The sequence below is a fragment of the Cinclus cinclus genome, chromosome 2, assembly GCF_963662255.1.
Source record: "Cinclus cinclus chromosome 2, bCinCin1.1, whole genome shotgun sequence".
Classification (NCBI taxonomy): Eukaryota; Metazoa; Chordata; class Aves; order Passeriformes; family Cinclidae; genus Cinclus; species Cinclus cinclus.
This window is the reverse complement of record NC_085047.1, coordinates 94775968-94920146: the sequence shown is the minus strand read 5'-3', so window position 1 is coordinate 94920146 and position 144179 is coordinate 94775968. Positions and strand designations below refer to the sequence as shown.

At 36.4% G+C, this 144179-nt stretch overlaps 1 protein-coding gene across 2 annotated transcripts; it reads left to right on the top strand.

The window, feature by feature from the left end:
* The first annotated feature begins 44324 nt into the window (after positions 1-44324).
* On the top strand, positions 44325-99662 carry PRKX (protein kinase cAMP-dependent X-linked catalytic subunit). Of its 2 annotated transcripts, XM_062488003.1 has the most exons (9): positions 44325-44593; positions 69571-69739; positions 73908-74171; positions 80915-81034; positions 86847-86942; positions 90507-90564; positions 92654-92731; positions 95551-95699; positions 96143-99662. In XM_062488003.1, exons 1-8 carry the CDS (start codon positions 44410-44412, stop codon positions 95674-95676), a joined length of 1095 nt encoding a protein of 364 aa, XP_062343987.1. In that variant the 5' UTR covers positions 44325-44409; the 3' UTR covers positions 95677-95699; positions 96143-99662. The 2 variants fall into 2 exon arrangements, with proteins under 2 accessions (XP_062343987.1, XP_062343988.1); XM_062488004.1 differs by lacking the exon at positions 86847-86942.
* Positions 99663-144179: the final 44517 nt, after the last annotated feature.

The window sequence follows — 144179 nt, the reverse complement described above, 5'->3', positions numbered from 1 at the left end:
TGTGTTAGTTCTTGTGCTCTTGCTCCTTCCTCTCCTTTACCTTTCAAGCAAATTATCCAGGATGCACTTAACCTGCTAAAATCAAGTACAGCCAACATGTGATATCTGATGCCACTGCTGGTCTGTTCTCTTTTCAGATGTTGTTTGTTTGTCATTGTCCAAAATGTGTCCCACACCCTCTATAATGCACATGACTCAAGGTTTTCTCTAGATACAAAATTATTCTTTTCCTCCTGGGCTTTCCTGTAACCTGCTGTAGTCACCAAGTGATGCACAAACACCAATTAAGTTATTTTCACAACATACCAGTGAGAGAGCATGCTATTATTATAGTTAATTTACATGTGGAGGACTGAGGTATGAGGAACTGTGGTTCCACGTGTAAGCTATGAGCATCTTTAACTACACAAGCTGGGACCATTGTTGGAGCAGAGATGACCTATTAACTAAATGAGGTAGGGTTACTCTTGAAAAATAGCATGTGATCGTGTAATTAAAAAGTAAGTCATACCACAAGTGCCTGATACAGTTAAAAGAACCTTACTCAAGCAGAGGAAATTCTGATATTTCCTAATCTTTCAAGCTAAATTTATGATCCCTAATTATGCATTTTTATCCAGCTAATATTTAAAAATTGTAGAATTGATACTCCACAAAATAGGGGAAAAAAAGGAAGTTTCATTAGATCTCATTATCCTGACTTTCATGTGAGTCATCAGAAGGGTGTGAGTGCTTTGACCTCGCAGCAGAGTCCTACAATACCTGGCTGCCCCAGGCTGTGCTCCTACAGAGGTTTAGACCCATCTGCTGCTAGCTAAAAAGCAATTGGGGGGAAAACAACTGCAGTTTCTTTTCTGGATCAATGAGCACTCATAGCAGATAGGTAATATGAAACCACAACCTGAAGCAATAGCATTATCTGGGGGGACAGGGTGGGTGTTTTGGTTATTTTGGGGGAGGGGGTTTGAGGTTTTTGGTGAGTGAGTTTCTAGAGACACTGCTTCATCAGCAAGTTTCATGGGGGTTTTATAGCATTAGAGGCTCAGATAAGTGCAGTTTGAAAAGAAAGGCATTGATTTACTCAGTCTCCCAAATATGACCCTCGATGTTGAACTTTCACCTCTGCTGATCAGACACATTTTGATTTGCTTCCAACATTTATCCTATGAATTTGCTTATGTTTATAGTAAAGATTCATGAAAACAGTTCTACTAATCCCTCTAGGGAAAAAAAATCCTTAACTTTGCACTCAGTAGTATACTCCAGAATCTGGCCTAAAATTGCAAGATCCTGCTATCTTATATGCTAATTTGTTCCTCAAGGAAGGCATTTTTCTCCTTGTCACTTCCCTTGTTATCTTTAACAACTTCCATAATTTAATTGTGGGTTTGGTTTATCATTCGTACACATGGCTTGAGTACAGTATTCCCGTAAGAAAGAATTCTTTTTTTTTTTTGTCAAGAGACAATAAAAGCAATGAGTTCCATCTAAATTAGAAGCTTCATTTTATCCTTTAGTTTGAAACCTACAATCTACTAGTATCTCTTGATAGTCAGGCACAAAGATCAGGAAAGTCTAAAGACATCTAGATAAATCATACATGTCCATAATGTGACTCAGTGTATCCACCTAGCCTGTGATTTGTGCCATGCTAGTAATGTATCCTGTATCTATTTGTTACACAATGCAAGGCTGGCCTTGAAAAGGGGATTGGAAGGTCTCTAAACATGTGGGATTAGGAAAAATTATGAATATTCATTACTATTATTTATGTACTATTTTTTTCTGTGTGGAAAAAGATTATTTTCTTTTACCTCTTATAGCTGAGAAAAACCAGGAAAATCTGCCAGCAGCTGGAGCTGTAGGTTTATTCAGTAGCTCACACATTAAAAGCCCTGAAAAGACCTGTGTATTTTACTATAAAATAACTTTCTCAGAACAACTGCCTTACTGTTCAAAAAAATAAATTGAGTAATACAGAAATAACACTAAATCTTAAAAGTATTACTTTAAAAAGGTTAGCTCAGGGGGGTTTTCTCCTTGAATTTGCTTTGTTTGCAGTCAGTGACTGCACTCCTCCATAGCAATATTTGTCCTCTGAGCACAGAACCCTCGAGGGTTTATGGAGACTGCTCTCCCTCTAGTGCCGATGCTAACATATTCACACTCAGGAGATACAAGGGAAACACATCTGATGGCACACTCATTGTGTCAAGCTCCTTTTCCCAAAGAATAATGACTTCTTTCCAATTCTTTGGAACCACATCTTGCACAAGTACTACATGTGTTGATAGCTTTAATACACTCAGTGCCCTCCAGCCCTACTGATCAGTGGGAGTGAAGTGCACTTTGCTTTTAAGAGTGATCAAAGTCTGGTCCAAGGGATGCCTATCCTGTCGGTCAGAGTCATTACTAACACTGAGACAGGAGTAATCTCTATAAAATGTGGAGGTGCAGACAAAGCACACTTTCAGACAGAATAGAAGCACTTTCCTTCACCTACAATCTGCCAGTTCTCAGCTCCCCAAGGCTGTTCTCAGTCTGCAGCTCAGCAAAACACTTGAGACAAGTACCTAAAGTTAGGTGTCAGAGAATTCATACTCAAATCACACTGAAATGGGCACTATTGCTGCATTATTAAGATTTATTCTCTCCTTTATCCTTTCACAGCTAGATTATCCTCCACTTGCTTGTGACCCACAGAATAAGCTTAGAAATCCCTTGGGAGTTTTCCCAGGCTGAAAATTCTCAGGAATATTCATCTGCATTTCTAAACTTATTTGTCTTGTTAACATTTTTACAAGTAAAGTGTTCACTTTATTCTCAAAGGGGGTCAGTAAAACAGGAAGATAAGGTTTTCCCCTTTTTTCTTTAGGTTTTTCTTATTTTTAAAATCAATTAATTTTCTAAAACTGCTGTATTCTATTTTTCTCAGAATATCCTACTGATTTTTTTATATAAACTTAATTTCAGTTACAGGCTTCTCAATGTCATTAGCTTGTTTAATACTATTTTGATTTTAATGTGTCAGTGTAAATCAATAGCAAACTGGATATTTGAGCCATCATGGCATCATCGTTAGCCTAAGCAACTATTTACCATATTCTCAGATTTATTTATTTTTTAAAGCAAATATTTTTGCTTTGTCTCTAGGATGTTCCTGCAGCTTGTTGATTAAACTACAAATTACAAAGTTTGACTCCAAGCCCTTGGGGTGCCCTGATCCCACACTGAGCAGATCAGAGCTTTCCAAAATAAGCTTGCTAACGTCAGAACCTCTTGTTGCTAAGAGAAGAAGCAAGTGTAGCCTGGTAAAAGCACGTTGTTTCAACAAATCCATTTGAACTGGCAGCCAACCTATCCAAAGACAATGGAAGTAGCTTTAAGCAGTACATACCAAATTCTTACATCAACCTGTTTTACTGGAGCAAGAAAATATTGGAAGGCTATTGAGGAAAATAGCAGGGGGGAAAAAAAAAACATATTCTCTACTTACAGAGATTGGAGAATGTGTATGTGTTCTGTCAGTCAGAAAATTAATGGAAGTGAGAATGACCTACCCCAGGCTAATAATGTACAGTACATGCAAGTTCTCAACAGAATTTCCAATTAAGCTTCTTTTTATTGCCACACTAACCAAATGCTCCACTACCACATGGTACATTACTTTTGAGAATTAAATATTAATTTCGATCAGAGGTATGTATTCCCATTCCAGCTATGAGGAATGCTGTACAATACTGACACTCCTCTAGGAGCAGCATATTAATTCATCCATACTTTACAATATATACAATTTACATTAACCTGGATGAATCTCTGCACTGTGGTCCTTTATTTCTCTCCAACTGCAAATCTATTAAAATTAAAATGTAACACCCTACAGTCTTGCATTCTGACCTTCTTAAAGACACATGAAAACACACATACATGCCTGAGAAAACAAAACTAGAGTAAAATGCAGAGAATCTTTACAGTCACTGATGACAAAATGACATGTTATACTGGCTATGTGGATTGGAATTAAGAAATTGTGAGTTTTTTGAAGGTTCACAAACTTTACAGATAAATGGTAGGTTAATATATGCTTAACTAATGACAGTGGAATACAACTTATTGATCCTTACTGTGTCGTCAGACAAAGCAGAACTGAGGCTCTGCAGAGTGAAAATATCCAGTGAGTTTCAGCATGAGAAATTTACCTTAGCAGGAAAGCCACATTTGTATGTTTGATTCATTTATCATGTATTTTATAGAAATAACTTACATGTCAGTGGGGCAGGCATGATGTTTCTGTGCAAAATTATTGTATCTTGAAAATACTGAAATTTCAAAAGCACAAGAATAGCAGTTCTGATGGTTTGTGTGTCCTACCTCCTTTTTTTCCCTTGGCATTTTAATTCCCTTTAAATCACTGCAGGATGAAATGTCATCTTTTAATGACCAATTTGCATAGCCTTTGTGGATACACATGCATTTGTACATTTATACCTAAATCATTCTGTTTAAGATTCCTAAATTAAGCAGAAAATATCAGAATTCAAAAGAGATAAAGAATATTCCAGTTTTAGAAAATAAGTTTTGATTCAAAATCTCATATTTTAGTGCTCTTTTTATTGGCTTAGGAAAGTTGTGAATCATCCCTTTTGGAACATATACAACTGAGACTGACTTCAGGAATGTTGTCTCAGTTCAGAGCAGCTCTGCCTTGCTTGTATATGTGATCATGCTAATTGTTATGAGGAAGAATAACATCCCCAAAGGGGAAGAAACACCCCCAAACAGACCAATTTCTTATCATTCAGCCAACACTGGAAGGCAAAATCAGTTTTTCATCACCCCAAACTAATTTCCCTGGGACTTCATAAAAATACTTGGAATTTCTCAGTGTTCTTTCCATTAGATGCAATAAGTGTTCAAGTAAAGTTTCCTGCTCTCTGGGCCTCATTCGTGTTCCCCCTTACTACGTGGTTCTCCTGAGCACCAGACTCTGCCTTGATTTTCTCAGATTTATTAAACTAACTAATTGGCATTAAATCTGAAAGGTCCTGTAATGGAAAACTCTATGTTGGCATAGTGTACTGTTATCTAGTACAATGGATTGCAAAATAATTGTTCCTTTAATGCGAGTTTAACTCAACCACAGTCTTTTGAGATCACTAGCAACATATATCTGAACAAGACTCTAACTATAGATAGATTTAATAGAAAAAAATTCTGCAGGGTTTCATTTCAAGTTTTTATGTGCAAGACCTTGAAGGTGAAATGCACAGTTATGCAATCACAAGGCAAACATTTAATGTCCCTCTAATTAGGAACACGACCAGTTCTGTTGATTTACCTGAAGGAGGAAAGGCTGTTCAATGGAGTGAGCATTAACCTGAGCCTTGGGAGACTGCAGCTCAGCTCTCTGCTTTTCCAGGTATCTCCTCTGTGACTATGTATGAATCATATATACCCAGATTCTGACGGATATTTCATTGTCTGCCATTAAAATCGTGGTTAATCTCAGTCAGTTACCTAAATCAAAGAACTAAAAATAACCCTATAAAAATAACCAAGGGTGTTTGATATCTCAGAATATTCCCTATCCCACTTAAAAAGACCATCTGTATCTCTAGCATTGCTTACAAATATGGCCTTGGTATCACCACCTGCTTGATCTGCTTTAATACAAAGATTGTTTCTTTCAAAACTTTATTCTACTACTTACTTATTCTTGAATCCTCATTTCTGTATACCGGAACTAAAATCGTCCATGCTGTATTTATTCACTTAGAAAATGGGATGACTTTAACTGAATTGTTGCAGGAATAAAAGTACTTCCATCTGAGAAATTTATATTAATCAAGTTTAGGTGCTAAAATCAATGTACTTAACATTTGAAGAGCTTATGTGAATAACTAATCAAAACTAAGCACTAAAATTCAGAGAATTCACAAACAGTCCAAACAAAGTAACTATATGAAACATTCAAACCAAACCAGGTAGTAGACGGTTTTGAATAAATCAAATTCTTTTGATGGCAACAAATACAATTTTTTCAAAATAAAATAGAATATGTTACACCATAGAATTATGAGGGGTGGAAAAAGGATTAAATATTTTATTTAATTTGGCTTTGACTGTCTTCACAGAATCCTGTTACAGAGTGTGTTTCCTGAATGTGAAAATACTATATGTAAAGTACACACCCCAAAACAAATATACTCTGTCTACTCATCAATGCATAGCAAGAACATTCTTTTCAAAACTAGTCTCTGGAAAAAGTGTTACAGTTGCTGAAAAACTTGAAGTTTAAAAGAGTATGTATCCTCATGTTTCCACATTTTTTGAACCTTAAAATTCACAGTTCATAACTTGAGTAAAAACTTACTTTTTCTGATTCAGAATATGATTTTTAAATTTCAATTTTATTTTTATGAAAAAAATGTAAATACCTAGCAAAATTTGAATTCAGGACTTTGAAACAATCAAAATGAAGAATTGTATTGGTCAATTACAATTTTCTATTTGTTTACTCAATCGTGCAAATGCTTGGAAATTTGACTTGCTATCTTGGTGGAAATATTTATTTTAGGCTTGAAGTATGGGAGAGATTTTCTTCCTACTTTGCCCTCCTATTAACAGTTAAAATTGATGTTTTGGGGTTCTTTTCACCAGGAAATACCAGGTTGATTTATTTGACATCTGTCATTCAAATGGAAGTTTAAATTCAGCAGCCTATTGCACAAATTTTGGAAAAGCATGTCTACCTTTGTCAATGCTCTCTTTCCCACAAGGGGTTTTAAAATTTAATATGTGTGTGTTAACAAGACTTTCTCTGTTTCTTGTCAGCATTTTGTAACAGAGTAGAATTGTTGCTTCTAAGATATATAATTGAACATTTATTCTGGGCTAAATTTGTATAGCTGTGACTACATCAGGCAAAACAGAAGAACCAGGACCCTTTTATCATTGTGCATTACACGACATGAAGTTTGCACTGTAACTTCAGTCCCCAGCACCTCTATAAATACCAACTCTTTCCTTACTTGTGTTCACCTGCTATTTAATTAGCACCTTGCAAAGCTGCACACCTGCAGCAGCTCTGTTCTCACCTCACTGCACATTGCCCATTATGTTTCCACAGCACACCCTACGCAGAAATAATTTTGTCACTACATCATTACACCTCCTTCCCTTGCAGGGAATCCAGGCAAAAGTCACCTGTTTAAAATGATGTTTTTCTTGGGGAACAAGAACTATTAATTTTCATTTTTAAAACATTGAACCTTGTCACATAAAATCCTTACATATCCAATATCAGTTTTGCAACTGTTAAGATCAATGTAGGGGGTTGAAAAAAAAAAACAAAAAAAAAAACAAAGCAAAACAAACACAGAGGTTTTTTTCTCTTTGGATCTCATTGACAAGTATGCCAAACCACAGCCAAAGGTTTTGAAATGTTCCCACTGTTGAAACATATAATTTTGCATTAGGTGTATTTCTTGTAAAGTCACACCAACCCTGTTCAATTGGGCAGGCTGCTACTGATGAGGGGTTCTTTCACTTTTCTGTGTTGCATCATATTTTGTTTGAATCACATGCACATACAAACACATGTCACACTCATCTATGAGCCTAGCTGGTCATGAAAAACTTAACTGAGAAGTAATTCAGGAAACCCCCAAAACCTTGTGAACTTCGGGGAGTCTGATGTTTGGTCACATTTTGAACTGTATTAAGGAGCACTGTTTTCTTATGCATTTCCATAAAGTGGAAGATCTGAGTTCCTCTGAGTCTCTGCCATATGATAAATATGCTGTCATAGTGTGTGTTTTCCTCAGATTCCCAGATAAGTGTGCACATGCACATTTGTGAGTGTATGTCTGCAGGAAATGCATGGAGTGATAATCTGCCCTAATACTATTTAAATCACTAATTGTGAGTATAAATTATAAATTACATGCAAAACTGAGCTTTTAAAAATGTCACAGTGGCTTTATTTTTCCTCTCCACATATTTGGTATCTCTTATTTAAGTAAAAACACTGAATATTCTGTGATTTTCTTAATCCCCTAGGGTCTGTAATTCTGTTTGTATGTGATTGCTTATGTCTCTTTGAGGCAAGTAGGATAGGATGCTAAATGCTTCCCAAGCAAAACTATCATGAATCACTATCATTTTGTGGTCAGGGTGCAGAGCTGTAAATAATTTCACCAAAGCTAGCAAGGCCTTCCCAGATAGTCATATACTCTTAAAATCGGAGTATTGCAGTCTTCACAGAACATAAAATTGCAAAACACAATAATGGAAAATTATGGTGGGGGAGAAATTGTGATCAAAATTACTGAAATGAATGTACCTACAAAAAAACAAGGTGCAAGGTTTATGTAGAATTAAATTTTTACCTGAGCCATATCCTCTGCTTAGCAGGGTGTGTTTGTGCCTTCAGTGTTACATCACTGGTATACCAGTTAAATTCTGTGCTGTATACTGAAAATTTTAAGAAAGGATTGTGCAACTGATCCTTGATGATTATAACAGTCATAGTTCATTTACTTTAATGTCAAAACAGAGTTAGGACTAAGAAAATATACAAGAATTTAAGAGCAAAGACATGTCAAGGAAATTGCAGAGTATTGGAGATCAGAGCTTTCAGCACTGAAAAATCCTTAAAAAAATTAAAAAGCTTGTTGAGGGGTGTAAATATGCAATAACAGTTAACTGCCATATATTTATATGCAAAATCCACGGACATTTTAAAGTGGAGATGATGTTGCATGTTTGCAACTAAACAAATAATCAAATATTAGTTTCACAGCGTGCTTCTCCTAACATTCCTGTGGATTAGCGTTAAAGGATTTCTGTCAATGAAGTACAGTTAGCTAAAGCTCAAGCTGGTCATACAACATAAATATGTCTAATGATTCCATTTAAAATATTTGTTTTAATGTTAAATGAAAATAAATGTAAAGTGGAAAATTTCATTAATTTGGAATTTACCGGTTGAAAACAATACCTTTAGAATGGGAAAACTCCATTCTATTTCCTGTCCTAATTCTTGTTACAACTTGCAAAGAATATTTAGTTCCAATGATTGCACTACTTAGCAGATACATTCCTGCCCAAGAAACCCAGCCAAGTGTTGAGATTAAATCTTTATTTAAATTATAAGATAAAAATAGTGCCATGTGCATATTTCTTCTCTGTGCCCAATGGTATTAAGGCCTAGATATCAATCTCTGTAACAATGAATCAGTGAAAGAAGTGATAACTCTAAAATCCTGTTGAGAAAACACACATCATGAAGTCACAGTGTCATTGAATGCCTGAGTTTGAAAGGGACATCTGATGTAATCCCCCGGTCCATGCAGGGCCACCTAGAGTTGGACTATATCCAGGACCATGTCCAAACAAATTTTAAATATCCAGAAGAATGGAGACTCCACAGGCAGTCAGTCTGTGCCAGTATTCAGTCACCATCACAGTGAAAAGCATTTCCTGATATTCAGAGGGAACCTCCTGTGTTTCATGTTGTGTCCATTGTCTCTTTCTGTCACTGGGCACCTCGGAAAAACAGCCCATTTCTGTTTTCTTTACAGCCTCCCTTCAGATATTGCTACATATGAACAAGAGCCCCCAAAGTGCCAATTCAGCTCAAACCTTTTTCATCACTCAATTGATGTTTAAAGGCTGGAGCAGGCTGCAGACAACTATTGCAATACCTAAACCGTGGACATCTGTCCTTAGGAAGGTGAGTCCTGACGCTGTTAAACAGGTGGGACTTTTTGAATTTGTTTTTTAACGTTGCAAATCATCCTGGCAGCCCCTCTACTTGGTTAGTCAGTAGAAAAGCTCAATACCAGTTTAAACGTGGGCCTCTCCCCATGTGTGTCCATACACCAAAGAGAAGGAACAAAGTAGTTTAGTCTGTACTCACCCATATTGTCAAGACTTCAAACACAGTTAGGACACAATACATACAAAAGTTTGAATGTCTCTGATGAGGCACTTCAGCAGTTAAGCACACTAACAAGGAAACTGCCTGAATCTACCTGGTGGGAAATGTCAAGCCTATCCCATCTGGGGAATCCAAACCAGAGTCACCTCTTGGTCTTCACCCCAAAACTAGCATGGAGTCATGCTTTGTAAAAATCAGGAGGATGTAATTTTGGCATACATGTGACCATTCAGTTTTCTATACCCTAATGGTTAGAATATTCAGATGAGACACTTGTGTTTTATCAGTGATGTCTTCCTCTAGGGAAGTGTCCAGTAACTCAAACATAGAATTTACCAATAGAGAACACACTTTGTCTCTGTCTTATAGGTGAACAACTGTATAGCCAAGAGATAAGAGTAGTCATTTTTCTTCAAAAAGATTTATTTTAAATCATTCTATTATTGTTCATAACAAAAAACATTGTTTTAATTATATGATTATGTGATTAGTAATCACATATAATTAAATAATTCTACTTGCAAATCTACCTCTACTCTCTGTTCTTTCTTCAACAAATGCATTCAGAAATGTCTCTATGCAGTCTGGGAAAAATTGCTTCTCATATGTCAAATAAAGTAATCCTATAGAAGACATAGATTATGATAAGTATCACACACATAAAAACTGAAATGAATATGCTTATTTTGCAGTGCCAATGCAAGTAAGTTCTGTCATTTTTGCATACAGCCTTGGGAATGACAGCATCAGTTATCATCAATCAGAGGAAAGAATACAATAAATACCAATCTGTATAAAGAAAAGTAATTTGTACTTTTCTGGCCATTACCAAAATAAAAGACAATAGGAACATAAGTAATTTATATTTATAAGACTTTTAGGCTTAGATACACAGAGAATTTAGCATTTCAACTGAACTTGATCAATTAAAAATAATGTCCCAGTAATTAGTCAAGACCTGTACTCCGAAAATTCACACATGGTATCTGTATAAAATATATTAGTAACACAACTGGGAGACTAGATCTTAATAAACTATTTCTTGAAAGAGCTATGCTGCTAATGAAATACATGCCACATTCTCAAAATATATTTTTTTTCTAAAATGCTTCATTACCCTCTATCACCTCAGATAGGGGGAGGCAAGGGTGTGGGTTAGATCTTGCTGACTCTTAGAGCTGACAATGAAAACTTCTGAAGAATAATTCAGTGTTCAATCTGTTACGTCTTTTGGTCAAACAATCTGGTTTCTGCAATGTGAATGGAAGGATTCATAGTCACTGATTGAGTTCTTACACCTTCAGGCATAAAAAAAAAAAGATGCCTTGATCAGCAGTGCAAATAATTTCACAATTTATGGCAACCACAATTGACTACACTCATGCACACAAAGATTAGAAGTTCTCTGTCAAAAATACAGCAAACCGTTCTCCAGTACAGTAACACTTGCATCTATTGAATTAACTCATCATTTCAAAATGTCATTCAAGTTTCTCTGGTATCTCTGAAAAACTTGTGGAAGAAAATATGCCTAGCACCCATGGGTTCTTTGATATAACAGACTATGTTCTACAGAAGCAATGAATTACAAAATTTTTATAGGCACTTTTCCTTGTTCCTTCAGTCTCCATATGGTTTCATTTGGTCTGAAAATGTACTGGTACATCCAGACTCACCTCAAAAATAAATGCAGTTTGGGCTATTCTAGTTTTTAGGCTGGTGTTTTATAGCTTCCCTGTGTTTTGTAGATGTGCTTCATATTTTAGCTCTGCAGAGTAATAAATACAGAAGGGAAAACAATAATGTAAAAATCTATGGATTATAGACATATTCCTACAAACTTTCTGCTGGTCAGTAGCAGAGCTGACTGCTGTGACTAGCAAAATATGGGTATGGTTCTCCCAGGCTTCAGCCATACAAAATGGTGTACTTGTGTGCTCTCTGTATGAAAGTGGTTTTAAACCAGTTACCTTGGCCAAATGAAAAAGAAATTTTATTTTTGTGAACATAGAGTCACACAATGAAAAAAAGTAAATATCCATATAAGTCTATATGTATCATTCCAAATGTGTAAAAAGCTCATCTTTTAATCTCCTCAAAGACTGCTGATGGGCAAATATGTAATTAAAATATACGAGTTTCTGCTATTTTACTGTTTGGGAGGACCATTATTTTCTTTCATTATTTTCTTACGTTCTTACAGTGGCAAATTATTTGGATAAGAAGAAAGGGTCAAACAAAACAAAACAAAACAAAAATTTATCTTAGAGTATCTCCTCATCTGTGAAACTGTTGTAACTAGTTGCTTACTCAGGCAGAACATATTTTACCTCTCCCTGTTTAAATTAGTGGTATTAATAGTTATTTGGCCAGCTAAATATATAATTGCACAGTGTACAGATCTACCCAAAATGAACTATACCTTCACTACTTCTGTAACACTGTAGACTCATGCTCCCTACACACCAGTGTGTTGGGGAGGTGTAAGATGGATTGTGTCTCCAGAAGAGCAAAGTGTTTCCATATTGCAGATCTGTGAAGCTTCATGGATGAGCAAACAAAAATAATCAGTACTGCACACATTTGTGTCAGACAGCACTATGGATATGTATTTCAGCTGCTGAAATCTTTGTTTTTTTAATGTGCCAGATTATTAGATCACGCACAAGGCAAAGTACTTGAATTACTCTCTAGTAAGCCAAAATAATTGTGATCATTGCTCCCTCTTAGAGGTCTGTTTGTGGGATTTTATTGTTCCTGAAATATGGTTCCAGTCAGAAAAGGCCATATCAATCATTTCAAAGTATCTCCTAAGAAAATGAATTTACATATTACCATAAGAACAGCTGAACAGATTTAGAAAGGGTAGTTTTTGGGAGTAGATTAGTTGAAAAGGATTTTGAAATGTGAAGGCCACCATTTTGTTTCTATGAAAAACAAAGAAACACAGAGGGTTCTACTGGAGCAGCACAGAGGCTGAAATGAGCTTTTTGACTACAAAGCAAACAAATAAACAAACAGAAAATGCAAACAGTCATTTGCATGCCCCTGTTCAGAAATGCCTCCCAGCTGCGTATATTCCTATGGGATCTTCACAGAATATGTGGAATGGAAGAATTAATCAGTGCTTTGTTTAGGTGCTTGCTTTGGACTTTATTGTTTATAAATAAACCAATCTATTTGTTTATTTATTCCTTAGTGTACTGTGCCTTAGAGCAAAACCTGATAAAAATGTTTAAGAAATTAAGTGTATGTGTTTCTATTAATGCTAAACATATTTTATAGCCATTATTAAATCAATTAAGATTTAGTAGATAACTGTTTCAGACAGAAAATTTGTGGGATGGCTTAATAATCCTATGCTAAATGATGCAATTCCATTAAATTATATGAAAAATGAACACAAGGAAGAAGTCAGCAGAGCTGAATTTAGAATTTTTCATACATTAAAATTCAAGTGTAGAATTTTTTGGTGTTTAAAAGAAACAATAGGATTACTATGCAGAGGTCATTTTTCATTAAAATGCTACACACGTTTATACCTACTGCACACGGATTAGAGGTGTTCTGTTGTGTAAAGAAGATAAAAACCCTACTGACTGAAGGTTTTTAAAAAAACATCTGTCACGCATATAAGGCACAGACTAGAATGTCCATAATAATATGCATTTCCATCAAAATGCTGTAACAGCTGTGAGGACTTGTGCTACCAGTTTGCCAAATGAAAAACAAAACCTATTTCAAAGCACAGAAGACTGGAAAATAGAGCAGGTTCTGGCATGCACTATGCATCACATTTTATACTTGGATTGGTCAAATGGATACTTGCTCTTAATTCATAAAAATGTCACTGAATTAAGATTTCTGAAGTAGTGAAATAAAGGAATAGTAGTTAAGTGCATGTCGACTCACAAATAAGAATATTCAATATTCATTTCCTACAAAATTACTGAAATGTGCATATGCCCATTCACAGCAGCAGGAAAGGTGTTGAATTTTCATTATGCCTTTTCCTCTGAAAAATTTCTTTGGCCATAGATGGAAATTTATAATTCTGCTTTGCTTCTGTAAATGCCATTTAATATGCCAATCACAGATGATTGCCTCTTTTTTTTTCTGGTATTGTTTTTACTATTAGAGGTCAGAATATCACAATTCAGTCAGAACTGTTGTAGAAAATTGTCTGGTATCAAATTTTGCTGTATTTCAAAATAAAGAGTAACAGTATGAAATACTTAAATATTTTCAGAGAAAGATAAAGCAAGAATGTAGGAAATCCAAATAAATGCACCAAATAAAGAATACAAGACTATTACTGTGACTGAAATATCCCATTGGGATGTAATTGTCCTCTAATAACTGCAACAGTGTGCATAATTTTAGCTTAAATTTCAAGTAAGATGGACATTCATCCCTAAATATTAGATTGAGGCTTTTTTTTTTTTTTGGCAATGTCCAAAATAACACAATGTCACTTATGTAAGTTCAGTCAATACCTATCCATGTAGGTTCAACTGCTGATAAGTCATAGCAAGTCCAACAGCTGCTTTTTCTCACCTGTCAGGTAGAATCCACTGTCCCAGTCTTACATTTCATCTTTTACTTTTATTAAAGAAGTTGGCTTTTAAGCTATGGTACTGTTTTTTAATTTCTTCAATATAAAAATTTAAGCGGAGCTTTTATTCAATAGATAAGAATTTCAAGATATATTTTTTCTCACATGTTTTGTTCATATCAGGGTCACTACAAATGGTAACTTGTGGAGACGTAACACTTCTCTAGCAGTATTTATTTAAGAGAGCAAGGGGAAGAATGGAAAAAGGAGTGAGGGGGAAGACTTCTGCATTAAACTTTGCAATAAAACAGAATTGGGATTTGCATCATTTAGAAATACTGCTCTGTGCTAGTTTAATTAGAGACAGTATTATATTGCAGAAGCAGGTAGGAAATTGAAGTTACAGCAGCTTACCTTCATTGCTGCCTTTTCTACTTTATTTTCACTTCTTATTCTGTGACAATGAATTTTTATTCCTTTTTTTAATTTTTTTTTTTTTTTTTGCACCAACATAGACTGTTGCATCCAGTTTATGCTGTGATGAAAGCAATTTGGAGAAGCAATATAAATGAAATGTCAGCTTGTAAGAGGTGACATAATAATGAAGCATTCCTCTTCTACCCAAGGTCTTCTTGCCACACATGGCCAAACTTGGCACTCCTTGCCAAATATAATTTCTTTCCTTTAAATATCTCTTTCTGTAATTGCCAAATTAGCAGGCTAAAATCTTATAATCCAAAAAGACAGTTTTCTTTATACTATAAATCAGTCACCTTTCACCAAAACAGAATTAGAACAAAGAGAGAAATTATCAGCTTGGCAAAAGGACATGTAGAAAAACTATAAAAAGCTTGGGATGACTCCTGTTACATAGACAGGTTTTAAGAACAGTCTTATGGCACCCTTGTTACAGAGCTCAGGAATGATAGTATAGTATTGTCAAATTACTAAATTTTGTAAGACGAACTCCTGTGCTACACAGTTTAGACCCCAGGTGCAACTTCTTTGAAATAGTCTTTTGAACTACATGGCCAAAGTGTCCCTGACTGTGGTCTTGCATAATATAGAGAGCACCATTCTTAAAGCTGTAGAAATAGTTGGAAAAAATGATCTGCAAAAGTAGGAGAAGACTATTTGTTAAAAGACTAGAGTGCTAGCTGGATAGCAATGATGAGTAAATACAGAAGTAGCCAAAAAACCAAAAAAAAACCAACAAACAAAAAACACCCACTGCCCTCCCTCCAAAAAACCCCCAAAACTGTAAACTAAACAAAAACAAAATAATCCCCCTCCCCCCCACACACAGAAAACCCTCTGTATTAAGCCTGTATTTAAATTGAACCTGTATTAAAGATATATACATGGTTGAAGATGTGGAAATATGAAAAGTCTGACCATTATTTCGTCAAGATGAACTGTTAAGAAATACACACACACATACACAGACACACATACATATATATATATATATACATATATATATACACACATATAAATGAAAGCATGAATGTATGTAAAATGGAAAGGAACTCTGGAGGTCCCAAATCTGAAATTCTGAAGTTGGCGTGGTTGCTCTGGCTTCATCCAGCTCAAATTAGAACAGCTTCTTGGGTGGAGGGTTCTGAATCTCTCTAGGCAGCAGGTCTGGCCTTATGCTCTTAACCACTCTGAATCTACAGACGTGTTAATTATCCATCTGTTATTGAAGTATAACACCCTTATGGCAAAGAAAAATCATCACTGTTGTCATGGGTATTTGCTTTATAATGTATTGGTTATTTATATAGAGAGTATTTAAGTCCCTTTGATACAAACTGAAGAAACTAATAGACACTGTATAGGGAAATCTTTCTTTCTGTAGTTAAGAGTGGAAGGATTTGACCACAGGAGATTGCACTGATATTTTCCCAGGTACTGACAGGAATGGAAACTTTGTAATCATCTCTTTTTATCTAGCACTGTAGGATATCACACTCATTGCAAAACTGGTCTCCAGTGTCACAAGGGCACCTTGAAATCCATTGAACTCAAGACCCTGCATTATACTAGCTGCAATCTGAAGCAATATTCCAAATATACACAGACCAAAAAAAGTCTGAGACAGTCTAACCTAGATTCACATTCATCACTTAAAATGGAGGCTATTTTTGCTCAAATTGACCATCAGTATATTTGTGTGCACAATAAAAGAAAACAGAAATAAAGGAAAATAATTAAAACCAAACTCAGAACAGTTATACAAAATACAGTTTGGGGGATTAAATATGGTCTTGATCCAGAAAACCTGGGGTCTCTTTGAAGGGGCAGAGTGGAAACTTATCTACAAATTATCATTGTGTAGGTGTCTGAAGACCATGATGAAAGAGAATTTATTTTTAAAAGAACATGCTGTCAAAACTGGCATATGGAATTTGATCAGCGACTATTTAATCTCAAAGCCTTATGGCATACACTAATACAAAAATATCCATTAGAGTGATATTATCCCCTTCTTAATTCATCAGGATGGCAACAGTTTTTTTGCCTAAAGCTTTCTGAATAGCTTCCACTACAAAGTTAATCATGTTTGTAATCTATTTCAGAATTAGCTGGATTTGTATTATATTGTAACACAAATGTTTTCAAAATATTTTGGAAAGCATTTCAAAAGGCAAACTTATTCCAGTTCTGTCTGCCAGAGCATCTACATGCTGAACCTTGAAAAACCACATTACTGCACGAGTCAAATTTCTCTCATCCTTTCACCTAATTTTGTTCTCTGATTTTTATGCCAGTTATAACCGTAGAAATATTTATAGTCGGTGCAATGTTTAATGGAAAATCAGTTTATTTATTCTAGTAGATTCAGAGATTTAAGTATTTTCTTCTACACACAAAAAAAAAGTAAAGCAAACTCTTCACATAAACACACTTTAGTTTTGATGTTAGTGCAAGATATAGTAAAAGACTTGAATGGATTAAACATGCTCTGAGTACCCTATCACTGATTTTTTCTTCTTCTTCTTCTTGTGACTAGAAAAGAGCATTTAGAAGTGTCAAGACCAAACGGTTCTTTTTGCTTTTTCTCTCAGGCAGCTGCAGAATTACATGAGAAGAAAAAAAATTGAGAGTGTTATATTGAGAAATGGGCATGTTCATGCATGAAGTTCAAACAAAATATGCTGGCAACACAGAACAAAGTTCACTGGCTAATTCCAAATACATTCTTTGGGTAATTTTTCAGAGGGCAGTGATCACAGAGTTAGCATAATAAAGGCTCTTTCAATAAGTAAACTTCTAAAGGAACTAAAAATTCCCCTCTTCTCTTGAATCACACATGCAATGCCAAGCCCTTGCCAGCACACTGCCTTTCTGTGTGTATGTTATGTTCTGTATGCCTGCTACTCTGATCCATAAGTTCTCCTGACCTGTTTTTTTTTTCCTGTTTGTTTGGGCCTCCTTCGCAATTTCTTTCCTCTCCATGCTATGCCTTGGAGAAGAGAGGGTCATCTACTCTCTCAGGCTGTGTCCTGATTCCTGTGAGAGTTCCTTTGAATAACAAGGATTCTCCTCATACCCCATTTCTGAAGGGCAAGTCATATGCAGATAATTTTGAGCTGTGGAGTGCTCTCATTGTATTTCCAGGTCTATAGGTGTGGTCTGGGAAGTGAATGTATCTGGGACTGCCAGGATCAAGATACGCAGTTTAGGTTAACCCCCTTGAAGACCGCAGAAAAAAACTACACTAATGCAGAACCCCAAAAGGAGAAGGAAGCTTGGAAATGTCCTCAAGTGGTAAACCACCAAGATAAAAATTAGAGAATATGACTGATGCCATCAGAATTCAGTCCCACTGGAAATGCTGATATTACAAAGAAAAGTTAGAGTTAGGCAGAGAGAGGTGTATCAGAATATGCAAATTTATGCTAAAAGATTTTATTCTGGTACTAAACTGGAAGGAATAATGCATGGGAATATGTATGTACTGAAGTCACCCTCATATTTCAATAGGATGACCATGAACTGATCTATCTTGTACTTTTGATGTGGTCTACATGCCTATAGCATGCAGCTATTTTCTAGATGACAATCTACACATCATCATCATCATCAATTCAAACTTTCCTCTATTTTTGAGTACATTTTAATCTATTTTTGAGTATATTTAACATATTTTTATATATTCTAAATATACATTTTCTTAGGCCTTCCTGCTTTAACCCATGCAATAATAGACCTAAAAAAGAGTATCTAGCTGTATAGATCCACTGTACTACACAGAAAACTTTAAGCTGAAACACATACACAAGAGATGGAGAACAGCTCTATATAATGTTTTTCAGGAATTGTCCACAGAATAGCCATAAAAAGCATTAAGTGTAGAGATGGGCAAGCACAGCTGTGTATTCTTCTATGATCCTGTATCAAGGGCTGTTCTGTGGATAATCCTTTTAGAAATGCTCTTTGGCCTGAGCTAGCATGTGCCAAGTTTCTGCATCAACCATGACATTCTGCCTTCCCAAATAGAAGCCAGTCAACAGCTAATGTGATTACATGGCCAGGATAGTTTTTAACAGGAAAATGGTTTAGAAACATGCAATTGGATTTGAACTGATAATTCCTTGATTGAAAGGTAGCTTTTCATGTACCGATGCTGAATGACAATTTCTAGCAATGAAAACAGGGGACAAAAGTAAAAAAAAAAATGTTTGGTTTGTATTTTTTTTTCCCTTTAGGCTACAGTTTGTGAAAGTATTTGCCACTTGGTTTAGAAGTCATTTAGTAGTCAAACATTTCTCTGAATACAAAGAAAGATCCATTTGGATGCAGTGGACATATGCTGATTATCAAGATATTTATTGTAAATGGGCTGTGAGCTCTGAAATCCACATTGTAGCTCTATTAGAACTTAGTCAAAGATGTCCATGAAAATGCAATTACAGTGTAGTGAAGATTGTCCTATTTGCAGCAGAAAATTGCTTATTAACTACATGTGAAAAGTTAAAATATTATATCTTAGTAGTTTTATTTCATTTTATCAGAATTAATTTTATCTCAATAGCCAAAATTCATTATTTTAGACTACAGGCTAAATGCAAATCACACCAATTGGCTAATTGTTCCATTTCATTCAAATGAATATCAACTTATGAAACATCAACTTGTTGACTGATTTCCCAGTCACCTGTTATTTTCCATCATTTTTTCTGAGTTTACTAAAGAAAGACAGGGAGTAGATCATGAAAACTGAAAGTTTAACCTTTTGAACACAAGGACCTACCCCAACATGGAAAATCTTGGAACTTTTTCTGAGTCATTTTACTACAATTTTTCAGTTAGCAAGTACTTGACAATTACAGTTAATCAAGATTTAATTATTTTTAGTCTCTCTGGAATTGTAAGCACTTGCATTTTACCCCCATTTCTAGCCATGAGAACCTCTTAGGGAGCTAGCTGGCTGCCTGTAGTCTGAGGAGCTTTAGTGAATGCAGGAGTCCTTACACGCACTTAGGCTGATGCTTGCTTGACTCTCAGTAAATCTAGGCTGTGGTAGAACATTGTGGCTTCTCTGCAACATGATACATAGGGAAAACCCCTCATACCAGGCTCCATTCCTGTCTAAGGGTGCATCTGTCTGTTGGTCCTTCATCACTGGAGAAAACTAGATGTGTTTTTCTATGGTGGCTTTCTATCCATTGGACATCCTGGCATTCCTTGCTCTGCTACTTATATTAATACTTCTTTCTTCAATGAGCTTGGGACAAGTATCTTTTCTCCTACATTTTTATGCAGGCTTTTTAATACTACTTACTGGGTCATCCTTTTTTTAACTATTGCAATTGAGTTTATTTTTGGCAAAGAGGCTGGATTTTTTGTGTTAAAAACTGATATAATCCTTTTATTTTAATAATTTATTAAGACAAACTCCAAGAGTACCTTAAAAAAAACCCGAAACCATACCTCTTATGAACATACCACACCTACATCCACAAATGCTGATCACTCTCCTTACAACCTCATTAGCGTATCTGAGCCATCTGCAGTGCCAAAATAATGTATGACCAAAGATTCAGCCAAACACATGTCAGCTCTAAGTGTTTTTGTTGATTTGCATCAGACCTCAGACTATGTTCAAACACGATTGATAAAAACAGGTTACCTCTTCATAAGGAGGGGAAGGTAGCGGCAATGTGCAAGACATCGCAGGATGTTGCCTCAAGTTATAATGGGAGAAATGTGGGCTCAAACTGAACAGGGTGGGTGCGTAGTGCTTAAGGGTGGGATTGAGATTTAAACCCCATCAAAAGTTTCAAAGGGCTGGTTCACATCCAAGAACTCTCAGTTTTGAACTGTGCCAAAACAAAACAGGGATCTAAAAATAAGACTCTGCATTGTGTCTACCGTCATCTCCCTTGTTCTATTTTTTCCCAAATAAAATTGTTATGATACAATCCATCAGGAAACAAGGAAAATGAAGGAGTGTTTTAGACCCTTTCCCAATGAACAAAGAGGTGATTCAAATGAGAAAGGGTAAGCAGACAACTGATTTACAGTCCATATAAGCCAAAGGAAGAAAGAAAATAAGACAAGTCCATCTATCCTCCTGGCTTTTATAATTTGTTAATTAAAAAAACAGAGAAACAAGCAAACAAAAAAACCTCCTTTAACCAAATTAGGTTGGTTACTGAGGATGCCTGTTTCCTAGCTCATCTTAATAATTTTTATTTTCTTAATTAATTTTGAGAATATTAACATTAGCTTTAATGTTGAGGTTTCTACTTCTTTGTAATCAGATTAAGTGATTCCAATGTCTTTCATGTGTTTTCTAGTTCTCATTTCAACTGCTTTCATAACTGCTTGCTTCTATTTATATTTCTCCTACCACAAAGCCAATGTCACTAAGATACTTGTGTTCTTGCTCATAATAAATATTAAATCTGCTATTTTTGGGAAGAGGCTCAGCACCATTTGTGCTGACTAATTGCTTTCATTTCTTTCATCTTTTCTTCCAATTTCCATCTCTTCTATTTTCCATTAACCCTTTACATTCTCTGGACAGACATCTACTGGAGCCAGGCTATCACAATGCTGAGAGCTCCTTAACAATAGCCAGAGATGCTGGAGTATTTCTGTGTCACAGGCTGCAGAAAACACCCCCACTTTCTTGATATGGCTACATTTTCAGATAAGCAGTGATGAGTCCCACACTTTTCTTTCACACTACTTGTTCCAGCCTAATTGAGCAATGGCAGCAGTAAGACATTTTTCTCTTAGCACTCATCAAGATGTAATAACAGGGTTCCTATTGTTAGGCAGGCAAGCCTTGCTTTTGTTGGCACCGAAAAGAGTTTTAATGTAAACATTGGCCTCAAAAGACAATATACTCATAGTTAACAGAATGCAAAAATATCTAATAATAACAAATCTTAATTTTGAATTCACACGGAGTCTCACATGACTCTGAGATTGCCAGTATTTTAAGTCATAAACTTAACATAATAAGTTAGAGAAATCCTATAAGAGACACGGACATCAGAATACAAAGTGGTTTTCCCACTCATGAATTTTGTTTAAAGTTAATAGTGAAAACAGACAGTGGCTTGCCACAAAGAAACAAATGTAAAAATAAAGGTCAGGAACCTGGCTCTCTCCGCCTCTGCCTTGGCCAGAAGAACCAGTCCAGCAGACATGGAAGCAGCTCACTTTTTGCTCCTTCAAAAAACAAAGGGACAGGACAGAAAGGGTGACATTGACATGTCACATGTAACAAAATACAGCTCCTCCTGTTCTTTGGTATTAGCTGTCAGACTTAATTTTATTTTATTTCAGGCCTGCAGGTGTACGAAACACCCCAGGAGCTCCTAGTCCAAAATTACTTTCAGCATGCTATATACTGTCTCTACTCGTAAACAACAGATCTCAATAAAAGATTTATAATAATTTATATATAATTATTATTTGTTTAATAGTGTAAGTCTACCTATTATATCTTTCTACAGGACAAATAATTTCAGGGGTAGTCGGAGGTGACAATAAGCTTTCGTATACTGGCCTCTCTCCTGATTGCAGAAAATTAATGTAATGAAAATGTCACTTGATATTTGGTCACTAGTAATGTTTTGATCCACCTGATCAAAATTATACCACAGTGAAATGCAAAGCCCGAAATAAATTTAAAAAGCAATTCTAAAATGTCAAACTTGCATGCCTAACACCAGTTAATGAGACCCATGCTCAGACATAACAAACATGATCACCAGTTACTGAGGTCACAAGACCTCCACTGAGCCAAGCATCAGATTTTGCAGATTTCGGTTCTGGTTTCTAGAGCTCTGTCCAAATGTAAAGAGGTTTTTCAAAACATTACTTAGTTTATTAAGAAAGTCATCAGTGGCCTGACAATAATTAGCCACAAGATCCACAATACTACTAGTACCAGAGAGACTGGTCATAATGATATTCATTTTTCAATTGTTCACATAAAGCCAAGGGTGATGACTGCCAGATATAGCCCATCTACTTTGCCTAAGTCTTAGTGCCAGGGAAAGTTCATAATACAATTACAGACCTGAGCACATTGGTGCATTATGTCAGATGCCTTTTTTTTTTTTTTTAATGCTATCTTCCAGATTCATTATTTATATTTTTAATACCTCTAGTCCCAGTGTTGTAAAACATAAAATGACTGTGGAATCAATGAAGCAATATCTCTCTGAGTTTACTGTCTGGAACAATGGCTTGAAATAGCATAAATTGCCTTGCATTTCCTGTCAGGATGTAATTGCTGAAGTCTGGTGACAATTCTCCTAATATCAATTATTCTCCCTCTGATTCTACCATGTCGCTACTAGATAATGACCTACACTGGATGTACCTACAGCTTTTGGCAAATGTTTGCTATGTGAGTTTAAAGACATTCACTGCATTTCATGGTGCCTACCACACAATTTGAATGCAATTTGTGTGAGAGGGACCAGTATACCTGTTGTATTTAAATTGTCAGTTATATCCATGTTTTTATACTGCACCAGAAGAGGTTACTGCTGGGTCCAGAGTGACACCACGTAAACCTTTCTCACTTTCCAGCTTTCTAATATATACTGCAGCATAAAGACAATGTGCCACAGTCAACTTTCTGTTTTCTCACAAATTTATGACCATGCAGTCCTCAAGAAAAGTTGAACAGGTTACTCTGTGTTAGTGGGAGAAAAAAAAAACAAACAGAAATAATATTGTTTTCTAAAAAAAAGATGCTGCCACCTTCTTGAAAATAATTTCGTTTCCATTGTTTAGCATATGGAAGAAAGGGGGGAAAGGAGGGAGCAAACAACATACAATAAATTGGACCCTGCCCTCTGAAAGTAGCATTTGGCACACAGACATCTCACTAACCATTTCTTAGTGATAATTAGCAAGTCAGCTTCTGTCTGGTTATTAGCTTTCCTGTTCAGTTGTTTTTGCCATCATGATACTTTAAATCACTTTCTTTCTTCCCACACAGTAAATTTACCAGTAGATCAATTATTCTGTAACTATTTAGCATTTTTTTTCACTGTCCACAGGGTTTTGTTGTAGCTGTTTTTATAACATGAGTGAAATTGCATTATACAGAATATTTTTGATCATTTGTGGTGTCATATCCTTTGCCACCCTAATACTTGTGTTTGGTACATTGAACAAAATAGTTTACAAGCTATATATAGTCACCAAATACGAAGTACTGGCTCATGATGGGAGCAGACTTCTGGGATTACAGCTACAGTCCCATGGTAGCAGCATTCCCAGAGGGCAGAGAGATGTTCAGATGAAAGATGCAGGCAATAAGCCTTGGAGAAGATGGCTTTGTACAGCTTCCAGAGAACAGGTTTGTTTTTTTTTCTGCTAGGCTGTGTTTCTGATTTACCTGTATTGTCACAACAGCTCCAAGGACATGTCATGACAGATTTTCCCCCAGCTGTGCACACAAGAAATGTTCAGGAAAAAGTAATGTTGCATTCTGCAAATGCTGAGGCCTCCAGACATCAGACAAGCTCTTCTATTCCTCCTCTTCATGAGACATCATCTTTTCATTAGGTTTCTTTCATTTTATTTTCCTCATCTGCACTCTTACTTTCTACTTGTTCTTACATTTTAAAGGAATTTTCATTAATTTCTGCTACCTCTTCCTTCAATCAATTATACTTTTTTTCCCACTTTTTTTTCTTTCCTTTTTTACTGAGTGGGTATTATGAGGGATTTTTCCCCTAAAGGTACAGATAGATTTCTTCTCTCTTCAATAGTGCTAGGAGGGCAGATCAAGGAAAAATAAAGAATAAAGAATGCAATTGAACCAAAATGATCTGTTTTGCATTCATGAAGTCCTTATAAGAATAAAATCCTTCTACTGATTGTCTAGTTACCATCAAGATGCACATCTCAAGTGGAGCTAGTAAAAACTCTGTGGCTACAGCAATAAGGCTGCAAGAACAATACAAATCAGATAGTAAGGCAAAATTACTCTGCCAAACAGAGTGCTCTGGTGAAACTTGAATGAGAAAGCAGCTTTTAAAAACAAAGTTTCCTCTTCAGCATTAAAAAAAATCCAACAGTTGGATTGCAGAGAGATATTTACCAATGATAATTCATACTTTTCACAGGCAATTTTAGACTGCTGAATCTAAGGTCAAGGCAAAGAATAGCCCAGACTAGAAGAACTCAATGGAAAAAATCAACTTGTCAGAAAAGACCAAGCAATTAAATCAAGGCCACCTCTGCCATCTTAATTCAGTTTCCCACCATATCATCTGCAATAGCATGGATGTTGCTACATGTTCATTATCCTTTGGTACATACAATGAATAATTGCAGTACATAGTATAGATGGTGTTTATTTGATAGAGAGAAAGGCAGTAATTTTTCAAAGCCCCCAGCTGCAGTTAAAATGAAACTTAAGGCACTGTGATGACAATGACCTCCATTACAAGAGCAGACCCACAGGACCAGGTCCTGGATTATGGACATAAAGGTAATACTATAACATAAGACACAAGCCTCTGCTTGGTATCTCTTAATTTTGAGTACTTGGAAACCGAGTATTTCCTTAATGTGTCATTTTTTCTGTGTATTTTCTAAATTGTAAACTGAAGCAACACAAAATAAAACACAAACTGTTGCTTCATGGTGATGGTTTGTATAGGTCATCAGTTGAAGGTTGATGACATTTAATGTGTGTCTACTTCAATCGTGATTTCTGAAGAGGAGCACGCGACTGTGATCCCATTTAACCTCTTGTGTTGCAAATTCAGTCAATGTTGTCCTTGTCCTATGGTGAACATGGAAGATAGATGAAAACCAGAATGCAACAACCTGTATATACTGATGGATTTATCCTTTAACAGCCTTGTTTTCCTAAATTAATTCAGTGTCTTCAAATTGTTCTTTGAGATCATACTGTCTAATTCTTTTGGCATGTCTAGCTCTACTCTGAATTTACTCTAACTGGCCTACATCATTCACAGAGAATAAAAGTAGACATATTATTTTAGCCAAGGCCTCAGCAGATCTGGAAGAAGCAGAAAAACTGCTGTCTGTATTACGTATAACACAGCTGCCAATACCACCTAGAATGAAATTTGTTTATTCTTTAACCACATCAAACTATTGATTTACATTTATTATGCTGCATATGCAATGTCTTCAAAATGCTTCTCTGCACTTCTGCCTGAAGAGAGATTCCCCATTTTGTCTTTGTTGGGGTTTTTTTTGTTTGTTTGGGGTTTTTTGTTTTGTTGTTTTGTTGTGGGGTATTTTTTGTGGGTTTTTTTTTGTTTGTTTGTTTTTGGGTTTTTTTGTTTTTTTGTTTTTTTGGGTTTTTTTTTGGTTTGGTTTGGGGGTTTTTTTTGGTTTTGTTTTGGGCTGTTTTTCTTTTGATCCTCTAGTGCCTTGCTATGCATTTTTCCTTACTGGATTTCATCTAGCTGACTACAGATAATTTCTCTAATTTATCATATTCATTAACTACTACTCACTTTTTTTTTTTTTAGTTGAGATATTTGACTGTAGCAAAATTTAATGAATTCCTTACTTAAAAGTTATGGCTTTCTACCTTGATAGTTATCCTTCTTTCATTCTATCTTCCCATGAGACCCTACCTAACAACACTTTGAATTTGCTGTCTCTTTTGCTGAAGTATACTTCTGTCTTTATCCTCCTCTTCCATATATGCAGCCTCTTCCTAGAATCAAAAATACATCATAATCATTTACATCAGCATGTCTCCTGTCTTTGGATTTTCAAGTGGTATTGTCTGGCTAGTTTGAATCACACCTAAAACTGCTAGTACCAATTATTCATTTATTCAAATAAAAATATTGTGTCCATCTGACTAGTTATTATTCCCTGTGAAAAGCAAAATTACTCTTTCAAAGATATAAGCTTAATTAAAACCATCTCCCACAACCCTGCTATTTTGATGCATTACATAGCTACACAAAAATAGCCTCGTCCACACCTACTCCTTCTGTTTGTCAGTTTATAGTATATCCTTACCATTAAATTAACCTTATTTTCTCCCCTTTCATCTTCACCCAAGTATCCAACCACACTGCCTCCTCCTGAACTTCAGAGCAGGTATGTGTACATTCTTGCTCCACAGAGCAACAGTTCCCTGTGTTGCTCCTTCAGCACAGGCACAGTTTCACCCTATATTTAAAGTAGACAAGAGCATTGTAACTATTTCACATAAACTTGCCTGGGTGCTTTTCAGGGAAAACAAAGAATGACCTGTTGTAGTGACCTGCCTGTGTACCAGCCCTAGAACAATGCAGGCTAGAAGTGCATGCAAGGAGAAGCTGGCTGAGCACGGATAAAAATGGATGAACATAAAAAAGGCAGTATTTTATTAACACAACAAAAGGCCACACAGCACAGCCAAGCAAGTAAACAAGAAAAATTGTAACACCCTATAATTATCATGTAAATTGAAATTAATAATAGAAGAAATACTCATCTCATGCTCTTCTAATCAACAAATAGTAGATTACAGGGTAATTAGTAGGGAATTTATATATGATTATTAGGCTCCAGATTACATAGTGACTAATTATAGTAGCAATGTGGAGGCCTTCCATGCCAAGGACCATGGAATCTTCTGGCAAAAGTACATAAATTAAAGGTGGAGCATGTCCTAGAATTATATACATGATCAGACATGGGTATTAAAGTTAAAAAAAAAAATTATCCTTTTCTCTAAAATAATGAAAAATAAGGCATGTAAACAATTAAAATTAAATATTATCTTTTTAAAAAACACACAGTAACTTTTCAACAAAAGTTTTAGTATAAAATGTTAGTCATGCTTTATTGAATGACTTTGGTGTTAAAAATTTCTGCTTTATTTTTGTTAATTTGAAAAAAAGGACAATTCAGTGAAAATTTTAAAACCTAAGCAGTTTGATGAGCATGGTATTTTTATGACTGCCACTCCCACTTAATTCCAATGACCACTGCATAAGACAATCTCTGTCCATTCGAATTATGTCACATCCTTAAAAATTTAAGCCCAGTATGAATTCTTCCTGAAAATTAATTTATTTTTCTTCCTGAAAAAATAGAACGTATGAGATTTTCTAACTCAATCAAATCTAAAACCAGTTTCCTATGCCCACATAGGAACAACAATAATATGATTTTCTGGTATTGTATGGTGTGCAGCAACTGTCTTGGGTGAAACTGACAGACACTGAACATTAATGAAACTCAGACCTTAATTTAGGAGCCCAAAGTGAACTTTCAGTGTTAAATACAGCAGCCTTAAAATAAATCCTCATAAGAAATTACCTTAAAGCACTATTTTAGTACAATTATGGTAAAACAAGGATAACTTATTTTCTGGAAAACCAGAAGAGTAGATAACTTCTAGGCACTAGAGGAAAACATTTGTCCAGACACTGTCATAGCCACTCTATTTATCAATGTCTGCTTTCTGCTGCAATCCAAAGCAGTAACAATGATCTTAAAAATCATTCAAGACTCTGTAACAAATGTGGAAAGAGAACAAAAGAGTAAATGGAACACCGCATTCATATAGCATAATGTAATCAGAAGAATATAAAAGTTAAATGCTAGTAAAAAAGTCAAGTCTGGGGGAAAGAACACCTAATTAGAAATAATATGAAAAGAGTGTAGAAAACACTAAACCAGCTTCACTTTTAAGTTCTAGTTTTAAATGCTAAACAAGATGAAAAAGACTTGTTCTCAAGTAAACAATTTGACATAGCCTTCATTCTTGTACTAATAAGGACCTGGAAATCTGCTAGACAACCTTAAACTGTCCAGTGCTGCTAAGCCCTATGGAAGATGTGTAAGAAATTGTGCCTGAATTGTGCCTGAATTGTGCTTTTCAGTTAGCAGTTCTCACAAGCTGTGAAGATCACTTATAGAATCCAGAAAAATATAATTTGATCTGTGAATCTTCCATTACTCCGTGTAAGAATTATTTCTGAAACTCTACATCTTCCTGATTTCTTTTGAGAGTTAACCTGGGAGGAGACCTGGCATGTTCATTTCTTCTCCTGTGCAGTGCACAAGACTGGCTTTGTTGGCCCTCTGACATCATCTAACCTCCTTAATTTGGTACAAAAATGTCATAGTCAGAGGAATCCCACAGAAAAGAAGAAATAATTATTGAGTAGTCCGTTTTCTAGCAGTAGTGATGCAGGGATCAAAAACCAGGGCTGTTCTCAACATGAAAAGAAGATTAGGAAGCCTGAAGCTCTTTCTCTTAATTTTTCACACCTTCTCTGCAGGGCTTTTCTCCAGGGTCTTTAGCCAGACAAAGCTTAGTAGTGAGGTGACTCCAGTCTTGTGAAGAACACAGTGAGGCCAGAGGGGGAAACAGATACCTTGGGCTGCAAGATGCACTTAAAGCAGCTGACTTTATAAAAACTTACATAGTTTATAGCATACTCTGTCAGCATATTCCTACTCTTCAGCTGAATTTTTAATTAATATAATTTAATTAACTAATTATTAAATTCTCCTGGTAAAACACAGAAGCAGCATTGCTGCACTATCCATCACTGCACCAGTTAAAAAGGACCTGTCAGTTGGGTACTTGCATGTCTTCATTGCATCCAAAATCTTGATTAAGGATAAGTATGGATTCTCTAACATACTTCACAGTGAAAAAATATGCAAAGTTTTTCTGTATTTTCTATACTTTGTAGGAAGACCCAGCTGTACTGTATGCTCCTTTATCATCAATCATAGCAATAATTAATCAACTCATTAATCACGCAAAGATAAATTTGTCAAACACAGTTTGAAAAAAAATAAGGTTTCAGTTGATAATACACATACATGTCAAAAGAATGAGGACAGAAAAGGACCAGGGCATAAAAATTCTGTTAAAAATTTTTATTTTTTCAAAGTAACTAAAATATTGAATCGTCGTGATACCAGTACTTTTTAAATACACATACACATTATAGAAACCAATACAATGCTACTACAGAAGGTGAAATAAATCTAAATCAACAGAAGGCAAAACAGTTGTGAGTGGGAATAAATGAAATATGCTGGAAATTGTTAGGGTTTACAGAAATGAAAAATAAACGGAATGCAGGATAAGTTTGTAGGCTACTAAAAAACAAATAGTGACAGGTCTGAAACAAAATTTTTATATCCCAGAATAATAAAAAAGATGAAAGACAAGGAGAAATATGGAGAAATAGAAATGCTAAATATGTCATGAGGAAGAACAAAACCTAACACAGTTAAGTTCAGATGGTACCACAGGGTTTAGTTTTCAAACCAACAGCCATGATAGATTTCATACATTATATTATGTTATATTATGTTATGTTATGTTATGTTATGTTATGTTATGTTATGTTATGTTATGTTATATTAGTATAAATAGTGATTTGCAATTGCAGAAGAAAAGAGGTTGTTAAATATAAAAAAAAACCAGAGATGTGAAATAATGGAAGAAGGTTGAAAAATGTCAAAAAACCCAGAGAAAGTATAATTGCACCTTGATAATGACTGTTAAGAAATACATATGGGCATCTGTCCAACATTTGTGACAATGTGTTTCAAAGGAAGTCATTAAAAACTATTTATAAGAAAAAGAAGTCAAGATTAGCAAGATCTTGAGTTAAATTTGGCTCTATTGTGATACTGTTGTAATGGGACTAAACCAAAATAAATAGAATGTAAAAATATCAGTTTTCTTTTTCAAAGACATGAAGACAGGATCTTTCAAAATACTTTCAACAATAATGCTAAAATAAAAAGAAAAAAAAAACAAACCATGTCTATGTTATGAAAGGTGGATAATGTACCACAAAAAATGCAAAATAAATACAAATACAAAATAAATCACTTGGAATTATTTCATTTTGTCAAGGACTACAGTTTATAATTAAACTGTGAATGCAGTCCTAAGAATGCTGGACTAAAAGCAGTTTTCACTACCTCTGTGTCTTTAGTGGCTATTCTTATTAATTTAGATGAACCAGATTATTTCCTAGGTACAACAATCAATTTCATAGCCACTGTAGATAAGCAAACATAAGGTTTTTGATTTTAAGAACACTGGCTCTTAAAAACACCTTTAGTTTACGTCTAGATTTAGAGTACAAGTGTTCTGACTCTACTCGCTATATCCTGTAGCGAGCCAACAGCAAGATGTATTTTGACAAATGTGGTCTGTTAGGTCATTATCTTACGTGGGTTCCTTCAGCTGCAGCACCAACTCATGTGGCTCACTTACCTCCTCTTTTCCTGATCACCTCTTCCATCTTTCTGGGAGATCTATCATTGTAAAAGTGTGGTGTCCCAAACCAAGGAATTGGTGAGGCTGGAAAAAGCTTTCCCTTTCTATGGCCTTTTCAATCTGATGACTTTGCCAGGACTGTTCACTGGGCAGCTGCACAACTGAGGGGACAAGTGGAAGAGGCTGAGGGAGAAAGAAACAATTAGCTGATGACTGCTTAATTTGGCCTGAATCTCATTTTACCCCAATGGCTGAGATGACAAGGCACATGTATTTCCTCTTGACTTTATATACTAATAATTTGCCTATCAAATGTAAATTTTTAGCCTTGTCCACAGCACCCCTTGCCTTTGCCTTCTCTGACCTCCACTCACTCATGGACGACTACTAGCTCCTTGCTTAGCATGCTGGGGTCTGCAAATCTGGTTTCAGTATTATGTTGGTGTAGTTAGCAGTGCTAACTCTTTCTACCTTTTATGCCACAGGAATAATGATGTTCTTCAGGGAGAAAAAGAGAAATTTACAGAGGGAAAATAGAAAACTGGTAATTCACTTGCAACTGGTAATTCACTCACAAAGTAGGGGTTTTTTTCAGAAAAATGTTTTCTATATGAAATAAATATGCCTGTTTTCAAAACCCAGTGAAAAAAATTCAATTTTCTATGAGATTTATAAAAGATAAACAAAGATACATCATGACATTTTAAGTCATAATGATATACTTTTTGAAAGTGGAAAGCATAACTCAAAGAGACAATCAAGGAATTATTATGTCTTCAAAAGGAAAATATTAGACCCTTAATAAATGTTTGGTTTAAATTTGAAACATTTTTTTTTCAAACTGCAGCATGGCAACATAAGTTTTCCAATCTAGTTTTAAAGTTGCCAGGGTTGGGTAAATGAACTACTTGGAAAATATCTCACTTTCACTAGTACACACCTAGATAAACACAGGAATTCTGAATTAGAATTAAATAATTGGTATAGCATTTTATGTTCATGTTTACATTTTACAGAAGCAAAAATCTAAGAATAAAATCATGAGTTAATAATTTGAGTTGTTTTTTGGAGGCACATATAAGATTCTCATAAAAGCTATTTATGAGCTTTTTCTGTTCTTTACTGCAATGATATAAAACTTTGCTAAATAAAGACAAACAGAAATTAGCAGAAATATTTCTGTGGTATATAGGAAGATGTCTTGAAGGGCTCCAGAGGTCAGTTCTCCCCATCTTAAAATAACTCCCTACTTAGGATTTATGAGACTTCATCACAGAGTAGGTATTCTCATGGCCTTGATGGATTGTCACAGCTTCAGCAGAAACACTTCTCAGAATTGAGGCAGACCTTCATCTCATGCAAAGAATTTTTTCAAGATATTTTTATCACTGCTGTTTTATTTTGAGATACCTGATGCATAATCACTTCTAGACACAAATTACATTATATCTGTAATAAGAGGGAATCTAGTTCTTTTAGGTTATATTAACATGTGTGAACTAATAGAAAATATTTTAATTATTTGGGAGGCCTTAGCACAGAGATATACATAACCCAGTGATCTGTCAGTCTTTTATTTTTGCATTGCACTGTAAGGTTCATTTGGCAAGAAATTAATTTCTATTTTCAGCAAATCTACAAACCACAAAAATTTGAAGTTTGAATATCATATTTGCTTTGCATCATAGTTTGACTTTTGACAATTTTACTGCTTTTCAAAATCAAAATTTAGTACTCCTTTGGAAAATAATAAATTGGAGTGGTGCAAAGGGAATTTTTTAGTTTGCAGCAATCCTGTGTCATGAGGCCTTTTCCCTCTCCTTAATCATTACTTACTGTCAAAAACATCAGTGTGGCACTTTATTTCCATGAGATAGTCCTTGCTCAGTGCTTATTTCATGCTTTTTGGATTAGCAAAAAGCAATTTCACACTCAGTGAAATTAGCGTTACACGTAATAACAATCTGCAGTTTGAAGCTTCATTCTGCTGAATTGGCCTGATTTGGTACAATAGGTTCCTAGAGAGCCATACCTCTTTCTTAAATGCTTCAGTGAAATCGAAGGTAATTTTTTTTTTCTTCTTTCACTCTACTCTCATCATAACTGGAGAAAACACTAGAAGAGTTTCAGTTTAGTAAAGCACTTACTGTATGTGCTTAACATTTTGTTAGTCAACAAAGCACTTTAATGTTTCTTTTGTTCCTACGGACTCCAAATCATACACGAACTTAAATGGAAAATGCATATAATTAATTTCATAAAACATGACCAGACTGAGAAATATATTTTAAATGGAATTATCCAAGAAAAGCTGTGATCTGGTTCCATTACAATGCATTAAAGATTTTTCCTTCTCAAAGTCCCTGGGTATGGCTGGGGAGATTAAATTGTCAAGCTTTGAAACTTATTTGAAAGTTAAAACCTCTCTCTCAAAAAACTTTGAACAAGTATCAAAGTTTTCATGTTATGTTCAGCAAATAACTACTGATTTTAAGAAATAAAAATAATCTGCAATGTAATGAGATTAAGATACACGCTATTTGTAATATTGCCAAATAAACTCTATCAGTGCTTTTCAAATCATCTAGTGAAAACCACTTCTCACTGAACCTCAGAAATAATATCACCAAGTATTTTCTCATTTCTTCTTAAATGTGCAAGTCATCTTTGGGCTTTTTTTTTATCTTCAATACTAAAACTGAAACAGTTTTACTAGAACAGCCCACTACACTAGTAAAGATATTGAATATTTATAATGAATGAAAAAGGTACCAGTAGTACTGTAACTTTTACTCCATCCCAAATAATAGAGCAGAAGAGTACTGAGTAAAACTGCAGAAACATTTGATGTCTCTATCATTCCAGTTAACCTCATTATCCCACTATCTCTAACACTGTCACAATATGATTTTCACATTTTCAGCTTTTAAATTCCTAACTTCTGAAAACCTCATGCACACCTCCTTCATTAAATTCCTCATTTTTCCTATATAACAATCCCTGGGGGCACAGGGTGGGGCAGTCAAATATTACTAGTGATAGAAAAATGAGGTTATAAACTGTCCAGACTAAAGAGCATGTGCTCATTCAGAAACAACTCATCAGTGTTACAGTCACATGTACCCTAAAACTTGTACCTTGGTATTTTTAGGGAAGCACTTTTACCTCTTCACTACTTTTTTGTGAAACCCCTATATTGCCTTACCCACATTTATTTCTGAATTGCAGTAATTTTCTTCCTTTCAATATTCCCCAAGTTCCAGCTGTTCAAATGTAGATGGGGAAAACAACTGATGAACGTAGCTAAATCATTGCTAAAGAACTTCACATTTCCCCCCTTAGATTTAGAAACAGACTATATATAATTATATTAATATATATTAATATAATACATTATATGTAGTAATTCACTACCATAAGTGCATTTATCACCCATTTCTCCTAAAGGATTGTAAAAGGACAGAGCTGTCCAGGAAAGTCATGGCATGAGCCATGGTATGATCAAATCCAATTTCTGTCTTCAGCAGTTTCTATAGACTTTCAGTCCCCAGTGAAACAAAAGGCTGCTGTTCCCCCCACTAGAAGTTCAGAAGGAAGCTGAAAAAGGAAACTATGAACATTCATGCTCCTTCAAAAGGCTTTCCCTATGACTCATAAACCCTCAGCAGACTTACTCCTTAGCCATGACACCTGGAAGGGCTGCTCTTGACTCCCACTACCCTGCCCACCCAGCATGCACTCACTTTTCCAACAGAAATCATTCTTTCTCCTTGGCCTACATGTCTGCTATTACTTATAATTTATATTTTTCGTTTTTCACATATTTTATTTTCTTATAATGAATTTGGGTATAATTTTTAATGGGGAATATGAGAAAGGTGAAGACAACTGTGGAAGAGTTTTCTATTATTTTTGGGTAGTAATCTTTGCAACTGTACAGGTATCATTGGGAGATATGAAACTTGTTGAAAGCAATGAGACTGCTTGGCTGCCTGATGAAAAAGTTTCTAAAAACAGAAACAGACAATAATAAGAAACCCACAATACAAAAACATGATTCTTATTGATTCTTATACTCATGAAAGCAGCACCACTGATAAAATGTTTAATGGGGTCAAGTATCTGAAAAACAACATTCACATAAAAGAAGTAACAAAATAAAGATCAAAACCCTATCGCCCTGTTACATGACCCCTCAAGTAGTTAAATGTGGCCCAAGTTAAAAACAGAGTTATTTTTCTTTTCAATAAAAATATAAAGTCAGAGTTATTTTAGTAAAATAAATTGTACATATCTGACTCTCATACACAGGGAAAGAAAAAGAAGGAAACTAGAACTGGAGGGAAATATCGAAAATGATCCTTTTCCTCTAATCTGAGACTTCCCAAAATTATATATTCCTTTACAAAATTAATACATATTTTTTGATATATCATCCACTAATCTCTGACATCAGTAACTGCAAGACTCCTGTTAATTTCTGCTAGGTAAGAATCAGTATCTAAGCAACCATTTTCCCAATACTTCAAGTATGTCACTATTAACTAATGACAGCAAACAAACAAACAAACCAATCCCAAGTGTATGCAGATTATACCTGATGCAAAGCCTCTGTCATCACAGAAACATTCCTGTGACTATGAGAAGTAGATGAATGAATGATGAAAATTAATCATTGCAAAAATAGATAAACACATTGAGAAATTTTGCAAAACACTGGTTATAAACTTCAATAAATTGAATTTATTAATGATGAGACATGATTTCTAGATATACTAAAATCAGAGCTGGAAAAGAATGTTTGTAAATTTTTTACATTACTTAAAGCAACTTTTCTTCCTAAATGAATATTCCCTCTGATTCAAGACACTGTCTTCCTCATTCCCCTCAGACTTGCAGGGAACTGCACTGACATTGCATCAATTGATGAAGGAACCTGTCCCCTGAAATGCTATTAACTTGAATTTGAACTGTTGTATTTTACATTTAATTAAATAATCCTAATTACATCTGTATAAAACTTGCAAAATTTCTTAAGTCTGAAACCTGAATAGAAGAATGACTGTGTGCCAAATCACAAGTTTTCATCCTTAATAAAACTATGAATGAGTGATCTATTCCAGCTAAATAAAGAAGTGATCCATTTCCTTCCAACACACACAAAGCTGACTCAAAGGCCAGAGATCAGCTGCTAAGTATAGTAAAATAGTTATGTAATTAGTTGTTTTGCAAGATCAATGAACAATTGGGCTGCTCATATGCCACTGAACTCAGCTACATATATATTCTGTATTGCCCAACATTTACAACATTTAATATTTATCTTGATTACTTCTCAAATTTTATGCTACATCAAAGTAATACACAATGGAAAAGAATAAAATGCACCATAAAGTAGCAAAAAATGTGAAAGCATTAAATGTGTTCACATATAAATTGATGATAAATTGTCCTTCTTCTTCAGGAGTTATTGTGACCAGCTATGTGGTATATATGCCTGGGCATAACCTAGAGTTTGCACAGATCTATAATGATCCTATATTAAATTGACTCTTCCTAAATGCCACAGTACCTTTTTTTTTTTGGCTGAAGTTCATAGTTAAGTGAGCACAATGCCTAAGAATTTTCATTTTATTCTATTTTCATTTTATATTTGAAATATGATTCCTTCTCAGTTTCATTGCTTGAGCAGTTTCATGCTTTTGGTTTATGCTCCCATTCATAAAGCACATAAGTATATGCATGACTTCAACCATGCACGCAAACTCAACCATAGTTATTGAATCACTGCACCTTATGACTAATTCCATTGGCTTTACCAGAATTTAGGTACTTGCTTAAAACTAACAGAAATTAAGTAGATTCTTAAATACTTTGCTTAATGAGTCTCCAGTGACTCTCATGCACTGAACAGTTTGTGAACTGAACTGTAAACAGATGAATGAATCACAGCCAATATCACCTTGCAATTGTTCAGTAAAACATATTTGTTCAGCAGAAAAAGAGTTTGAATGTCATGCATAAATTTTATTTCATATGTAAGAGTACAGAAATGAATTCTAAGAATTTTATAATCTATTTCTTCATGTTTGGTAGTAATCAGACCAGTAGAAATATTTTGGAGACCTTTCAATCTGCTTTAGCCCATGTTCCTGCGAGGGTATTGATTGACGATAAAAGATAAAAGTATCAATTAGGACAGCTTGAAGTGTTAAAGTGTTAAAGTGGCAAGCATACTTACAGAATGAATTTAGTCTTTATAGTATTTTAATTACATTAAGAGCAGAATGAGAATATATTACTTCACAGCAGAAGATACCAGTTGCAAACAATAAACACATAATTCATGTTCTTGTATTCAACAGATAATGTTCTTCCTTTTTGCAATTCAATTCCAGTTCTAAAGATGGAGCTATCATGCATTCAAGCATTTTGCCTTCAATGGAAAAGAAAACAAAAACAAGAATTGCTTACATTTAGCCATGAAAAGAAATATTTATAGAACATCATTGTATACTATTTGTAAAAGTCTGGGGGCTCTGATTTCATCTTTGTTTTAGACATAAACTGCAAAGATTTGAGAAGATTTGTCTCAGCTGGAAGTAAATAAGGGAATAAGTAAATAAATAAGTAAATAATATAAAAATAAATATAAGTAAATAATATAAATAATAAGTAAATAATTTTGCTTAGCTAATTTTAAGTGCTACAGAGTTAAGAGAGAATGGCAGTCTCATCTGAACCAATGCGAGTTAAATCTCACTGCTTATTTCCTGACAGAGCTAGTCAAAGAAAGGAATCCAGAATACCATCTACTATCTGACAATCTAAATGAGGTGCCCATATTTTTTCTCTGATTTTATAGCCAGGTTCAACACCATTGTGAGTGATTGAGTCATGCAGAGCATAGAATAATTTAGGGTGGAAAAGATTTATGGACAAAGGTACCTTTAAAAACTATTAATGTGAACCTCAGATGCAGCCATGTATAAGAAGTATTCAAAGTGCTGATTTTTTTTCAAGTGTCAGTGTGTGAAACAGCAAAGGCATAAGCAAAATAAAGTGTTGGATAAAACTGAACCAGCTTAATAGAAATGAAGTCTGGCTCAGAATTCCCCGCAGCTGTAAGATTAGGGTACTAAATGCCCTAAAACCTTGTGCATGGCAAGGGTTTGGGGAAGTGATTTGGCTAGATCTAATATAATTTTATTTAATAAATGAATAATTAATAACTTTATTTAATAAATGAATCTCGGAACTAATTCCTGAACTGGCTCACCAGGAAGCTATCGGAGTGTCAAAAGCAAAAGCAAGGGCGTGGGTGCTGATGCTGGAGAGGGAGGAGAACAGAGTTGTGGCAGCCTGGATTTGGAACAGGTTAAAATGAACCACACCTGAAGCCCACATAAATTGTGACATGGGGAAAATTTGATGCTAAATCAGTGCAGATACAATGGACTCTGAGGCCTGGCAACGTCCTCACTTTGATGCCTGTGACTAGAGGAAGATTTTAGCTGTTTCTTTTTTCTCATCAAGTCCTTAGTCTTGGACATGAAGATACCAATATGAAACCAAATAAAATTTTCAAAACAGTTGAACTAAAAGATTTATTCTGTTCATGCATTAGATGTGCATGTCTTTAAAAAGACACAGGCAATTTCACTTTAAAAGGCTTTTAACTATTCTAAATATAGGGGGAAAATGTTTTGTTGCAGAAATTTTACATTTATCTAAATAAGAACTCCTCATTGAGATAGCTTAATTCCCTGAAGCTGGTAGAAACAGATAGAGTTTATTATTCTGTCTGACTACCCTGAATGCTATAAAGTCCATATTATACATATTGCTACCAAAAAAATAATAAAAATAAAGCTCAAACCTATTTACTTGTTTGTGGAATTTATTATTTTACACTAATATTTGCATAAATGTAGGAAAAATTGTAAAAATACACTATAGCTACATACAATAAATTGTATATATAAATGTGAAATGAATAATATTTAATTCATATATCTTTTGCAGAATTCCACAGAGCAATGTAGCAAACACATCCTTTCATTGGCAGAGTAAATATGGAGTGTTTGTGAAGTAGGAATGCACAGTGTGGGAGAATAGGTCCTACAACTGCATCCAGTAGCTTAAAGAAGGGAGGCTAGAATGAGAGCTCTTCTTGTACAATTAAGATCAAAAATTCTGGATACCCCATTTGCTGGGTGACTGCTGTAACCATCCTGAGTAATCAAATGAGGTATGCCAGTGTAAATAGACATAACTAGCTGTTTGGGGAAAAGAATAATCAAAAAGATGTTCTAGTGCATCGCTACTTTATTGTATCTCTGAACTGAAGCAAATATCACCACCTGACCTCAAAGAGCTTGTCCAGCATGTTGGTGCTTCAGGATCTTCTATCAGCTAACACAGTGCTCCTATAAGAAATTTTTTTTTTTTTTTGCAAAATATTGGCCACAACTTACTTTTGTGAGGGTAGCAGTTTTGCATGTATGTGAGATATACCTTCAGAATGCTTACCAGAACAAGTTCTTCAGCAAACGTAGGCAAAGCAACATCTTGTTTCCAGATCTCAATCTAGTTTTGGCAGAAGCTAGACACAAATTTGCTCAGACTGGGCAGAAAGTCTAGACACCCCAGTAACAGCATTTCCATGTTTGAACTGGCTACACCAATGCATTTCTGAAGCAAGGAATCAACTCAGCAAGACTCATCAGAAACAGGGTTTTGGATGTAGGCAACGATGTTATATTCTTTGTGTTTTAATTCTAATTTGGATACAGCCACTATACTCATCATAATTTAAATGCTTTTAAAAAAACGTTAAACATAATTATATTCAAATAGAAGTGTGATAGTTGCTTTATGAATGTGCAGATACATTCACATGGTGTGTGATTGCTCATTATACAGATGGGCTTATTTCCATACTATGAAGGAACTGCTTCAGATGGGTGGAATAATTTGCCCCTTCCTTTGTCACAGGCCAGGATTTTTTGCACGAAAGGGCGCTGGTTTACATCATAGGACTTGTCTGATCATGAACTTCTTTAGCAAAACAAAACAAATGAAAAACACATACCAGTACTAATTATCTTTACTAGTTATTCTTCCTCCTCAGAGCAGTCCCATGTTTTTAGGCATTGTATGTAATGTGACTAAAGGAGATTATATGGAGCTATTTATTAGTAATAACCACCACTGAAGAACTTCTCCATTTCCTCCCTACAGGTTTGAACAGGTTCTCCAGCAAACTTGTTGTGGTAGTTTTACTGTGATGGTGATGGTAAAGATATGCTTTAACAAGATTTGTAAGGAAAATTATATATTTGCAGGGAAGAAAGAAGCAGGCTTTCAGGTAGACAAAAGCAAACCTGCTCAGACCACAGGAAAGACTCTTTTGTCTCCAGTCATGGAGACATTTAAATTACTGATTCTTTTCCCAGAGAGTTAGGTGCTTAAATCATATTCAATTTGCATGGAATGTGCACCACAATGTCCCTCAAAAATGACAGAAAAATTATCTATGATATCAACTCATTGATAGGTAGAACGTTTGTTATCCTTTCCATTAGGTTAATATTGTTTGTTAGAGGTTTTCTGAGGGAAAATAAAAAAAAAAAAGACTACAAACAAAAAAGAAGAAAAGTTAGTAATTTAGGACCCAAAGAAACATTTAACTACCAGTGTTGTTGTATGTGTCAAAGTTTAGCAAATGTGCATACATAAAAGGCTGCAGAGAATAACCAAACTGACACCTGGAATCCTTCTGGTCCCTGAAAATTCTGAGCTTATGAAGGAATATATGTATACTGAACATTTTGTTACAACTGAAATGCAAGAATAAGCCCTCACTAAAATAATGAATCAAGAAAGCCATTAAACTACTGTTCTCTGGTTGTTTTTTTGTCATTGTTTTGTTTTGGTTTTTTTGGGTTTTTTTTTTTGGTTGGTTGTTTGTTTTCTAAATAAAATCTCTTTTAAAAAGATCTTCACTGTCTTTGGAAAGAATAATTTTTAACATCTGGTACTTTTAAGGGAAAATGAAATCAGAACTAACTCTTGGTGTTAGCACTTGTAAGGTAAAGGACTGAAAACATAAAGAGAGTAAATTGTTTAAAGATTAAGGAACCTGGCTGTAGGCACCTAACACATGTGTGGGGAAAGTGAAAAAGCTGAAAACTATGAATTATCAAGAGCAAGGGAAAGGCCAAAATTATTCAAAAAGTACCTGTGACCAAAAGGTCACATTTTAAGTTAGAATAAGGCAAAGAGAGAAGAGAAGAGAAGAGAAGAGAAGAGAAGAGAAGAGAAGAGAAGAGAAGAGAAGAGAAGAGAAGAGAAGAGAAGAGAAGAGAAGAGAAGAGAAGAGAAGAGAAGAGAAGAGAAGAGAAGAGAAGAGAAGAGAAAAGTACAGTACAGAGCTGCAGGCTTGCCTATGAATTGTGTCCAAATTGGGCAAGAAACTATGTTTCATATCCATTAGTGTAATCTAGTGGCCAGATCTACTTCCACTTGCAATTTATGAAGTTAGGAGTTTTGATTCTTAACCTCATTGTATGCAGAAAGAATTACATTTTCTTTCCCTGAAGAATAGTGGATAATAGTCAGTGTCTGCAAGATAAATTCTGAGAGGGTTATACAGAGGTGGCGAAGCACACTAATAATATGTTGACATTCTAAATATAAACATCGCAATTATGTTGCTACAACTACAACTAGCAAATGCCTTGGACGCAAAGGAAGAAAGCAAATTTTAACCTTAAGAACAGACCCTGCATAGAATGGAACTAAACCTGTGCTTAGGAGCCTAGCTGAATTACAGCTCTTTTGAATGGGTGCTCATGCAGGTCACCAACTGTTGAAGCATGGCAGTAGGAAGCTCTCTTTTAAAGGAAGTTTTATGGTCCTGAATGCAAGTAATTTAAACATTAGGCAAATTTTTATAGCATAAATGGAAACAACAGCTGATGATATACCTTTAGTAAATGCCCTTTTAAACATCTGAGCAGTGAATGATTTAATTTTTACTGAAAAGGAAAAGTTTCAGGAAGATCAAAGATCCATTTTCTTGGCTAGACTGAAGTTAAGGTACTCTGTCTTGAAAATAATTATCACACTCAGCTTATACCTTTTTTCTCAAATTGCAATTATTTGGCTAAAAATACAAAGTTAGATTTTTAGACACACTGAGATTTCTTCAATGTTTTAATGTTTATTTTTCAAATTTCTACCTTAAACAAATTTTTTAGTTATTGTTAAAAGAGCTTTGTTGGCTTGCTTACCTTTTGACCAGACAGGAATTAAATTTACAGCTTGCCAGAACATTTACAATTTGCAGTTTAAGGATTCTTTAAAAAGTATCATCCAAGGCCTAAATCTCGGTAAATCTGGTATACGTTGTACCAAACATAGTCACAGAATGGGTAAGGTGACCGCAGTGGGTCACCTGGTTCAACCTCCCTGCTCAAGCAGGGTCATCCCAGAGCACATTGCACAGCATTGCATCCAGATGGTCTCTGAATAACTCCAGTTAGGGAGATTCCACAGTCTCTCTGGGCAACCTGTTCTAGTGCTCAGTCAACCTCCCAGTAAAGAGGCACAAAAGGAAGTAAAGCAGTAAAGTATTAAAGCAAAACAGAAGTGTGAAACTTGTATTCCAAAGAGTTCACAGATGAAGTCTGAAATTTTGGAGCAAAAGTGATGTCATCCTCCTTGACTGGTGACTTTTCAAAGGCTGACAGGAAGCAGAGATGACCTAATGATTTTTCCGAATTAGTCATTAACCTTCATGTCAACAAGCTAAAAGATAAAAATGCATTTTATATCCCCTGCTATTATGACTACCAATAGGATTCTAAGGATACCTTAAAATTCGGGATAAATATACAGAAATTTGTAATGCTTATAAATAACTTATATATTTGTACTCATTTTTTGCAGACACAATTATTTCTCATTGCTATTGAACCTACTCCACAGAGGAACTGATAGGCCTGAAATTCTCATTATGTCACTTTTAATAAAAAGGAGATGCCAAATGCCACCCATGTGACTAGACTTACACACCAGCTTTGCAGATATCCTGCTCACAGGAGCATAGGGTAGTAGCTGTGAATAGGGTAAAACTGAGCCAGACCAAGGCATGGAAAAGAACTAGGATTTCCTTCCCAATTTTGATTTGTACATTTTACAGTGGCTTGTTTCACACACTGATTTGCCTTGTCTTCCAGCATAATCGTCAAGAGCTCCTTGGCTGCTCTGGAAGGAGCTATATTCGGAGCTGTATACTCTGCAGCTGCTGCATGAGGAAGGTGTCTCCTCGCCTCGGCCGAGCGCAGCCCGCGCTACCCCAGTCATCCCAGCCACACCAACACTCTGGAGCTGGGGACGCCGACGGGCTGTGACCGGTGCGGAATCCACACCTGCTTGGAAACGGGGAGTAAAATAAGGCGTGACAAACCCTTCGGGACGTGCGGGGGGAGCTACTCGCACACGCGTTCCCACGCGTGGGGAAAGACCAGCTCCTTCCCAAGGCCGCTACTGTGCAGCCGATGGGGCCCCACCGCTCACTTTTAACTTTCTGCGGGGAGCGGACGGCGCCGTCCCAGGCGTCCCTGCAGCACTGAGGGAGCGCGGGGCAGGCGCGGCAGCCGCCGGCACTTCCCTCCACCCCGTTCCCCGCCGCGCTGCCCCTCGGGCGGGACGCGGTACGCGGAAGGACGAGCAAAGAGCACCGGGGTCGTCACCCGGTCCGGGCCGTGCCGCGGAGAGGGGCGAGGGGCACGCACCCGCTGAGCGGCGGGGCCGCGCTTCCCCCGGCCCCTCCCCGCCCCGCCAGCCCTCAGCGGGACGGTGCCGCAGCGGCAGCGGCAAACCCCGCCCTCCGCCCCGCGTGTGGCGCGGCTGGGCGCACCCTCGCCATTGTCTGCGCGGCGGTCCTTGCCTGCTGCGGGCACCGGCGGGCGGCGTGGCGGTTGCGGCCGCGATGCTGAAGGGCTGCGCGCCCCCTCAAACGCGGCAGCAGTCTCCAGCCCTGGGGAGCAGCTACCCCGCCTGCTGAAGACTGAAACTTTGCGTCCCCGCCGCTCTCTCTCCTCCCTCTTCCTCTCGCCCTTCTCCATGCGCTGAGCGGCCGCGGGGCGCCCGCTCGGCCCCATGGACGCCTTCAGCGCTGCCAAGGCCAAGATGGGGGCGAAGAGCGGCGGCGAGGCGGCGGCGGCGGGAGTGGCCGCGCCTCAGCCTGCCGTGCAGTCCCCCAGCCCCGCCGGTCCCGGCTCGCCCGCCGCGCTCGAGCCCGCTGCCTACAAGCTGGAGGACCTGGAGACACTGGCCACCGTGGGTGAGTGCGGGAAGGAGGGGAACAAAGGAGCTGCCGAGGTGCCTGTCTGCGACCGTGCCCGGCGGGCGGAGGTGCCCGAACAACTGGCTGCCCTCTTCCCCTGCGCCCTCTTTGTGTTTTGCTTTGGTGTTTGTTTTTTTTTTTTTTTATTTCCTTCGTCTCCCCCTCCTCTCTCGTCTCTCTTTTCTCCTGTCGTGCCGCCGCTGGCCGGTGCGAGGGCAGCTGGGGCTGCCTGCGGTGGCTGTAGATGGCTGTGGGCGGCTGCCGAGGACGGGCTGCGGGGCTGCGGGGGGCTGTGGGCATTGTACGGCCCCGGTGCTGCCGTGTCAGCGGCTCCGGCTGCGGGATCTGCTGCGGAGCGAGCCCGCGCCCGGACCCGGGTTTGGCTTGTCTGTGAGATGGGTGCCACTTACTTACTGCCACTGCTGAAGCTGAAAAACCTTTTGCTATAAAACCTGGTTTATCTGGTTTAACTTCATTTACCTGCATCATGATAAAAAATTCATCATTTAAATTAGTTGTCGGGCCAGGAAGGAGATCAAACAGGTTAGCCGAATGCAGCTGAGAGTATGTCAAATCCCCGACATGCTGTTGCCCTGAATATTGATGCAGAGATGCTTTGCGTGTGTAGAATTTTGGTAGAAGGTAAGGTCTCATCTCACAAGTACCACACTTAAAAATACTGCCTGTAATCAGTGGCATTGCAGAGTAAATGCACGTGCCTAATAAATAGGCATTTCAGCCATCGGTCGTGTTCGTGTGTGCTGTATGTGTGCATTGTGTTTGAACATACATACTGACAGTTGCATGTTTTTGCACCTGGTTTGAAAGCTTGTATGTTCAGCTACATGGAAGTTTTATTCTCTTTTTCATTATAAGACTGTGAAATTATTTTGGACAGATTTATTCCAGTAAATAATGTGATGTAAATATTAATTTCCCCTAAGCGCTCTTCATCCAAACCAAGTGCAGTATAAACCCCTTCTTAGTGAAGTTGATGGCTTTAAACATGGAATTGGAAAGGCCCAAGAGTGTTGTTGTCAGTGAAGAACACATCTTCTCTTGAAGTGTGTTGTGTTTTTAGATAATATTCCAATTTGAAATGTGGGCAGACATTTTACTGATAAATTATTTGAGATTATTCAGAGACTTCCTGAAATGTTTGTGATGGTTTTTTTCCCCTCCAGAAGTGGTTGCTTTTCTTCATTACATCATGACCTTGTGGATGCAATAGTCATCCGTGAGGACTAAGACTTTGGGGGAAACACAATTTGCAGAAAAATAGTAATTTTTATGGAAGACAGAGTAGTCACAGAAATATTTGTGTGGCCAATGAAGAAATGTGAAAATAATCCTGATGTCAACTTTAAACAGTATGCCTTTATTAGAGTGTTCTTTAAGATTGTCTTTAGAGGCCAAGTGAAGGGAAAATTGTGATTCCACAGGATTTAAAGAGAGACTTTAAAAAGTGAGACACTGCCTGTTATGAAGATACAGAGAAAGAAAAAAAAAAAGCTAAAAGGAGATGATAGCTGCCTGTCAAGGCATGGGCAGAATTCAGAGTCTCCCTTTATTCTCAGTCTTCCCCAGCTTGAATTATTTTTTTATTTTTTCCTCAAATAGCCCTATCTGAAAAGGTTACCATTCTTTGCATCTCTTTTGAACTGTGTCTTTGGTAATTTTACAGGGAAAATAAAGATTAAAAAAAACCTGGAAAGATATAAAACTGTGCACAGATAAATACATAAGGCCTTACCTTGTCAAAGAAACTGAGCTGGCTTATTTTATGTTGGTTGAAAAATGAGTTTATGAGATGGCTGTGTGCTTCAGTAGAAGTCTGTGAGAGGGACAGGGTCTTGCTCCTGACCAGGAAGCAATATTGCAGCTTCCCAGTGTACTGAAACTGAACACGTGAATACCTGCTCTGGGTGGCCAAGTTTGTAAAAGATGCAGTGCCCCACTAATGCTTCTGTAGTGCATCGAGGATCTGAGTCAGTAAGTCTGCATGAGGTTGGACTGCTCTGTGTGCACCTGCTAACATGAAGCATTGGAGACCTGATTTAAATGGGCTGTACGTTAAATCAGTACAAAATACTGCAGAGTACTAGAGTAGATGTGTGGTTTAGCTTCAGAAACTTTTTTGCTTGGCTTAAACCTCTTTTAATTCAGTTGGTTAAGTATACTGTGGGTTTATATCGCATGTACTGAAAAAGTATATCTGCAGTTCTTTTTAGCAGTGGCTTAAGTCAGTATTACCTTATCCTCCATTTTGATCTCCCTGCACAAATAGATGGGATAAATGTCATCAGTTTCACTACAGAAATTTAGAGTTGTCTGCAGTTTGACTGCTCTGATAAGGATAACCATTTTCTTTCTGCTTATTTTCTTGAAAGCTGTGAAAACTCTTGAAAACTCTTGTGTGCGCTGAATTAGTTGGAGATATTTGGGGATGGGAGGAGAAATACCCAAAAATTACTTAGCAGGAAGTTCTGGTATCTCCTTGACTAGAATCATTGCTTGTAGATATACCCAGGCTTAGAAATAGTTATGGCCTTGGAAACCATCAACTTCAGAAAGCTGCAAGTCAAAACAGAGAGGTCCATGCTCTTGCAGCTGTTTATGATGAATATTTAAGGTGACAGAATTTTGTTGGTGTCTGTGAGGTTGTAGTCATCCATGACTTTATGCATCTTCTCTCTGAGGATGGAATAAAATCCATGTCAGATACCAAAAAAGTTGAACACAGTACCTGCTTTGAGTATAGCAACTATTGCTATAAGTATCTTTCGTAGTCTCTGAGGATTAAAATCTCTCTGTTAACCTGGCCACGATAATGCAGGCTGAATTGCATGTGTTTTCTGTGATTTCTGTTGTGATGCTGTGCCTGTTTTAGCAGAGAACTTAGTGTAAAGGCAGGAAGAGCAAAAGGGAAGTACAGTTTAGCATAATGATTCAGAGGACATTTATCTCCCCCAAACATCCCAGGGCTCAACCTTTGTTTGGGTGTTTGTGGGGCCCTTTGTTAAAGGGAGCAGAGTCTGGAGTAGTTTTGCTTTGGAGGGAAATGCCTTAATATTTAGTTGATAAGTGAAGTTACGGTTTTCGGGAGGGCACAGGACTGGGGCACATACTGGTTTCTGGCACCAAGAGAAGTGAAACAGGAAAAATATTTCTTTAAAGGTGCTTTCTGAGAGGTTGAAGATGTGGCTTTGAATCTTTGAAGTGTATGGGTTTTTAACGAGTCTTCTTGTATGAAAGTTGAACACTTGCTTTGGAACCATTTGAAGGTGCCTGGTTGTCCTCATCTTCTTTTGAATTAATTTTCCTTTCAAAGGAGGTAGAAATACAAATGTTTGCTCAGCACACTCAGAAACTGCTATTCAGGCCAGGCTGAAATACTCTGTGAATCTCAGTGAATTTACATACTCAACTGTGCCAAGATTGAGTTAGTTCTATGCAGTACAGAAGCAAAAAATTTTATGCTGTGACCACCATGTTCATTGAAAGTTGGTGGCCTGTGTAAGTCTGAACTTACTTCTGACTTCTTGTAGATCTGGTCAGTGAAGGAGGGAAACCGTGAACAGTAATGGCATAGTTTCTGAATCATGCTTTATTGTGATGAGCATTTAATATGGGCAAACTTCCTGTTCTAGAAGCCAGAATGCCTGCAGTTGGACACCTGACACGTATCCTGAAGTAGAGATGCTAAATTTTTAATGATGCCATAATAAAAGAGTAATTCAGGTAAACTAGAATAAATAATACAGGAAAAGCAGAAGGTACTTCTTCACTTTTGGGTAGGTGAAGGTGTGAAAAGTGTTACATTCCCAGCTGAAATGCACGGTAATAGGAAAAGGGAGAAGGAAGAGAACGCCAGGAGGAGAAAGATGACAAATTTCTTCTTGCCCTCTCTCCTTTGAGATCTGTTTCTTGTCCATTTTAAAAAATGCAGTGAATTCCATAGCATGCTATGTAAATGTAAGTTTGGAGTTGTGAATCTGTTTAATTGATTGAAATATTTTAATTAGAGTATTTTTATTCAAAAAAAGTCTTTTAAACTACTGTTCACATTAGGTGCTTTTCACCAAACAAATGCGGAATAAAAAATTGGGCATACCAGTATTTTCATTTTTATGCACATGGGAAAATTTTAAAAAGTTCACAGGAAAAATGAGGTGCTGCGTATTTTCAAATGTTTGATTTCTCTTTGTTCACACACAAAATAAGCTAGCCAAATGTATTTCAGGTGGCATTGTATCAGCATGACAGTAGGTACACAGCTGTAGTCTAACGTCAGAGAATTGTCTAAGTAAGAAATTGTGCCCCAGAGTAGCTGAGTTCTTCATGTAAAAAGAATGCTCATGGCTTTTTTGCCTTTTCTTGGAGGCCTAAATTAGTTCAGTTTCTTACCAAGTGTTATTTTTGGTTTCACTACCAAGGTTGTCACCTATTTTAAATTTTCTAAAGGATGTATGAGCATTTCTTTCCCTGTTTTGTCACATTTTCTTGATACTGAGATGATAAATAATAATCCGTGATTTTTACTTGGCAATGCTTTTAAATACCACAAGTTTTGAAAGAAAACATGGTCTGAATGTTGTGACTGTAATGGTGACCTGAATTCACCATTACGTTTGTACATCTTTGAGGCTTTAGTCATAAAGCTAAATTACTTGGATTTTGTTTTCACTCTCTGTATTTCTTACTTCATTTTTCCCTCCCACAAAATGACACTTGTCCCAAAATAAATCATTATTATTATAGCTGCTGTTGTAGAGAGAAGTGACTCAACTTTTTTCCCTTGCTTTTCCTGTTATCCACTGCTGAGGTGAATTTCAATACCATAGTGTTTATTATAGATTAGGCACCAACAGGTTCTTTCCTAAAAGTTTCTTGTTCTCTTCAGGATGGAAAAAAATGGATTGAAACAAGTATTCTCTTTTATCTTTCAAAAAGGTCAGAAAAGTGAAAGTGTATGGAAGAAGTCTGAACACGTGAAAATTCAAAGTTCACATTTCTGCTTTTCTATCTTTTTCTGTCTTCAGTGCTTAAAATAAGTCTTGAGGTAAATTGTTAGTGTTTGCCTGTCACCTGTTTCTTTTGTCTGATTCTAGTTTAGGTATTTAATTAATGGCAAAAAGAAATTCACTATTCTTTTTCTGACATTGTGTATTTGACAGTGTGTTACAGAATAGGTTTCAAAACTCAGAAAAGCTTCTTGAAGATAAGTAATTTGTTAAGTCCTATAAATAGCCTAGAGATCCCCAGAAGCACTTTTTGCAATGCAAATAATCTGGAAGCCAACTAGTACTAATATTTCAGAAATAAGTATCATGCAAAATCAAAAGCTCCTAACACCATACCTTTCCCCGGCCAAGCTTACGCTTAAGAAAACCTAATGTACCAGGTGAAAGTACTTTGGGAAAATTCTTCTGTTAGCATTGTGTCTCAGCCCAAACTGAAGAAGATAAGAGGCCTGCAGAGAAATAAAGATTTTAACTGTTCTTTTCCTTTTTCCTTCTCCAGTGGGAAGAAACAAGAACTTTAAAATACTAGGGATTGAAAGCATGTAGGTTCTTAGGGATTGACTCAGTTTTTTCTGTTTAGCTTCCTGAGTATGCGTGTGTGGACTGTTTGTAGTATGCAGGGAGACCAGCCTTTTAGAGATGACTGCCTTGATATTTTGGCTTTCATATAATGAAAACTTAGCAAAATAATTCCTTTCCTAAAATGTGTTTAATCCTGGTTTGGTCTACTTTTAAGGATGATAGGCAGTGTAACTAGAAGACAAGTGTGGTGAAATTTGTATACTGTGTTGTTTGTTATGAGAGACAGGACTGTCTACAGCAATGATGTGTGAATTTTTGTAAAGCAAAAGATAGGAACCTGTGTTTACCTTCCAAGGTCTTGTCTGGGCATAAGCTGTTCTTAACCAAATTGTTTAGCTCAGTGTAATTCCCTTACTGTTGATACTTACCAATGTAAAAAGCATTTTCAGTACTGGCTTGTACTACCCAGGAGTTTTTTAACTTGTTATCTTTACTTGGGAAAGCATCCTTTCATCTCTGCAGTGTTTTAGTGAGTTTTTTAGCAGCTTCAGATTGGTGAGTAAATTTTTGCATGTTACTGTGCACATGGGATATTTAGGGTAGAACAGTTCTTTAAATTAGACTATTTCTGCTTTCCCATAGGAAGACTGTCTTTCAAATGACTGAACAAGTGTTGATTTCTTTTTTTTTAAATAAAGATGGGAGAGATACGTGATAGAACATTCTTTGCTAAGATGTTCAGTTTGTTATTTGCTCTCTTTGCACTTCACATTAGAGCACTGGTTCGGTTTTTTGTGTAAAAACTGGATTTTTTAATCCTTATTTTTAATGCTAGAGTGGATCAAAGATGGCCATTTGTAGAATTTGTTCTGGAAAACTTTCCACTTGGCTGCCCTTTTTCTTCTGGCCAGTTTCTTCACTCGCATCCCAACTTGGAGCAGTTGCTAGCTGGTCTGTTAATGGATCAACAGTAACTTCTGTGGAAATGTGTTGTCATTTTTCTTCAGGCAATCAATTGGCATGCTCTGATGCATTCCAAATCAGACAAATCGTGTGTGTGTGTGTGTTACTTATTTACTGATAACTGAGCCACGTTAAATTTAAGTGACAGAAGCATCCTTTTCAAGTCACTGGAGTGTATGGTATAACCTATTTCTGTATGCTACTGATGGTGGTGGAATGTGAGACTTGTCTGCTGGGTTGATCTGGTCAGTGGAACCATTCCCAAAGTATTGGATTTTCTAGTCTTGTGATTATTTGATAGGAAGAGTATTTCATAGCCCTTATGCCAACAAGCTCTCTTGTCTGTATATCAAGAGACTAATTTTGATGTCAAATCTTTGCTCTTGTTTCTTTGCTGAATATTTGGTTTGAGCATCACTTGCAACTTTCTCTGTTGGATCATACCTTATATATTTTTATATATCTAAGTTTATACAAACTCATAATTTTTAATTTTTACTGTTCTGCAGCTTGATAGAGGAAGAGTGAGAATATATAATTCTTCTGCTCATTTTCTGTCAACATATTTGGACTTCTTAATGACTATCACACTTACCGGATCTTTGTTTCTACAAACTTTTTATAGACTACCTACAGCAGGCAGGAGTGGGTTTTTAATTTAATTTGTAAGCTAGGATATTTTTTACTTCTTTAAAGGATTGGTTCTGAGCTAATTTTTAATGACAGGTCATGTACTTGTTTGTTAATTTGATTCTAATATTCAATTTGTATATTCAGGTGTAATTATTTATATTTTGTATTTATTGGAGTACTGGAGAAAGGGAACTCAAAGCAGAAGAGCCCTATATTATAAACAATTATCAGCAGTTGTAACCTGTGACTTAGATGTGTTGCTTTTTGTGGGTGGTCTTGATATTATCTAAGGCATATTTTTTGAAAGCACTGAAGCTAACAATGCAGTAAATTATTGTGCCTGAAAAATGTGATTATGGAACCTCTGACATTGTCTAATACAAGAGGAAATCAGGTGAAGATGCCAAGGTGTGGGATTTTAATTTTTTTTTGTTCTGTTTTTTGTTTAGTTGGTTTTCTTGTTTATTTGTTTCTTCTTTACATGATTCTTACCAAGGAGGTATGGGCTGATTACCTATAAATCATATAAAGTGACAGTTTAAGTTGTCCATTATGTTGTGTTTTTTATGAGTTTTGGTTCTTTGCTAAAATATAGCATCTTACCGAGGGTTTGTTGTATTTGTTAATATGTTGTTATGTTTCTGTTGGGGAATATGGTGACTCAGAGCAATTTGAAATATTAACAGTAATGACTCTGCCATTGCTGTTGAAGGTGCAGGGTGCTCTCTGGATGGAAACAAAATGTCTAGTTAGTACTGCTTTTTGTGCCTCTCAGGTATTGCTTCAGTCAGTAAATTAAATGGTCTGTAATGATTTAGGTAGATGTTAAGGGAACTATCCCTCTACAGACTCTTCCAAAAACAGGCTAAACTGGGTATAATATTTTTATTTGCTGGTCTGCTAATGAGGATGCACTGTAATAGCTATATGGATGGCAGATATAAACATGAAAGGGCTGGTGGCAGACTTTGTTCATGTTGAACTTCTGGGTGCTATAATAGCAGACTCCTCATGCCACCTGCCCCAAAGCTGATGACAGACTTCTAGCCTCAGACCTCTTCCATCGTAGCTTGGAGTGGCTTCTGACAGCTCTTGGGTGCAGGAGATGATAGCCTGTACAGTTTTAATTTGCCTGGCCTGCCAAAAATAACTTCAGAGTATGCATTGTAAAATCTTTGCTTGTTTTCAGGAAGATTAGTGGGTAACTAGTCTGTCCCTGGAGAGCAATGAGCACAATGCTGGTCAGTTTCTAAACTAGATTTCGTGTCCCCTCTTCTATGAAAATTTTTAAGGTTGCATGTCAGTATGTTGAGTTCGTGTTCTGAGGCCATTAAGGCTTATAAAAACTTTGGTAGTATGTCTTTGTTTAAGCCACCCACTTGTCACACTCAGAAGTAGTGAATTTAGAATTTATGGTGAAGCAGCAGCATTTTTCTTCCTTCTTTTTTAGTAACTGACACAGTTCAATTCACATATTTGTAGACATTGTTCATTCTTTTATACATTTGGAAAAAATTAAATTGGGTTATCATAAATTTTAAAAAAATACTAACATTTTCCCAGTATTGCACCTTAATTAAAAATATTTTGTTTGAAAGCTTTATTACTTCTAGTGTTTTTACAGTGAGTAGCTGTTGTTCCTTGGATCTGTTTATGGAAAATCTTTCTTGATTAAAGTTGGGTTTGTTTTGTTTTGTTTGTTTCTGCTACAAATTCCAGCTGGGAAGAAGTGTGAGAAAGAGTGTGTCCTACAAGACAGAGCCATTAGAAGGAAAAACAAAAGTAACTGAGAAGAGACTCGGAAACAATCTGAAAAAAATAAACCTAGAACTTAATGCAAAATATTCTCAAAATCATGAAGATATATTTCTTCTGAGGGGGGGAAGTTTTTAATTTATTTTTTTTTTTCCCATTTCAGTTTTACACATTCAGTCAGTTTTATATATTCATCAGTTGAAAAGTAAATACCAGTTGGGTCATATCCAATCCTGGTGCTGTAGAGCTTAGGACATCTATCCATTTAAAGTATTTTAATAAAATAAATTATATTCTTTGTTCTAATAAGTGAAGAGTTTCTATGTTTATCTTAACTATTTATCTGAAACACTTGACTTACTGTAAGGTAAAAGATTTATTTTGGTGGCAGTGGTGATAATTTTTTGCTGTCTTGGCTCTTAGGCAGATCTAAATTTTTCAGTGCTCCTAGACTGCTGTTGGTTGTGGATTTGACAGAGTACAGCCTGGTTTGTTTGATTTGGCATAATTCTGTGAAAACAACTTTTTAGAAAATACTTTTGAACATGAAATACTTAACGATTTGTGCTGTCTGCAAGTGATGTTTCTTATCTGTGAATTCTTGATGTGTCAAGAAGACCTTGCAATACACCCTAATTGTAAGTTAGAGAGGCAATATTGTGAAATGATAAATGAGGAAGACAACTGGTTTTGTGACTAATTATTCAGTGTCTCAGCAAGGACTGTTTTTTTGGTTTTGTTTTTTTGTTTGTTTTCTTTTTTTTTCTCCTGACAGCTTTGCAGCTAACTTAAAGCTAGCACAGGGGTTGGTTTCATAGTTATTGATTTCATAGCTTACTGTCTGCCTGTTTCCTGTGAGTGTACCTGGGTGATAAAAGCCTGCAGTGTAGATAATTTTGTGTTTGAACTGCAACTGAAGTGCTTTGGCATAGTGTTTGGAGACAAGGGTTTATACTTCTGTGTTTAATATTCTTTTAGAATTTTACTGATTTTGTGTGGTTGCTCTTTGCATTTTAAAAAAGAGGGCTCTTGGTGAAATGGGGTCTTACCAAAATAGATGAATAATAAGAGAAGGCTGGCAGGCAGTGGAGATGAATACATATATGAGGCTATACTTTTGGTACAGAATGTTGGAGTTCCTACTAAAAGTAGTGTTGTAAAAAGAAAGGATAAGGGGGCTTGATGCTGTTTTGAGACACTTCCATTTTGTTTGAGTGGGTTTGTATTACCTGGATAATTGCTTCTTTTCAGAGCAAAACCGACAGAACTGACTGAAAGTGTAACTAGAAGCACAGCTGGGTATTCTTGTGTGATTGTAAGTGAAGAAACTGTCACTAGTTCTTGATTTGATAAGTGTATCTGAATTTGTAGTTTTTGCTGGATAGTACTGGGTGTGCAATCTCATCTATTCATGTGAAAGTAAGTCAGCTATGGCACTTTTTTAATGGATTCTCTGATAATGCTCAAGTCAGGCTCTCCTGTATTAAATATGGCTGTCTTGTGTCCTGAAATAAAATATATAGATAAGCCTCACTCTAATCTTTGTATGTTTTGGCATTTAAAATATTTGTACAAGGGGGAAGAAATCTCCTGTTGGCACTTGGGTGTAATACCTATGGAGAGATTCAGAACTCCACGTCCTCTCATGATAGTTGAGATTTCTAGTCCCATTGCCTTTAATTTTTGATAGAAATGTCAAGAGCTGCTTTGTTTGAGAACAAACACAACTTTGTTGCTTGGCCTTCTTTGCTCCTCTGAAATATGAATCTTGATACAGAATTAAACAATCATTGTCATAATAGGACAGAAATAAAAGAGCCACCTAGAAATGCAAGGCCACTTGAAGGAAGGGGAAGCAAAGAGAAGGAAGAACTACAGCATAGTTTTATAAGCAGACAATTTTTTTTTTCTTCTGGGAGGGTAGAGGGTGGAAACTATTGAATAATTTGCCTTAAAGTACAGTCATCTCTAAAAGTCATTTTAAAGACTGAAAGTAAACTTGACTGAAATGGGTACTGTAGTGAAAACAGGTGCTTAGGGACTTTTTAAACATTGATTATACTTAGCTTGTGTACAGGCATGTCCTACAAAGGATAACATTTAGTTTTTATGTCAAGAAGTATGAAATTTTATTAGTCATTTGCAGAGCTTTCTCCTGGTACCTTGTGAGAAGGTGTGTTTTATATGGTGCAGTGCTCGTTTCTTCTTCTGTTAGTGATGTGTGAGGACCTCATATATATGACAACAATTCCATCAGTCCCTGTTCCGTCTTCTGAGGCTGTTACTTGTTCCTAGGAAATCTGCAAGCATCTGAAACAAACTTCAATAACAGTATCTAATATGCCTGATAATTTTTCTTGTTTGGCTATTTCATGTGCCTTCAGGGAAGACTGCCTTTTGGCTTTGCTACTGAAAACTTAACAGGCTTCACCTTTTGTAAAAAGTGTTAATGAATGATAATAATACAATAGCCATCAGATTACCAGTAGTTTTCAGTTACAACTGATTTAAATATGAGCTAATGAAAGGCCCATATAGATTGGTTTTGTGTTTATTTCTGATCTCAGATCTGTCCATGCCTTCTAATTTTAGCAGCTTTGAGCTTGTATGTTATTTCCTTAAATGTAAATTCTGAATTATTAATGGTATTGAACTGTTTGTTCTTTAAATCAAAAACAAATTAAAATACATTTCTGTTGTGCTGTGTGCTATGTCAGCTGCAATAAGGAATGATCCTCAGCAGTGATGTTCCAATTTTGGAGAAATAGAGTCTACAAAGGGCACATCAAGTACTCGTGGCATGTGAACTGTAGCTCATGAGTTCAATTAGTTGTAATTTAATCTGTCCTATCAAAGTGGTGTTGGATTTGCTATTCGTTACTTCCTTTACTGCAGACTTGTTTTTAAATATATCAGACTAGGTTCAGGTAATTCTGGGGTGAGAGAATTTTAGAGAGTAGAAGTAAGAAGCAACTATGGCAGTAAACAACAGAATAAATTAACCTGAGTTGGAGTAAATAGGTGCATGTGTATACCTGTGTTACTTACATAAGAAATTCAATGTACGATGAAGACATACAAGGATAGCAGAGTGAAACAACAGAAAATCTGAAAGAAAATATTGATTCTTACTAAAAAAGTGAACTTGGTTTTATTTTCAAGATTTGAATAGTCATAAAATCAGAGAATGCTTTGAAATGGTTGAAAGGGACCTTAAAGACATTTGGCACCTTCCACTAGGTTGCCGAAAGCCCCATCCAAGTTGGCCTCAAACACTTCCAGGGATGAGGTGTCCAGAACTTCTCTGGGCAGCCTGAGTAATCTAACCTAACATCTGGCCTAAAGCTACCCTCTTCAGTTTGAAGCCAGTTCCCCTAGTCCTGTCACTACCTGCCCATGTAAAAAGTAGCAGTTTTGTTTGGGTTTTTTAAAGCCCTCTTTACTGCTGGAAATCCTCAGTAAGGTCTCCTGGGCAACCCAGCTCTCTCAGCCTGTCTTCACAGGAGAGGTGCTTCAGCTCACTAATGACCTCTGTGTCCCTCCTTTGGACCTGTTCTAACAGATCTGTGTTTTTCTTGTGCTGAGAACCCCAGACCTGGGTAACCTACTCAAGTGGGTTCTCACCAGAGCAGAATAGAAGGGCAGAATCCCCTCCCTTGACCTGCTCACCCACACTGCTTGTGATGCAGGCCAGGACGTGGTTGACTTTCTGGGCTGTAAGCATGCATTTCTTGTTAATAATTTCAAATCTGATAAATTTTTTTATTGTACACATATATTTAGTCTTTAAATGTATTTGTTCAGGGCAGCAAGTCATTGCAAAATGAGATTTAGTCTTTTATGTCAGTGTTCCTTTGCATGGGAAAAATGTATTGTATAGGGAGTACACTTCTGTCCTTGTCTGTTGGGGTCATATTGCATCTTTCCACCTGTCTCTTCAGATGTACGAAATTTGCAAACTCTGTTTAATACAATTTTTTTAAAACTAAATATTGGACCTTGGATGATGTTTTACCTAAAGAAAAACAAAATGAAAGATTGTACAGAAATAATGTCCAGCACAGAAATGCCATCAGGTTATCAGCCAAAAAAGCTATCCTTACTGTTGCAAAATTTCTGATATTGCTACAATATATTCTGTAACCTCTGAAAGTTAGTCAGGTATTGACTTGATTTCTTTTTTCTTGTAGAGTTAGTTTCTTAACTCTGATGTTTCCAAACAACTCTTGTTTCATAAAAGGAATTCTCTTGTAGGTTGTTTCAGTGTACTTTTTCATAAATTCTCAGATGTTCTCATCCTGGTCCATTTGAATAATGTCAATTATTATACAGTGTTATATTTAAAGTCTTATTTGTTGATTTGGATGGGTTCCTTGGGCATGGTATTAGGAAGTATAATAATGGAGAGAGATTAGTGGAGAGGTTTGATACAGAAAGGAAAGTGCATAAAACTCGGGGGAAGGTGAAACTGTGGGAAGATTGGTAGAGTGGCTTTTCTTTCCTATTAAGAAACTGCATAGTAAAAGTAGAAAAAACTACTATATCCATTCTGTGTTTCAGTCACACAGTTGGCTGATATGAAGTTAGAACAGAATTCAAATTTAGCCTTATTTTTCTGCATTGTAGAGAAAAGCAATGACTGGTCCATACAACCCTGAATAGCATGAAAAATTCAGACTGTGGTCCTCTCTGGTAGAGTATTTAAATGTTAGTATTGTCATGTCTTCAGTAACATTAGGTGTTACTACAAGTGATATTTTCAGTCTTTAATTCCATTAGTAATGTAATTCTTGGGCACTATCAAGATTTTTTTCCAAAATGTTTAATTGGTATTTGAGAATGGAATTTTGAAACTTAATATTTGTGTTAGGGCTTTTGTTCCAGTTCCATATCAAATACAGCTTTATTTGGATATTCTAGACTTACTTCCTCTTTCTTGGATAATAGCTCTTTATGTGGAGTATATAGTGATACTCATTCTAGTGCCAAACAAGGGTGATTTCATCACCTTATCTTGTACAGAGTTACACTGATTTTTGTAAGGTATACTATGTGAGAATTTGGAAAGGTAATGGAACACATGAAGTAAATTCTAGATACCTAAGGAATTGTTATTCTGTAGTCTCTTAGGAATATCAGTTGATACTGCCTTCTGAACATAAACAAAGCCTTCCCTTTGAGGAATATTTTGTTCATGAATTCTCAGTGTATTAACCTTTAACCAAATATAGATGTATTTGCAGTGCTTGTTCCAGACTGAGATAGTGTTTTAGGAGAGAGTTGTTGTGGCTTGTAGTTTGATTTTGTTCTGTAAAATTTCATTTATAGAAGATAGAATGCAGGGTTGTAGTGGCACAGCAGCTGCTTGTAACTTGTAGATGCAAAGGAATTACTTGAGTCTTAAGGAAAGGCATTGCTTTTGCTATGGTTACAAAGCTGAGTCATTTGTGCATATTATAATAAAATCTCTTGTACTCACTACAATTCATTCAAAAGATCAAGTTAAACAGAATTTTTAGAAAAGGTCATAGTTAAATCAGAAATATTTTTCTCTGTCAGAATAATAGCTCAAGTGGTGAGAGTAATGTTTTAAATACCTCCTAAGACTGTTCTGCTCTATTAACTTGAATAGCATATGTAAAATTACAGACTATAGAGATAAATTCAAGCTTACAAATTGGATGTGGTTTGAAGTGATTATTTGTACACACAGTATCCTTTCTTGTGTGCAATGTTAAAGTATATCAATATTTTGCAAAAAATGCTAGATGAATGGACTGCCATTGTTAATACCACATTTGTGACTCTGGGTCAGTAGGTTAGATGCTGAAGATTATAAAGCAGTATAGGTATCATTTGGCATAGGTTTTGTGACATGAAGCATGAAGAATTTAGTGAGTTGCCAACTATTCTTTTTCAAACCTTGCAAATTTATATACTTCCTTTCACAGATTAGCATATTCTCTTTCCATAGTTTCTATATCATGAAAAGTGTCATGAACTTACCAGGCCATATAACTTTGAGGTTGGCCTCTTGTGTCTGAATGTAGGCACTGTATGCACTGTAAACAGTTATCATACCTACATGTGTACAGTCAAGAGAGGGAAATAGGTACTTCTGTGTTTGCAAATTGGATGTGTAAAACCACTCTGTTGAATAGAGAAGTGCCTTTTTTCTCCTGTTGAATTGCAGGGGATTCCACTTGGCTGGTCTGAAGTTAAGCTGTGTAATAAGTGAAGACATTCTGGCTCAGGGTGTCTGGGGAGACTGTTGATTCTTTGCCTAAAAGATAGGAGAAAGTGTGTCTCTCACCTTGTGTTTGGGGTACAATAACAGCTTGCATACTCTTAGCCTGCAACACTATTTTTTTTTTGTATTTTACAAAGAGTTTTTATAGGTTTCCATCATAAATTGTAACAGGCCAAGAACAATGGCATTTCTTTTAAAGCATATGCTTAGTGTGTCTTTTAATGTCCAGCCATGAAGAAGATGGTATGATTATGTGGTGCTTTGTGGTAATCTATCTTCAAAAGTGGAAGTTTTACTCCAGTTTTCAAAAATACCAGTCCTAAGGATTTGAGGTGTAATGTGAAGACTGAAATTCCTGATGCATTGAGGTCTTTAGTACTCAATGGTCAGGCTTCGTCTTCAGTGGGAATATCCAGGGGCTTGGTTTGGTTTGGTTTTCTATATCCTGAGTTAGGTCTAGGTCAGTTTAAAATTTAAAAATTAAAAGTTTGGGAAAAAAGGCAAAATAGCTGTTGGCCACCACCGAACTTTGATTTAATTTTGCTTTCTGAATAGTAATGTATCAGGTTTTTTAACCTGGCCTTTCCAGCTTTCTAAGTTCTGCTGGTATGTGTGTGCTTAAGTGTGTTCCTGGACTAGTGCCTTCTGTGTTTAATTGTGTGGTAACACAGAAAATAGCAGGGAATAGGTAATCCAGGAACAGTTTTCTATGAGTTGCCTATTTACCCATTTCCTGAAACGCAAGAGAGCTAGAATATCCTGAGTGCATTTAAATTAAGTGTAAGTCTTACCTGTCTTCAACCAGAAGCTCTTAAACATAATTTCAGTCTTAAACTTAGCAATCATTGCAATAGATATTGAATAACATATAGACAATCGTTTGAAAAGTATTTAAAAATACAGTTTTTGTGCATCATGTGGAATACCTCCTCTTGATTTGTGTCTGATTTAGCAGTGCTTTCAGTGAAGATGGAAGTGAAATGTAATTGAAAGGAATGTATTATAAGAGGTACTAGTTCCTCAAAGGCTTCTGTCCAGCACTGGTGAAGGAGGAAATCGGTCAAGTACAAACAATGTGGCTTTTATTACATTGGGTCAGCAATAATAAACCTTTGTACTTAACAAGACTTTTTTTGTTTGCTTTTTAAAAGGACACTATCAAGGGTATTAAGCCTCACGCTTTCTTTGCATTAACATGGGACTGAATTGCAGCAAGTAACTATTTCGGAAAAGCTGAGTTTCAGGACAGACCAAAAGATAATGATTATATAAAATAATACAAGTATGTAGAGTCACATATTTCTGGGTTGAAAAGTTGCTAATCAGATACCTACTAAGTACCCCTATTTAGGCTTACCTAGTTCAGAGGGACTGATGGTAAAGTTTTGATCTGTGCTGTTGAATGGATTTGACTGTTATTCTGTGTAGCACTAACTTATTTGGAACTACATGCCTCTAAATCCTTTATGGGTTATTGCTTGGTGTTTGCTTCTTAGTTATCACAATTTATTTTTTTTTAATTTTTCTGAGATGAAAACATGAGTTTGTGTTTTGTAGTTGTTTGGCTGGCCAGCTTTATTTTGAAGTTTTCTTTTTTCTTTGTGTGTAATTGTAAGCTTTGAGTGTACAGTTGTTTGATAGTGACATATGCAACCTCTTAAGTTCAACTGTGGCAACTGACAGAGCAAAAGATATTGGGACAATATTTCAAGTACCTGAACAGTCATGTATCTTCTACAGAGGTGCTGTTTTAAACTTTGAAGACCTTAATGACTGTTTCTTTTAATTGAAGTTACCTGAAAAGGATTTCAGTCTGCTAAAACTTGTTATTGCTGTGACATGGCAACTTGTTTAGCTTTGCTTGTTTTATTTTGTTTTGCAGGGTTTTTTCCTAGTGGAAAACCGACTAAATTTCTTCATGCTGAATTTGAGTGAAACAACCAGCCAAAATAGTTCTGTAAATACTTCCTGTAATCAGGGAAACTGAAGGCAAAGATAGAAGTGCTGATAAATGATGAGAGAGCACTTTACTGTCCTCTTGGGTAAAAATTTGATTATGAGAATGAAACTTAGAGGATTTTTGGGTTTGTTTTTGTTTTGTTTGTTTGTTTGTTTGTTTTTCCAATATGAGATGTCCCTACTCTGTTGTTTTGGTTTTTTTTTCCTATTTACGTTTTTCGGAAGGAGAAGAAAAATTGCTGAGAAACACTTCTCATTAACTGAACAAAATAAATGGAAAATGGTGTGTTAATGATTTACTGGAATTGATTCTTTGCAGTGCCAGATGTAAACTGCAAGTTATTCATCCTCATAGTAAATTAGAAGCCTTTTGGCTTAGACTGCTTCTGGGACATCCAGTTCAAAATTCTGAGTGTAGTACTAATCCCAGCTCAAGAAGCAAGAGCTGTATATTCACAACTCACATCGATTCAGACACACTAAATCAAAGTGTATCTGAAGAGTGATCAGGATTCATCACTTTGGGTTGTATTGGAAAATGTTTCTGTCATAACATTTTTTTATTCCTTTTTTTTAAAACAATCATGACAAATCTTGTAGACTAAAATTTCAGGTTTTATGATACATGGAATGGTACTTGACTCACCTTGTTGTAATCTAGGTTACTTTGTATCCCATTTTGTTTGTGGTAAGTAACACACTTGAATTAAATGTACTTGGCCTAAATGTCCATTTGTGTTGGGTTTCATTTTAAAGAAGTTGTTTCATAGTGGGCTTAAACACTTAAAGATAATTAAATCCATTAGAAAAGATCACTTTGAACACATACTTAATTAAAAAGAGTTCTGAATTACTAAAAACTTGGTGGGAATTTTAAGCATCAGTTAATGTACAGAAGGCTAAGTGTGGGGTTTGCATGTCTGGCTTGTGTCGCTTGAGAAATTATTTGGAAAGAAACCAATAGGTTAAAATTTCTTCCCTTTAATATTTACATTCCAAGAAGTAGTTCACATGCTTATTTTAACCTCTCCTACCTGAAAGAATCAATTCTCTGAATAGGATTTGAATGTTACAACTTTTTAAATTCCAAAAAAGGCCTTTCTTGTATAATTTACAATTTACAGATTCTTCTTGTGGCACTTTTTGATAATGCTTTAATTACCTGAAGTTCTCATCAGATGAAAGAGAGAATTTAATGCTTTCTAGTGTTTTAGCTTGGCAAGTGTTACTAGCCAGACAGGTACCTGATTCTTAGCTTAAATATACTTGTCTTTTAAAACATGATAGGCCAAGTTTTTTTAAAATTATATTAATACAGATTGATGAGCTTCCCTTCTAGCAAGTGTTTGGTATTGTTTAAAATAAGCTGTTTCAATAGGCCTTAATTTAGTTCAGCAAGTAGTATAAAACTTAGTTTCTAGATGAAAAAGGAGTTAATCTGAAAACGTCTCTATTAAAGCTGTTTTTATTTTAAAAACACAGTTTTTAAGTTGCGATCTATCTGTACTTCAAGTGTAATATTTAAATAGGTAAAAGGAGGAGTAATAATGGTTTTGAAATGTCCTAGTTTCAATATGGACGAAAAGCTTTATTGTCCACTCATCTGTTCAGATTCTTTTTATCAATGTGTCACAAATTGCAGGCTGTGGAAGACTTTGAAAGACTTGTAAAAATAGCATTGAGGAACCAAGTAGGGAAATAAAAATTTCATAAGAATTGTTCTGAAGATTGTGGATATTAAAAGTTTTGAGAAGAGAGATGCATTTAGAATCAGTGTTCTAAGAGCTGTTTAGAAATTGAGAGGATTTATGGCTATCATAACCAGCAATGTAGTTGCTTTTTGGTTTCATTTATTCATTGGTCCCTAGTATTTCAAAATAAATTTAAGAAGAAAGAGTGACAGATAAACTTTTAAGAATTCTGCTTGTTTTGCTTAAGGACACCCTGATATTTACAATATTTTTGTAGAGAGACAATTTTTGAGGAAAAATACCCCCTGAAATTAGAGAGGAAGTTGCATCATCAATTTTCAGTTGATTGGCACTTTCTGGAAATCAGAAATATGTTTCTGAACTGTGTGAAAAATGGGAAACTTGATTGATGCGTGTTAATTAGCCTGGTGATTCCCATGTCCTTAGTTCTTAAGGACTGTAGTTCAATAATACTTAAATGAGTGGGTCAGCAACAAGAGTTGTTGGCACAACTTCTTATTCTTTAGCACATTTAATCTTGTGTGAAATTAAAAAGAAACAAAACTGAAGTCTAGGTAGTTAAATGTAATTTTAGTTATGTGTTGTTACCATCTCCTTGCATACCAAGTAAGAAGGAACCTAAAAATTGCCAGGTCTTTGGGATCTTCGGAAGCTTTTTACTGCATCCCCTTTGAGTCAAAAGCTAGGCTGTACTTTTGAATGTGCATTGCTACTTTATTTTTAAGTTCAACTGAGCTGAGATAATGAATTATATGATAGTGAGCTTTCAATTGGTTTGACAAGGGGTGTGGCTATCATCCAAAACAGAAGAGAAAACTACTGGTAATGCCAGTGTCAATAAAATTTGCAGAACAGGTAATCTGGTGTTCTTGCCTGGTAATGGGCATGGTTCTTGCTGTGTACTGTCTTACATTACTGCTAAGTGGTAAGTCATTTTCTCTTCAAGGGGTTCTTGGTGGAAATGGAATCAGCACATGAGATGAATAAGAAGCATCATAGAAGGAAGGTCCTCTGGCAGGGTTGCCCGTGGTGAACACTACACACACATCTCTTTTCTATGCTGTTAGGATCTCAATCAGACTGTTTCTGATTCCAATGCATATTGTCAAAGGATAGAAAAAAAGCTTTGCAAAAATTGTGATCAGGCATTTATTTGGTTTATTCAGCAGTAAGTAATGTGCAGTTCTAGACAATAAAAGGGCATCCTATAAAACCTCCTCTAACTTTTTTTATTTCTCTATTTCTCAGACGTTTTATAGTGGATCAGTAGATCTGAACCTTCTAAAGTAATGCAGATCTTTAAAAGCATTAATCTAAGATTTACAGTGAAGTATCTACAGCTGGCTTGCAGAACAGTGAAGACCCCAAATTTGGCATTTTCAGTGACAATCGTCTATGGGTTGACCCATCAATAAAAACTCGCTACTATGATGTTGAAAATAATCATCCTCATTTTTGAGTTGCCCTATTCATGTGCCAATCACATCTTTTGTTGTGGAAGCCCAAAGTTGCTTGTGCCTTGTGGTTTCCCTAAATCTTTCTCCCAAGTGTTAATCTTCTGGCTACCAGTCTGTTTGGACAGGCTGGTTTTCCTTTGCTGTGCCACTTTTCCACTTCTTTTTCAAGAATTATTGACAACCCCCATTTCCTAGTCTAGGCTGTTGCAGTTCCATCCCAAAATAAGACAACGATTAAATGGCAGACAGAAGTTGACATTCAGTAGTGAGCTTTCAATCTGATACAATTCACATAGTTCATCTCTGATATTTAACAGAATAAAGTCTGTTGTGTTTGTGGCTCTCAATAAGGACTAATGTGTGTCACAGTAGGAAATGTTTCTTCTAACTGTAAATAAAAGTGAATGCATCTGATGATTTTTGTAGGCATCTGTTGAAGTCAGGGACAACCCTTCTGGGAGTCAGAAAGCAGCCCTTGGGGTCATAGAGCTCACATGACCTAGTTTATTCTTCATTAAAACAGATGGTATCTATCTGAGCAAGGCAAACTTGGTTTTAAGAAAGAGCTGGGGATTAAAAGGATGGGAAGCTGAAACAGCTGGGTCTAATTAATTGGAGCAAATAAAGAGGCAATCTAAGCATTAAATTAGTCATCTACATCAATAGCAAAATAGTCGCTACATGACCACTCACTCGATTGTTTTAGCTGATCGAAAGTTTGCAGGATTGGTTTACCTAGCATCAGAAATACCTGAAACTGCATTAGAAAGGTTCCCACATACTTTATTCTTTTCTGCCAGGCTTCAAAGAGAGCAAAATCCTGGAAACTGGCTGTGGTGTTTTTGCATGGTATTAGGGAATCCAGCTTGTAGGACTGAAAATACCCTACTTGTGTTTGATTTGTAGGCCAAGTTGGTCCTCTGCAGCTTTTGTCCTCATCTCTTTGTGCTTAACATGAGAAGGTTACCTAATGGAGAAGATTGCTGGCATTCCTTCAAGCTCTGCTACCACATAAAATTTGCGATGGGATCCAAGAACTTTATTGTTTCTGTTATAAACAGATTATATTGGATTAGTGGCTAGCATTTTGCATATTTTATTCTGCTTGCCCATTTAGTCCTGAAAATCCTTAATTGTGTTGCAAACAGCTCAGGCACTCTTGTTGTTGTTACTGGTGGCCAGAGACCTTCACTTACCATATGCCTTAGCAGGGAGAAAAGATTTGTGCAAATAAACTACAAATCTGCCTTCAGATTTTGAAAGGACAGCTGTTTTCTTGAGGTATGATCTTCTCAGGTAGGTGCTTTGCTCTGAAACTCTGGTAACATGATTTATAATAAACAGATAGGTATGGGTATGTATGTAGGGAGTGTATGAAGTCATTGCTCTTCCTTCAGCAGGGTAGTACATTGTAGATCCCAGGACTAATCCAGAATGGTATGATGTTTCTCGAGTTCTCTTGGTTTGAACCAAATATGAAATTAATCTCAGTAGACTAAAGTGCAAATCCATAAACACTATTTCCCTTCATTATTACAGACAAGTATAGAATATTTCCATTTTAAAGTAGTCGTAAGGAATGCTTACTTATCTATCACAAAAGGTCAGATTTTGTTGGTTCACACAGCTGAGCTATGAGGTGATTGGGGGGAAAAATTGAACAGTTCTTTCATAGGGATTAACAGAAATTGTTCCATGAGTTAGGTGTCTCCTCACCTGGAGTGGTGCTTTGATGGACGACTACTAAAACTGCTTTTTTTGCTTCCAAGAGCCTTCCCTGAAATCTATGGAGCTCGGCCTTCATCTTGCACAGTGTCACTTAATGCTTCAGGTGTTTGGTTTTCTTTTTATGAATCTGAGGGGCAGAATTTCCATCTAGTCACAGCACAACAACCTGTTCTTATAAAACAGATTTTCTTGACTATGCTAAACAACCACTTTAATATCTTGTTGCAGCCTCCCACCTTGACTATCATTGTGTTCATCCCTCCTCCCCTATCAATTGCAAGGAAGAACATTTTTAAAATGTTAACAGAAATGGCTAGTATGTAAGTATAAGCAGGTTTGAAGTGAGATTTTGAATTTCAGTAGTTTATTTGTGTAAACTTTATCTGGTTATTTGAAGACTGGCTAGGCATAAAATAAATTTTAAAAAAAGCATAGCAATTTGTCCCATGGAAGAGTGGTGGGTGTGGATAGTGCCAGCTAATGCAGGCCTAATGGATTTTCTGAGAAGACTTGATGGGGAGAAAATGTGTATTACGAGAGGAGGTGTCTGAAAAGAAGTGTTAGATGGCTTCTTGGTCTGTATTGTCTTGATTTTCATAGTTGCTTGCAACTGTTCTAAAGATGTTTGGAAATAGACTGCCTGGGATCAGTTCAACAATAAAACTGGTTAGGGAGGTTCTGTGTTCTCGCCTGTCTGTGTGGTCGTCTCGTTTTCCCAGAGGCTTTGTAGATTAGGGCCTTGCCACTATTCTGGAATTGCCTGCCAAGCTTTGCTGTTCCTGGCAGAGATGTTTTTAAGGAGGAAGTGTTTCCAAAGTTAGAACTATTGCTAAATAGCAGTTAGAACACTGCTGAATAAATATTGCTGACAGGTTCTTCTTTGAAAATAGATGGAACTTGTGATTTCTATTACTATTGCTGTTATTTCTGACCAATGGTTTGTCAAGATAAACTGATAGCTTTAGGAAAAGTAAAGCATTCTAAAGTAAAAATTTATTAAACAAGTAGAATAAGTCATGAAATGTAATCACTAGAAATCTAGAGACAATTAGATATATGTTCACTTTTGACTTTCCTGTTGGATATGTCTGTGGAAGCACTACATTCATACAAGTATCAAAATGCATGTAAAACCACATTTGCTTATGGGGTTAGTAATGTTAATTTCCCTATGTCTACATTTGGAAGTTTCAAAAATGAAAGATGGTTTCTAGTTTTAATGTGCCATATGACTATCATTATTCTTCGCAGTGGTTTTACTCAGAATTTAAATTTCAGCTCCTAATTCAGAAATAACCCAAGTTAATTTTTTCTGTGCATGCAGTGCAGTGTACATGTAACTAATCAGTATTTAAAGTAGCTTGAACAGATGTTTCTGTTTGGAAGCTTTTGGGCCTTTTTTTGTGTTTGTTGGGTTTTTTATGTTATTTGTTTGTTGTTTTTTGTTGTTGGTTTTTTTTTTTTTTTACTGCAGAAGCCCATCCCTGAGCAAATAAAGTTGTTTGCAGGTATAGTCATGTAATGTGACTACATTGTTAAGGGATTTCATTGCATGATAAATTTTCCAGGGTAGCCTGATGGTTTACTTTGCTAGAACAGCAGGCTTTTTCTGAGACCTGTATACAGTTTTCATGGTTAAAGAACTGTAACTTGGGACAGGTGGAAATGTAAAACTTCCTTGACAGAATCTTTTGTGCTTGGACAATGGTAATCCTTGATGTGTTTGTGTAGTGAGAACTTTTACCTTGAAAACTGGTTTTGAAAGCTGTATTGGTAGGGGAACTGCAAATTCCTTTAAACTGGATTGCTGGAGTTAGTAGTTTTTAGTTTGTAACATGACTGTTTTATTTTTTAGTAAATGCTATATCTTAAACAACATTCTAAGTGATTGGAAAGAAAAACTGTTAAATAGCAAAAAATTTTAGCTGATAATACATGTACAGAAAACAAGTATTTCAAACATAAATTGAAGCTACCAGGGGCAAAAGTTCCCTTGTTTTTTCTCATCTCTTCAGTAATGCAATTTCAGAAGTTCCTTTGTTAGTTTCTTGCTCCTAGGTAACTCTCAAAAATGTATTTACTTTCACATATATACTCCTTTCCCTGTACCTGTTGCACATCTTAGGAAATTATCTTTACTATAAATTGATCATAACTGATCAACACAATGTGAAATCAAGTAACAAACCAGTTAATGGTACTGTAACAGGTCTGTGTTCTGCCTTTCCTAGGGTATGTGCAAAGAGGGTGATTGTGAGCTGAAGTATAGGCTTTTGACTTTACTGGAGTGAATGACCTTTCAAAAGTTAGGCACTTGGCTTGAATGCCAGGTGTCCTTTATAGTGGCACATATTTCTGTCTGAGAATGGGCTTAAAATATCTGGTGCACTGTTGTAATGGAACCTATGTGACATTATTTAATGACCTTAATTGTGTGTTCATCTTCAAATGTGTAACTCTGTGCTGCACAACAAATAGCAATTTAGCTAAATGTGCCAGTTTTAACTTTGATTCCAAACTAAGAGATACTCAGTTCAGTTATATATGATTGTCTTGAGTGCAATGCACTTAAATGGAACTTTAATGACTATTGAATAGAGAAATGCCTAATGCATTATTTAAAAGTCAGTATGTTTTTATTTTCCTACTTTATTTTTTAGAGTGAATTGGAAAAGAAATACATTAACTATAAAAAGGGGTGCTAGACAGCCAGTGTTTCCAAGTGATATAACACTGAGCACTATAAGCAGATTTGAAAAAAATATATTTCTTTTTAGAAGGATCAGCAAATTTTATATATTCTTCCCATTGCTTCCTTATCCTACTGAATTGTTTCGCCTCTCTGTGCATGCTTAAGTTTGCAATCTCTTCACCTGAATCCTTGGAGTTCCTGTAGCTTTTAATTTAGCAGATTTTCTTAGTGTTTTTTCCCTTTTTACAGTAAGTTGATGTTTCTGCTCCAACTTTTCAGGCACAGGTACCTTTGGACGTGTTCATCTGGTGAAGGAAAAAATGGCCAAGCGTTACTTTGCACTGAAAGTAATGAGCATTCCTGATGTCATTCGACTGAAGCAAGAGCAACATGTGCACAATGAAAAGTCTGTCTTGAAAGAAGTCAACCACCCTTTTTTGATCAGATTGTAAGTTGTTGTATTTTTTAAATTCATTTTGCTTTTACAGAAAGTGCAGTTGAAATATTCCAGAGTCTCATTGCAAGTTCTTACGTACTAAACCAACACTGAGCATTTAATTTCTTGTATGTAACCTAGATTAAAATAGACTCTAGAATGAAGTACGTATTTTAGAAGAATCAAGAATTTAAAATAAAGAGGTATAATTTCAACATTCAAACAACAACTTACCATAAAGTATTTTCTCTCTCTTATTTTCACACTGCAGAAGTGAGGGAAAAATGCTAATGAAGAATTGTTAGGATTGGCTTATCAAAATTACTTCTGGAACAATTCTTGGTGTTGGAATGGTGATGAAAGTATTTCTACATGTATGTGCTGTAGATATTGATAAATAGCTAAAGATATTCCTAGACTTAAATATCTAGGTTTTAAAAACTGAAGTGAACTATACTTTTGCAGACTATTTTTAAAGAGTTTAAATAACTGCAGCACTTCTTAGACTTTGGTATTCCTGTATTTGAGGTTGTTAAGTGATTGAACCTGTTGAGAAGCATGATTTAAATACAGTTCATAAAGAATACTTTTTTTTTGTAATGGAATTGAGGTAACATTAATGACCCCAATGGTCCCATTGTTAAAGAGAGAAGGTATCATACTTCTGTTCACAGTACCACAGCACTTCTTGTGTATCTGAGTCCGTATCTATTAATGGGATACCTAAAACCTCTGGTAATTGCAGGTTAATTTCCATTTGTATTTTTTCATGCATGGATACATGGCTGGCTATTAACCAAGATTTGTTTCCATTTACCTGCCTTAATCAGTTTTACATAAAATTAGACAAAATTAGCCTTAGTTAATCTAGCTGCAGGGAGTGCAGCTTCCTGCCAGGGTTAAGCAAGCATCAGAGGGAAAGGAAGAAGGCAACTGCATGTTAGTAATTCAGAAGATAAAATGAGCCCTGCAGGAGGAGGCTTTTTTCCCCTGTTGTGGTGTTGGTTTTTTCCAGCATCATGATGCTAGTAGTTTACAGCTAGTGTTCAGGAATCCTGTGTGGCATAGTATCAGTAAGGCAAGTTCTAGAATATGTAGAGATTGAGATTCATTAAAGAAAGCAAGATGAGAAGTGGAGTACATCTGGTTAGACTGGTTGAAGTATGGATGGAATGGGGGGAATGGGATTTTATATATATATCTATGTACATCTGGAAATTCTTTACAAGAAAACCCTACCAAAACCAGCAAGCAAACTCCCAAACAAACCCCATCTCAGTAGGTCTGTGTGTCAGGAGCAGCGGGAGTAGAGAAATTTGGGTGAGATGTCAAGAGACAAGAGGATTCATGTTCATACAGAAGTGATAAAAAATCCAAGCAGAGGAGTTTTCCTGGATTTCATTCACACCTTATTTACAAAATACCAGATTTTTCAGGTTGCCAAAGGACACAATTCAAGTAGTTCACTTTGTATGCAAGGCAAACATTCTTCATGTCTTCTAGAGCTCTGCCTTTTCTGTTGAAATGTCCAGTGAGATGTTGCATCAGCTGTGTTCATGTAATTGTCCATGTGATGCCTTTTTCCCTTGGCAGAGGAGACTCCGTAGCAGAAGTGAATTAGTTAAAATTTAGGTTACAACAATAGTTATGTGCTTTAGGTTAAAACAAGCCTTTGTGGATGATTATCACTAGACTGTAGGACAAATAAGACTTTCTGCAGCTAAAAGGTTTTTTTCAGCCACCTCCTGCCTAATATATGTTTGGGATTCTTTTCCTGTTAATTGTTTTGCTGTAAGTGTTTAACAAAAATGGGGAAAAATTACCTAGTTCAGCTTTAATGCCTTTAAAATGTTTTATCTATATGGTCTGGTTTTTATGTTTTCAGTTAGCTTCACCATCTTTAATACCAGTTCTCCTTTGGTTGTAAAACAGGGAATAGGTGTCAGTGCAGCATAATATTTCAGGACTTCATGATGAAAAATTATAAATTAATGTTGCACATAATTGATTTCTGGTGTTTGGAAAATCCATGTCTTGGTATGTGTTAGGAGTTGTATTTTTTGTTGTTTTGTTTTGCTTTGGGTTTTTTTTGTTTTTTTTTTGTTTGTTTGTTTGTTTGCTTGTTTCCTGTTACTTTTCAGAAATACCTATTCTAAATGGAGGGAAATACAATTTTTCTGTAGACACTTGAGTTATTCATCTGTGTATTTTTTTAAACAAATTTTTTTCTAAATGCTTCTTAGGTGCTTTTGCAGCAACTGATCACTGGAGATTCCTAGGCAGTCTTTACTGTTGTATTTGAGTAATGTGTCATTACTGTGGTGCAGCTCTTCATAGTGAGATGGAATGTTGGCATGTTTTTGATGAGGGGAAGAATTAATAAAAATCAACTATGTTTTGTAGTTGTATAAGCTAAAAAAGGTTGTTTGCCTGTAGGCGTTCACAGTGGCATCTAAGGTTTATATACTAAACCTGAGTTGTAGAGTTAATGACACTGCACATTATTCTAATCACAGCTTCTGTGACTTTTTTTCCCTCTTCTTTTTGTATTAATTTACCATTTAAATCTATCTGAATTGCAAGTACAGAAGTTCTTAAATTTGCTCTTTTTTATGTATACCAAATAATGTATCAATTTTTTCTGTGGACAGGCAAACCTTTAAGAGTAAATTTTTGAAGATTTTAATTCTTGTAAAAATCCTGAGCTTAATGATGTAGATGGTCCGTTTTTTCTTCTGTATTATCAAATTTTGCTCTTCCTCCCATAAATATGTGGTTTGCTTTGTTTCATCCACTCCTGCTCTTATTTCATTGTTTATTGTAGGTATACCTTTGCCTAATTACCTGAAATACATTTTCAGAGTGTTTTTGCAGTCAATAAAAAATGTAATCTGTGTACTGTACGTGTACTGTGAACATCTTCAATAGCCAATTAATGATGTTGATGACTGTGATAGGGAAGAAGTTTCATTAAATCAGAAAGCAAGCCTGGGCTCTGCTTTCTCCATCACTGAGGGGAATGGAAGAGCTGTAGCTGGTATCTGTTAGTCTGTCTTATTTCCTTGGTTGCCTCAGTGCTGCTGTCAAAAATAAAACCTTCCTGAGTAAAAGTCATCGATGTGTTAGGGAGCTCAGTTTCTGCATATCTTTCCTGAGGCTCTATGCCGTGATTAAAAATGCATGAGGTACTTGTGATACTGCAGAAGCACTGACCAGAACCTGAAGTAGCTTCTGTTTTTGTATCACTGTATCAAGTAAGTAAGAATACAGTGTTCTCTATCTTTTATTATGGAATTTGGGATAGTTCTTTGTTTTAAATGGTAGTGTTCATCAAGATATTACCAGATGCTTTTCTTCTTAACTGTTGAGCTACTTTTAGGGGTGTGGTGAATTGTTTAATGTAGATAAAATGAAATACAGTATGATTTAGGGGAATGTGCAAGCGACGATTGCTGTATGCTGTAATGAAGCATTTTAAGGCCACATACCATTATTTTCTTTCTTCTTTACTTGTTCTTTATATTACTCTGACTTACCATGGCAATAGCCCTTAAATTAGAGGTGGCAGTCTGAGGAATGGAAGGTGTGCCTATCCTTAGATTAATTCTGAGGTACAGAAATGAATCTTGTTTCGCTGTCTTTTTTGCTTTTCTATTGCTTTTGTGAAAGATGTCATAGAAGAGCAAGTGTTGTCATCTGGTGCTTTAGTTGGGATTGTGTATCTCCTGGGAAGAAGGCACAGGAGAGAAGGACAACTCTTTGATGTTTACTTTTGAACGTATTGTTATGAAAGTCTTTGCAAAAGCAGATTCTGCCTACCTTCAATATTTTGGTAATGCTTGATAATATAAAATGTAAGGTGTGCAAAAAATGTCTGATCTTTATATCAGGTGGTGCTTAGAAGTGACCTGTTTTGTGCAATAAAACAGAATCTATCAATTTTATTTGGTGGCCTATGCTGTACTGATCCTCAGCTGTCTGGTTTACATTGCAGGTTAAGGCGGCTACTTGAATCTCTTACATAATCCTGGATTCTTGGGGATTTAATATGTGCAGACATGGAGTCAGAAGTTGGTTACATACACAGTTGGGGTGGCAGAGACCATTTTACAGACATTTACTTGGAAAGCAAATCAGAGACATAATTTCTTTATTCAGTAAAACAATACTTTTATTACAGATTTTGGACCAACCATGATGAACGTTTTTTATATATGTTAATGGAATATGTGCCAGGAGGAGAACTTTTCAGTTACCTGCGCAACATGGGGCGTTTCAACAACAGCACAGGACTGTTCTACTCGACAGAAATTATTTGTGCAATAGAATACCTGCACTCCAAAGAAATAGTTTACAGAGACTTAAAACCTGAAAATATATTACTAGACAAAGAAGGACATATCAAGCTTACTGACTTTGGATTTGCAAAAAAACTGGTGGACAGGTAAGTGGGTTTTTGTTCTGGTAATCATAATTTGCATGGTAAACAGTTAGAAAAAAATGTTTTATTTCAGATGCTCAACATTTGATTTAACACTGCATGTGATTCACACATGTCAAATCCCTTAATATGAAGGAAATTATAATCTTAAAATGGCTGTATGGAAAGTAATGTTGCCCCTTAAGTATAACCAGGAGCACTATGACACATAAGTAGCAACAGAAAAATATTTTTATATAGCTGTTTTGTATATTTAAGTTTTCAGCAGTTGCATTGTAGAAAGGGAGCTCAGGGAAAAGTAATATCATAAAATGTAAGGATATGTGAATTAATCCCCCATACATAGTGAATTGCTAAATGTTTTGTAACTCGTGTTTCCTTCTGGGTTTCTATTTGAGATTTTTGAAGTGTGAGAATAACATTTTAAAACTGGATACAGAATTTTCACTACACTGTGGCTAAAATGAAACTGCAAAAATCTAGACAGAAACCATAAGGCCAGCTTCAGCAGAACCAGTTTATTTAAATCTAGCTTCTATACTACTGTTAGCTTTGATAGACTTTTTGATAATGCAGAGGCTCCCTCGCAGTGATTTCTCCATTCTCTCTGTTGGGACTACTCTTCCAAGACCATAATGCATGTTTTTTAGAGTAAGCAAGAGATTTGGGATTCAAGAAAAGGGACGGTAAAAAACAGGCTGTTTTATCAGAAGAGTAATGTGACATGGCTTGATGTTATGCTTTTGAGTCATCTCTTGAGATTGATCGTATTTGATTGCTCTAATTGAGGCAGCACAATAGTGAGTTAGGTGTTACATAGGTGCTTATCCTCTTAGCTCATCAACCTGTATGATGGTGTTTTTGCAACAAATGGGTCCGTGTGTGAGGAGAGTTCTACGAGGTCAATTTGAAAGGAGAGTGTGTGAGTGAATTCCCAGGCAGGTGCAAAGGAGAGCAGCTTTATTGCAATAACCAGGCCTTTTTTAAGCTGTTGGCCCATTATCAGTTGCACAGTTTTAAATCATAACAAACATAATTTAACCAACCACCATACACCACGATGTGAACACATGTTTATATATTTGTTTTTCTACCCCTAATTCAGCAGAGTCTCTTTCCCACAGTCATTTTCTGCTTAGCCAAAGTAGCAGGCCTGAGCCATGATTTTACAAAGCCTTCCTTTTGTAAAGTTTTACTTATTGGTAACAAGAATGGGTCTGAGGAAGCTGCTTAATGGATCCCTTATGAAGTAAAAGTCAGATGAGACAAATCAAATCACAAAATAGAACCAGAAGTTCTATTCACCTTTAAGACCTGAAAATCTGTTTTAAAACCATAGAAATTTGAGTATCTGAATTCAGTTTCCACTAGGCAAGCAAAAAGACCTACAAATGCTGGCCTTTAATTTAATACTTTGTTTTTAAAGCAAAATAACTCTTTGCAGGAAGAGGTAACATACTTCCATGTTAGAAAGTAGTACAATATCTTTGACATTTTCATGCAAATACTTATGACTTGCTCTTTACATGTAAATACTGCCACTTAGTGGTCATTCTTGTTTTGTGTTACTGTGGGTTTAAGGCACAAGATAGTAACCCTTCAGTAAATATGGTGATAGTTCACATCAGAGTATATTTTTAAACCTGGAAGATGAATCTCTAAGAGTAAATTTGTTCAAATATAGGATATCAAAATTTGTTATCATGACTGGTTTTAATTTGGTTTGTGTTTCCCATATTGCTTGGGGTGCAGTGAAGGTGGTCAGTTGTGTTGAATCATAGATTATAGTAGTTTTGTATTCATAGCTGATTTACTTTCAAATGTACAAGATGTAATATGAATACAGAACATAAAATTGGAAGAGCAAGGACATTAGCAGTTAGAGCACAGATAGTAGTACCTATAGGTACTATAGTATATAGTACCATAGGTAGCACCTATGCAAATTTGGTTTAGTTTTTTGTGTTATTGTTATTTTTTCTTTTTTGAAACGACATAGTATTCTCCCCAGTAGCTAAAGTCATCTTCACAATGTCGGTTTTGTCACTGTAAAAATACACATTTATCAGCCCTTTATCCACTAGTGCCCTCCACTTAGTGCTTTTGTTTATAGGAGAGCCTATTAGATCAAAATTATTGGAGATATTTTGTCATTTTTATGCATGGCAAATAATCTGTATACACGAATCTCACATGTATGGGTGTCAGTGAGTGTATAGATGTGTGCATATACACAGCATACATGAATGGCAAATATAAGACATGAAGTATTTATGTTTCTCAAGCATTGTGAAGTAACCTGCTCTCAGGATCAGCAAAGACATTCCTAGAAAGAAGACATAACACATAAATGAAAGTGTGGTCTGCAGAAGACTTTGGGTACGATGGCGCATTCCAGATACGTAATACTTCACAGGAATGATTCGGTAGCTGCCTAACAGGTTTTTCTGAAGACATTCTCCTTTCTTCCCACTACCATGTGTGAAGGGATGAAGTATTCACCATGTCCCTCTACAGTTAAGCTGCTCTTCAGAAAGTGTGTCTGGCTCATAGCTCATGTTCCCACTGTGGAAAGCAGCCTGAACCTGTACCTTCTTTATTAGTACACTTTTGGAAGTGCTAGACTCTTAACATTTTCTTTTTAGGATCAGAGGAAGGAGAGGAGGTTTTCTTTGCTCCTTCTGTTCCTTGTTGGTATGTCCTTCTGTTTATCCTTGTTCCTCCCTTTTTGCTCATAGTGTACGTTTAAAAATTCTAAATTTTTCTCCAAAACAGTGTGTCTTTGCCTCAGCTGCTGTTTATTTCTTCTCTTTTCCACCTTGATGTTGCTTAACTGAAGACTTAATAACCTTTTCAGTTTCTTGTAAGTACATTAATATAAAATAGATGTGCAACTACTTTAAAAAAAAAGGGCAATGTCAAGAAGAAAGTTGGGGGGGTTTTTTTTATAAATTACATTTATCTGAAGGCTGTAAAAAGGATTTCCTTTGAACTTTACACCTTTTACATTTGTAGACCTTTCTCTTTCTGAAAAGCATATACTGCTTTTTAGGTATATTATTTTTTATTGAAATTTTTTTCTAATCTGATTTCCTTTTTTTGTGTGTGGTTTCTGGTTGGGTTTTTTTAGTTTCATTTTGGTCTGGGTGTTTGGGGTTTTATGGGATTTTTTGGGGGTTGGGGTTTAATTCCCATGTTCTTTCAGAGAAGCACACAACTAATCTGCATGGGATTTTATGTTTTTTTTTATGGACAGATTTCATTCAGAAAGTTATAAACATTTTAGGTAAAATTAAGACTTGAGTGATTTTTTTTTTTTCCCTTGGAATGTTTTTCACTGTTAATTTTAGTTTATTCAGTTTACATTCCTAAAAAAGAAATTTGCCTGTGAGTCTTTCTAGAAACTTGAGAATTGATTAATCTTAAACATACTGGGGATAGTTCTGCACTGTTGCTTAAGCTGGATGTGCCTCATGACTGTTCTACACAGTGGATTGAAGAGAGAAAGACTAAGTGAGACACAGTAAGTCTAGTTTGCAAAGTGTACCCTTTCTCACTATAGAAGTAAGCAGCAATGTCTTGCCGAACAAATTTTTGTTAGTCTGGATACAAAGTAATCTTTGTTAAATATAATTATAGAGAAACTGCCAGAATACCACAAAAACAAACGTCCTTCATCTGCCTCATATGCAAAAAGCTTGTCAGGTACTACAGAGATGGATACTGAATGATGTAAAATGCTAAAACACATTAACCATCAAGATTGAGCTTCTTCACACAGTACTATTCAAACGTTTCACAAAATTATTTTGTAGCTTACCTTTGTGACCAGAGTAGCTTCTGTATTTCATGCTTTAAAATTGCATATTCAATGTTATCAATTAGCACTTACCTGTATTTCAGCTTTTATCTTGAAAATTCAGAACAATGAATATTTTGCAGCAGCTTGAAGGGAACAGTTTATTCTTTTTTTGCATTGTAATTTGTCTTCAGAAAATTTATAAGGAATTTCAGATGCATATGCAGTAGTCATAAAATAGTAATCATAAAATAAAATTTTAAATATTATCTTTTTTGTAGCATCTATTTATGTGTTTTCCAAAATACTAAATTGTCTGTTTCACAATCATCAAAAGAGGAAACACAAGTCATGATTTTACAGCACAAATACGCATCTTAAAAAAGAACATGAGCTTCTCCCAAGATTTTTGGGTAGTTAGTAAACACACATTTCTTGTACATTTCTTGACTGAAATTAAGGAAGTAGTTACTGTGGCAGTAATAAATTTGATTTCCTAGTGCAGCTAGGAGACCTCAAGCTACATTGGCCTTAATTCACAGTTTTCCTTGTGCTTGAATAAAAATTGAGTAAAACTGTCAGCTGCTTCATTTGCATAGTTGCCTAAATCAGTATGATTAAGTCACATGATGGATACAGCTTTTTAAATTTGGGAGAGGGGGAAATGCTTTATTTTAAAAGGTGACAGAGCTTTGCTGTTATTTTTAATTCTATAGTCCTGATCTAGGTAGCTGCTAGATGGCAGTAGTGTAAAGCAGCACTGTATGTAAAAAAATTCAGTATGCTTGATTTGGAAAATAAGAGTTTATATTTTTAGATAAATTCATGATAAAAATTAAAGACGTATTCTTTACACTGAGGAAGGTAGTTTCAAGAACCTTGAGGCACATTGGATGAAAAGTGTGCCTAACACTTCTGACAGTTTAGCTGGAGTAATTTGGCCTTCGCCATACTAAACTGCATTCTTAGTTTAAAGCCTTAACTTGACTGTACAGCTCCTTTTCCTTTATCTTAACTATTTCAGTGAACAAGACTAAGGCTTAAACAAATCAACCAACCAAAAAATAAAATCCCAAAAGTTCTCTTTACGATATTTCCAAGAATCATAGAATATGCTGAGATGGAAGGGACTTATCAGAATCATCAAATCCAGCTCCTGGCCTGGCCCAGGACATCCCCAGGAGTCATACCCTGTGCCTGAGAGCATTTTCCAAGCATTTTTTGGACTTTCTCAGACTTGGTGCTGTGATCACTCCCCTGTGGAGTCTGTTCCAGTGCTCAACCATCCTCTGGGTGAAGAATCTTTTCCTGATACCCAAACTAAACCTCCCCTGAGTCAGCTTCATGACGTTTCTTTGAGTCCTCTCACTGGTCACAAGAGCAAAGAGATCAGTGCCTGCCCTTCTGCTTCTGCTTGTGACGATGTTGAAGACCAGGTTTCCCCTCAGTCTCCTCCAGTCTGAACAGACCAAGTGTGCTCAGCCCCTCATAAGGCTGCCCCTCCAGACCCTTCACCATCTTCATTGCCCTCCTTGGGCCACTCTAGTAGCTTAATGTCTTTTTTGTGTTGTGGTGCCCAAAAGTGCACACAGGGTTCAAGGAGAGACCGCATCAGCACAGAGTAGGGCAGAACAATCATCTTCCCTGCATCATCAGAAAAAAAGCTGAATTAGAAAATTTGTGTTGCTTCTAAAGGTGATTGTTGTTCATCTTAATGCATTTGTTCAGGAATGTGTTACCAGTTTGACTGGAGAAAATTCTTCCTCTCACAAGTGAACAGGTTGTTTTGGTGCAAGTTAGAAATCATGTGTGGTGACCATTTGTGACTGTATTATTTGTCATATTTTACTAGAACTTCTTTTAAAATGTGATGCAGTTTTCTTTCTTACTCTGTGCTGTGATTTCAGTTTCTCTTGAATTGACAAGCACATTTTCAAAGTTTCATCTTCTGACTTACTGCTGGGGAAGGGTAATTTATTCAAAATAAGAGCACAGTTTTAATTTTTTTCTGAATTACACATTTAAACCTAAGTCAAGGGAGTGAGGCCACCCAAATTCTATATGGGCATTTTTACAAAGAAAAGTTCAGATTTCTGGAAAAAAATATTTCAGAATGTTCTTCTTTTCAAATGTAATTTGGTCTTTGTAAACATAACAGCTTAGCTTTAATTTTTGTTTCTTGTCTATAGAATTTGAGCTTCAGTTAGTTAGCAGTATAACAGTTTTCTTCTGACCTTACCATAGAAAGCAATGACTAAAAATTACTTTAAAATATGTCACAAAATTATCTCATACTTGTTTAATTACACCTTGTAAATATTTTAAAAAATTAAAAATACAGAATGTTTACCTTTTAATGAATAGTGTGGAAGTGATGACAGGTTAGATTTCAATACTATTTGAAAAACTTTACTTAGGTTATAAAACAAGTTTTCATGTATGTGCAACTGTTTACTGATTTACACTACTACTTCTTTAAAGACTCCCTCTTTCCTTCTTTTTTTTTTCTAAATGAAACTTTGTTTTGCTGAAAAAAGCCATCAAGCTTGTCTTCTGCTGAGCCTCTCAGGAGTCCATGAACTCCCCGGGTCTGCAGCTTACAGAGTGAAAAACACTGTTAATAATTCAAAACTATGTATAATCTAATGGGTAGAGTACCACCACAGCACCTGCTGAGAAACTCAGTGCAAAGGTATTTTCTGAGATAGGAAATTCCTTAATTTGCATACGTCTCTTTTCAGGAGAATTGGAGAACATTATCAAAGCAGGCTGTTTAGATCTTGTAGAGGCCTTTATTTCTCTGTTTCTTTGTGCAGTAAATACATAGGCATATGTTGGGTACTTCTTATGTATGTGTGTTTGGTTTTTCCTATTACTGTTATTTCAGTTCCACTTTGATCTGCTTTTGTTGTTTGTTTTGTGGTTTTTTTCTTTCTTTTACAACCAGAACATGGACTCTGTGTGGCACTCCTGAGTACCTTGCACCTGAAGTTATACAAAGTAAAGGCCATGGAAGAGCTGTGGATTGGTGGGCCCTAGGGATTCTTATATTTGAGATGTTGTCAGGGTAAGTGATAATTACATATAATAGATGATATCACAGCAGTATTATGTAATACAGAATTATTTGCTAGTTCTGTTTATAATATTTGGATTAGCAAATTTGGGCTAAATTTATTATTGATATACCAGTTTAATTTCTGCCTTTGAAGAAAGGAATTGGGAAGCTTTACAAAAGAACATATATCACTGTTTTTGTGGGAATGTTTTAGGGTTTCGAGTTTGCTGGTTTTATTTCTTGTTTTCAGTTTGGGTTGTCTATTTGGTTTGGGTTTGTATTTTTGGGGGGGGGGTTGGTTTTTTTTTTTGTTTGTTTGTTTTTTGTTTTGTATTCTTTTGGTTTTTTACTTAAGACTTTTTTAACAGCTTTTTTTTCCTTTTATGGTCTGGAAAGTCATGTTTTGCCAAAGTCTGGATTTGTATTCACAAGGCCCTTTATATTTAAAGGGTAAAGAACAGGACTGCTTTTGTATTTAATTTCCAGTGTAGGGAAATCCTAGTTACAGTGAGAGCTTTAGTCTGTAAAAATGCACTGTTGCAAGTAGAAATACTTTGATTGATACCCTTAGTATTACAACTGAACCCTGGTTTTCTTTAAACCAGAGGAAGAACAGGCAAAAGTTTTATAGGTCTGTTTGAAATCAGTTTGCTCAAGTTCTGCTTTTGGTGTTTTGGAATTTGTTTGATAAGCAATGTTTTCTGAAGATAACAAATTTAAACTGAAGAAACAGTTTTGGGCTTTAATATAAATAATTTTTCATGACTTGTTAATATTAGATAAAAGTAATGATTTAGATAGAATGTGAAAGTGTGCTTATGTGCTAAACAAGGCTTCTGCGTGGTTTTCCTTTTACTTTTTTTTTGTCTTGGTTATGTTGTTTGAGGGAACTTCTAAAAAAGATGTGGATTTTTGAAAGCAGTTGCCGTTGCCGTGGTGGGTTCTATAGGACAAACGCAGATGAAAGCAAGGCTTTCATAACTTCTGAAGAAACGTCTATTTCAGCAGTTTGATTTCATAGTTCTTGGAGCTTCTGCCTGGTACTTGACTCAGTGCACTTTATGCTTTTTTGGTTCCCAGCTGTGTCAGGTGCCCTGTGTGGCCTTTCCTTATAAATCTGCAGCCTTGTAGAATGACCAGAACAGCGTCCTTGCTTGGATTTATTCATCCTTTGCTCTGTGCAGTACTGGTATTTCAAAGTGACTTTGGTCACTCTGCCAGTGTTTGGACAAGCTCGCAAGTTTGCCTGAGCAAGTAGTTCCCCTGATGGATGGGTGGTCACTTCTGAGCTCTAATACATTGCATATGCAGCTGTGAAGTTCACCCAGTAGCAATATAACTTTACCCAGCACAGCATTGCTACCTACTGCTTGCTTTCTTAGGGTCTTGGAGGCTTGCCTATACATAGATTTTTAATCTCACAGCAATTTGTAGACAGATAAGTAATAAAAATATATAATAGTTGCTGGCTGACTCAGGCTTGGCTGATTGGTCTAATATGAAATTGTTGCTTATGTAGGCTGATCTATACAGAGCCCAGGCTTCACCGTTCTTCCATTGCTTCCTGTAAGGTGAGCAGCCCAAGTGGGTCAAAAGAGTCCTTCTCAGAGAGATGAAAGATTCTCAGAAAGAAAAAAGAGATTACCAGCAAGCTTATTGCCACTAATCTTAGTTCTAGACAGCAGGAAGACTGTAGGTAAAAGTGTCTGGGCTGTAATATGAGCACAGGTGCTGCAGTCACCCATCTGAGATTTACCTTCCTGCCACAGATTTCAGTGGGACCACTCTCTGTTAGGTCTGTGTGGTCGCATTCTAAGTGGATATTGGGCCTTTTTTATTTGCATGCCTTACAGAGATGTTGATAGGATTCTCTCCACTAGACCACTAATAGAAACATGGTTTACAGAGTTAGCATACTTGCTACAGGTGGCAGTCAAGCGAGATATTTGGAGTCATTAAGATCTCAAGACTGCAGGGTGCTGAAGTATGACTGCTGTATATTCTACTGAAATATGACTGGTATATATTAATTTTAAAAGGGAGCAGCTGCTGTTGTTTCTATGTAGGATCTTCTGTGTCATGACACTGTCTGGCTCAAGGGGTGAGACCTGGATTTGAGGGTGGGGGGATAGGAGGGAGGTGGCTTAATATGAGCACTTTGGCTTTTAGAGACTTTTAGCCAATATATATAGCTTACACTTTCCTAAAAGTCCAGTGGAGTTTTATATAGGCTTATTGACAGAGCAGCTGTCTGCTGTGTGTGATTTTCTAAGGTGTTTTTTTTACTACAGTACTTGTATAGACATGTTCTTCATAATGATTGAATGCTGCTTTAGATAGGGAATCATTCCAGCACTAAAAAATAAAACACAGCAGCATTCAGTCATTTCTCAGAGCTGGAATAGGGACTCCGTACAAGCTTATTTGTTTGGGGAGTTTGCATTTTGAGTTTGTTTGTTTGTTTGTTTGTTTGTTTCTTTTTTTGGGGGGGGGGTTGTTTTCTTATGATTTTTTTAGGGGATTAAAAGGGGGCGGGGTTATGGTTTGCATGTGTTTCGATGGGAAGGTTGTCACAATGAATGTATGCTTTTAGCATTTTATCAACTTCTTGCTATTCTTGGCCATAATGTTTTGAAACACTTTTCCTCAGCAGCTCAGGATCTGGCTGGGTATTCACTATCAAGGCTTTTATTACAGAAACAGTCCAAGTTAACTAGTCCTAGTCAAAGAAGATTTAAGAAATCTGAAAATACTTCGGAGGTGAACAAAGCCTGACTTGAAGATTAAGTTATTGTCTGCAAATAAATTAATGGAAGACATTTGATAGTTATTTCCTGAAGTTAGTCTCTCTGAAGCCCAAAAGCGATTGAAAATAATTGGTAGGTGTGTGTGTAAGGAAATGGCCTCTCTAAAAACAAACAAACAAACCCACACCTTCCTGTTCTACAGGGTCTTATTTCCCTAACTTAATCTCTGGAGGCCCATGGAATTCTTCTGCACAAACTAGGTTTAAGGCAAAGTTCTGTTTAGGTTTAACATAGCAAGATACAGAAAGGGGATGGAACAGGGAGAAGCAAGGGTGAGAAGAATTCTTAACAGATGAATAACACCAAGTTCATAGAGTTAATCTAAGCAAGCTAAACAGATTGTCAATACAAGAGTTGGAACATCTGTTTGTTTTGGGTAAATGAGTTCTGTTACAATTTAATGTAGAGAAAAATATTCTTATTATTTAACATTAGATATGTTAGGTCATAATTGTGCTGTAACCAGATATGCAGCTAGTATGAATTTTGTGTATTAATGTGGGCTTTGTGTTTTTTATGTTTACCTTGGTTGTCATATGTGATGTGCTGGTCTGCCATTTTAGGTAGGTTAATGGTTCCTGTCTGCAGTTTCATATTCTCAGACCTGTGTGTTTTCCCTTGAGGTTTTACAACTTCTACTCTTCAGACTGTTTTTGAAACTTATATCCATGCCATTGTTATGCTTCAGTTAGCAAAAGGAATGGTTTGCAGCTGTTCTCCTGTTTACAGGGATGATATTTTTCGTAGCTTCTTTTCAGTTGGTGGAAAGGCAGCTGTTTGTATTTGTACTGTGGTGTGAAGTAAGTCTGAAACTCAAGGGAATTTTTCTTGATTTATTAGGTAGCTTCCAGTACAGTACTTACGTTGTTTTGTCTAAAATCTGTGCTATGTTGAAGGCTGGCATTTACAAAAAGCATCAAAATCAAGTTACTTGGTTTGTCCATGAGAAAGCTGCAACCTTTCAAAGCTGTTGTCATTTTGCATAGAGTTCAAATGTCACCTTCAGCAGAATTGCCATAAAATTACTATATAGCAACTGTGGTTTAATTTTTTCTCAAGAACTCTAGACATAGTAATTTTGGATTTTCAAAGTGGGAATACATATTTCAATTGTGTAAATATGAAAAAAATTATATGTACTTCTATTCTTGATTTCACAACTCAGTAATGCACAGTCATCTGCTTACTGCAGCTCTCAGATTTGTAATACATAGTTACAAAATATTCTAATTGCTTTATGCATTTATAGATTCTAATAGTTAATAAATAGAAAATTGAGTTTGTCAACTTGCTGTGGAGAATGTGAATGATATTTATGTTGCTTGACTAAAAAAGAAACTTGATATGATAGTCTTTCCTGTGTGGGGGAAACCTGTGCATGTTTAATAGCAGTCATGTTTTCCTTGTTCTTTAGTGTCAAAGCAGGAATTTTTAATAGCACGAGTATTATTCCTGAGATTCTTCCACTTTCCAGTTAGTTGGGAAAGTACTCTCTAATAAAGAAAGTACTCCAGCTTTCTGAACAGCAACAGAAATGTCCTTTAGTCTTTCCCTAACTAGATCATTTAGTCACACTTTTCAGTGCTTTGAATTATAATTTTTTTTTACCATAAGACCACAGACACCTTTATTTAATTATTCTGTGGAATTTGATTGTTACCATGGCCGAAATACACAGTATTTCAAAGGGAGTGCTAATCCACTTGTTCATCAGCTGAATAATGAACAAATGAATACTTCTGAAAACATAATAATGTATAGCATTTGTTGAAGAATAAGCTAGTTTGACTACTATAAAATTTAAAAAAGAGCCTGGAGAAATGTTCTTTTCATCCTTGTTTTTGTGCTATCACTGATTTCCAAAGCCACAAGCACTGTATTTGTGCGTGTATGCACACAGTTATCTGAGAAAGTAATTATGAAATGTTAGGAAGATGTGAAAATATTTTAATTAAACTGTAATAGTGGTTGGATGTTAATAACACGGTGAACACTCAAAACCTGTGGGTTTTTTTTTTTTTTAATTCTGTATGGATTTTGAGGCAGAAGAATAATAAGTGGGTTGCTTTGGTCATGTTATAGAGGCAAAGCAGGACTGAGATTATTGAATGAGTTCCTCCATTCCCTTAGAAATGTTTCCTGTGGTAACTTTTAAGAACATGACTGACACTCAGAAAGCAGTTGGCACTTGGCCTCAGCTGGCTGTGCTGATGCACCTCTTGCAGGAATTGGGGATGTTCTGTACTAGAAAAGGAAGCTCAGCAGAAAACTTTCAATTTATACTGTAGCTGTACAACAAGAAGTATTCTTTCTGCTAGCTCATAACTTCTTGAAGAACTTCATAGAAAACATAAATGTAGAATTTTAATTACGTGTTAATTTACTATTCATCATGAGGAAGATTGTGGACTGGAAACTTTATCTGTCCTACACAGAAAGGCAACTGCACTTGGAGGGCTGTGAACAGTCTGACTGTTCCAGAAACCTTATCTAGCAAAACATGTACTTGAATTCACGATGTACAACATAACTGAACAAATAACAGAACTGGATAATGTATTCTTGTGAAGGTGTTTTAGCACTTTAGACATAAACTGGTAAATAAGGATGTGCCTGCAGTTACAGACAAGATCAGAAATGGTAATGCTCTTTTGGAGAGTATATCCCTGGGTTTTAAAGATAAAGGCAAAGCATTTTTTACTTTTAACACTGAAAATCTGTCTCATAAATTGTATTTTTACTGCAATTATGTAGTATTTTATATTTTCATATTCTATTGTTCTATTTAAATTTTAATTCTGAATTCAGTGTGTTGCATACAAAAATGTTTTCTTTTTTACAATGGCAGCCTTAAATTATTCTTCAAGATAGTATTTGATTGGTAGTGTCCTACCAAAAAAAAACTAAACAATAGAAACAATTATTTCTGAGGGGAATTGCTATAGCATAATATTGCTTATAAGATTTTTAGAACTTCTTTTTCTAACATCTGAAAATTTTCTGTATTAAAATAGGTTTCCTCCATTTTTTGATGATAATCCCTTTGGTATATATCAGAAGATTCTTGCTGGCAAAATAGATTTCCCAAGGCATTTGGATTTATATGTAAAGTAAGTCAATGATTCCCAACACTGTCTTTTTTAAATAGCTCCCTGAGTACTGTTTCTAAAAAGTCTCTTTAGAAGACCTGATTTCAGATTCTGATTTTCTGAAATACCATGTTGGAAAATATTTTATATTATGTTTACACTTTCAGTCCAAATAAACAGCTAGATTTGGTAGACTTCAAGGTGGTGATACAGATGTAAGATAATATCTGACTCTCTTTTCTGTGTATTATGGGATATTAAATGCTTTTCTACCTTGTGCAAGCCCTATTGGCTTGTACTGTAAGAAGATCAAGAGGAGAAATATAAGCAGATAATCTGAGTAAAAATTAGGAGAGCAGGAAGAGAACACTAAACTGTTTCTGTCTATAGATACATACCACTTAAATCACTCTCAGCATAATTACTTGAGATAACTCTGGTACATCAGAAGTTCTGGTGTAAAATCAAATTTATGATAGCAGGGGCCCAGTTCAATATGCAGGATTACATACACATGTATTGTGGGTTTAATTGTCAGTATTCAGCAATTGTTGAAGGTATATGGCCGATAAAATAAGGGTTTTTTCCAATTTAAAAATTCCATAACTGAATAATTTTTAGTAAACATTGAAACCAGAGGAAATGCAATTATAAACGTGAGGTTCTCTTAGAACCCTACATAGTTGAATGAATGAGTGAGGAAGTGAAGACAGGTAGTTATTCCAGTGTTCATCACTGGTAGTGTTTTGATGGTGACCGCTCATTGTCACAACTGGGTAAACAGATACAAGCAGAACTAATAATTTGAGAAAGATTTTTGGTTGTTGTTTATTTGTTTGTTTTTTTAAGCCTCCACTGACTCATGGGGTGCACTGAATGAAGCATGTCTGCATCCCCTTAGGCTGACTAGTGTCTCATATTTTTGTTTCTTTGTAACACTTTTCCCTTAGTAGCTCCACAGTTTCCAGTTTAATGTATTCTCATTGTCTGGTCTTCCTAATCCAATTGGTCTTGGAATGAAAATTGGTTCTCTCTTGTAGTATTCTGTGCACTGAACTAAAATATTGTGATCAGAAGGTAGAACACTTCAAATTAGGTTATCATCACTAACAACCCATCCAATATAGTGAAAGCAGTTAGCGACTAATCAGGCTGCCCCTGAGCCTCCTTTTATCCAGGCTAAACAGTGCCAGCTCCCTCACACTTGTAGGACTTACAGCTCCTTATAGGACTCACCCTCCAGACCTGCACGAGCTCCATTGGCCTTCTCTGGGCACACTCAGGCATCTCAGTGTCTTTCTTGAAGTGAGTGGCCCAGAACTGGATACAGGGACACTAGGTGTGGGCTCACCACTGTCAAGTAGAGGGGGACAATCACTGTTCTGTCCTGCTGGCCACACTTGTTTCTGTGGCTTCACTTATTTTCTGCAGTGAGTTGTGAGCACAGTGTCTTGGATGTCAGCCCCTTTTCCTTCTTTTAAACCACAATATACAGAACTGGTTAGTCTGTGAACATCTCTGCATCTTAACCATCTAACCCATCTGTTTTCTCTCTCTTCTTCCAATAAGTCAGTATTTCAGCCAGATAGCAGGCTGGCTTGTGTCCTGTCACATCCAGACTGTCTGAGGTGTTAGTGCTATACGGTGTTTTAACTCTCCATTCTGAGGCAGCAAAACTATTTCCCTTTCTGAATGGTGAGAATGCTTCTCTCCCTAGGGATGTGTACTACCTTGAGTTTATGGGCACTGACATTTTTTACTCACCCGCATCACCCTCCTGTACTTTTTACTTTCTGAATTTGTACCACTTCTGCTTTCCCTCCTTCCCTCCTGCTGCATGGATGTCACTCTTACTGCTTTTGGAAAACTCCAAACAAAATGTCACTGTTACAGGATTTTTGGTCTGGAGAATTCATGTGGAATTTGATTCTCCAGATACATACACCAGCATATCTATTGAATTAATGTTAACATATTTTTAAAATGATTTTTTAGAACCAATGTAATAAAGAACTACTAAACCATCTATTATTTGTTTCAATATTTCGCTGGTCCAATGCAGCAAATACCATCTTTAGTGACAACACTGTATCACCAAGAAAGCTTACCCTTAACTGTTTTATGAATTTTTGAAGCAAGCCAAGGTTGTCCATGAAAGGTTTTCTGGTTTTGTAGGAATTGGAGTGTGTCTTAGGCCATAAACTCTGTGAATCTCTTTTTGGGTTTCTGAATTTCTTTTCAATCCTACTTCTGTTTTAAGTGTGCTTCTAGTCATCCCTGTAGCCTCTTCCATAAGGAATGGCCTTCTTTGTGAAGTAGAAAGGGATATTTCTACAAAGGTGACTTTGTAAAAGGAGTTGGTCACATGATTTGATCTAATTCAAATATTGATTGTCTGGAATAATCATGAGAGTTGTAAAATTTGCTTTCTACATGGACTTTTTAATTAGTATATCTGATAATTTAATTTTTTTCCGAGTTGAATTTAAAAATTGTATTCCTGCCAAATGCAACAGCTTTTTAAACAGTTTCTAGCCCATTCAGTTCTTTGTGCATGCACATGATTTCTTGGATAGGTGACACAGTGCTCTTTTTGGAAAGGATAGTAAACATTACAGGTAGGGATGGAGAGAGGCAGGTATGCCATTGTTATGATTGTTATCAATTGTTATGTTTGTGTTCTTTTGTGTAAATAAAATTGTCTTCTTGTTAAAAATAAGTTTCATATTGTTAAAATTTGGAACTAGCCATACTCTTTAATCTCCAGCATTCCATGCTGTATGCCATCTCTCAGGAGTACTTGTGATTATTGAAATAAGGATAGGTAAACTTTTGTTCTTTCTTGTTGTTGGTGCTTTATGCAACTAGTCCAGAATGCCATTTTCCTAAATTTGAATAGCAGAATAATCTTTGAGATAAAATGTAACTGCTTATAGAAGTAAGAAGCCATATTTTTCTTTCAACTCATAAGTATTCAAGCTAATTACATAAATTATGACACTTTTGGTTTATGTCATAGTTGTTTAAGGCTTAATATTTAAAATACTTTGCTATAAAAATGAAAGAGTTTTATGTCTCCAAACTTCTTTTAATCTTTTAAAATGTTGATTTAGCTTTATGTAGAACTGTTCAGTGAACCAGTATCTCGGTGAGGCTTTTTGCTTTCAATGAAGTTATAGATGTTATTAAACAGATGACTAGCTCTTCCGTGTTTTCCCTGGATATTTAGCATAAAGATGAGGGTGCAGCTTTACCTGCTTTTTTAATATATATTAGTAGCGAATTCTGACAAACAGATTGGAGATCCATTTTGAATTTTGAATGCCCAGCAAAATACAAAAAACAAAATGGTGCTGCTTGGCAAGGGGCAGGGGAGGAGAGAGAGTTTTTTTCCTTTGTTTCTTGGAAGAATCTAAAAGAAATCTGCAGTAATTCTGTTAGATTCTTTTTTATTGTTTACTCTTAAATATCCTAATATATGAGGAAATGAATGGGTCAAAGGGAAGCATGTCTGTATTCTGTAACACTTGACAGTCAAATATAAATTGCTTCTGTTTAACAGAGAGCATATTTTCTTTACTTCAGAGACCTTATTAAGAAGCTGCTTGTGGTTGACAGAACAAGACGACTAGGAAATATGAAGGTCAGTATAAAATCTTTAGTGTAACATAGCACATGGTTGAAAGAATTCTGTAGGAAAGATACAGACCAGCTCTTCATAGAGTTTCTGTTTTTATAAGCATGAAACAGATACATTTTCCCATACATTACTTGGGTTATGCAATCCTAAGTGCAAAATTTAACCTTTGTATTTCTGGTTTTTTGAAAATCATTCTCCTATTTAGATTAATGCTACTCTTCATGATGGTTTCCCTCTCTCCTCACCACCGCCACCACCCTTTCATTACTGTTAAAACCTAGATTACACCAGAAACATATTAAGTCCTGTAGTACAGGGTGCCTGCTCATTTGATCCTTTTTTTGTGGAGGTGTTAATCCCAGAAGGAGCACTAATCAAATTTGTCAATCAAAGTCTAAAAATTATGTTTAATTTTAATAATTTAGGAGTATAAGGATTGTTGTAGTGCTAGGATACCTGGTCATTGTCTTGGTAGGGCTATTTAAGCACAGTCAAATACTTTTCCACCAGGAAGAAATATTTACCCTAATCTGAACAGATATGTGAAGGCAGTAGATACTGAAATTAGCTTGTATAATACTTCATTTCTTCAGAAACATCTAAAAATTTATTTTTGTGGGCAAGGGATATTGGAGGTTTGTTTTTTGGCCCAAAGCACATTGAATGGTAAACATAGGTGAAAAAGGTAAAAGGTGCACAATCATCCACGGTTTTCTTAACATACTGATATAAGTATAAATGCTGTAACGAGATGTCTGATGTTTTCTTTTGGAACCTTTTTTATGGCACAGATTTAGACTGGTAAGAAAAAACAAGAAGTATTTTTTTTTTATCCTTCAGAATCCTCTACAGTGGTTTTCAGGAGGATTTTTTAAGATCAAAATTTTTCAACTCATTTACCAGTGAAAACTTTTATATCTTTGGACAGTTTTGAAGGGTAACAAGAACAAAAGCAAATCTTGACTTAATTCAAACATGGGCTTTGGTAAATGTGTTGGACTGGGTTTTGTGTTGTTTTGGGAGGTTTTTTTTGTATGTGTTTGGTTAGGTTTATTTTGGTGTTTTCCTTACAGTTGACTATTAAATCAAAAACAGTTCTAATTAAAAGCATATTTTGGGGTGGGAGCACTAGCACTTCTGTCTGATCTTTTTCCATGATCGTACTTGGTTTAAAAAGATGTAAATCCCACTGAATGCTTCCTGGTGAAACATTCAGTTAGGTCTGCTTTTGAGGGAGCTGGGTGATGCTGTTGTCCTTGATGCCTCATTGGATATGAGCATGGAGAGTCCCAGTTCACATAAATCTGAAGAAACCCAAACGTGTGATAATGCTTCATTTTGTGGAGCTGTACATGGTATAATCTCGAGTGCTGTGCTGTGATCAGGCCTGAAACAGAGAACCAGATGTTTTCCCCCAGTGCTTAATGCCTTGAGAACAAGTCTGTGCTTGAAACAAGCTTAATAATGAAAAAAGAGACATTTTTGTTTCTTACGTACATAAATAAAATGGACACCCCAGAGAGAATAATCATTACAAGGCAAATACACCTTTAACTGCATATCTAAAATGAAAACAAATGTTTTAATACATTTACTTTCATAACAGTACTGAAAACCTCTTGCTATCATTAAATATCTATAATATTTGAAAAAACTATGTGCTTCCCAAACATTATTTTTATTTAAAATATCATCAACCCTCACTTATTTTCTTTTATAGTGCAAGAATTAGAAAGTATATCTGAATAAAAGGCTTCCTCTAAAATGTTGGAGAAAACAAAAGTAAATAGGACTGTAGTGAATGGTTTTGTGGGTACTTTAAAGCCTGTTCTTGATCTCCATTGTGTCAGAAGAATGCTAGAAAAAGCCCAAACAAACCCCAAATCAAAAATAGTTGGGTTTTATTGCTGGAACTCACGACCTGCTAGGGAATTAACACTATGAATTTACTCTTTAGAATCTTTGAATGATTATCACCTGAGAAAAAGAAAAAAGGATAGGCTTCTTTGATATCCCAGTCCTTGTAATGAAATACATGGTTCAGCATACATGTAGCTTAAAAATATAGTTATTTTGATTTCTTTCCTTAAAGAATGGAGCAGATGATGTGAAGAGACATCGATGGTTCAGGTCTATAGACTGGGATGCTGTACCTCAGAGGAGACTAAAGGTACATTCTGCAAATACTGTATAGGACATCACAAGGAGAAAGCATTGTTCATTTAAGCTGATCTGTTGAAGGTTTGTTGGCTGTTGCATCTGTGTGTTTGTATGTGTATAACCACGTTGATATGCACACTTAGTGATTAAGTGCATATTGGCATTTTTGCAATGCAGAGTTAATTGTATGAATATCTGTTTGCATTTTTGTCTACATACGAACTGTCAAAAAAAAAATAAATCCCTGCTTTAGTTATGCTGAAGCTGATTAGTTAATATCAAATTTAGTTTTCAGGTTTTGTAAGTCATTACTTGTTCTAAGTGGTATTTTACTTGGTGAGGTGGAGGGGGATTGATAATTTGTTGTTTTGAATTTTTTTTTTTCCTTATCCTTACATATATGGAAGTATTTTGCTCCGGGCTTTATATTTTTGTGCCAAGTTCAATTCTGGTAAATGTTTTAATAAAATGTAAAGCACATGGGAGTAGGAGGAATAGGGAAGGTGGAAGAGAAGGATTTATGAATGCAATTCTAACATACTTTTTACTAGCATTGAATTCTAGTATTATATGATGGTACATGTTTGCCAAAGCTGTCAACTGCAAAATGGTTTTAAAGTCCTTTGGAAGTAAAACTGCCTTCTTTCTTTCCTTCTTTAGAGTTTTCTAACCTGTACAATTCCTTACAGCAGTGTTCTTTGCATTAGTGTCTTGACTTAAATTCTAGGTAGATACCCTTGAGTTCTTGGGGGAGAGGGAAGAAAAAGCAAAAAAAAACCCAAACAAAAGAGACAATTTTAAAATGTTCATTATGTTTTCTTGTAAACAGTATCTAATACAAAGTTGTAGGTGACTTTTCTCTTTAAGAAAAATAAGTTTACAGTGTTTCAAATGTGTGGGTTTGTTTTATTTTTAATCATTATTGCACCCAGTTGATGTTTTATATATAAATGTATATATGTGTATGTGTTATAATAAATTCTATTTACTGAAACCTGCAAAGAACACAAACAGGAAGATAATCTGTTTTATAAGTATATAAACTCTGAAGTGTATGACAACCAAAGAAATAAAAAACAAATAAAATTAAAAATTATTGTTAGATTGTACAATCAAATGTCTCAGGTCTAAATATCCTTTGTGTGGCCTTTTCATGAAAAAGATTAATGAAAAAAGAGTCACCATAGCATTCAGATTATTATGAATACAAAACTTGTTTCTTAATCATTGTGATTAAGATGGTTAATGGTTAAATTAGGCTCTTGGAAGATGAGATGGTGCTTAATTAAATTTAAGACGAGGGATGTGAAGTGGATCAGAATTTTACTTGGTTATTTCTCGAGGCAGCTATGTTCTTCAGAGTTTGTTTTCACGATTTCATATGGATGAAGAGATTGAAAATATGAAATGATGCACACAATGCTCCATTTTCCCTGTAGAAAACATTAATTTGTCTATTGTATAAATGATGCATTTATTCATGGTCCTAATAAGGTCCTAAATATCAATATCATATTAACAGTAGCAATGGCTGAAAGAGAGAAAATAATTTCATTAATCATGCTTTCTCCCTTTTGTTTTGTTTTTTCTTTCTGTGTGTTACTTCACAAAACTGGGGTTTTTTTTGCCAAAATGATTACAGAGAGGAGGGATACCAGACACTGCTCACAGTGGAGCAGACAGTTTTCAGGGGCAGAGCAGATTCTGCACATTTTCCTCAGCATCTGGGCAGTATTACTGTGACTGCCACAGAATCTACAGAATTAAGACTCTGCTTTTGGCTGAAGGTTAGAAGTACTAACTTACAGGGCCCCATCTTTCCCAATGAAAACCTACTGATCATGACATCATTTTGAGAAGCCCAAAGGATAAGATAAGATCTCATGAGCTAGTGGAAGCCAGACTTTTATCTTTATGAGGAAATGCAGAATAGCATTTTGCCATACTTTATAGCTCTGTCTGTGGTATAATTTTGAGCCAGTGCAGGGATCATCCATAAGGTTTTTTTAATTCTAAAGTGTTCTGTTGGACTCAGCATGATAGTTAAGCTGTCACTTGCTGAGAAGATAGGGAGATTAATGTCCCTTGAGAGAGGAAAAGATATTTTCTCTTCATTAACACCTGCAATTAATGAAACGTTCCTGAAAGGATCTTTATCTTATAGTCTGTGGCCAGAAGCACGGAGTATTCTCAGTGTTAGATTTAAGACAAGTTAAAACTACAGGTGCTGTGAAGCTGATGAGCAATACTAGAAATTGAAGGGATCCTCTGTGAAAGCAAATAAAAAACTGATACTTCTCTTGGCACTTTCAAGTTTCATAAAAACAATCCATTTGAATTAAGCTGCTTTTATAGCCATCCTTATGAAATGATTTACGGTGAAGCAATTTCTTTACCTGCTTGAATTTATTACTAGGTTAGGAAAAACCACAGTTGGCTGACAGAAGTTAGTAATTTCAACCTCTTTAAAAGCAGTCAATCTGATTGAAAGCAGTGAAGAGGAGGCTTTTTTTCCTTCAATATGGTAGCAGTTTCCCATGCTGCTATGGAGATTCTTAATTGAAAAGAAGCTAGTGCTCAATAAAATAGGTATCTATATTTAGTATATTAACAGTCTAAGTGTGTTTTAACCATATTATTTAAATGTACAATTGACAAAGTGTGGGAATATGTTTGAGATACTGCAAGCTCCTCTCTCACGCCATTTGTTAGAGAAGAGCTGAGCTGTAAATCTGTACACCAGTTTAATAGATCTTTTACAGATCAGTATGATGGCAAGGAGCTCATTGAGGAAACTACTAACATTTTTGTTGTGCTTCTTCTGACTAGCCTCCCATAGTGCCCAAAGTATCCAATGATGGGGATACTTCCAATTTTGAAGCTTATCCTGAAGATGACTGGAACAAGACACCTCCGGTACCTCCTAAAGATCTAGAAATTTTCAAGAATTTCTGAGTGTAACATCTACACTGGACAAGGTATGTACAAATGTCAAGAGTGACCTTGAAAACGTTGCAGATCTCTTGAGTGAGAACCACATGCAGAAATTACATTTTTCTGATTCATAATGGGTTGAAGTTACAAAAATCACTTACCTCACAGGACTTGGTTTTCTACAGTGATGAAGGTTTATTTGCATACAGATATTTAAGTGCTTCTGTCCTTAATTTTTTTAAAATAGCGTGTTGAATCAATTGAGATACTTCTTTTTTACAGATAAGGAAATATGATAGTTCTTAACTATAAGGTTTTATTACTAAGAATGCAGACTCTAGAGGTTTAAGAGTCAGATTAATTCTGTACCCTGGATCTTCTCTCTTACAGATACGATAGGTTGATACTTGTTCCTGAGTTCAAATAGTCCACCTTGTGCTTTGTGCTTTGATTTTTTTTTTTTTTGTTTTGTTTTGTTTTGTTTTAGAAACGGGAAGGAAATTGAAGTGCTGAGAGCAAGTCTGAAGAATATGAAGTTCAAATATAAAGGAAGATTTTCTTTGTGGCTAAGAATGATACTGCATTCAGATATGTGTATTCGTATATAATGTCATAAAAGATGGAGGCAGGAATAATTTTTTGCTGTAAACATTTGACTTTAGTTTAGTAAATTGTAATAATGATAGTCTGCTCTGAAGCAGACTAACTAAAATGATATTTTAGGATTATTTTTCTTAACTTATGGTTGAATTAAGTTTCCTGCTATTCCAGATCCTTTTTGCATAGTTAACTCATAGACTTAATTTTATAAGTTTATACTAAACTTGTGTAATTAAAAGCACAAATTAGTATATATGTATATAATGAATACAGTACAACTAAAGCACAGGAATTGTGCAAAGATGTAAATTTTTGTACTTTGCAGAGTCTATGATTTTTATTTTTCAAATAATGTTTTTCAAGAAGTTCTTTAGGAATAAAAGTCTTAAAAAAGGATAAATGAGTTTTTCATCATCTTATATACATTTTATAATTCTTTGTAAAAAACAAAAGTAATTAAGTTTTAAAAAGATTTGTACCTAAAATTTCCAATGCCTCACACTTACAACCATAGTACTTGAAAGCAGAAAAACAATGGCATGTTTTATTGTTGTTTAAGATGCATCTTAATGCCTAATTTATAAAGCTCTGTTACAATTATGTCTCTTTGAAAACCAGAATTTTGACTGATGATACACTGTCTGAAATGAGATTCCTCATACGAAAACTCGCTGTAAACATGCAACTCAGTCCATCCTGATAAAAGGGCTTTAACTGGCTCTGACAGGAGTTGTTCCCTTGCAAGCTTGTTGTCTTCTCCAAATGTAAAGCATGAGCCATACAGACCTTTTTCATTAGTGAAATTGTTGTTGAATGCTGAACACTTCAGAATATCAGAGGGAAGACTGAATATATAGTACAGCCTTACATTTCTGCTCCTCTGTTTTTGAAAATGTCTTAGTCCCTGCTGCCAGCAATTTCATACGTACAGAGTTCAAACCTTAGATGCACAGTCTCTTTTTTCATCCTGTGCCGACATCTTTCCAGCAGCTTGAGCACACTGTGTATTGGAAGTATTTGCAATATTGCTTAATTTTAAGCAGCACTAAATATCAGTATGTGCACATGTATGTATCTATATATGAATGCACAGAAACATGAAGGTAGATTGAATACTAGGCAGATTCTCTTTTTAGGTTTTTTTTTCATGTTACATGTTATGATACTTTTGTTAATATAAGGGAGTTGATTTTGAAGTGCTTCAATTACAAAAAAGCAATTACATTCTTTAGGATGTTGTGGGTTTCGATAACTTCTAGTGAAATTGTCATATTTAGACCAATTTTTCTCAGAGCACATCTGCTGTCTGGAGTTCTACTACTATGACTTATGGCTCTACATAATACTGTTTAATTAGATCATACAGTTTTTCACAAAAACTACTCTCCACATTTTTTGATCTGAAAGTGATAAGAAGTGTAGGCTGAAGATTTATTCTTCTAAACTAAATACTGAATGCCTTTAGTAGCATTCTAGTAATTGCTACTGAAATTACCGTATTTATGATTTTATGGCAGATTAGTTACTGGAGTTTCCTCATGGAAAAGTGATCTCATTTTTTTTTTTTGTTTAAACAGTACAGAAGTGCTATTGAGAACCTCTAACTTCTAGGGTAGATTATTTCTTCATAAAGCAAGTCTTACTTAAATAGATTGTGTAACTCTTTGCAAAAATGCACAATGTGTAACAAAATTAGGATATTTCACAATGATAATTCTGGAATATAACAAAGCTGTCTTGATGTTATGCAAACAGAACAATCCATAGGAAATTACAGTTGTAATATACACAGCTTACTTTGTGTAAGGGGGAGAAAACAGTTTAGGAGTTTTCTTAATGTGCAAGCTTATGGTATTTTATGGACTCTGAATACTACATCAGTTTCTTTTTGAAAATTTGCATACTGAAACAAGAAGGTGTGCTAAATACAGGATTTTTCTTCAAATTCAAAGCTGCTCTGTGTTTAAATCTTCAGATCTGAAGAAAAGGAGTTGAATTTGAGTAATTTGCCACAGTGGCGGGTAGAAGTTTCGAATGTTTGAACAGCAGGAGATAGTGGATTTTTTTTCGTGAATCTTATCCATTGCTGGCAGTGGATGCACTGACACTCATTGTGGTGGAGACTAAGGAAATGAATGCAATGTTATTAATATTGATAATCCCTTGACTTTACATTATTTCTGAGCCATGTGTACATACACCAAACTGCTGACCTCATCAGCATGCTTTCTAGTACAAAACTGCTTTCAGTTTAATTAAAATACTGAACTAAAAAATAAAACCAAATCATTTTTGAAGCATTATTTTAAGTGATGAACTTAATGTGGTGTTACTACCTGGCTGTTTTATCTATTTGCACAAGTGAGTCTGCTTTAAGTCTTAACTGGGGCTTCATGGCCCACTAATGTAGTTCTGAGTGCTCATGCAGGTAAACACTGCACTAAGAATTCTGGATTTATGGATATTTTTAAGAAGACTAGAAGATTTTTTTTTTATATATTCAAGTAGGGTGTTCTCTGAAGTTCATTTTAATTTGATTCCTTCTGTTAATGTGTACTTTTACATATAGTGTGTTGCATAAGGACTGTTGTCTTGCAAGAGAGCCCATAGGCCTTTGGTATTCTACGTCAGTGAACAAGAACATTAAACATTAAAAAAAAAACCTTTATTTTTGAGTTTTATATACATATATATATATTTGCCCAATTGCCCAATCTGAGGTTTTAAGTGATAAACATTAATTGTAAACTCAATTGCCTTGTAACCAAATTATATAAATGCTTCATGATTTCAATGAAGAACATGCTGTAGATTTTCCTGTAAATGAGCTTGATCAATGAATATGCGTGCTACTGAGCTTTAACTAATGTGATCTTCCACTGTAGACAGTCATTGTTATCGATCAAATATAGGTACTAAACTATGTTTAAATGAATAAACAGGGATTTTACAGTTTTGAAAGCAATGAAGATACGGCTGTTCTTCAGCCCATCTGCTTGCCATTCAGAAGAGTTGTGATGCAGTGCTTCCTATGCTATAGAGTAATTTTTCAGCTTTCAATGACTGTAGCATGATTCCTTTTTGTACTGTACTGTGTACAGACTTCCCATGTTTTGCACTTTTCTATGGCAAACCTTGACTGCTTTATAAATACTCTGTTGTGTAGTAAGTAGTGACAGTAGTAGCAGGCATTTGTGTGCTGCATAATCAGTTTGGACTGCTCGACTTGCGAGGTTCACCTGGGGTAACGTTGCGTGTTGCTGGTTGCTTGTTGTAGCTCATGTGTAAGTAATGTTCAAAATTACAAAGTCAGCCCTCATTGCACAATGAAAAATCACTGTGATCTGTACATAAACCCTAGTAAAACTTTATTGCTGTTTAATTTAATGTAATATCTGTCAAATCTGGATTCATTTAATAAACCTTTATAACTTTTCAAATGTTTAAACCTAGTTTGCTTCCATTTATGGTGGGAGGAGATTGGGGTTCTTCATCTGAGAAAATGGTGAAGGGTTGACAAGAGGAGTAGGTAAACAACTGTTCCTTCTTTTCACATTTGAAGTCTTTTCAGAGTAAGACATAAGTGTTGGGACAGATGTCAGATGATGTTGAAGAAGGACCATAAAGTACATTATCAAAACCATGTCCGGTAGTGCACCAATAATCAAAAGTGTTAACTTGGACTTCTCATTAAACTTTGATTATATGACCCTAATTGCTTTGGCATTTTCACAACTTAATGACCTGAACACTGTCCAGAACACTCAGTACAATTGGTTTCTTTAGGCATTGAAAAATACTACAATGTCACAAAAAATATTTGTACCATGTCAGGCACACCTAACTTACCCTTTATTTCATCTTCCATCAAAACTTGAAAAGTTCATTTTAAACAAAATTTGTTTAGATGTTTTGTGTTAAATTCCTTTTTGAGTCAAATGTATTTTACTTCTTATTATCACCAGATTATGTTATCTAGGGGATTACATAGTCATAGAACCTACTGGATAGTTTGGACTAGTTAAAGGTTCACTTTCTTAAGACAGAATATTTCTTTTTTTCTTCCTGGCTTCATTCTAAAGTCTGCACATTGATGTTTTTCTGTTGTAAACCACTGTGTCATGTGCTTCATGAGGCTGTTAATGGAAAGTGAAGGAACACCACAATGAGCCCTGGCAAGCTTTTAGTCATGTCTTTGACATGAATCAAAAGGACTTTTCAATTAAAACACAGGAGATTTTTGAATGATAGGAAGAAAGAATTTTGTTTGGCATCTTGTTTATACCCCAGCCCATGTGGTGGAGTTTTTTGTTCATTTGTCCTATGTGCTGAATCTGTTTTTGAATGCACATGTAACTCCTTATCTTTTCCAATAGAGACCATTTAAAATACACTTTTTCACTCATTTGGGACAGGTAGGTTTTGTTGGACCACACTCACTACCTCCAAATCTCTCACTTCATGCTTCATTAGGCCTTTTCAGGGCAAAACACTCTTAAAACAGCATTTGACAATAGCCCACTGTTCTGTGACCCACTGTTAACCAGTAAAGGTATGATACCATGAGGAATGGTAGCAACTGGCACTGTTACTTCTGGATCCTGCCCGGTATTTAAGGAATTCTTACATAATTTGCAAATTGAGCCCTTCCGCATGCGAACTCCTGCTAGCTGCTTCAATCTCAACTTCAGAATTCAGGCAGCTTTTCACAGGGAAAGTAAAAGGCTCTTCTGCTCCTCTCAATAGAAGACAACTCCGTGCTGTCTTCCATGCCCCCTTTCCATCTACCCTTCAAAAAATCACCATATATGAATGCATGTCAAGCTTTGTATTTATCCTTGAAAGCAGAAATACTGTAAAATTTTAGCAAGCTGAATTGTACAGTTTTCTTTCTAAGTATTCAAATACTTTTCCAATTTTGTTCAATCATGCTTCAAACTCTTTTATTCTGTGAAAAGTGCAGCAGCCAGTGGAGCTATTATGCCAACTTTGACATAAGGTAGGTTTATCTGATTCACTGCATTTGTTTCAATACCAATGAGTTCCTGGGCCAGTTGAGAGTCTTAACATCTCTTCCTGCATCTGTAGTTCAGGCCACTGAAGTCTCTGAAGCACATCCCAAAACTGATATGTGACTTTAAACACCAAAAATGCAGTCCTGTCTTCTAGTATGCAGAACTCTAAGGTGCCATGCAGGTGGTATCTCTACTGTACTTGTTTTTTACATAATCAGAGGACAGATAGATACCTCAGAAGCTCTAGACTATTTCAGATTAAACAACTAAGCAACTTCAGAGGTTTTTTTAGTTATTTGTTAGTTTTTTGTTTTGTTTTTTAAATTTTTCTCTCCAGCGTATTGTCCCTATTCTGGACTATTATAATAAAGCAGACAAATTGAATGGGAGAAAAATATTTTGGGAAAACAAATAAGCTTGAATTGGACTTCAGTCCAAGAAATAACTTGGTATGCCTGACTAGTACATACTTGGCAATGTACTTTTCTACCACTAACTGTTGTCGAAAAAATGGTGCCTGTTTAGGTTATGCAGGGTTTTAAGCTAAAATTCCTGATTTTCTCAATATTATATCCAAAAATGTTGGTTTGGGAGTCAGCTTATTTCAACTTTAGTCAGTAATCAGTCTACTTTAGAGAATCCTTGATACTAAAATCCCTTGGTTGGGGGAGGACAGTGCTTTTGCAATCATGATGCTCTTAATTTTCTGCCCAAGTGTAAGGTGTGCAGAGGGGGTAATTGTGCTTTCAGTGCCAATGCTGTTGCAATTCACATGAAGAAAGCAGCAGCTTGCTCAAGCCTGCAGAGCCTAAACTTAAGTCTTTTCACCTTGAAGGACCAAGTCTCTGAGCAGCTTTGTGAGAGTATAACTGGGCATCTTAGCAAATATTAAGACTGAGGTATAGAAAAACTGAGCTTTACAATGGCAACTCTTCAGAAGTTAAGCATTAGAGAGCTCATTTTTTTATTTGGAATACAAAAGTAAAATATTCTGTGCTGTTACGTGCTTCTGAAGTTTGGTGAACAAATACCAAAAATTTGGAGTGTTTCAAATTGTGTGTATAATATCTAGTAGCTTCTTTGGTCTGCTTTTATCTCCTCAGTTACAAAGAAATCACAGTTGAATTTGGGACCTTCTAATCAAGATGCTTGTGAAGCACTATTTAAGTGAAGCTGCTAGGCTGTGTTAATATAGTAAATAAAACATTCACAAGTGGCATGTCTTCCATTTGTACTTATGACCAGTTTCCTTTGATGTGTGTTAACTAGGTGGCTTAACATTCTGTTCCTATTTTTTTAGTCAAGCTTTTACCCATTCTACTAGCAGGTTTTGCAAATAAAAAGGAAAACAAACAAAAAAAACAGGTAAGTAAACAGAAGTAGGTAATTGTTTTTTTCCTGTTAATACAGCTGAGCTGTGAATTGATATGTAAATGCATTATCCAGGAACAGCAACCTCTTCAGATTAATAGATTCCTGCTTTGAATGTATTCAGGTTTGGGGTATTTTTTTTATTTTTCTTACTGGCCTGTGACTTAAAGCAGTGCTGCAGTCCTCTGCCATGGCACTTGCTCCTCCTGACACTGCCATCATCCATGTAGCAGCTGCAAGTGAGCCTGCTAATCCAGCTGATCTGTCAGAAATATTTCCCTGCGGGGACCTGGACTTTGGATCAAAAGCACTACTTCCACCTACTTTACCTGAAAAGGAGTTTTCAAAACCTGAGTGTGATTGAAGTATTCCCATTCTCTGCGGGTACTTGCCACCAGGGAGCAAGACATTTGCCATGTTCTGTAAAATAAAACAAAACTCTAACAGTGCATTTCAAATCTATTTTCAAATATTTACATAGTGCTCCCGTGACTCATGTAATCCCCAGCAGAATCTTGATGATGCAAAAAGGAAAGTTTGCTGGTGAATCACTTCAGCAAATGTTGTTAGAGACTGAACCCATTATTTAGTATCACCATCTGCCTATTGAGGAAAGAGAGATTTATAGTAATTATAATAATAATTATTTTAAAATAGATTTTCTAAGCAGTCTATCAGAACATAAATAACCATTACCCTTGAGTCAGTTTTTTTTTTTTTTTTGCTTACCCTTGGTTTTGGATTTTGAAAACATCTGAAATCTGTTTCAGGGACAAGATTCTGCCAGTAATTTTCTATTTTATATTTTTTTTTTCTATGTGGCTGGTGATTATTTACACACAAAATATGGCAGATTTGAAATTATTATGGTAATTTGTTTAATTTTTTTATTAATACACTGAACTGGCAGCCAAATAAGAAGATACTATGCAGTTTAAGAATATTATATTTAACCATATTGAACGAAGCTTTGGATGCAAAATATTTTAAGCTTGGAAATAGGGTAATATTGTCTGAATAAGCAAGTATCATGAAAGTGAGCTCATTTCAATTCTTCAGCTGGGGATTAACACTGGGAGCTATTGAATGAGAAATAAAAGAGGAAGTTTTCTTCAATTCCTCTCTACCAACCTGTCAATAATTATGCAAAAGAAAAAAAAAAGTCTAGATACGGCAGTAGTCACCATTGAAGAGTGAAGTTGGGATATGTACAGGGTATTTCTCAGAACTGCAGTCTGGCTTATGGTGATGCCAACCAGCTTGTCCTCTGTTCTGTATCAGGTTTTACTGGGGTGCTTTCATGTTGGGAGTCACCTCCTGAGAACAGATTGTTGGTTGTTGTCACTATATGCCTTTTGAATCACTTTGAAGTGCAAGTCTTTGATAGAAGTATAAAATCTTGCTCATTACCCTCAAGACCAAGGTTCACCTCAATGGAAAGGGAGCAGCTGAGTTAATAGTATTAACCCTGGTTTTAGGGTTTTTTGTTTTGTTTTTTGTTTTTTTGTTGTTTTTTTTTTTTTTTGGTTACAGTATCTTCACGAAATGATAAATTATTTGAATTTTGATGTGATGTCACATTTCTTAAGCAAAGGAGGCTTTGCAACTTTAAAATATGTGGCCTTTTACTTTTGTTCTATTTATGTGACATATGAAAGTTGCCAATACAAGACAGTTCTGAGCTTCTGAGTTGGCTGCAGAGTAAAAATTTTTTTGTAGGTCATGTTTACTAAAGGATGGGATTCATGGAGGGAAATAGCCTTCATTAAGACAACTTATCCGTCTCGGAAATAAAGTTCCATTGGGCTTGCGGTGACAGACAAGATTTGGTGAAGATTTTTTATATTTCCAAGTATAAAATGAGAAGATTGAATGATCAAACGCTGAAGTGATTATTTCTGTCAGTGTAATTAAAAATTAAAACTAAGTCAACTTTCTTATTATGCCAGCGCCAAAATAATGAGCACTACTGGAAGTTACTTAACTTGTGGTCTCTGTGCTGGATTTTCTGTTTTCAAACTGTTGAAGAGTAATACAATAAAAAATGCAGATGAGGGGTCATTTACATTGTATTGTCTTTCAGCTTCTAGACTACCCTGTACATTGAGTAGAGATGTCATTCTACTTGAAATAATTCATTCCATAAGTTTTCTCTCTCTCTAAATCCCTTCAGTTGATCCGAGATTGGCATAACTTCAAGCAATTTAAAGAAGAAAATCTGAGAGAAGAGTATAGAAACAGTCAATGACATTTCAAACATATGTTGTCCAAAAGTGTGAGGGCTTTGTAGGGCTTTGCTTTGTTTTCTCTGCATGCAGCCATATAGCATATGATGTATTGGAAGCTAAAACAAAAGCCACCTTGAGACACAGCTTTGAGTTACAGTATAGTCTCATATATTGCCAATAAAGTTCTTGCATTTACTTTCCTTAGCTAGTTCCCTTTAAAGGCATCAATAGCTGTATTTTCCTGTGATGTTTTGCAAGTGCTTGCTTCATGCTCAAGCTTGTTTCCCTTTGCCCCAAGGGTGACATTCAGTACAGTTCACTTCTGTTTATTCTATTGAAAAAATCCCTGATCCTGTTTTTTCCTCAAGGTGTTATGAGCGATAGCACCAATACATTACAGATTGTAGCAATGAATTATCATGAAAGACAATGAATGAGGAGACAAACAAAAGAGAGGGAACGTATCCTATCACATTAGAGTATTTAAAAGAGTTTCCAGTAACATGATTAAATTAAAATTCTTTCAATCAAGGCCTTAAAGATACAAAGATTAAGGAACAAATAAAATTACTCCTATTAATGTAAATAGTTCCATATATGCAATTTATCTCAGTTTGCATGTTTTGAATAGTGGGAAGTTAGTAGGGTTGTATGTAAGTGTCGGGAAAAGGAGAATGTCTGGGTAATGTAACCTTACAGAAGGTAATCTTACCTTCTATGAAATGCTCTAATATAAAGGTAACACTCCAGAACAAATGTTTACCTGTGGCAAGAAGGGGGAAAAAAATATATCTGCATTGCATTTATTGCCTGATATGACTACAAGTACATTTAGGCAGTGTGCCTTTCTTTGCTTGGGGGTTGAATATTTTCAGATTGGAAAAAAGGACTAAGTGAAATAAAAATCTTCAGTGCTTATTTCCTTTGATATGTATCCCCTTCTATGAGAATAAAACCAAAACCAACTAAAAAAACTCCACCACCCATGAAGTAGTTGATTTAACACAGATGCAATTTTTAGGAGTTGAGAGAGTACTTGAAACTAAAGAACAGCAGTGGGAGAATGGGAGAGGAAGTGTTACATGCTTGGGTTTGAAAGTTTTCTGTCAGAATCTCATGAAAGTACCTTATGTTGCACCAGAGGAGCTCAGGTCTTCAAGGATCAAATTTGTTGGATTAATTTGAAGCAGGGGAAGGAAATACCTAGAAAAAGTTTTGACTTTCACCTGACCATCTCACAGAAGCACAGGATGGTTGAGGTTGGAAAGGATCTCCAGAGGTCAGCTGGCCCAATGCCCCTGTTTAGACAGAGACATCTCGAGCCAAAACAACAGAATAGTATTTTGTATTCATCTTAAGTGACATTCTTAGAACTGTCCTCAAAAGCTGAGAAAATAAGATATACACTGCTCTTTTTTTTTCTTTTGTATTTCACTGAAAAGTAAAGCATTTCTTTTTAGATTAATCTTTTTTCCATTTTAAAGTTTTCTAAACAGCTGCTAATAACAGGTTATTATTTATTAGTAATATAATTCATTGTTCTCACAACTTAAACTTCAGTGGAGTCAAAATTACAAAGCTCTTTGTCTTTTCAAATCCTACAGAAGGACTATTTAACCTCTCTGGACTTAATAGAGGTCTGAAGTTGTGTAAAGGACCATGGTTTGGTGTCAGCTGCTGCACACTCATTACTCACGACAGGCAAGTCCTGTTTAAAGGTGGTGCTGGCTTTGCTGTCTATAGAGAGTTTTGAATTTTCATTTGGAAGAAAACTGATTTTGTTGGTTAGCAAGTTCATGGTAAAAAATTGTTACCTCAGTGACTTCCATGTGTAGAACCACAGTTTGCAGTAGTTAATAAATATTTTCACCTCAGAAGTGTTCTAAATGGCCCTGGCAATCAGCCTCTGTTCTCTCAAGTCTGAAAGCTCGTGTGGCCTTTCTGTGGATTGCAGAGCCAGGCTGAGATTAAAGCAGGACTCAGTTATTTGCAAACAGAGGGACAAAAGCTGCCAAGCTGCTGGGTGTGCAGTGAATGCAAAGAGTGTTGGTTGCTGCACAGAGCACACCTCTATCAGATACAGAAGTTTCACAAGAAACTAATTTGCGGCCAGTTCTTTCTGTTGTGATAGGACAAGCTGACAAATAATCACATCTTGTGACGTTGTGCTTGCATTTCTATCAGACAGATATAGTCTGTCTGATTAGTAAATGCTGATCCTACACAGCTGTCTGGAGTGTGGAAAGGGAATGTGTCTTCACAAAAAAGCTCATGCAGGAACCACGAGCCCAAGCATAATTCCATTTGGCTTGCCAGCCAACATTCATCATAGGTAGATAGGAACGAAGCAGAGCAAGACCTCTTAGAAAAGATGTTTACTGGGTCAGGGAAGGCATTCAGGACAAAGGCTGGAGCAGCCTCATGACTGTTCCTGGGGCTGGGAGACAGACTTGTGCCATTGGTCTAAAGACACACACTTGCCTGCTCCCACCTGGTTTTATTCAAGCACCCCAAATGTATAACTTCCATATTGCTCATTCAGGGGGCCTCATGTCAACAAAAGAATTCCCTTTAATATTTTGGCTTTTGCTAATGCACAGAGTACATCCTCTTTTCTCCTCCCCTGACAATTGTGCCATGGGAATTGGCCTGGAATACGTGTAATTGAAAACAGAGGGAAGCTGATGCCATTTCCAAGTCATGCCTTTCTTGTGATATACTCCTCGTTTACTTAAGCATCAGTTTATGCACATGCAATAGTAACACCATATATTTTTAATTCCCTTCTTTTGAAATACTATATAATAGTTTAATAAACAGTTTCAACGTCAAGAGACATTTTTCCACTGTTAATTAACAGAGTCTGAGTTGTTCTTTGTCCTTTTGGTGACAGAAGTATAGAAGAAGAATTGTTCTCCCTCTAAATAAAAAATTGAAAGAGGAATAAAATAACCGCAGAAGAACTTTTAAAGTATACTCCGGAGCCATATTTATTTTTAAACAATAGTAAATCATTTAATTGTTTCAACTAGGCTTAGTTCCAAGCAGTTCTAAATTCAGAGTTAAAAGAATTTATCTTAAAAAGATGTGCAGGAAAACAAAACTCTCTTCCTCTCTCATTTCCTGTTTGAATTGATGGGAATTAGGGCTTTTCTTTAGTTAATTTGACATGCGTTGCTCCCCCATGAACCCCTTTAGTCAAGGATCACAGAATGTCCTCTTCTCACAAGCAAAGCATGAATTTATAATTCAGTGTCTATTTTTATTTTCTTTAAAAATGAACCTATTAAAAACATTTCAGTGGTTTTGTACTACTGGGTACAGAAGTGATTCCACTTCCAGCCTGCAATGTGTTCAGTATGTTATACATTGCCTTCTAACACTGCTGAACACAATGCTAGAAGTGTAATACATAGCAGTAAAATCACAGCAAGGTAACAGGAACATCAGCTGACACACACCAAGCGCTCTGGTTCCTCCCAATGGTCCTGATTCAAAAAGGAGGGATAAAACTGAATCAAGTGGTGGAAACTCTGCCCCAAGCATTTAAGTAAATGACCAAGGGGCTTCAAAATGTCCTTAAAAAAAAAGGGATTCCATAGATCTCTGGAGGGGCAGTGTGTGCTCGCTTGGGGCATCCCAGACCTAAGACATTAAATGTGGACTTGGAGTATAAGGAGTCTCAAGAGTTTTGAGATTTAAATCCCAAGACTTTTTACTGTATTCTTGTGAGTCTGAAAAGCTTCAGAGAGCTGAAATACATAGTTTATGATATTTATGTCTGCAAATACAACTTCACAGGGTTAGTGAGGGTAATAATACAAAACAGCTAATTTAACTGGAACACATCTCATTGATCTGTTTTATAAGACAAAGGTAATTTTGTTAATCTTTGGGGGTTTTCTTTCTATACCTTTTTTTTTTCTGTTATTTTTCCAAGAAGCTCTAGCCTAGAGTGGTACCTGTAGATTTATCCAGATGAAAAGTAGGTAACTGTTTAACTGAGCAACTCCCTATTCAGGTAGGTCAGGATCATAAAAGTAGCTCTGTTGTGATTTAAGAAGGCTGTGATGTTGTTATGCTCTGCTATCCTTTTAGGTTGCCTTTACTCACTGAAAAATAGTTTTTGTCATCACATGAATGGCTATAATTTTGGCTAATACTTGAACGTGGTCATGAGATTGGAATGATTATTTCTCCTGTAATAGTTTATGAGTTTCCAAACACTTAAAGAACATCAGTTTCTCTGTATGTCTGCAAGTCTCTCTCCCTTAAGCCAATCAGGGGGTTAGCATCATAATGTTTCTGATTTTTATTTAATGCAACAGTGATTATTAAATTGATTGTATAAGTCAATGATCTTGAAGGAAGAAAATATGGTACATGGGCTAGCACCAGAGAATGTGAAGGAAAAGACAAACAAACAAACACAAATAAAACTATTTTTTTGCTTTAAATAGTCTCACAGAGAAGTAGCTGGGAGAGAAGTTAAGGACAAAGTGATTCAAGTGATTTGATTCATGAGAATACTTCAACACACGATTTCACAGACAGGAAAACTTTTATTAATACACCAAAATATTTTCAGATCCAGGTCCCATATGGAGTTTTTAAAAGGTGTGATTCAAGAGGCTGGAAATGTGTCATCTTCACGTACAACAAGTGTGCCGTGATCCAGTAAAGAACTTCTGCAGACCTGTCACAATATGATCTTTCCATAGTATCCTATAGACACATCCAAATAGTGGAAGAAAATCTGAAGGCCTGAAGTACACTGGATTTTTGATTGTTGTCAGACACGAGTGAAGGGAGCCTGGCACCCTGAGTCACCTACTGCAGCCTGAGTCAAGGCTTAGTATCTTCCAGGTGGTTTTCCAGCATAGTCACTGTAAATGACCTTCTGGGGCAAGATTAGTCCTTAAATTAGTACAATGAGAACTTAAAATTCTTTGATACTTTTATCTCTGTGAGTGTGGTGGAGGTGTCAGAGCATCCTGGTGTGCAACGTCCAGCTCCAAACACCAGCACATCTTTTCTGCCTCTCCACAGACTTTCTGCAAAAGCAGCATAAACACAGGAGTCAAAATGAGGAGGGGTTTTTTTTTGGTTTTTTTAGTAAGATGAGAGTGTGTGAACACAGTCCAAGAGGAAGAAAGGAAAAAGAGCTTGTGGGGTAGATCCTGTGGTCTGGGGTTTGCACTAAGAAGTTAAGTGACAGTCAGAGAGTGAAAACAGAGCTCTGGCAGCTCGTAGGGGGAAGAGGTGAGATCTCAAAGAGCAACGGGACAGGAAAAGGAAGTTGTCACACAGCCAAAATTAATTAAAAAAAGAATGAGGCTGAAAGGACTTGAATGGAGAGATTTCATTTGCCTTACATTCATCTTCACTCATATGAAAAAGCAGTATCCTTAAAAAGTAAACATATTCAAGGGTTTTTAGCATGTTGCTCCCTAGGAATAGGCTTGTTCTTGAAGCCCAGGTCAGTCAGCAGAAAAATCCCCTTCTCCCGAGAGGACTGTGGAGTGAGAACAGACCTGTCTCACCTCAAGAAGCTTTGCAGAGCTGCAGTGCTCCTGTTCACTGCACAGACAGGGCTCCTGCTCCAGGGGGCTGCTGCCATCGTTTAAGCAAAGCTCATTGCCCTGCTTTGGAGGCTGTAAATACACAGTTGTTTGGTTGTTTAGTCCTCTCCTTGAAGTCCTTTGTCTTTTTTTTTTTCTTTGCTTCTAGTGAATACTGTTCTATTATATTATGAGTTACTTAAATGAACTTATCTACTACTGCAGTTTTGTGTGAAATAGCATAGACTTTAAACTGAAATAGTGGGGAGGAACTTACTCTCCTTTCTTGAGCTTAGGCAGGCAGACAGACATGCTCACAAGATGCCTCAGTCTGATTGAGTGAATGCCTCAAATCCTCTCATACCGATTGACACAGGCAACTACAAAAACACAGTCTCCCAATTAAGTTATCTTTTGTAAAATAGTGGTTACTTAAGCAGAATATAAAAGGAAAGCAGTTCAAAGACTACTGTTTACTTTCTCATTCCTGACCATGCTTTTTCTTGAAGCTAGGTGATGCTACAGGGGCAAGCATCAAGTACAGATGAGGCTTTGCAGCCTGATAAGGAGTCTAGCATTCCATCCTTGAACCACAGATAATTGCTGCACAAGGTAAACAGTCTGTTACTAACAGGAAGCACACATCCCTTCTTTCTCAACATCCTACCTACTTTTGTAATAGTCGTAATTTGTAGTTGAACACTTACGAGCTTGCTGTCCTTCTATTCTTGAGCCTGTAGGATAGAATACCTTGGAAATTCTTTTGTTCCTTTCTTTCATAAGGAAATTGAAAGGACAAGGAATAAATAATGAAAAACAGATTATTTTTGTAATCATATAACAAGTGAATAAATAAAATGCAAACAGCTCAAATAATTGCAGCTGTGTTGCCAAGCCTTGGCAGTCTGTCATAGTGAGTTTGACTGTCTCCATCCAGCTGAGTTTGCAAAGAGACAGGGCTCATGGAAAGGAGGCTTGCTTGCCTTTTCTGTTCTTCCACACTTAACAGCTTCCAAGAGGGAAGAAAAAGCAGGAAACCAGCACAAATCCTATTCCCTTGCTTTCCATGTATTTCTAATCCTCTCCCAAAGCAGGAGCAAACAGCTGTGAGTCAAGGGTGAATCATTTGCTCTCAGTCATATGTTGAAGAGCTGCTGTGCCCTTTCGTGGCTGTGAGCACAGTGATGATTAGCACTTACATAAAAACCGTTCTGGTGCAGCTGCAGGTCCTGGGGTGCTGCAAATGATACAAATGAGGTTGGCCAAAGCCCCTTCTATCACAAGGCATTCTCTAGCTCACGGGTTTACACTTGTATTGTGTTACAAAGGCTTTGGCCAAACTCCTTTCTTCCCTAAGGAAACTCAGCACAGCTCCCTCACCCATCACAAAGTCCAAATCAGAATCACATTTCTGGACAATGAGCTGGACTCCTGGCCCCAGGCCCAGCTCCTGGGTCTCTCTGGAGAAGCATATAACAGCCTTGAAATCTGCCCTGAACACACTGTGGGGCAAGAGAGAAGAAAATGCCTTCTGCCCATCAAAAAAAGCCTACAGCAGTAAGGGGAGATGGATGTGCCAGAGCTGGATGGAGCTCTTGATGCTACCTAAGTTAGAGGAAACCTAGCTCTCCGCCCACTCCTCAAATATATGCTACATTGGTTTTGTCTGATTTCCCTCTAGTATAAGAAATTTAGGGGGTGAAAGCTGAGATCATTTTCTGATAGAGCAAAACCATATGTTAACCTTGAGTGCTATCATACTTGCCTCCAGCAGCCAAGAAACCTCCATTTCTGCTTCACATTATCACTGGGCAACACTTTGATCAGCAGGAAAAGTCTAGGGAAGTTCTCTGTGGAGAGCAGACATTTTCTGGTGTGAATCAGAAGGGTGGCTGCCCTTGCTCAGCTGTGAGGTCCCTAGAAATGCGGGTCCTCCCTTTCACTTGCTTGGTGAATAAGCTGTGCGTGGTCAGTGCTGCTCATGGAGGGAAGGAAATTCTGATAAATCAATAGTCAGGAAATGGACTTGCAGAGGATGCAGATGGCAAACTCGTGTCTTCTCAGAGCTATTTTCTGTGGCAATATTGACAGGGTTATTTTGGTGTATACAATGATTCCAGCTGTCACTGCATGGAAGTTTTGCATTGTGAAAGAGAACATTTGACTAAACAAAAAAGCTTGGGATTTTTCAATTTGAAATTGTCTGTGCAAAACTGTACATGTAGGGATTAAATCTGAGAGTTAGTTACATTAAGAAAATAGCAAAAAGAGAAATCTTCATTTAGAGTATCTGTGACAGTCATACCAGGTGGCCCTCTCTCAAACTTGAAGGGTGGACTCTCCCAGGGCCAAGGCAATCTGTGCTCTGGCTTTCTCTGCGTGAGAGAACGGCAGACAGGCTTAAAACTTGCATTGATACTTAATTTTTTTCTATATCAGTTCCTCAATCTTACCTCTAAATGACCTGCAATGTATTCATTTTTCTCAAGCCCATGGCCTGGGACATGGGTACTCCTCTAAGTATCTCTAATCAGAAATGTTTGTAATTGATATCTGTTTGTGTGTTTTTGGTTATTGAGAAAGTAGAGCAGAAAGACATTTACTAAATTATTTTTATTAAATCCTGGATATTGTGTACTAAATGGAAAAATCAGACATTTTCCAGAAAGGTCTTTGATATCTAACAAATTATCAGTGACGTAAGTAGGATTTTCTACCTAATATTGTTATGAGTATGTAGTTGTTCTCTTTGACGATTCTTTAAATACATCTCAACAGGAGTGTATTCAGGGATAAAGAATGCAGTTACTATTCCAGAGATCCAACTGAATTTGGAAGCTTTCCTTCCATTTTGCTGTAATTCTGTCACTGGAAGTGGTGCTGTTAAACATGGTAAGGGTCAATGAGAGAGAATTTAATTATATCATGCTGACAGTTCTTATGCTTTCCATGCATAAAGTATTAAGTGTTAAAATCCATGGACTTATTAATAGAAAAATGAAGATTAATATCTTATACTGTAAAGAGAAGGAAATCTGTCCACTGTTAGCAAAAAAAAAAAAATGCACCCTGATAAACTGGACAGGTATAATCTTTTATGGGAAGGACTAGAATAACAGAATATGACATTTGGCTTTGTTAATGAAAAAAGGCTTATGAAATAAACCAAAACTCAGATGTTTGATCACTTCAGGGTGATATCATGTAGGCACTCACTGCCTCCACATATCCTCACTGTACACTTTCCATGCACAGTTCACTGTGGAGGGGGATGAATAGAAACAGCTGCCTTGCCTCAGATATTCCAGATAGCAGCTTGTCAAAACAATCTGCTGGTGAGCAGGGAACTTGTTGTGACTAAGTAATTTTTAGTGGATGTTTCATCAATTTGTGTAATTTTCAAAGCTCTGCTTCCTTCAGGATTTTCTGAGTCTTGGGCAAGAGTCATAAAAGACAGCTAATCTAAATGTTATTTGCCATTATGGATTATTTTTACTCTGCCCCTAGCACACAATTTTAGTCTGTATATGTGCGTTTATCAGTTTTGTACTGTGTTCAATGCAGATGAGTTTACTGTGTGACCAGGCCTCTTGGATGTGAGTCATCCAAATAATTAATAAAAGTGTCATTTACCCAGAAATTTCAGTGTCCTGGATATTACAAATGGCAGTCATAAGGAAAAACTGATGTGCAAAGTTAAATTACTTGCTAAGGGTCACTTAAATGGTCAAATTCAGCCTGCCATCCAAGACTCCAGACATCCAAAGCCTTTTTTTTTCTCTGACTGATCCTTTGGTACTACCAGTGATGCAGGAGCACAGCAGAAAAAATAGGCACCATGTAACTTGTGCTCATATCCACCTCTGTTAAAATGAAAAGCAAGAAATATGATGAAGTTGAGTTAACAAAGACTTCAGGACAGCTGAGATAACTTCTCTAAGACAGCATTCTAAGAAGCTGCTCTGCAGCAGTAATAGCATTTCAGATATTTTTTGAAGTGAAGACAAATTTATTGCATTTACAGACTGAAAACATAGCTCAAAAGATTGGAGTGAACACACTGGCTATTTTTTCTCACAGAAAAACAAACACAAATTTGTAGTGTTTCTTGACTTTTTTTTCAACTGTGCATTTGAGTATGAAGTATTATTGGAAAAAAAAGTTTGAGCTTAATGAAAATATTTTTTTTAACAACTGTGAATTTACACAGCTTCATAATCCTGAATGGTTTTTAATGATCCACCTACCATTGTTTCTTCAATATTGTGATTAATAGGTATTTCATCAGACTCCCCAAAGCTTTGTACTTACAGTATTTTATCCAAGCCACATGATGAAAATGTTTATCATTTGGATGAAATAATGAAAATTACCTTATTTGATTTCCTCATGTATTGCAGCCAAAGTCTGTAACAATAATGAAGATAAATACAAATTCAGAATATTTTAGCCAAGACTTCGTAATGAAAAAGCATCAAAGACATTATATTGAAGTGTGTAATTGCTCTTTGTCTGAGACAGAGCAGCTTGTTTGATTTGCCTCATTTGGGCGTGTTTACACAGTGAAATATTCTTGATTTGTACATTTAAATTGTGCAAGAGTATAAAGACACCCCCCAGAGTCCATATATGAGGGTGTAAAACTGCAACATTGTATAGAATAGAGCCACTGAGATATTTTTTCAGAAATAAATAATCTCTAGTTCTAAAAACAGAATACCCTTAAAAAATACCAAATTGCAAAAATAACTGTAGCCACTCCCATGTTTACCCCCTAAAAAAGCACTATTCCATCATACAAATCACAGTGGCTGTTAATACATCCACACAGACCTCTGCTATTTTTTCCTGGTATTTGTGTGTCAGACAGTTAAACCTGTTTTAGCTGCTCCATTTGAGACTGTCTGCAGAGGAAGAAAACAGGAGCTGCACGAAGCAACCCACCAGTGACCTATTGGGTTTCACTGAGACTGCTGTGTGGGATTAAGTGGAGAGATTGCAAATAAAAGGAGAATGGAAAAATCTATGCATCTTTGTGTCCTGAGGCAATGTCTGACAGTTAATTCAAGCCTTCTTAGTGTCATATATGCAGTGTTGTATCAGCTGAGAACCAAGATTTTGCTGCTGAGTTGAGGCTCCAGGATCGCCTGTCTGCTGAGAGGACATGAGAATTGCTGGTGTTCCCAGCAGGCTTGATAACAGCAGCCCTGGTGCCTTCTGCTATTGCCTTGGTTTCACAATAAATACGTAGTTGGTGGGTGGGTGTTTCCAGTCAGCGGTGTCTACAAAGCTGTGTTTAGCAATAGTCATGGAGCTGTAAAAATAACCATGCCAGACTTTCTCAACAGCTCTCTTTCCCTGGCACTGAAAGGCAAAATATATTGCTTGAACTTCCCACACTCTGGACATAATTTTAGGGACTTTCTTTTTTAGTCTCACACATCTTACTTTCCTTTTACCCCTTTCCACCTAGAAAATATTGGATGCATAAAAAATGTTTTAGGCAAAGACACGGGTGATGGCTAGTCTGGAAATAGAAATCACAATTCTGTAATGTCCTCTTTGGCTTTTATCAGTGCAAAGATGGCCTCAAATCCCTTGTTTGGTTTTCCCATCTTTGGGAAATCAGCTCAGCTACAGTTTCCAGTAGCTATTAACATATGTTAAAAAGATTTTTCTTCTGATCATAGCAGAGACTACACGAAGCCTCAGATTTTGGAGTCTGGATCTGTTGTCAGATCCAAGGGTGCTAGGTATGGAGAGAAAAGGGTTCTGCACCTCTCTGCCAGGCAGGCGTGTTCCCCACAGCATATTTTCTTGCATTAAGTCTAATTTCAAATGTGGTTTCATCCTCCTCCTTGCACTAGTCTTTCATACTGAGTTGATCTCATTGTCTGGCAGCTTTTCCATATGTTCAAATGTTTGCCTTCTCAGTTCCATCCTATTACTCCTAATAAACTCCCTCATACCATGTTTAATAACTTCTCCTCTTACTACCTCCAACTATATGCAGACGATTATGTTTCCCTGTAGTCAGAACTTAATCAGTTTGCACATGCTGAACACATTAGGAACTTCCAGGGTTTTATGTGCAGAATAGTTGGCCACATATCACCAGGATTTTCTGAAAGAGGCCAGTCCCTCACATGTGCCAGTGACCTGGGAGCACAAGTCCTAGGATCTGCTGAAGGTTTTTCCAGTGGGAGAGTGACCAGGGGATGTCTGTCCAGGCAGAAAGGGAAGCAGGGGGAAAGAGAGAAAGAGAACAAGAAGGAGAGTGTTCATTCCCTTCTAGCACCAAGAGGAAAGCTGGGTGTGGGTGGCAGGAAAGGAATTTTATTACATACTTCTTCCATCTCTCCCTGCTTCCTGGTGTCAAATTTTTATTTACCATTGCCCATATATTTTAGCCTTCTAACTCCTCTACACCTCTAAGATGTGTGTGTCCAGCTTCATTTGGAGCAAGGGGCCCTGGACAAGTGCAATGTGACCCAGTGGACACCAAGAAGCACCAAGAGGTGCTTCCTCTCAGCTGTAGAGGAGAAACAGGCAATAAGGAAGGAAGCAGTGAGAGGGAAGAGGATGTTTGGGTAAGGTGGCTGCTAATCCACTAAGTAAAAACAATAAGGACCCCTCATGTTAAATTTAGATGGACCCAGACAATACTATATTATTTGTCTGGAGAGATTAGGATAGCAGATCATATTCATCCCATTGTGTACAGATTTCCCCGGCCAACTTGCACCTCCTTACCATGAAAGAACTTGCATCAGCATCCTGTGCTCTCGAGCTGTAGGAAAGTCTCTTTCAGCTGCTACCTTATCTCAGACGTGTAACTTCCACTGCCTAAACAGTGTAGGTACATTTGGTCCATCCCAGGCCCAGCAGACACAGTAATCAGTATGATTTTGCTAAGGTGGTTTTTATATGCTAAGGGATTGATTTTACAGATATATTCTGATTATCCAGATTAAATAAGACTGTGTCCAAAAGAGTGGGTCCTGGCTTTCCTAGTGTTTCTGTAGAGAGAAAATTCATCCAGTTTGTGCAGGATCCATTCAGTTTCTACTCTTATCAAATATGAACAAACATTATCTCCTTTCCAGTGGATGTACCACTGATGAAAGTCTGGGAGGAGAGCAGTGTTCTTGTTGGAGTTAGTAGGTTGTTGTGAGAGGAAGGGGTCTGTATTGTATGGCGCTGCTGCCTGTGGGGTTGCAAAAGAGAAAAAGCAGAGGGCTTTAATAAACTGCTGATGGCTGCTACCATCTTTGGCATTGGCCTTTTGAGCCCATTGTCAACTGGGGAAAGGTATGAAAGTTTTTAGGTAAGGGACTGATGCTTGTGTCAGTCAAGAGTCCACCATCAATTCAATTTGTCCCATATGAGAACCCACTGACAACACTCAAGTACCAAGGGAAATTCTGTACAGCAAAGTGCCCAAGAGAAGCACTCTTTCTTTATATATTCCATGGACTACTCGTAATGAAAAATTGTGCCTGGGCTCATGTTTAGCAGAGGCTTTTGGTTTTTAAGGGGGTTTTATTCTTTAAAAAAGGCACTTAAACACCAGAAAGCAGGGCTGAAAATACCTTCCTACTTAACATTTTCATGTAAATGAACTTTCTTACTCACTGGGTTGGCTTTTTAAAACAACTTCATTTGAATCTACCTATTTTTCCCTTGCACAATGGAGGGAAGCATCAGTACTTTTCTCCCTGTTGCACTAGGAAGCAAAGCACCAAAGTCTGTCTGACCTGCCCATATATATTGGGCATTTCCACCTCTGCTAGTTCATCACAGAGAACCCAGTGTGTTTGTTTTTTAAAATATAAATAAAATTTAATATCAGGCAGCAAGTTGTCCATGAACAGGGAGTCCTTGTGGCCAAGGCCAGTGGAATCCTGGAGTCAGGAAAATCATTTGGTCAAGGGAGGTGATCCTGTCCCTCTTCTCAGCCCTGGTGAAGCCACATCTGGAATGCTGTGTTGAGCTCTGGGCTCCTCAGGCCAAGAGAGACATGGAGCTCCTGGAGCAGGTCCAGTGGAGAGCAACACAGATGATTCAAAGGCTGGAGCATCTTGTATGAGGAAATGCTGAGGGGGCTGGGCCTGTTCAGCCTTAGGAAAAGAAAACTGAGAGGGGACATCATCAATCTCTCTGTGTCTGAAGGAAGGGCATCAAGACAATGGAGCCAGGCTCTGCTCAGTGGTGCCAAGCAACGGAACAAGAAGCAACAGGCAGAAAGTGAGGCACAGGAAACTCCACTGATCATGAGGAAGAACTTCTTTCCTGTGCAGTGACCATGCACTGGAACCGGTTGCCCAGAGAGGGTGTGGACTGTCCCTCACTGGAGATTATTAATGACCATCTGAACACAATCCTGGGCCATGTGCTTTGGGATGACCCTGCTCGAGCAAGGAGGTTGGACCAGATAACCCACTGTGGTCTCTTCCAACCCTCACCCTTTCTGGGATTCTGTGTGTGTAATCTAAATAATCCCTATCCTTATTTTTCTTTTCCTAAAATACATGTGTCAGAATATGAAAGGAGTTGAGGCAAATTATACCTTTTCTAAAAATATATAAATATTAAAAATATACAGATGTTTCTTTTATAGCTCACTAATTTGACTGGCCAGTTGCCTAGTGTTTTACATCACAATGTCTCCTGGGTAAGGACTATGTCCTCTTTTTGGTGCCTAGCACACTGGAAGTTTGCAGTTGATTTCTAGGTAGCAATTCTAGTAAAGGGATAAATTAAGAAACATAATCAAGAAGTAGGTGAAAAGGGCTACCGAGATGTCTGTGTTTAAAACAACTCCATTCATGACATCGTCCCAGAGCTCATTCTTTTTCTAGCATAACACTGAGCAAAATGAAAATAATTTATAGCCGCTTGCATTGTCTTGAAGCCCAGAATGTGACTTAGAAAAACAAATTGGGATCACAATGAAAATGGCTTATTACCGAAGAAGCTGAAGTAACAGCAGATATAATCCATCATGTATTTGTCTGCCAGTAAAATTGTGCCTTGTATGAATTTACTGCTCTGCCTTTCCAATTCTGCAAGTTAATACATACAGAAAATTTCTTTTAGAAGATTACAGAAATATTTCACTGGCATTAATCAGAGAGATTTTGTCCTGTCTGAAAAGATAATAACCATCACCATTTCAGGGGTGCTACACTCAAAAGCCTTACAATAGTATTGAAATGCTCTCAGGGTATTTGAAATGTCTGGAAGTTGTTGAATGCAGCCTGGACTTCTTTTTTTTTTTTTTTCATTTGAAATGAAAGCTGAGCTGTTCAATCACAAATGAGAACAATAGTGGCTTTTAAAGGAATGTAGTTGCAAGGTTGGCTTTTATTGGCAGTTTGTGCAAGGTCTGTGCTTCCAGAGTGCTGTCAGGTACACGTCTGCAGTGATTGAGGAGCTGGGCCTACTCTTTCGTGTTGCTAAAACTCAGATTTGGTCTTGCAGTGCAAAAAACCATGAGAATGGCACCAGCCCAGCAATAATCAAAGACAGGAAACAGAAGAGTCTACTCTGGAAAGGGCACTGTAAAAACTGAATTATAAAACAAAATGTCCAGATTCCACTGGGCTGGGTGAAAAAGCCACTGTTTCTCTGTTGTTACAATAAGGTTTTAATTAAAGGTAGATTCTGGTTATAAGTATTACAGCAACTGCATCGGGATAGTACTTAGGTAAGTGACTAAAAGTAGGACTTTCCCAAGATTTCAGAGGGAAGGTTTTGTGTAGGATTTTATATTGACAGATTCAAAGCTTCTGTGAAACCATGATGTAAAAAGAAATATTCAGCAATTCATTGACTGATGCTGATCAAAAATTACATTAAATTTGTTAAATCATTTGTCTCTCCTAAAGGAAAGTCAGAAACATGCATGGAGGAACAAATAGTTCTCGGAATAGGGAATCAAAAAGCATTAGACAGGTCAAAGCACATTCAGATGTGCTTCAGTAACATCCTGAAGAAGGAAGCCTGGCAGGCAGAATTGTTATAATTTTATTATAATAATAAGAAATTTATTATTATTATTATTTTTATAATAATCGCCCCCGAGGAGACCCCATTGTGCTACAGTTCCTCAGGCCTGTCCCAGAGCTTTTGACCTACTCTCCACAAACATCTCTTCCAAAAATCATGTTCTGCAAGTAGGATACTGCAAAAAAAATGAAATATAAATTAGACATATTGTTACCAGACTCTTCCATGTCATTTGTTTTTTAAATAGAAATGACCACTATGATGAATACATAGTGAAAAAGTATAAAAGTCAATATTGCAACTCAAACCTATTCAAAAGGGATTGTTTTTAAATTGAAGGAATGTTTAGGTGATCTGAGTACATTGCAAGGTATCAAGAATTTCCTGGATCATCTTGAGATTTTTTTCTGGGTCTTAAACTCCAAAGTCAGTAGTCTATTCTTTTCGGGAAACTGTGTTCTCCCAAAGCAACCTTTGATGTTATAGAGTTTTTCACCCAGTCAGTACAGAATGGTATTTATGAGGACATATTCCAGATATACTGCCACATTTCCACCACATGTGTGTGTATTGAGCTATTTTTCTCTTCTAACATGACAGCTTTATCTCAGAACAAGTTTCTGAAACTCCCTCTTACCTTGTAAATTCCTTAGATGCAGTTGTATGATGTTGAGTTTTATGTAAAGAACCAGACATACATTGCAGCATTTAAAAATTACTTTTATCCTGTAGGGTTGAAGACATTAAATAATTTTAAGAAATCAAAAGCAACCTGTCCTTTATCATAATATTTCTGGAATCTCAGCACATGCAAGAGTATACATGTCAGAGGTGAAAAAATGTCTATCTGTGGTTATACTAAACATGGTAAACAGAATAGCCTATGAAATCAATTTCTTGGTTCTTAAGTTGAAAACACTCAATAAAATTAAATCCTTTTATTATTAATGTTTATTTTCCTTACAGTACAGCTACAAATCCTGGCTAGACCCTACTTTTCTAAGTTTTATATGGAGGTAGTCTCACTCTGGAAAGACGACAGCCTACGCTCATGTACAGATAAGAAAGCCACATAAAGGCATCACATCAATATGGAAAAACCAGTGGGGAAAACAAACAGAATACACAGAGGAGGCCAATTCTCCATCAGCATTAACTTTAAATCCTTGCTTGTCATTATCTGTAATTGATAGACTCAATTACAGGGTAAAAGAAAATAGTTAATTTTAACACCATTATAGTTTGATTTCTGATGTTTGTCTGATGTTGGCTGAATGGGAGACTGTAATACATAAAGGCTACAAAATCCTAATCAGGATTTTGGGCATAAGTTGAAAGGGTACATACTTCACAATATGAGGATTTGCATCATTGCCTTCTCTTGATTCTCTGCATCTGTGGTCCAGTGGCCAAGTGGGATTGTCTAACTCATTCCATCCTTAAGCTATGTGACAAAAACAAGCAGCCCAGATGCCCTCAGCTTCAAGCAGAGAGGGAAGGCATTCTTACCTAGGTGCTAGTGCAGTGTTCAGAAAAGCTGCTCTCTGGCCCTGATAGGATGAGGCTATGACCTCTTAGCATTCTGCATGGGCTTGATCCCCTGATTCTGGAGATCTCTTGGAGATGTTGATTTACCTTCCTACAGAAGCCAGGCTCTGGGGAAATTATACATATCTATATATTTTTTCAGAGTAGAACTAAGTACCTCCCGTATATCTGAGATCTGAAAACTATACTTCTAATATACCAGTTATTAGATGAAAACTGCCTTTATATTAAACAAACATTCTGACTCTTTATTGAGCATAGAAACTGTAGACATCTCAGTAGTTTTGCTTGTTTTTACAGAAACCAAATAGAAAATCTCTTTTCATTTGAAAAAATACAAATAAATTCAAACAACCTGAGTTGTAGCCTCTGCCACTAAAGTTAGGAATGTTATGTAATGCATTAAAAATGAAAACCTTTATCCAACAGAGATGAATATTTTATATGAACATTAAAATAGGTGTGGTTTTACTACATTCCACTGCTTTAATAATACAATAGACCCCTAAGCACAATGGAGTAGGGCAAGTAAGCATGATGCCTGCTTTATATTGCTGAAATAGCTCCCAAGAATAGTAATGAATATGATCTCAGTGGATGCACTATAAATCATATTCTAATGAATTTTCCTGTTTGAATGGCTGGTTGGCAGATGGACATGGCTACATAAAGGGGAAAGCTGGGGGAATGAAAGTACAACAGAGTCTGTTGTTAGGATATTGTTGCTAGCAGTGAGTTCTTGCCTGTTTTATATGAGGCCTACCAGGAAGCAGTATTTTAGTAGAATGTTGTGCTTCACCTTCTGATGTCCCTTCATTGAAAGTGGGGAAATTGGAAAGAGAGGAAACAAGGCCTCCAAAAGAATAACAAAAGGAATGAGAATGTTTACAGTCTTCAAAATCCAGAAATTTTCATGCAGTTATGTTTGAGGATCAGTGCATTTGTTGATTTTCTGGGAGTATTCCCTAGGTAGTTTCTATAAGGGACCTCTAAACTGTCGTTATGCAGAAGTTCTCTCTTATTTATGGAAAAGGACTATTAATTTTCTAATTGTCTTAGCTGTCATATAAAAATTACTCTTCATGAGTTGTTAAAAATATTTTCACAAGTGTTGTTGAGCTGCATTCTGTGACCAAGTTCTCTGCTCTTGCAAATGTGCTGAACTTCACTGAAGAAATGCTCCCAGTTAAACTTATGCAAACTAAGTTTGCTAGGGCTCAGGGTAGATGTTCATATAAACACAGAAACACTAGTGCTTTTCCCTGTAAAGCTGTATTGTAGTTTCAGATATCCTTACTTCGTGTGTGGTTAGAGACCAACAGCACCTCTACTGATACTGGATTAAATAAAATCGTTCTGATGTTTTTATTCTTTGGAGGAAACTGAAGATTTGAGTCCAGGTTAAGAAAGTGTGGCTAGACAGACTTTATGATAGTTTTGCCATTTGGTATTGCCTTTGTTTAAAATTGTTTTTACCAAGAGTGATGCTCAATGAACATAATACCTTGTTTTACAGGCTGTTTCTTAGGATGTTTTATGTGCTGACTTTCTTCAGCAGAAAGTTGGTTTTTGAATTCAGATTATTATTACAGGGGACAAAATTGGTTGTCTGATTCTGAAAATTTTATACTGACGGTTTTCTTTTCTTTCTCATTGTTTTTAAAAGGATCAATATCTCAGAAAGTATGTGGGAGAAAAGATAAATTATATGGATGTTGGAGTTTTTGTGTGACTTATTGCTATGATTAGGGAAGTAGACCATAATAAAATGAGAAGAGAGCTTACCAATTCTTTTCCTACCAGTTCAAGACCACCATAGCAGTGTGAGAAAACAGGTATGGTTTGGAAGCAGCACTTAGAAGAGAAAATAAATAGAAAGCTAAATTAAAGCATACAAGTTTCTTACTAATTCTTCACAGACATAATCTCAAAGCCCTGAAAGTCAAAAGAGAAGATAAGAGACAGAGCGATTGGTTGGCATTCATCCCAGGAACTGAGCTGCACATAATTTGATTTCATTTGTCTTCCTTTCCTAAAAATCGAGGATATAAAAACAAGAAGCTTGTTTGTTTCCTATAACATTTTACTGTACATTTCAGTAATCTAAAAGATACCTATTTTGAGTAGAGCCATGTGAAGTGTTATGTACACATCAGCTAACATTTTTAAGACACATTAAAACTTTTAAGGAGGTATTAGATTAAAAAGTTATTTGGACCAAAAAAAAAAATATTAAGGATGTGGAAGTGAACTTTCTACAGCTGTATATTGCTAAACTTTGGTTTCCAAACAACTTGGTTTGTTGGTTGTGTTAGTGTTTGAACAAATAAATATTTTATTGCCAAATTATGGTATCAGCTTGTTTTAATATGGCATCGTCTACTCCTGACTGTTATGTGGACTGTCTTTTGTCTCTCTTCCAGTATCCTGTCAATGCCTGACTACTGTACATTGTTTCTTGACTAATACAATCAGTGCGGGGAAAGTAGAGATGTAATATCTCTTGAAAAGGTGTTTAAAAACACCCTGGAACGTCTGGAACAACTGAAGGCAGCTGGTTTTATCTTAAACTGGACACTATCATTTTTCCTAGAAGACTCAGGCTCACTCATGTATTATCTGTCTGGAAAAGATATCACCACTGGTCTTTCTTTTTACAGTTTTGAATATTTTGATATTAAATGGTTAACTAAATATGGAGAAATAGCAATGCCCATTTAGGCAGTTGCTCTGAGTTTTGCCAAGTGGGTCAAGCCTTAAAACTATGGGAACCCCTATCTGTATACCCAGCTCATATAAGAAAATCATGTGCTCACATCAAACTCTCTTTTGAAAATACGGAGAATTCTCACAGATCATTTTGCTTAGTGAGCCTGGCCTGTTTCAACAGTTCTTTTTGTGAGTCTGCACTTCCAGAGAACTGTCTGGGCAGTAAGATAAGGATACTGAGACATAAACTGACTGCCCTATTGCAGCACCACTGCTGTGGCCAAAGTTTTATTAGATGCACCACATGTTTCTCGCAATCTTTCTCCACACATTCTACATGACAAAGATAGTGATTCTCTGTTGCTAGTTTTCATGGGGTTTTTAGAATTTTATGATCAGTTTTCCCCCTCTTTTTTTCTCCTTTTTTTTCCCCTGCAAAATCTTGCTTCTTCTAATAAATCATGGTATGGAGACTTTTCATTTTTATTAAACAGCAATTAATAGAAATAGGACAAGTTTCTAAAACCTATATTCACATGGCTGAATCTAGAGATGTGAAAAGGTGATCTAAAATTAAGATATTAAAGTGATATTGTTGCTTTTTTTACTTGGCTTAGGTTTGAGGTTAAGATTATTGTTTTCTCTTGTAGCAAACAAAGACAACACTAACATCTAAAACACAGCTTTCTTTAGACAGCTTTGCATTTAAGGAGGAACGTCTGGCAAGACTTCCATAGAGATTTGACATCTACATGAAAAAAAAGGATAAACAATCCCCCCCCACCAAAGAACCAAAACAAACATACAAATAAAAAAAAAAAAAAAAACAGGGGGGAAAAGAAAAAGAAAAAAAACCCCACTTCCTGATATCTGAGGTCTGTGCTTACATTTGCAACTCAGGTCCATTACTGATATAAGGTGATGGCATTAACTGAACTCGAGAAAGAAATAGAAGATATTTGTTTTTAGGACTGTAAACGTGTTTCATGTTTTACTGGGGTGGGGGAAAATGAGGTAAGAATAGAGAAATAGAAGTGATTTTTTTTGTTTTTCTGCAATAAACTACAGAGACAACCTTTTTATTTCCTTATAAAAAGAGAAAAGAAAAGAAAAAAGAGAAAAGAAAAGAAAAGAAAAGAAAAGAAAAGAAAAGAAAAGAAAAGAAAAGAAAAGAAAAGAAAAGAAAAGAAAAGAAAAGAAAAGAAAAGAAAAGGAGAAAAGGAAAAAAGAAAGAAAAGAAAAGAAAAAAGAAAAGAAAAGAAAAGAAAAGAAAAGAAAAGAAAAGAAAAGAAAAGAAAAGAAAAGAAAAGAAAAGAAAAGAAAAGAAAAGAAAAGAAAAGGAGAAAAGAAAGAAAAGAAAAAAAAGAAAAGAAAAGAAAAGAAAAGAAAAGAAAAGAAAAGAAAAGAAAAGAAAAGAAAAGAAAAGAAAAGAAAAGAAAAGAAAAGAAAAGAAAAGAAAAGAAAAGAAAAGAGAAAAGAAAATAAAAAAGTCTGAGAGCAGAGAATTTTTGCAGGTGAAAGCTGTCAGTTTGCTACATTTCTGAGTAGCAACTGCAGAGGCATAAACGGAAGAAATATAGAAACTCAGAAATTCTTCCAAATCTTGCAAAATAAAGAAATAGACAAAGCCAAAAAGAAAATATGAGAAGCCAGGAGTCACACTGTGTTTTCCAGTACTCCATCAGTCTCAGGACCACACCCAAACCTGCTGAATTGTTCAATAAACACCCTTCAAAGTGCTGATTGTCCTTGAACCCCGCATGTATCCAACAGGGTCACCTTCACAGACCAAACTGTATCTACTGTGAAGGTGAGGCAATCACAGGAAATTTCCAATGGACAGCGTGAATTTACAGTCTCTTCCTTCTGTTTTAATGATGCATTGGCTTGCTGATTTATTTTCCAATCCAGTTTCAGGTTTGGATTCATGTCTGGACTGAGGAATGTTGTAGCAGCAGAAGTTGTTCATTGTGTTCCTCCCTTTTATTTGTGATCAGCCCTTATCCCTCCCTCTCCCTGATGAAGCCCCAAGTGCAGGGTTAATTGTAACGAAGTAACAAATTATAATGAAGTAACAAATATCTTATTTGAGTCAATTAAAATACACACACACAGGAGTCGTGCTTTGTTTATGAACTTTTTGGTTGTTGTTTTTACTTTCCGTTTCAGGAACCTAAATTAGTTTTGCCTCGGATTTTACAAGTGAATTATAATTAATCGCTTTATTATTTTTTATTCAGTGTCTTTCCAGAACTAAGTAAAGTGCATTTGCTTCTTACAAACCACAGTTTTCTCAAAAGTCTGCTACACAATGATGTTTTGGAACAGGGGACCCAGTAGAGGTCTGCCCTGCTGGCAGAGACATGACAGCTCAGTATTTTGTAAAATGATCTTCAGCATAAAATCTCAAGCTGTTCCAGCTGGCTTTTTTGACTGTGTCCATATGGGAAGGGGAAGGAGTCGCTCTGAGAACAGGCAGAGTCCAAGCCTTGTGTGTGCAACTGCTGAGCACTTGGCCATACCTGCATCCCAGTTCTCCTGCTGCTATTTTGTCTGCCAATGATTATTTCAGATCACTCCCATGCCCCTGCATGTCACATGAATAACATAGTAAGGTTTTGGAGCACTGGAGTAAGTCCTGAGAGATGCTAAGCAGTTAGATACGAGCATAAGACAGTGGTAAAGTAGGAGCAGCTGGAGGAAGCAGACTGATCTCGGTATCACCCAGAGCTCTCTCTCCAGCACTGCCCATTATTCTTTCCTGATACATCTGGCTGTATGACTGCATGCTAAACATACTGGAGACTGGCTTCTGCAGGAAGAACAAAGCACATTTTTATGGTAGTCTGTCAGTTCAGTGGTGATACAGATGAACCCGGGTTAAATTTAACAAAAACCCCGTAAGCAGAGCCTAGAACTGCAGTTCCCTACAGATACCCATCTGTCAGGTGAAGCCAGTCACACACTGCACAAGCTCAGGACTGAGGCTGGATAGGGCCTAGGACATGCTTGAGTGAGATTTAACCTAGAAGAAAGCTTGGAAAGTTATGTCACTTATTTAGGACTGGCTTCTGTTATTAAACATCTGTGTTGTGGGACCATCTGACTTATTTGGCACATTATACCTTAACATACTGTGCAATAAATAATTGACTTAACAGTAATGATGAGATTACCTTTAAAAATAGTAAACGCTAGACAGATATATCTTTGTTAGTAAATATTTCATACATATTTTGTGGTGTTTTTGAGAAGAAAAAAGCAATCTTCATTGTTGTCTTTTTCATCCTCTCACAGAGTGAGAGAAAGAAAACATTATAACTCTGTTGAGGTGTTGTATAGCAGCAGTTGTGGAATGTCAATATATGAGGCTCATAAAATCATTTGCAGCTTTCAGACTCTAATATCTCAGGAGAGGTTTTGTTTTCACTTTTGATTTTTAAGAAACTGTACACTGCTAAGAGCTGAGGGAGAGAATGAGAAATGACCTCTAAAGGCCAGAAATTATTTTTGAGAAGAAATTAACATTCTTTTTTCTGTTTTCTCAATCCTAACATTCAAAATATAATATGTGAATAAAATATACGGTTGCTTTTGTTGCACATAATAATGAAGATGTTTTAACAGGATTAAAATGTAGATGTATTTTGAGCAGTCAGGCCCTATAATAAAACAGATTTGTTTTTTTCTTTCAGCATATGTGAACCCCCAGATGTGTGCATTTGTTATGGCAGAGGAAGATGTTGATTTACTCTAATTTTCATACATATAAAAACGGTATATAACTACACATGAATGCATAATATATGCCTGTCTAAAAATGTAGTAGAAGTCCCTTCTTCCCAAATTGGATTTTACTGAACTTAAACTAAACAATGATGAATAAGTGTTTTTCCTTATGGCAAATTATTAAATTCCAGTTTCATTCTAAGGATGCTGAATTTGAATTTTCATGCACACAACTCTCCCAGGCCAACACTGGTAACATTGCAAAAGCATTTTCCATAAAATGTCAGTTTTGAGGGTTGAATGTTTTTGAAGTGAGCTCTTTAGATGAGAAGGATGGCAATGCACAGTAATTGTTTGCCATTGAAGTTGCCTGTCTGTGGCAGCACCTACTGTGATCTTGCCCAGCACACAGCTTTCAGAACCAGCGAAGCTGATGGTGTGCAGCAGTGGTCCATGCTATCACTTCAGTAATTATGAAGGTGACATGCCCAGCAAAGAATGGGCTACATGGGATTCTCCTTGCACTCCGGTTTTTGGAGGGTGACAAAGCAACAGTTAAAACAGAATCCCTTCAAAGATATGTCAAATAAGCATGATGGAGTGATGGTTATTTAATTCCATATAAATTCCCACCTGGAAGAGCCATTGCCCTACTCAGCAGGAAGTTCACTATGCTCCCATCATGATGCAGTGGTGTCTGACACTTTCTGCTTGTTCATCTTAAGTCACAGTACCATAAGGTGGAAAGCAGGGAAGAAAACATGTTTTGTGCTTTTGTTTACCAATAGTGTTATAGAAAACTTACTTGCATTTTCACAACCCAAAAATTTCTCCTGTAGAGTAGATATAAGCCATCAAAATTTATTGTATATGTTTATTTAAGTTATATTTATCTTTTCCCTCACCCTGTTTTTAAACAATTGACTTTGTATTTTTGAGACATTGGACAAGAAATAGTAGCAAACAGCAGGTTGTGGAAGTTACAAAGCCAGGTCATGCATTTGCTCTCAGAAACTGGGTAAATTAGTCAAGACCCAAAGCTTTTTATTAAGTACTTCTAAATTTTATATTTTTAAACAAAATAAGAGTGGAAGCTAGATTTGCATAGAAGTTTTCAGTGTTTTAGTGTTTCTGTGCCTGTGTTACTGGACACTTAAATTTGGAAATTTAGAAATACAAAATTCATGTATAAGCAGACACACCCAGACACTTTAGACCAAGATTTTTTTCTGAGCAAGCTTACTAAAATGATTGAATTTCCGTTCAAGGATGCCAGAAACATTTTCCACATTTCCTAAATAATATAAGAGACCAGTTTTGAGTTACATGTTTCAGCTTGCACTAGAATCCTACTCTACCAGTAAGTTTCTGAAACTGAACTTTTCCTGGCTGTCGATTTCAATCTTTTATTTGGAAGATACAAAGTTGTAATGCAATAAGTGGTTTCAATTTCACTCGAGGTACATGCAAAACCTGCTTTCTTGAGTTCATTTTAAAAATTTGGATACCTTCCCTGGGTCAATTTCTTTTAATAATTCAGGGTAACTACACCAGGGGCTGTGGCAACAATACTTTTTTTTAATTGTTACATAATTTACTGACTTTCTGGGTAACGAGGTTCAGGGTGACACAATGTATTTGTTCTTTCGGTACAACTGTTAGTGACTACACGAATTAATCTCAAACATTTTTATATCCAGAAAAGCCTTTTATTTCAGAATAACTGGAGAGTTTATCTGTTGAAACAATTGATCATTGCAGAGTGTTCAGTCCTTAGGAATTTGACAGTGAGGTTCCTTGGGAAAATGAATTTTGGAGAGGCAATATGGACACATGCTAGGGCTGATTCTAGAAGAGTATTAACCTACCAAGACAATTGATTATATACATGTATATACACAAAACAAATCTCCGGCTGGAAGAGGGTTCATCTCGCAAGCGGTGTTCACCCATTTCAGCAAGCGGGAGGTGGGAAAGGAGAGTGGGGGATGTCAGGAGAGGTATGGCAGCATATGGCACCCTCTGCATGGGGCTCTGCGGGTGACCAAACCCTCCAAACAGCAGCAGACACAGCAGCTGCCAGGCAGGACATGGCCATGGCCACCCCTGGCATTCCAAAGTCAGGGCACTATGTCTCAAAGCAAAAACAGACATGAACCCACTGTGAAAAATGCAGCTCTCACATACCTCCCAGGGGATTATTTTTGTCACTAGCTTTATCTCTTTTTTTTCTAAAGGTAAAATTTCAGTTTCTCAGCACTGTAGATCCCAGCTGAGCAATCCCAGTTAATCAGTCTCTCCAATCCCTTAAGATGATCCAAATCTACAAGGGCTCTGATGAGTTAAAGTCTTGCTTTAGAGGTCACAGACAAGGGTTTTTGTGTGTGTGTGTGTTTAAAAGTCAGATCATCTGGTTTATTTATAGTGGGAAAATATGTGAATTGCTGACCTTCTTTGTTAAATTTTTAAATTTCCTGTTCTTCTGTATATAGGGATATAGCAAGGTCAAAAATACTTTAGGAGAGATATATGGAAAAGGAAGATAGCAGTACATAACAGAAAGGCCCTTTTAAAAAGGAAAAACTTGGAGGAGTGTTTAGCACAAAATGAATAGGACAGGACTCCATACACAGAAGACCCAATCATTAAGATTGAGAGTAAAGAAAATAAAGAAGAGAGAAAACTCTGCCTTTCTCAATATGAGGGATCGAAAAGGTTTAGAATATGAATGCAGATCTGGGATGTCTGCAGACCACAATGACATGAAAATTAGAAGGGGAAATTCCTGAGGGTCAGCATGCAACTTTTTGGGATTATTCTGTTTGTGTTCTAGGATTTATATGCCACTGTCATTAGCAGTTGTCTCCCGATAACAACAGCTTCCAGAAATATATGGGATAGTCAGTGCCAGTAGATCAGAGGTCAGTAAAAAGACAGTGAATTATTTGCCACGTAGCATGCACCAAGAGTGACATTCCATCACTCCCTCTGCAGATGAGAATTTCCCCATAGACACATCTCATTTCCCAGTTTATTGTTTCACAATTGTTCATTATATGTTAAAAGCCATGGAAATTATTCTACTGTGAAATTAAATTTTTAGTTATTTCCATGCTGCAAGTCTGAAATGGAGGTAATGGTTATTGGAACTAGCAAGATACCCAAAGATGATTCTACCTGCTAAATACTCAGTAAGAAAGCATTTTTGAGAGAGACCACAGCATTTACAAACCAACTTTAGATACAACCAATTACAAAGCCACCAATATTTTAGAAAAATTATGAATTCTTTGAATATATTAAATGCCTACTTATAAAGCACTGTAACAGCTCAGGATACATCACATTATTTTCAAAGCATTAATTGGTCTTCATCAGGCAGTGATAAAAGAATGTCTTTTAACGCCTAGGAAGAATTTTCACATTGTTATTTGAAAATAATACTGTTCACAAAGGGATCCATTTTGAACACAATACTCCCACAGCTCAGACAACACAATTTGTTTCACTGTTTTAGTGCCCAGTATTATGATGATCATACAGTTATGTTGGTTTTTTATACTCTTGGGGACCTCTCAAGAATTTTTAAAATAAACAATACTTGTCAGTCATCATAAAACAAACAACCCCAATCAAAGCAGGAGAGATCCTGTAATGTAATCTGCAAGAACTGTTGTTAGAGATCTGTAATCTTTTCTTCTAACGAGAATCTCCGACGCATGAAGGATTCAGCTTTAGAGGATGAGAGGAAATGAAGGTGGATTTTTGCAGAGCAGTGTTAACTCTAGGCAAAGCACACCTTAAATCCTCATGGTTGGTGTGTGATACTCTTCTACTTCTCAGCACCACAGGACACAGGTGACTCTGGGGCTGCCTCAAACCATTGTAAAAGTCCTTAAAATGCATCACATTAAAGGATTTAAGGTTCCCCGAAGATTTATGCACCTCTAGAATGAGATGAGACAAAACCAAATGTTTTGAGGATTTCTACTTTGGACTTGGAAAAATCAGCAATTTTTTTCTATGCAACTATTCCCTACATTACAATAAGCTCAGATGAAAGAATATCAAAAACCTATTTGCAGGGAAGATGTTTAGAGCTAAAACCTTTTGAAACTGAACCTAATATTCTTATCTTTTTACAAGAATGTTTAAATTAAGGAATTGGATTCAAGCTAATATTTGATTTGAGTGTATCTTAATATAAATTTATTTATTTATTTATTTATTTATGGCATGCTTCCTTACAGAAGATAAACAACACGAGGCACTTAGATGCAGTTGCAAATAAACTAATCTAATAAATATGTCATTTGCACTAACATAATGTGTTTGAAATAAATCATCCCAACAGGTAAGTGTTCAAGCATGACAGCTGTCACATCTTGATCTGAAGACAGGGTCCACTAGGGGCCACCATACACCTCAGAAAAATTTGATTTTTTTCCCAGGGAAAAATTTTAACACACATTCCACTTGTACATAACTGACTTTACATTTCTCATTACATTTATTTGAAAAATTTTCAAAATTTGCAAATAAATGGTTATTAAAAATGTAATTAGGTAATTGGGTTTTTCCTTTCTATCTCATTCATTTCCGTTGGCATAGCTGTATATATCTGCATGACAAAAGACAGAAAGCTGGGAAGCACTAAGTGATGAACTAACTCTGTGAAAGGTGCTTTCTCTGTGAATTACTTCTGGATAAAATAAACTCTGTTCAGCATTAGTTTTTAAAGTTATGAAAATAGCAAAGTATTCTGCTTTGTGTTTTAAAAAAGGTGTATTTTGAGAGAAGGCCTTATGATTTCAGCAGGGAATCATTTAGGTTGAAGGTATAATTGGAGTTACAAGGCATTGCAAATAATTTCATTGGAGCTGGGTCTTCACTTGAGGTCAAGTAAATACTTATTTTCAAGTAAAATGTCTGGTTTCATCACTCTGCTAACTATTTATAATAGATAAAATTTCTGCAGGATTCACAGCAAAAATAAGATTTAAAAGGTTATCTTGTTTCTTTGGCAGAAGTTGCATATACATAATTTCTACCTCCACCCCTTCTCTTGTACCCACACAATAATCCCAGTTGAATCGTAATTGACAATACAGAGCATCCTGTAAGACTGAGTCATCTGCCAATGTTAGAAGCAGCAGATCCCTGAAATCCTGAGTGGAAAGAATTTGTTTTAACCATACACCATTTAGCATTATTATATGTACATATATGTATATATAAGCAACACTGCATACTTGGGCAGATATTCAGTCTTTATGTATATTGACACTAGGATTCCATTGGACTCGGGAAAATTATCTGTATGGATCAAGATTTCTGATCACCTTCACATTTCTTTATGGGTTTCATGTGAGAAATTATTGCAAAATTCTAATATAAGCTACTAGAATTCAGACATCGGATAAAATATTTTTTCTTTTTCCTTTTGAGATATCCTGCACAGATTTTCCACTCTGAGAATTCTTACACTTAGGGCAAGATCTTAGCCACAGTGGAAATTTAAAAAAAAAACCAAAAAAATAATTTATATCCATCAGCATTTCTCAAGTAAGTTCATGTGGCATTTACTGAAGTCATAATGAGACTCCTATTGAAATGAGGATGAATCTTTCATTTTTTAAATTTTTTATTTTTTTCTTTTTCAATTAAAAATAGTTTTTAGCTGAAAGCTACCTTTCTTCTGGTTATTTCTTAATCTCTGTGTTCAACCAACTGCTTTGCAGAACAGAACAGCTTTCAGTGCCTTTGCCTTTCTGGAGAACCCTAGAAAAAAAGAAGAGTTTATTTAGGGACATAGATGTTATGCTACAATTCATACTTGCAGAGCATATCAGTTTTCAACTGCTACTCCTTTGACAATGTGAGATGGTCAAAGAGGGTTGTGAATTTTCCTTAATATTTATTGTTTTTCTCCTGATTCAAGAAAAATGTAATGCATGAAATTCATGACAATTCTAAACTTGTACTGAAGCTTTTAGCCAATAAGGCTTTGTTAAGTCACTGATGTTCTCTACAGTGCAGCATCCTCACATTCATGATCTGTGGTCTCACAGGTAAAATTCAAGGATCAAATATAATGAAAACACACTGCTCTAAGAAGAGCGAGTGATTCATGAGAGGGAAAGAGGTCAAATATTGCTTCTGCATGTTCCTTATTATCTCAAAAATCAGAACTTCATCATAAAATCATATCCTAAGAGTAAGAAGCATTAAAATGCTGCCAAGTGTATTACTCCAGTTCAATTACAGACTGGTGAATTCTGGTATAAGATACTGTTCAAGACAAATCATAATGGGGTAGGGGTGGGGGTTGGGGGCTGGCAAAAGCATTGATGATTTATTATAGAGTAAATGCTGTTTTTCAATGGGATAGTGCATCTATCAGTAATAGCATCCTGGATTTTCAAAAGATCCTCTGGATATTAAGCATCAAGTTCCTGAAAGTGAAGATATTACTCCCCTAAGAATCAAATGTTGCTTGCATATTGGAAAGGGTGTATATGTGGGGGAATGGCTGCAGGAAAAGCAAATAACAGAAATTTTACTCACTAACTTTTCCACTGCCACCTTCTGTATCTTGTTTTTTCTGAACTGCAGCCTTTGTTTATGAGACCTTTCCCCCAGATATCTTTTTCCAGTGAATGTTATTTTTTTCTTCACATGAATGTATAACCTTTGCTATTTAGCAGAACTTCTTTTATTTTTCTACCCCCCTGTTTATCAAAAACTGCTCAGTTCATTTACTTACGTGCTAAATTCCTTTTTTCCTGGACTGACCCTTTGGCTCACCTGTCTGTGTACACTATTTCATGTTTCTACTAGTTTTTCTCTTTCTGATTCCAAAAACTTGCACAGGTTTGATGTAAGGATCAGTGAATAATTTTGCATATTTGCCCCCATTAAATAACTTCTTGGTTGAGTGTTTCACTGCACACCAACTTCTCCCATCCTCTCTCTGCTGTTCCTGAAGGGTGACATGACCCTCTGACCCACATGTAGCAAGCTGGAACTCCCTTTTACACAATCCTAGGAAAACATTTCTCTTTTGTGTTTCCCAGAGGAAGTGAATGCGTTATAATAATGAAGGGAAGGGAGAAGCTGCCAGTTGTTTCCACCTCTGGATATTTTGGTTGGAAGGAGGGGGGGTTACTGTATTATTAGGAAAGGATGCTGTGCTATTCTGAGATGTCAAAACAGGAGGAGGGTAAACCATGTAATTTTTTATTTCCGTATTTACAGATATGGGAGACGATGTCTCATTAGTCCTCTGGACTCAGAAGCTGGTTATCAAAATCCACATTCTTTCAGGGATTTAAGTTTGTACTTTGGACTGGAAAAAACTTGCACTGACCTTTCTGAAGTTCAGTCACCTTCTTCACTTGTGGCCACATCTCAAACATGTCTGCAGGGTCTCTGTGTTTATCCATTGAGGAGCCCAGAGGACCAAAAATCAGCTGCTAAGGCTTTTTCCAGGCCCATGTGAGTGGACACTGACTGCTCACAGCAGGAGAAAGCTGTGGAGCAAGGCTGTGTGTGATACAGACAGGGGCTAACAAGATATCCTACTGTTAGATGCACTTTTATCTCTGCTGTGTTCACATATTCTCTTAGCATCACTTTTCAATATTAGATAGGGATGAGGCCCTGCAAAGTAACACTTTTGCTTCACATTTTGTAGAGCAGATGAATCTGAGATGTAGATCAGCTCCTTCCTCCCCTCTGGTGAGGTAAAAAGTTCAACATTTTTCTCCCTTCTTCCATTCATCCCTGTATAGATCAAAGTTTGATTTATCAGTTATGTACCATTGCAGCCAGCCTTCAGGCCAGGTTTACTCAATTGCTGTCAGAGCAGCATGTGTTACCTCCACCTCCCACGCAGGGAATGGAGCACCATCCCAGCCCCTGCTGCTGCAGGCAGCTGGGACCCATCAGGTACCACTGCCATGGTCGAGCAGCCCGTAACAGGACCTCTCCTGTGGGGAAAAGGTACTGTGGTGTTACTTGATTCAGGAGGCCAACATTGCTTTGGCTCTTTCTGCATTAAAGAAAAAACAAAAAGAAAAAAAAAAAAAAAAAAAACCAAAACAAAAACTGTGGTACTCTTTCACATGGACGCAGGTCTCTTAGAAAGAAACTAACAGATAGACAGAGAAAAAGAGATTAAATATCCTAATGCAAAAAGCATGAAGGTAGGACAGTGAGAGAAACTAACAAAGTAAATTTTTCTCCTCTCCTCTCCTCTCCTCTCCTCTCCTCTCCTCTCCTCTCCTCTCCTCTCCTCTCCTCTCCTCTCCTCTCCTCTCCTCTCCTCTCCTCTCCTCTCCTCTCCTCTCCTCTCCTCTCCTCTCCTCTCCTCTCCTCTCCTCTCCTCTCCTCTCCTCTCCTCTCCTCTTTTTGTTTTTTATTTTCCCTTTTCTCTATCTGCTCATCTGGAGGTTTTTTCTTGATTTTAGACCCTTTTCTAGAGTCACCTGCAAAGTGTATGTGACCAGCAGAGGTTGTGGTCTTTGTGGCTATGATGACTGCTTACAGCATCTGCTTTATGCTGATATGCTAGCTCATGTCAGAAATAAGACTAAAATTTATATTTAGATAGCACTGAATAAATAGAAACACAAAGAACAGAAAGAAAAAAATGGCACACCAACAAATAACAAATTTGCTCACCCCATCTTAGCTCTTGGCACCTGGAATTGAAGACAAAGTGTGGAGCTTTGAAGAATGCTGAGATAATGAAATTCTTCTATTGAACAACGTATTCATAACAAGGTGTTAAGATGTTATCACCTGGGGAGTGAACTGTAATTCCTATGCATTTAAGATGGCAAACAGGACTAATTATGTCCAGCAATGTACATTCATCAGTGCTGAAGGATTACATATATTTATATCAGGCTGTTTATACCAGGATAGTTTTCATACTTTACCATGACATAAAACTTTCCTCCTCAATATAGTAAGTTCAGTTGTTGAGCTAAACTGGTTAGAGATTAAATAAAAATAAGTTCCCAATGTTAATTTGATCTGGATATATTTTTTTACTAGTAAATTTCACATGCTATATGTTGTACCTAATCAGCATTTATTTTCCCTGGGTCACGGTATATTTTCTATTAATACATTGAACAGCATTGGTTATTAGCATTATGCAGGGGGTGGGCAGTTGTATGATTTAAGGACTGCATATATGAATGCAAACTACTCAAATAGGACCATGGTCCCTCTTAAAAAGTCATGCAGCAAGAAAATGCAGGTAGTGTCTGGGGAAAGAAATAGAGACACTTCAGTCAGTCCATGTATAAAAAATATCATACATATGTATAACTGGCAAGGACTGCAGTAATCTTAGACTTGTTACACTGGTTCTGACAATTCCATGGTTATGAACTTAACATGTGGTATGCTCTTCATGAAACAATTCTGCCATTGTCCAACTTTTTTGCACAGACAATGAACAAGTTTATTGGACTATGCCCACGGAGCAAGAAAATTCAATCTCTAAGGATTCCTCTTTGTTTGCCAGAACCTGATCTGTTTCCAGGACATTTGAGGACTTTTCACAACTGCAAAACATCTAATTGTGGCTATGGAATAAACAGGGGGAGGAAAAAGCCCCTCAAACCTGTAACTGTTAGAATTTCCACTAATAAGATTGCAAGCTGGGAGTAAATGTGCCTGGGATGGCAAAAAGCATTTTATAAAATATTGCATATACAGAATTACCTATTCTTTTTTTCTTTTTTTTTTTTTTTTTTTTTTTTTTTTTTTTTTTTTTTTTTTTTTGCATGCAGCAGATTTGTGGCACATACAGGACAAGATGCCTTGGTATGCATAGCAATGCTTACTGCAGCAGAAGGAACAAGTCCATAGATACCACGAGCCTTGGCTTATATTTAAAATTTCAAGGGTTATTGCTTTTTTTCAGTTGCTGATATAGCTTTGATGACTTTCAAAAGTTCTGGTACAGAAGAAGTCACTGTTCAAAAGAGCATTGGGAATATAAGGTGATATAAACAAAAAGGAATGGTGTTTGAGCTCCTGTTTTCAGGCCACACTTTGGATGCTTGAGCTACTGATTTTCATTTGATGCAGAAATGTCTTTATGGTTGAACTGCTCCATATCAATGCAACTTACTTCTTACTAATTTGCTATTTGGCTTTTCTAATTATTCTTATAACTGTAATAATGCAAAATCCTCATACCTTCAATTTTACTTTGCAAAAAGAATTACCATTCCAGTTTTACATGTGAATGGACAATCAGAAAGAAGTCTGAATGCCAAATCAGTTGCATAACTAAGCAAAATATTGTTTTCATTGCAGTTGTGCAACCCATTGATTTGATGAGATGAAAGGAAGATTCTAGTCAACATGTAATGTGAATGTGCCCTTATTTGAAGATTCAAATTCTTAACAGGCCTTTTTATTTGGTCCCATCTAATTAAACATTAGGCACTAAATGCTAAGATAGTCATGCCAGAAAAAACATGATCCTAAGCCACCTAGCACTGAAGTCACCTGAAATCATTAAGCATCTTTCTTCTTGGCCAAAAAATTTGCTTATAGCTTTATTTCTGTTGCTGTAGCTACTCAGAACTGTCCCAGCCTGAGCACACAGGTTCCTACTTTCCCTCTGTTCCACACTGGGATCAGTGCCTGTGCAGTGCCTGGCAGTTCGAGCACACAGAGAGGAAAGGGAAGCCGTGGGACCCGATCCCTGACTCCTGTACTATTTCATTTGCTTTTCTTCTGTTTCCAACTCATGTCTGTGTTCTGTCCCTGTTCCCAGAACCATTCACACATTTTTTAAATTGAATAGACATTGGAATACAACAAATAATTTTTTCCATTTTCTGATGTCCAGACTTAGATCCCAGTAATTAGGTCTTCTTTCCTGGAAGAACAAAATGTGCATTTTTGACTAATTTAGATAATGAGGGCATGAAATTCTGGCTTGCCACTTCCTAAAGAAGTGTTCTCTCTCACCAAAGGCTTTTGAGAGTAAAGGGCATAATTTCCAATTGCTTTAACATCATTATCTTAGGAAAGAGATCATTGAGTTTTCCAAATAATGTTTTAAAGGCGTTCACATGTATAAAATACCTGACTACACAGTATAACCTCTCCCAGACCCCAAGTCACACATGCAAACATTGAAAAAGGACATGATTTCAGTCCCATCTTCAGTACAGCATGTCTCAAGAGGTGTAGGTAAACCTCTTCCCACTTCTGTTTTGTGGAGTTGGTTCTGTGAATCTCATCCCTTTTAAATCTCCAGGGTTGAATTCTGGGTTGCCAGTTCAAAATAGTAACAAATCAGCTAAAAGGCAGTGTCAGGCTGGTAGTAATTGGTAAGACCTTAAATCCAAAAGTACCTAGGAAAAAGGTAGGCAGTCTGCCCTTAAGTCTGAAGTATGCAGGAAAAAGTTGGTCAGCCTGATCTGGTTAGGCAGAGAGACAGTAACTCTCAGGTAAGAAGGAGCACAGAGGACTGAAGCTCTCCTTGAAAAAAGACACTGGCAAGACATAAAATATGCACATGATCAGTTCAATTTAATTTCATGAAAGAGAGTCATAAAAAGTGGCTGTTGGATCTTGACTTTTACCCCATCATTACAGAAAAATAGGGTTTCACAACATATGCAGAGTCTGGATGATAATTCTAATATTTCCCCCTTATGCCTCAGAAGAATCTGTGAATAATCTGTCTAAGATGCTTATAAAGATATCAATTAATTGAAGCAACTTCCTTGCAAACTTTATTATTTTTATATTTTCTTTTTTTCTAGAATATTTTTTTTCCTAGCAATTAACATGAATGTATTTGTAGCTGAAACTGATGTCCTGTTTTTCTCCGTGAACCCAGAACACAGATTTTTTTTCCTTGCTTCTTGACAGAGTAATGTGAAACAGTTTTACTTTCTTGGGGACTTATATGACAACCTCCCTCAAATTTCTCTTCTTTAGTCAAAGGAAGTCTTGCCCTAAGCCAGATTTTTTGACTTCCAGATACATTTATTTTTTTCCCCTCATGTGCTCTGTCTAAAACTGTACACATTATTCTAGCTAAGGGTGTAACAATGATGAACTGACTGAAGAACTACTTATAATTCTTTTTATGTTCATGTATCTAAATATGCTGTATGTCTCTCCTACAACAGTTACAGTTGATTCATATTAGCTTCATATTTATGTCAAAATTCTTTAAAAAAAAAAGCTATGTTTGTTTTACAGCATGTGTCTGCTGATGATTATTCCTTCATGAGTGTAAAGGCTTGTCTTTGTTCTTATTATGCCCCATTTTTTGAGACTCTTTTTTCTGTCTGTCAAGATCAATTCCTAATCCTGTCTTCTGTTTCTTTTTGTCATTCTATACCATCTTTAAGTCCGTAAATTTTACAAGTCTTCCACTTTTATTTTCTAGATATCAGAAGAAATATTAGAGTGACTAGATCCAGAAGCAAAACAGTATATTTGATATTTCCTATTTTACTGGATTCAAAGTTACTGATGTTTATTTTAATAAAACTACAAACTAGAATGATATCTTTAACTCAAAAAGTGAAGTGCCTTAAAGGTATATTGCATGCCCAAGAGAAAATGAAAGCTTTGGAAGATCAGACTTCATTTGAAATTGCAGAAGCAAGGGAGAATTCAGTGAGGAATTCCTTTCTAACCTTAAATTAATGGGAACCATTTTAACTGTGGCATTTTACCAGATTTAATTATCACAGATCAGATAGCAATTGGAATTTAAAATCCAAAACTACAGATAGGATTTCTGGAAGATGGAGACTTGAGAATATGCAAAGATTATGTCCGTCTGCATTAATATGCAGAAATCACCTAGGAGAGGCTGGAAGTACAAGGAAAGGGGGATATGTGTGGACTCAGAAGATCAAGGCAGACAAGCAACTGAAAAAGAGATTCTATAAAGTAGAAATATTTAGATCAAATAGGAAAAAGTACAAAAATCAAAGTGCCCAAGAGATGGGAACATACAAGGTCAAATTGATGCATTTTGGGTTTTGCCTTTTTTTCTTTTGTATGTTCTCTTTATTCTTGTTAGTGTGGAAACACATAATCACAGATTGATTATATGCAGGTGCTTTTATTGAAGAGCTCTGGAAGCCAGGGTACAAACCCAAATCTGACTCCAACACGGATTCGAGATGAACATGTTTTTATACCCTTTTTGTTATACAACTATATATTAATTATTAAACCCATATTATTCTATTGTATACACTGATTTTATCCAAGCATGGATTCTCATAATTTTCATCAGATATCCCAGATATCTTTCTCATGATTCTTATTACAATTAAACAATAACTATATTCAACTACCAATCAATCACATAATTTATCATATGATGATTACACAGGTGACCACCTTTCTCATAACTCTTATTACAATTAAACAATAACTATTCAAGTACAAAACAATTGTATCATTTATCATATGATGATTACACAGGTGCAGTTTCACTTGATCTAATTCGTTCCCAGGGTCTAGTTCCCATTCCCAGGCCTACCAGATCCAACCTTTCTTACCATCCCGTGGATCTGTATAATTCCCATTATTTTAGAGACATTTTAACCTTGTACTATCATTCTCAGATCTATTTGTAACTCTGTCACCTTTGTACTAGTGACTAGTTTTCCCAGTACTTTTCCATGGCCTTTCCCTATGCAGAAAGACAAAACAAATTCCAGAGCTTCAAGCCCTGGGATGTACAAGGCCCCGGGTTCCCTTCCTGGGAAGCAAGGCTAAGAACAACTCTTGGAGATACATTCTCATGGACAAAGTGCACCTAGTGCTGAAGGGGGGCTCCAGAGAGCTGCTTTTTATAAGCTATTCTAATTTCCTAGAACCTATAAATGTGTACTCATCCCTGCAGGGGTGGGCTTTTGTGGACGTCTTTCCATACCTGCCCTTGAAGGCCTAATAAAGATCCCCTTTATGTTATCTCCTTACTAAAATTATCTTGAGTTATCATTTCCGTGTTGGAAAAAGGGTAACAAAATGATGTCTGAGATTTAGAAATGCTGCAAGAACAGTGAGATATCTAACAGCTTCAGAAAAATTCACAAGACAGCAAGAGGAGCAGAAGCAGCAAAACACAGAGTAAAGAGGTGAGATATGTGAGTGCAGAACCCAATGAACTAAAACTGCACAGAAATCCTAAGAGGCTTTAATCTCATCTTTCTTCAGAAGTCAAGAAAGTGAATTGTATTTTATAATCTAGATGTCCAGAATCTCTCTGCTACCAGTGGTAAGAAACACGTCCACATAAAAATGAGTATAATATAACCCTGCAGACTGGGGTATGGGTAAGTGTGGGACAGGGCTCTGTGGAACCCAGTAAAATCATATATAAAGCAAAGAAGGTGCATAAAAAATCCCCAATTCTTGTTAGTGGTTGTCAATGTCAGAATTTCGAAATCAGTGCAGAGAGAGATGAAAAATATTACTGTTTTCATCATTCAAACTCAGGAGCAGCAGAAGTAGAAACAAATTCATAAATATGCTGTACATTGTCTAGAGGGAAGGTGCAAATGTTGCTCAGAGCTGTCTAATCATGCCTACAGCCCAAAGAAAGAGGTAACTACAAGCCAGAAGAACAAGATTCACACAGTAAATATCACAGCAAACTTGTTCATTCTTGAAGTATTCATGAGTTATTCCAGCTGTAAATGTCTTACAGTATAAGATGGAGCTTTGTTCAAATCCGCTGAGCTTGTGCTGCTGTCTGGAGACTATAGAGAAGAATAGTCAGTAAAATAAACTTACAAGTGCTTTGGGATATCAGTAGGAGTGGACAGGTTCCCAGGAGCTTATTCCAGTTCCTCTTTGTAATTACATACTTTTCAGTTATGAAGTTATAGGGTATATGTAAACCTTGATGCTTCCACAGGCAGAGGGTGGATAAACTGAGGTGATTGGATGCAGAGCAGCTATCAGTTCAAGAGGTGAAGGCTGTAAAATGCTGTTCCTACCTGAAGCCTTTCTTAAACTTGCCTTCCTTTAGTATCTCAAGTGAGATATTGGCCATTTACATGAAGGAACAATACTCTGTATTTTGGCACATCCGTAGATATTCCGTTGACAGACACCTCAATCTAGCTGGAATCACTCAGACTGTACTACTGTCAGCTCCTTATGTCTGTCTGAGTTAAGTGTAATGTCTGTGTTAGTATAAAATCAGTCCAGAGTGCCAGCTAAAAGGTCAGTAATATTCTAGGTCCACCAAGACTGTTACTGGTATTACAGAAATTTTCAAATTTCATTGTTTGAGCTACCTTTCCACTTAATAGCAAGATACATCAATTTTCTATCATACATGGAGGGATACATGTCTCTCTGTAGGTGAAGTTAAGGTCCTTATTTCTAAAAGAAAAAATTATTTATTCAGTTCCAGTATAGGCTTCCAGTGATTTCCTTCGTAAAAGACCAAATGAGTCAAAATAAATACAAGAAAATCAGTGGGATACTCTACTAGGCTAATAAAATAGATTTCACTTGGAAGGAGTTGGCAGTCTGTTATTTGCCATGTCTTACTGGAGGAAGTGTAGGCAGGCTGAAGCAGAGAAAATTCAGAGATCTTTCCAGTGCTCAGTGGATGGAGCCAGTAGAGTTCTCAGAGTGTCTTCACAGAGATGAAGGCACAAATACTTTTTGAATCATACATGAGTCATTCATGTAAGATTTTGAACCAGTTGTAATTCGTA

Excerpts from the sequence above, each read along its gene's own strand:
- PRKX (XM_062488003.1), top strand. The coding sequence starts at position 44,410 with ATGGACGCCTTCAGCGCTGCCAAGGCCAAGATGGGGGCGAAGAGCGGC. Across the intron at positions 81,035-86,846 it reads ATATTTGAGATGTTGTCAGG|GTTTCCTCCATTTTTTGATG; the intron begins GTAAGTGATAAT and ends GTATTAAAATAG. Across the intron at positions 92,732-95,550 it reads TACCTCAGAGGAGACTAAAG|CCTCCCATAGTGCCCAAAGT; the intron begins GTACATTCTGCA and ends TCTTCTGACTAG.